We start from the raw sequence: 116,356 nt of genomic DNA on the forward strand, positions 1-116,356 counted from the left end.
AACTTTGTGATAGATCGCAGACATTTAAAAAAGAAAATGCTCTAATCTAAGGAGTGAATGAGCTTTTTTTTTTTTGTAACTATAGGTACTAAAATGTTCAAACGATCTCTAACCTTCAAAATGGAGGCTATAAATCTTGCCATTTAGCCTGGCCTTCTCTCTCCGGCTTTCTTGTGGCTGATTTGTTGTAAATAAGTGGCTGGTAACCATTCAAAATAAAACGGATCTGAGTGGGATCAAATCGCCGATTGGATAAGATGGACGCAGCCCAGGGTGCAACTAACACAGATCCTCTTGTGGACCCCCTGAGCAGTTGGTGTTGACCTGATGCTTGTTTTTATAAGGGCTTCTAAAAGACTGTGCAATTTATAGAGGCTGCCACCATGACCGTTCCTCTCAAACATATATGTTGCATACTAAAAATTAAAGGATTAATGTAGTGATGGGATTTAGCTTACACATCCATGCTGAAATGAGGACCAACAATATAATATTAGTTGTTTTTTTAGATCAAACCTGTATTCAAAACGATTTGAAATGTTTATCCAGAACACATTAGCCCCTGGGCACAGATGTACCAAATACTCAGCGCAAATTACATGTCAGTTCAGCAGCAAGCACAACCATTTCTGTTTATTTCTTTTTCGCTGGGGTTGTATCCGGCAGATCGTCTGGGGTCTCATTTTCTTTGTTCATTTTTTTTACTTTAGCCTTGCTCTTGGAAGAAGTAAACGTCAGTGTGGATTTGTTGAATTCCAGTGAGAAAACCCCAACATCTCCATCAAACCTGTTTTTAGACACCTGCAAATGTCTCTTGCCCGGGCCACTGACCAGCTTCCTGTCTTGGAGGATAAGAACATTATCTGACTCTTGGCTGGCCTGTGATCGTTAAAAAAAAAAAAAGTAAATTAACGGGGTCACCACAACAGTCTAAAGAAAAATAGAAAAAAATAAATTATATATTAAAAAAAAGGATTTCTCTAACTAAACGTGCACAGCTTATGGTAATGTATCTGTTAAATATCATTGTTAGGCCTCATGCACACGACCATCATTTTTACCCGCAAAAAATAGGGCGTGTCCTATTTTTCGCATTTACGGACCGTGCTCCTATACTTATTACTGTGAGCACAGTCCGCAAATGCGGGCGACACTCCGTGGCCCGTCCGTAAAATACCGCACGGTCGTGTGCATGAGGCCTTAGAGGTGCAGATTAGGCTCACATCTGCGTCAGGGCTCTGTTCCGACGGAACCCTTGCACAACGGAGACAAATGGAAACCATTGGCACCGGATCCATCACCATTGAACTCAATGGTGATGGAAACGGAAACCTACTGTTTCCATTTGTCAGTCAAGGCTCCGTTCTGGCGAAAAGCTCAGATGGAACGTTGGAACGGAGCCCTGACGAAGACGTGAATGAAGCCTTAAACCATATTACTCGACTCATGTTGTAGTTTCTTAACTACAGCACAGAACACCCCTGGGCCAGGGAAAGAGACAAAATGTGACAACCTCTATGGATGCCATTCTTTGCATTAATATGGGTCGGTCATTCCGCTTCCCCTCCCTGAAGCTGCTAGCTTAGTCAATGTCTTACCAAAAGAGTGGTTTGCATTCAGCTAGGCGATACATTTTTCTTGAATAATCGACGTCTTCTGGCAACAATCTACCTTCACACCTGAAATATCCTTATCGGTCAATCCCACTACTATACCCCTCTCATGCACTCACATCCACTCTCACTACCTGCTACTGTAAAATATTTCCTGTATCCACCCATATGTAATATACATTTAATATCCCAGCTAGACTTCTGCAACAGCCTCCTATGCGGCCTCTACTAATAAACAGTCTAGTACTTCTACATAAATCCCAAACTTTGCTGCTTGACTCATCTACACCTCCTCCTATTCCCCAAATGCCACCCTCTCAGATTGCCTCCACTGGCTTCCCATCAAACAGATTCCAATTCAACCTTTAACCTACAACGCCCTATCCTATTCTGCTTTGTCCTTCATTTATCCTCACAGATACCACGATTACGTAGGCTACACCCCTTTTTGCATACCAGGCCCCAGAATAAAAACGTATCCCCGGAGCCTGCTGTAAAACTATTGTATATAATATACGCCCTGATACTGCCCCACACAGTATAATGCCCCCATAACTGCCCTCCACAGTATAATGTCCCCCACACAGTATAATGCACCCATAGCTGTCCCCAACACAGTATAATGCCGCTATAACTGCCCTGCACAGTATAATCCCCCCTGTAGCTGCCCTCACACAGTAGAATACCCCCATAACTGCCCCATAGCTGCTCCCCTCACAACATAATACCCCCATAGCTGCCACCACACAGTATAATGCCCAGATAGCTGCCCCCTACAGAGCCCCAATAGTGCCTAGTAAAACACATACTCACCTAACCCCATTCCAACGACGAGTGGAGGAGATCCCTCTGCTCCGCCAGTCTGTGTGGCTCAGCGCAGACAGCCATGATGACATCACTGCCTCATGCCTGTCTGCACTGAGCCGTGAGTGTCCAGCGATACCTAGCGAGTGGTAGGGCAGGGACCATACGACTCCCTGCTCTACCATTGGATTAAACTGTACCTGCGTCCTGAGGACACGAATATGGTTGAAAGCGGGGGGGGGGTGGAAACCCCAAAAAACTGAAATGCAGAAGATGGCGTCGGTTAAAAAAATATCTAAAAACAAACAGTTGAGAAAGGTGGGTGTGGTCAAGCTAGAAATGTACTTCTAACCCAAGTTCCTAGGTTAAAAAAAAGTGCAAATTAGTGGTGCAAATGTACAGCTGCTCATAGTAGGCGTAAAAAAAAACAACTCAAAACAGTCGGAATTCCAAAATCACCAGATTAAATCAATGTGCACAATTCTCACCAACTGCCCCACACTATTATTCTGTAATGGTTACAATATGCTCCCCCAATGTTGTCCAGGTGTAGCGCCCCCCTCATGCCTTGGACTAAGTATGCCACAGTATAAACTTTGCCAGGAGCATCCCTTCAAACCAATATATGAGAAACTGGTAGTACGGTCTTTTTTAATTTATTTTTTAAAGTTCGAAAAAAAAAAAAAGAGATTATCCAAATCATTTCGGGAACATAACGCGCTCTCGCTCTCTGCACTATAGTAGTTTATGTTTGGGATTCCTTTTATTGATAGTAAGCAGTCCTCTCCTAGCGGTCATTTGGTAAGTCTTCGCAACATGGGGAAGTGGTAAACAACATCATGTACAAATTACAAGCGAGAACTCTTAACCAGGTCATGAATGGATTTTCAACCTACTTTTGCAGAGCCAAAAATAGAGGAGGTTTGTAATTCCTTATCATCATCTTCTTTCCTGGGATGAATGACCAAAGTCACATGACAGCCGTGTTCGGTGGAAAATTTCCTAAATGACCCAACTATGAAGTCCTGAACAGCAAATCTGAAAAATTTTGGTGATGAGTTAGTTGGGATTCCTTCTAAAGAAAGAAAGGAGAAAAAACAAAAACAGGTCTACATGCACAATTATATCTAAAAACTGAACATTGACAGAAACAAAGACAAGCATGTAAAATGTCTTGACTATGAAGATTGGTGAGCAGCCATTTTATTAATTTATTTGAGGAAAAAGTTATTTTTTGGGTATTGGAGCTTTGAAATAACTTAAAACTTTACATTAAATTTCCTTTCATTCAGCATTTAGGTAAAAACAACAACTTATCTTTAAAGGGCAGAAAAGCTTTAGGAAGACATCCAAAATAAAATGCTATCTTACAACACACTTATTTATCTGATTAAAGGCTAAGTATTACCTAAAAAGTGTTTGTTTTTTAATAAAAATGTGAGGGGTGTTTTGTGCAACTTTTAAATTAGTTTTCATTAAAAATCTTTTTAATTTTTGAGATAGAGCGGCTTTGTATTCTCTATACAGAGCAGCTGTAGCATTTGCTATCACCTGAATCCATCAGGTCCGCTGGACTGACGGGTTCAGTGTCAGCGGGTCCTGTGTGTCTGACACGCAGGAACCACCTGTAATCTATCACATCTAAGTTATGAGTTGTATCTCAACTTTTTAATAAAAACAAATTTAAAAGTTTCACCAAACACACCGATTAACATTTAAAAAACATATAATAATATTATTATTATATCACTTTCAAAGGTTTTTATAGTCTTTAAAGAAAAAAGTATCATAATTGATCATTGCCCCTTGTCTTTGCAATTCCAAATGATCTATAAGAATTTCTGTACTATCACATGGAAGGAATTTTACAGTGATTTAGAGAGGGTCTGTTAACTCTCCTGACAAGTCTATTTTAGTAAACACTTGCATTTCCCATGAAATAATGCTAGGTCACCTTTTCTTAAACCTCTGCATTTTGCCTTTCCTCTGTTATTCCTCCTGGAAATGTATGAATAAATTAACTGGGTGTTTCCATTTCCTCTGCTCAGGTGTGTCTACACAGACTGACACGGTCACCATTGACTGAGCAGTATCAGATAATGTCGGGGCACACACCCCATTGGAAAGATCCTCCAGAATTGCTATTTTAAAAGAAAGTATTTAGTAAAACAGATATTGTCAGGAGATGTGACAGGTCCTTTTTAAAAGGCAGTAAGCACCAAATCCGCTCTCATAAAAAGAAGGCATAGGTCTAAAGACCTGTAGATGGAAAACAATAGAAATTATAGGGGCCATACACAAACGTGCCTGGTATTAACGAAATGTATATAAAAAAAATAAAAAAAAGACCACCCTGTGCAGAATTTATAATATAACATTCAGCACCTTCATTTAAAAGCTCAAGAAAACGGAGTTGAGTTTGCTAGGCAGAAGCAAGAGCGGTTACCCTGCTTTTCCAGACTCAGAATGTCACTATAGGAAAGCTGGGTATCTACCCCATGTGGGAGCGGTAATGAAAAAAAAACAACTCCTTAGGATGTTTTACAACTTATTAGGTTATGGATGCAGCCATTTTTTTTTCATCACCGCATTTTGAGAGCCATGACATTTTTACTTTTCACTTGACGTAGCTGTAGGTGGGCTTTTTTTGTTGTGTGATTTTATTTTTATTTTTTTTATAAAAGGACACTATTTTAGGGTACGCATAATTTATTGAATAACTTGTTCATTTAAATATTTTTTTCCTATGGGCGGTGGGGTTGACAGGGACTGGAAAAAAAACAAACCCAGCAATTCTGCAATTGGTTTCTTAGGATTTGTTTTAACGCCATTCATAAAGCAGTATAAATGACGTTCACCTTATTTGGTCAGTCGTTCCGATTATGGCAACACCATATACACAGTCAAGTCACATTATTATGACCACCAGCTGATATCCAGAGTAACCGCCGTGTGCAGCACAGACAGCAGCTAGACGGGCTGGGAGTGACTCAATGTGCTGGTAGGTTGTCTCCGGTATCTGGAGTCATGCAGACTGCAGTGCATCCCACATTTGCTGGAGGGTGCGTGGGGGAGGATCCATAGAGCAAATAAGACTATTGAGGTGGTCCCACAGATGCTTAATTGGGCTCAAGTCTGGCAAATTAGGGGGCCAGTGTAAAGGATCTGCCAGGCACAGCTTCTTTATCAACGCCCATAGGTAGTCAGTCTGCACCTGCTTCTAGGTCTGTGAGACTGACTCCATCTTCGACCACTCAGGATGGCAGGCTTAGGAGTGGGAGAACCTATCACAGCCTGGCCAGACGGAGCTAGCTCCCGCCCTCTGTCTATTTATACCTGCCTTTCCTGTTCCTCCTTGCTTGTGAATCTTCTCTGTTGGTTTCCTGGCCCTGCTGCAGCTTCTTGTACTATTTGTCCCTGCTTCATATTGACCCCGGCTTGCTGACTACTCTCCTGCTCTGCGTTTGGTACCTCGTGCTCTCCTGGTTTGACTCGGCTCGTTTACTACTCTTGTTGCTCACGGTGTTGCCGTGGGCAACTGCCCCGTTTCCCTTAGGTTCTGTGTTGCCTTGTCTGTTTGTCTGTCGTGCACTTATTACTGTCTGTCTATTTATACCTGCCTTTCCTGTTCCTCCTTTGCTTGTGATTCTTCTCTGTTTGTTTCCTGGCCCTGCTGCAGCTTCTTGAACTACTGATCCTCTGCTTGTGATTGACCTTGGCTTTTCTGACCACTCTTCTGCTCTGCGTTTTTGTACCTCGCTCATCTCCTGGTTTTACTCGGCTCGTTCACCTCACTTGTTGCTCACGGTGTTCCCGTGGGCAACTTCCCCATTTCCCTGGCTTCTTTGTACCCTTGTCTGTTTGTCTGTCGTGCACCTATTGAGTGTAGGGACCGTCGCCCAGTTGTACCCCGTCGCCTAGGGCGGGTCGTTGCAAGTAGGCAGGGACTGAGTGGCGGGTAGATTAGGGCTCACTTGTCTGTTTCCCTACCCCCATCATTACAGCCAGGGAAGTACTTGGGAGTCTTGGTCGTGCTCTTCCAACCACTGTCGGACATTTCTAGCCGTGTGATATGTTGGATTGTCTTGCTGGAATATTCCATGTGCCCCAAGGAAGACAAACAACATGTATGGGTGGATGTGATCTGCAACGATGGATTCATACCCAAATCGGTTCAGAGTGCCTCCCACATGGATGAGTGGGCCCAGAGAATGCCATGAAAAAATTCCCCAGACCATAACGCTGCCGCCACCAGCTTTGTGTTCTTTCAGCAATGCTTGATTTTCACGGTGAGCTGCTTCACTGGAGTGTTGTTCGGCCCTCGCGCACCTTCATAGCCGACGTTCCCCTCACATCAATGGCACGTGGTGCTCCGCAGTTTCCAGGTCGGTTATTCCCAATGATGCCATTTGTCCACTCAGAATACACTTTCACCACAGCAGCACGCGAACAGTTCACAAACTGCGCTGTTTGGGAAATACAGCCACCCTTGGCCCAAAAGCCAATAATAATCCATTTTTGCAACTCTGATAAATCTCCCATTTCACCCATGGCAATGAGGAGTGATATGTGTTCAATCAGCCTATCGCGCAATTTATATACCCACCAAGCACATCACATCCTTCATGGGCCATGCGCTGCTGACGTCGACAGTAGGAGGTGGTCATAATAACGTGACTCGATTGTGTAGATATATATTTATTTTTTTTTTAAGTTTTACTACTTTTGCACAATAAACATTTTTGGTAAAAATATTTAGTTTTCGTGTCGTGGCATTCTGAGAACCATAACTATTTCCATTTTTCCAGCGATGCATGATGTATATCTGGCATCAGAGATACACGGTGCACCGTACTGGGAGCACTGAAACGTTAGCTTTAAAGGGATATTCCAAGAGTTTTTCTGAATTTTAACTACTTTTCTTTTTCCATCAATATATGCAAATTAATCTTTTTATTTACTCCCATTTCATGTGATTGCACCGCTGAGTTTTTTTTACATGACTGCGGCTTCACGTACATGTCTCTTAGTAAAGGAACTCCCCCAAAGCACAGCATGTCGGCAATCCTGTGCCATACATGGGCAGGTCAGCAAGGAAAGCTAGAGGGGCGGACTGTATGCTCGGCTAGACTCATAGTGGAGAGAGACGAGTGGCGAGGGGAGAGAGAGGCGAGTCGTGGCATGCCAAGAAATGTGGTTTTCAGCGTATTGCCAAACTACATACAAAACTGGGACACAGATTAAAAAAAAAACAAAAAAAAAAACTAAGAAAAACGATTGCAATGGTATTTCGTTTGTAGATGGAAATTCCACATGGTTTAGGTTGTGTGTGGACGTACCCTTAGGGTATGTTCACACGGCAGCGTCCATTACGGCTGAAATTACGGAGCTGTTTTCAGGCGGAAACAGCTCCTGAATTTCAGACGTAATGGCATGTGCAGGCGTTTTTCGCAGCGTCCATTACGGTCGTAATTGGAGCTGTTTTTCTATGGAGTCAATGGAAAACGGCTCCAATTACGTCCCAAGAAGTGACGCGGCCGTCTTTTTTACACGCCGTCTTTTGACAGCGGCACGTAAAAAAAATTACCGTCGGCACAGTACATCGTAAAACCCATTCAAATGAATGGGCAGATGTTTGCCGGCGCTTTGGAGCCGTATTTTCGGACGTAATTCGAGGTTATAACGCCCGAATTACGTCCGTAAATAGGGTGTGTGAATCCAGCCTAATAGTACAGCGTGGAGCAGAAAGGGATTCATGGAAAAAACGCTCTTAACACACCAGAATTAAATTTATAACATTTTCCAATCACAATTATTTCAAAAAGATGGTCCAATGTGCAATACATCTAAATATTATGCCAACCCAATAATATCGCACGTAATAAGTTCTTACTTATCCGAAAACAGATGCTCCTGGCCCATCATGAACTGCAGATTGTCAATGATAACGTGGTTGATATCATACATGTACACTGCATGCTGCATAGTGTCAATCACAGACCTGAATGGTGGGGGGGGTGTTACACAGAAAGGTTATAAAGTAAAGGATGAACATGGTGCATTAAAAAAAGTAAAGTCATGATTAATAAATTGGCCTAAGAAAACATCTATTGGTAAGAAAATAATTTAATAGACAACCAATATAGCTGAACTTCCAGTTATCACTTTTGAAAAATTACCACAGCAAAAGAAAAATAAAAATGCTACTATCTCTGGAAGTAAAACAAACAGATAACAAACTTTAGATATCTTTTGATTTACAGTACATTGTAATTTTTTAATTTGAGTGGAAAGCTTGAAATTCTACACACACCATTTATGTTTGTAGCTTTTTTAAGCGCAAATAAAAAAAAAAGGAGGAAACCCTATTTGAACTCAGCATAAAACGATGGGTCTCATACACAATAGCTCACAAGAACGAAGGGCCAGTGTTGCCTATACCAACCGGATTACCGTTTTCGTCTTCAAATATGCTCTGAGAAATTGAAGCTGAATGCCGGATTGTGCCATGGACAACAGTGCAGTTTTGTTTTTAAGATAGCCTATATGCGCTCCCTGTATTTATTATTATATGACTATTTTTACTTACTTTATGTTCTGCTCTCCGTGGAAAGTCATAAAGTAAAGAGGGAGCTCTTCAAATCTATCTGCCCATTCATCGTACTTGTCTAGCTGTTCCTCCAAACGCTGCAGAGAGAACTGGCTCAGCATAACTTTTGCCAAGCGAACATTGTTGAGTTCAAAACTCCCCCACAAAGTGTTAACCCCTTGCATGCACAAGTCCAGGGCATATTCACTGATAAATGTTGTTTTTCCACTACCAGTTGGACCTAAAAGGAAATGTAAAAAAAATAAAATAAAAATGTAAACACAGGGCTGAACAAATACCAAGAGTTACAGTGAAGGAAATAAGTATTTGATCCCTTGCTGATTTTGTAAGTTTGACCACTGTCAAAGACATGAACAGTCTAGAATTTTTAGGCTAGGTTAATTTTACCAGTGAGAGATAGATTATATAAAAAAAAAAAACTGAAAATCACATTGTCAAAATTATATATATTTATTTGCATTGTGCACAGAGAAATAAGTATTTGATCCCCTACCAACCATTAAGAGTTCAGCCTCCTCCAGACCAGTTACACGCTCCAAATCAACTTGGTGCCTGCATTAACCCCTTAGCACACCAGGACGTACCAGTACGTCCTGCATTGAAGTGCTTTAAGCCACAGGGGCGTACCGGTGCGTCCTGGCTAAAAACTGTCACCCTGTCAAAGGACAAGGTGACAGAACTGTGCCGTCAACTGTTTATGACAGTTGACCGGCACAGTAAGACGGCAGGGGACCATTCATAGCGGTCTCCTGCCGGCGATCGCTGTGATTGGTCAGTCAAAGCAGACTGACCAATCACAGCTCTATGACGTGTGTATGTGATGACGCTGGCTCAGAAGCTGAGCCAGCGTTATCACCGCTGGGAATCAGATGTCCGGCACCCCTCTGCAACGGCCAGGACCGGAGCTAGGCTCCGATCCGGCCGATTAACCCCTTCGATGCATCGATCAACGTGATCGATGCATCGAAGTGGCTTGTAGCCTGTCGGCAACCACGATGGTTGCCACGGGCGCGGGTGTCAGCTGTTTGTCACAGCTGACATCGTGCCCTAACGGCCAGGACCGGAGCAAGGCTCCGATCCGGCCGATTAACCCCTTAGATGCAGTTATCGCTGCATCTAAGTGATTAGATCGTACCCTATGATTGCTAATAACAACCATCGGCACCCGCGAAGGTTCCGATGGTTGCTATGGCAACCATAGCATAACAATCGCTTCCTAGTACGGAAGCCTATTAGGCCCCGCCGGGAGGCGAAGCCTAATAGGCTTGCTGTCAGTGAATAGCTGACAGCTCTAATACACTGCACTATGTAGGTAGTGCAGTGTATTAGAATAGCGATCAGGGCTTCATGCCTTCAAGTTCCCTAGTGGGACAAAAAAAAAAAGTTAAAACAAGTTAATAAAAATGTTGTAAAAAAGTAAAAAATACTTTTCATGTTAAAAAACACTATAACAGCCTTTTTTCCTATAAGAAGTCTTTTATTATAGGAAAAACCAAAAAACATAAAAAAAAAGTACACATGTGGTATCCCCGCGTCCGTAACGACCCAAACTATAAAAATATCACGCTATTTTACCCGTACGGTGAACACCGTAAAAAAATTAAATAAAAAACTATTCCAGAATGGCTGTTTGTTAGTCACTACCCCTTGCAAAACAGAATAAGAAAAAAGGGATCTAAAAGTTGCATGTACCCCAAAATTATACCATTAAAAAACGTAGCCCGTCCCGCAAAAAACAAGCTCTCCCACCGCTTTTTTGACGGAAAAATAAAAAAGTTATGGCTCTCAGAATATGGTGACACCAAAAATAAATTATTTGAAACAAAAGGGATTTTATCGTGCAGACGCTGCAAAACTTAAAAACTATATATTATATATATATATATATATATATATATATATATATATATATATATATAGTATCGCTGTAATCATACCGACCCGCAGAATAACGTAAAATTGTCATTCATAGCGCATGGCGAACGCCGTAAAAAAATAAATAAAAATCAGAATTGCAGGTTTTTGGTCACCTTGCTTGCCAAAAAAATTAAACACAAAGTGATCAAAAAAACTCGCATGTACCCCAAAATGGTGCCAATGAAATCTACAGATTGTCCCGCAACAAATAAACCCTCACACGGCTCCGGGGGAGAAAAAATAAAAGAAGTTCTGGCTCTCAGAATATGGCGATGCAAAATGTGCAAAGTGTCCAAAAGCGGATAAGATCGGGCGCCATTTATCAGTGTGACACCGGCCACATATCTGCGGATTATTATTTACACCATTATTACACCCTCTTATTATACCCCTGATGTTCTCCGCACAGATAACATATTCCCCCACATCATAAACTCAAATACCAGCAATACCCCAAACAGAACAACTAGCGAGCAAAATCCACGCTCCAAAAGCCAAATGGCGCTCCCTTCTGAGCCCTGCAGCGTGCCCAAGCAGCAGTGTACGTCCACATATATGGCATCGCCATACCCGGGAGAACCCGCTTAAGAGTTTGAGGTATTTTTCTTCAGTGGCACCAACTGGGCACAAAATATTGTGCACTAAAATGGCACATACCTGTGGAAATTTGCAATTTTCACTTTGCACCATCCACTGAGCATTCATTTCTAATAGAAAAAAAAAAAACCTGTGTGGTCAAAATGCTCACTACACCCCTTAATAAAATGCCTTTAGGGGTGCAGTTTCCAAAATGGGGGTCACTACTTGGGGGTTTGTTTTCCTATTTGACCCCAGAGCCCTGCCATTGTGGGCTAATGCTGCGAAAATCACCATAATAGGTCTCACATGCGCCTTTCACTCCTAAACCCTGTCATATATCCAGGCAAATGATAAATGCCTTGAGGGGTGTAGTTTAAAAAATGGGGTCACTTCTCATGGTTTTACACTCTACTCTGGTACCTAAGGGAGCTCTGCAAATGCGACATGGCGCCCCTACACCAGTCCAGCAAAATCTGTCCTCTAAAAGCCACATGGCACTCCTTCCATTTTGAGCTCTGCCATGTGCCCAAATAGCAGTTTAGGGCCACACATTGGGTATTGCCGTACTCGGGAGAAATTGGGTAACAAATTATGTGTTGTTTTTTCTCCTATTACCCCTTGTGGGGAAAAAAATTGGGTGCAAAACTACATATTTTTGGGGAAAAATTATTTTTTTCATTTTCACTGCCTGATTCTAATACAATCTATGAAACACCTGTGGGATCAAAATGCTCAGTACACCCCTAGATGATTACCCTGAAGGGTAAAGTTTCCAAAATGGATTCACTTCTCAGGGGTTTCTACTGTACGGGTACCTCAGGGGCTCTGCAAATGTGACATGGCAACCAAAAAACAATCAACCAAAAATCGACATGCCAAGTAGCACTCCTGCCATTCTGAGCCCTGCGGTGTATCCAAGCAGCAGTTTATAACCACATATAGGGTATTGCCGTACTCGGGAGAAATTGCTTTACAATTGTTGGGGCGCTTTTTCTCCTTTATTCCTTGTGAAAATGAAAACAATTCAACATTTTAGTGGAAAGAATGTAGATTTTCATTTTCACTGCATAATCCCAATAATTCAGCAAAAAAACTGTGGGGTCAAAATGCTCACTATACCGCTAGATAAATTCCACGAGGGGTATAGTTTCCCAAATGGGGTCACTTTTGCCGGGTTTGCACTATTTTGGCCCCTCAGTGGCTTTGCAAATGTGACATGGGGCCGCAAACCATTCCAGCAAAACTTGAGCTCCAAAAGTCAAATGGCGCTCCGTCCTTTCTAACTTCCGCCATGTGTCCAAACAGCAGTTTATTACCACATATGGGGTATTGATGTGCTCAGAAGAGTTTGCTTTACAAATATTGGGGTGGTTTTTCTCCTTTATGTATTGTAAAAATGAAAAAATCTGAGCTAAATCTACATTTTATTAGAAACAAATTAGATTTTCAATTTCACGGCATAATTCCCATAGATTCAGCAAAAACCGTGTAGGGTCAAAATGCTAACTATACCCCTAGAAAAATTCCTTGAGGGGTGTAGTTTCCAAAATGGGGTCACTTTTGGGAAGTTTCCACTGTTATGGTCCCTCCAGGGCTTTGCAAACACGACATGGCACCGAAAACCATTCCAGCAAAATCTGCGCTCCAAAATCCAAATGGCCCTCGTTCCATTCTGAGCCCTGCCGTGGGTCCAAACAGCAGTTTATTACCACATATGGGGGTATTGCCGTAATCGGGAGACATTGCTTTACAAATGTTGGGGTGCTTTTTCTCCTTTATTTCTTGTAAAAACGAAAACATCGTATGTTTTTTCAGAAAACAAGTAGATTTTCATTTTCACAGACCAGTTCCAATAAATTTAGCAAAAAACCTGTGGGCTAAAAATGCTAACTATACCCCTAGAAAAATTCCTTGAGGGGTGTAGTCTCCAAGATGGGGTCACTTTTGGGGGGTTTCCACTGTTTTGGCACCACAATACCTCTTTAAACCTGACATGGTGCCTAAAATATATTCTAATAAAATAGAGGCCCCAAAATCCACTATGTGCTCATTTGCTTCTGAGGCCGGTGTTTCGTCCTTTACCGCACTAGGACCACATGTGGGATATTTCTAAAAATTGCAGAATCTGGGCAATAAATATTGAGTTGCATTTCTCTGATAAAACCTTCTGTGTTACAGAAAAAACTGTATTACAAATGAATTTCGTAAAAAAAAAATTGAAATTTGTAAATTTCACCTCTACTTTGCTTTATTTCTTGTGAAATGCCTAAAGGGTTCAAATAATTTCTGAATGCTGTTTTGAATACTTTGAGGGGTGCAGTTTTTAAAATGGGGTGATTTATGGGGATTTTCAAATATATAAGGCCCTCAAAGCCACTTCACAACTGAACTGGTCCCTGAAAAAATAGCCTTTTGAAATTTTCCTGAAAATGTGAGAAATTGCTGCCAAAGTTCTAAGCCTTGTGAGTTCATAGAAAAATAAAAAGCATGTTCAAAAAACGATGCAAACAAAGTAGACATATAGGAAATGTTAACTAGTAACTATTTTGTGTGGTATTACTATCTGTTTTACAAGCAGATACATTACAATTTAGAAAAATGCACATTTTTGCAAATTTTCTCTAAATTTTGGTATTTTTTACAAATAAATATTGAATTTAACAAATTTTTTTCAGTATCATAAAGTACAACATGTCACGAGAAAACAATCTCAGAATCGCTTGGATAGGCAAAAGCATTCTGGAGTTATTACCACATAAAGTGACACGTCAGATTTGCAAAAATCGGCTGTGTCCTGAAGGCCAAAATAGGCTGTGTCCTTAAGGGGTTAAAGACAGCTGTCTTACATGGTCACCTGTATAAAAGACTCCTGTCCACAGACTCAATGAATCAGTCTGACTCTAACCTCTACAACATGGGGAAGACCAAAGAGCTTTCTAAGGATGTCAGGGACAAGATCATAGACCTGCACAAGGCTGGAATGGGCTACAAAACCATAAGTAAGACGCTGGGTGAGAAGGAGACAACTGTTGGTGCAATAGTAAGAAAATGGAAGACATACAAAATGACTCAATTGACATCGATCTGGGGCTCCATGCAAAATCTCACCTCGTGGGGTATCCTTGATCCTGAGGAAGGTGAGAGCTCAGCCGAAAACTACACGGGGGGAACTTGTTAATGATCCCAAGGCAGCTGGGACCACAGTCACCAAGAAAACCATTGGGAACACATTACGCTGTAATGGATTAAAATCCTGCAGTGCCCGCAAGGTCCCCCTGCTCAAGAAGGCACATGTACAGGCCCGTCTGAAGTTTGCAAATGAACATCTGGATGATTCTGACAGTGATTGGGAGAAGGTGCTGTGGTCAGATGAGACTAAAATTGAGCTCTTTGGCATTAACTCAACTCACCGTGTTTGGAGGAAGAGAAATGCTGCCTATGACCCAAAGAACACCGTCCCCACTGTCAAGCATGGAGGTGGAAACATTATGTTTTGGGGGTGTTTCTCTGCTAAGGGCACAGGACTACTTCACCGCATCAATGGGAGAATGGATGGAGCCATGTACCGTCAAATCCTGAGTGACAACCTCCTTCCCTCCACCAGGACATTAAAAATGGCTCGTGGCTGGGTCTTCCAGCACGACAATGACCCGAAACATACAGCCAAGGCAACAAAGGAGTGGCTCAAAAAGAAGCACATTAAGGTCATTGAGTGGCCTAGCCAGTCTCCAGACCTTAATCCCATCGAAAACTTATGGAGGGAGCTGCAGATCCGAGTTGCCAAGCGACAGCCTCGAAATCTTAATGATTTACAGATGATCTGCAAAGAGGAGTGGGCCAAAATTCCATCTAACATGTGTGCAAACCTCATCATCAACTACAAAAAACGACTGACTGCTGTGCTTGCCAACAAGGGTTTTGCCACCAAGTTTTAAGTCTTGTTTGCCAAAGGGATCAAATACTTATTTCTCTGTGCAAAATGCAAATAAATATATATAATTGACTGATTTTCTGTGTTTTTTTTTTAATATAATCTATCTCTCACTGGTAAAATTAACCTAGCCTAAAAATTCGAGACTGTTCATGTCTTTGACAGTGGGCAAACTTACAAAATCAGCAAGGGATCAAATACTTATTTTCTTCACTGTATGTAGTCAAATCGTGTAGAAAGTAGCTGCTGGTGCCTAACTGATGTGCATGGAATCCTTAGGGTATGTTCACACGTAGCATAAACACTGCAGATTTTCCGCAATAGATTTAATTACGGAAAATAAGCAACATTACAGTTGCAGCAGAGTGGATGAATTGTGAATGAATCTCGTTCACACTCAGCGTATAAAAAAAAACTGAAAAACGTTCAGAAAGTTGACCTGTGGTGTTTTTGTTTTTTAATCCGCAGCATGTCAATTTATGCTTCAGAATCGCTGCTTTTCTGTTTTCCCATTCAATTCAATAGAGGAGGCGAAACACACAACAAATAGTTACACATTTTTCAACGGATAAGCTGTGTTTCCATCTCAAAAATAGCAACTCAGTTTAAAATGAATAAAAAAAAAAAAAGTTTATTACACTTACCATCCGGGCATTGTTATACCAACACTTTTCATCCTATTTGACTGCTGCAGCCAATCACAGGCTGCAGCAGTCACACGGGCTGCAGAGTCATCCCAGAAGGCTAGACTGCACGGACAACAGAGGGATGTGTCGCCATGACAACAGAAAACAGGGCAAGTATAAACTTTTTTTTTTTGTTTTCAACCACTGTTCTCCGCAGTGGACATTCCGTCCGAAAAACTGCACCACAATTTTGGGCGGAATTACCTGTGGGTTCCAGGACAGATACGCTGTGTACTTTTACGCAGCGTATCTGCCCAGTGTGAACATGGCCTTATTGTCAGTTCATTAAAGAAACCCCTTTACACAATGTTTTCTTCTCCCCTTTTGTCTAAGGCTGGATTCACACATTGCGTATTTGTTGCAGACAAAAGGAATGGGAAACGTAAAAGGAAAATCTCATACTACTTTCTCCTGGATCCACTTCTGCCTTTGGCCCAAAAATCTTCAAATACACCCTGTGTGAATACAGTCTAAGGCTGGGTTCCCTCGTAGCGTAAATCTGCAGAATTTCCACAACGGCGTTCTGTGCAGAAATTCTGCAACATTTAGCATCAAAGTGGATGAGATTTCTGTTAGCAGATCACTGGAAGTCACATCTGAAAACAGAATCATAACATTGAGTACGACACAAACGTGCGGAAGAACTTACACCAACCATCATTTTACTTTAATACACGAAATGACGAAACAAATATGACTATAACTTTACCTGTAAACACCGTCAGCTCTCCTTTCCGGTGTCCCTTCAGTAGCTTATTCAATTCAGGAAACCTTGTCCATTTGACTCCAGCCACTTGCTCTATATTCTCCAGCTGGCTGAACACATCACTTCTGAGTTGACGGAATGAAATGATAGACTTGTGGCTCGCGGGAAGAGCAGCCTTGACGAGTTTATTTAAGTTAAGCCCAAGATTAAACGCTTTTAGTGGGCTGGGCTGCTTATCGCCTGGCCGTATAAGAGAGCATCTCTTCATACCTAGTTTTCGAGAGAACAATTTGGAGGCTTCCCAGGCCCGCAGGTCATCCCCAAGCCACAGGGTGATGCGCTTAAACTGCTCAAGATAAGGCAAAAGAACCGGGGGGAAACTATTTATGCCACGTGGCAAAGATATGGTGGTTATTCCAGTGGATTGGTGTACAGCTAAACTATCCACTTCTCGGCTGGTGATCACCACCTCCGTGTCCTTCTTGCCCGTTATCGTGAGCCCAAAAAGATTGTTGTAATGCGGAAGCCTGGGATAAACGGTCTCAATGTAATTCACTACATCTGCCTGGCACACCGCGGACAACAACTTTAACCCCTTCATGGAACAATCTCGTGGGTTGTACCACGGGAACACTAAACTTTTGGTCGGCTGAAAGCACTTCACGCTAAACTTCTTCAGAGTATTGTTGGTTATTTTCGAGATGTTAAACATGGTTTTTATCAGCTGCGCATCCTCCTCCTCCAGATCATGCAACCATACCGCTTTATTCCAGATCCTGCTGATCTCCATGTTGTTTATCTGCCTGTCTCCATCCTCAGTGTCACTGTCCTCCAGGTAGCGGACCATGGTATCAGGACTAAGGAAGGTGCATCCCTCCTTGGTGATCAGATCCATGCTGTCCTTGAAGTCCTCCCAGGTGCCCTCCAACAACGTATCCTTGCAGAGAAACCTCCCTGTAGTCTTGTCAATGAACAGCAAGTTGTCTTTGTCAGGGGTGAAGGGGCTGGGGACATGCAGGCAGCTGTAGCCATCACGGAAGGAGATATTGTGGTCTCGAAGATATTGGCGGATCTCTGTAACTGTCACGGGTGTGAAGGAGCCATCAAGTATAGATAAGAGGTCCTTCTTGAAATGCCTACGGGAAAACCCAGCAGGGGCAACGCTATGCTTCAGACGAGCTTGTGTAATGACACGCGGGAGGAGACGTTGTCCCTTAGCCGGGACCACCCTGTGGAATACACATCGCATTATTGTATTCTGCCACATGTCTGCCCAGTCACCACAGGACGCCAATCCAGTCCATTCACATTATTAAGCACGCTTGACAACGCACGTGCTTATACAATGCAGTCACATGTACCTGTAAGGCGCCACCATGACAGCTTTCATACGAAAAAACATTGGCGCCCTTACGTCACTTCCGGTTACTAAATCCGGAGGATTAGAGGTGTCATTCCTCACGAAGTAAAGTCAGAGGAAGTACGAGGCCCTAATGTTGCTGTCTTTTGAAGTGCCTGTCATGCGTTCTGATAGGGGCCCTATTGTAGCTGTCCTTGTAAAGGCCGGTTTAATGTTCCTTCAGGCATTGCTATGGTCACACGTTGGGGGCCTTAGTACAGCGTGAGGAATACACGTGTGCAGTTCCGGAGCGCTCTGTGTCGATAAGAAGCAATGGGAGGTTTGGAAAAGAAAAAGGTAAAAGGGCTTTAACCAGTTGGTTATATGTTTACACCCGTGTGCGGAGCTCAGGACGAGCAGTAGGTCTCAGGCCCGCGCTGCTTAGGGATTGTCAGGCCGCTGTTTTTCATATGTGATTTGCTCTGGGGTCGTGTCCTGCACTCGAGGGGCATTCTCTGTGTAGAACTAGATTATACCACAGTATTATATTCCTGTCAGCGTAATTATCACATACAGTATAACAATGTGATGCCAACCTGAGCAATTCTATAAGGAATGAGCAATTCTTTTCCACATCTGCTTGCTTGATGATTGGTCAAATCCTGCCATTCAGTTTGTGGTAAATAGACAACCATACAATAATACATCGGGATCAACAACCCCTGTGTATATGTAGGAAAAATTATTAGGATGAGCAGTGGACACTTGTAACCCTTAAATTACCGTTTGTTAGCAAAAACTAAGATTCAAGTAGATAATTTTAAAGATGGCCGTTCACTAGAGATTTCGGACTGCCAAGAAGCCCAATTTAGACCATTTTCTGCCGACTGTCGGCACCAACCCAACACCGATACCTGTGGATTCTGCCTGTTGGATGTTTTGGTCATTGCCTGGCACATGCCTGAAAATTTAATTTATGAAAAAACAGATCTGCATCCCATCAATTGAAACCCACGGATCAAGGCAGAGATCGCTTGGCGATTTGTTGGTGTAACTTTTGGAGCTATCCGGAACTATACCCTTCACCGGCGAACCATGAGCGACAAGCCGTTCATAAGACGTCTGTATGAAATCTGTAGGGTCAGATAAACGCTGTTCACATGCGGGGGTGAGGTTTGGTTAACAGCTGTGCCAACAATCGCATACAGTGGGCTATAGTGCCTAGAATTCTGTACATATTTGGTGAAATTTGCCCTGTTCATATTGTTTATAATGATCACTGGCATGCACACTAGTGGAAGGGCATTGTAAACACAACCTTTTGTCTGACGTTTGATTCCCCGGGTGCAGTGGTCGGAAGTGCCACTCTCTACTCTGAGGGACGGCCCTATCGGCCAGTGAGGAGACCACCGGAGCGGTCACTCACAGCAGAGGAGCGTGCCTTAGTAGCACTTGCTAACGCTGCGCGGGGGGAATTAAACATTGTAAGTTGCATGACCGAGACAATAGGTATGTCTCCCTTCCCCTATATCACTCTATCGCTATGTCGTATTGCTGGGAACCTCACCTGGGACCCCCACCCATCACTAGAATAGGTATACTAAGCCCCCCCCCCCCCCCCCCCCGTACCTCCTCAATGCACGACTGCAGTGAAGAGGAATTTGAATGCAGCGGTGGCCTTGCCTGCACCGCCATTCAATGTCAATGACGGAGCCATCAAAGTACAGCACAATATTATAGATCTACAATAAATGTTCACATCTAAGCAGTAAATGTGCACTATAGTTCTAATATATACACTAATCTGACAATGTGTCCATCAGACTAAAAAAAGGTGCTTCGCTGCTGGTATATAGTGTCACATGAATGTGTTTTGTGTCTCTCTTTTTCAGTATGAAAGTGGCGCAGCCACTAATTACATCACGAGAAATAAGGCTCGAAAGAAGCTGCAGTTGAGCCTGCCGGACTTCAGGTAAAATGCTGACCGTGAACTGTCATTCTTAAAGGTGTCTAAGATGTGATAGATTACAGGTGGATCCTGCGCGTGAAAGACTCTCAGGACCCGCTGACACTGAACCCGTCAGCTCCGTTGGACTGACGGATTCAAGTCATAACGAACGATGTAGTATAGAGAATACAGAGCAGCTCTATCTCTAAAAGTAAAAATCATTTTTAATAAAAAGTAATTCTAAATTTGCACCGATCACACTGATCTTTTTATAAAAAAAAAAAAAATCCCTTTCAAAGGTTTACATAGCCTTTAAGCTTTTTCTCCCATTGCCTCAGAGCACTGTGTGCGGTGTATACAGAGATTTAATCTTTTTGTCTTTAGGACTGCTCGAGATGCGCAAAATGTATTAAGCGCTAAATATCAGCTGGTAGTTTAGTGATCGAGCCTACAGGCTAGGAAAGAGAAAAGGTTAAAAGGGCTGATGCACGCTGGACGGGGCACATCTTTTTTGAGTTTTTGTGGACATTTCCGGTTGTGATATACAGTAGTACTTCTCAAAAGGAAGAATACTATTTATCAGTGCCTTCCACTGTGTTAGGGAGGGGGTATGAGTTGCCATCCATCAAAGGGATGCCCTCCTGGCCGTCAGGAAAATAGAGAAAACATAAGTGGTGAAAACCTCTTGTCTTTTCTCCTGGGTGCCCAGCAGTCTGACAGCTAGACACCTGACATTCAGCTGCCGGGTTGCTTTGGCAGCCATCTAAAGCCTGCACTGTAAATGTACAATGGCACGGGTTCAAGGACCAGGACCTGTCCGTAAGTAGTTAATGTTGTTTGTTCTTGAAGTACACAAACCAGTGAGATTTTCTTGTGTTTCTATATTTAGACGTCTCTGTATCTTGAAAGGAATATATCCTCATGAACCGAGACACAAGAAAAAAGTCAACAAGGGATCTACAGCCCCCCGAACCTTCTATCTGGTGAAAGACATCAAGTTTCTTCTGCATGAACCTATTGTGGGGAAATTCAGGGAGTACAAGGTATGTTTTCTCATTGCTTTTAATTTTTGTTCGGCTAGCAGTTGTATGGGAATTCTAATAGTTACTTGGTGGAAGCGCCGCATACTGCGGTCGCTTGCTGATGCATTAACCCCTTAAGGACGCAGCCTAGTTTGGGCCTTAAGGCTCAGAGCCCATTTTTCAAATCTGACATATTTCACTTTATGTGGTAATAACGTCGGAATGCTTAAACCTATCCAAGCGATTCCGAGATTGTTTTCTCGTGACACTTTGGGCTTCATGTTCGTGGTAAAATTTGGTCGATATATTCAGTCTTTATTTGAGAAAAATTGCAAAATTTAGAGAAAATAGCATTTTTCAGAATTTAAATGCATCTGCTTGAAAAACAGACGGTTATACCACCCACAATGGTCACTAGTTCACATTTCCCATATGTCTACTTTAGATTGGCATCGTTTTTTGAACATTATTTTATTTTTCTTGGACGTTACAAGGCTTAGAACATAAACAGCAATTTCTCATATTTTTAAGAAAATTTCAAAAGCCTTTTTTTTAAGGTACCTGTTCAGTTCTGAAGTGGCTTTGAGGGGCCTATGTATTAGAAACCCCCATAAAGCACCCCATTTTAAAAACTAGACCCCTCAAAGTATTCAAAACAGCATTTAGAAAGTTTTTTAACCCTTCAGGCATTTCACAGGAATTAAAGCAAAGTGGAGGTGAAATTTGCAAATTTCGTTTTTATTTCTGAATTTCAATTTTATTCCATTTTTTTTCTGTAACAAAGAAGGTTTTACCAGAGAAACACTACTAAATATGTATTGTCCAGATTCTTCAGTTTTTAGAAATGTCCCACATGTGGCCCTACTGCGCTCGTGGACTAAAACACAAGCCCCAGAAGCAAAGAAGCACCTAGTGCATTTTGGTGGTGCTTTTTTATTAGCATATATTTTAGGCAGCATGCCAGGTTTGGAGAGGTGTTGAGGTGCCAAAACAGTAGGAATCCCCCAAAACTGACCCCATTTTGGAAACTGCACCCCTCAAGGAATTAATTTATGGTTATTGTTACCATTTTGACCCCGTAGTTTTTTCACAGCGCGTATTTGAATTTGGCTGTGAAATTAAAAGAATGACAATTTTTCCAATAAGATGTCATTTTTGATCAGAATTTCTTATTTTCACAGGGAACAAAATGCCCCATTTTGTTGCCCAATTTGTCCTGAGTGCGGCAATACCCCATTTGTGGTGATAAACTGCTGTTTGGGCCCATGGGAGGCCTCAGAAGGAAAGGAGCGCTATGTGTTCTTTGGAGCACAGATTTTGCTGGATTGGTTTTCGGGTGCCATGTCGCATTTGCAGAGCTCCAAAGGTATCAAAGCAATGGAAACCCACCAGAAGTGACCCCATTTTGGAAACTACACCCCTCAAGGAATTCATTTATGGGTGTTGTGACCATTTAGACTCCACAGTTTTTTCACAGAATTTATTTGAATTGGGCTGTGAATTCAAAAAAATGTAATTTTTTCCAATAAGAGGTAGTTTTGGCTCAAAATTTCTTATTTTCACAAGGAATAAAATACCGCATTTCGTTGGCCAATTTGTCCTGAGTGTGGCAATACCCTATTTGTGGTGATAAACTGCCGTTTGGGCCCATGGGAGGGCTCAGAAGGAAAGGACCACCATGTGGCCTACTGGGAATTTTCTGGTGCTAAGTCGTGTGTGCAGAAGCCCCTGAGGTATCAGTACAGTTGAAACCCCCGAGAAGTGACCCCGTTTTAAAAACGACACCCCTTAAGGAATTCATCTAGAGGTGTAGTGAGCATTTTGACCCCACAGATATTGTGTAAAAGATAATGTGCAGCAGTTGGTGCAGAGTGAAATTTGCAATTTTCTATACATATATGCCAATTCAGTGTCCGATATATTGTGCCCAGCATGCGCCACCGGAGATATACACCTCATAAACTGTAATGTTGGCTCTCCCGGGTACGGCAATACCCTACATGTGGCTGTTATCAGCTGCCTGGGCACACAGCAGGGCTCAGAGGGGAAAGATGAGGAGGGGTAAGCTGTGCGAAGTGGATCAGAGCGAGTAAAACTGGGGTAAATTAAAAATAAAGGGATGGATGATAAATTTGAAAACACTCTTTCATACAGAGCTCTAGTTTTTCGGGACACGCGTCACATTGATATATTGTGTCCTTCCTTATCCCCCTCTTATAGCAGACTCTGCACCTCTTTTGACTTTTTCCCTTCTTGCCAGTTTGGGGAACTTCTCCTAAAAAGTGTTGCCCTGGTACGATGCCTGTGGCCCCGCTTCCAGAAGTACTGTAAGGCTTCAGGACTTGATCTGACAAGTCCACCCCTCCCATGTACCTATTGTAGTCCAGGATGCAGTCTAGTTTGGGGGTCCCTGTACTGGTACCTCGTACAGGTACATGAGTACTGGTGTGGCATCTCCCTGGTCTTGTACTTGACACACAATATGTTGCTGCTAGATTGTGCCCTGCTCTCACCCCTTCTGAGTGTTTGCCCAAGCAGAGTCGTAGGGAGGCCTCTCAGGTTTCTTCTAGCAGTGCCACATGCCGCAGGACTTCTGGAAGCGAGGCAGTTGAAGAGTGGGATGCTGGTATAAAAATTATCCAGGTAGAGGTGGTAACCCTGGTCCAGCAGTGGGTGCACCAAATCCCACACAATTTTTGTATTAACTCCCAGTAAGGGGGTGCATTCTGGGGGCTGAGTACTGGTGTCCTTCCCTTTTATATATCCTAAATTTGTAGGTATACCCGGATGCACTCTCGCACAGCTTATACATCTTCACGCCATACCTTGCCCTCTTACCCGGCAGGTACTCGCGGAATTGAAGCCTCCCTTTCAAATGTACCAGGGATTCATCTATAGAAATACACTTCTCGGGGGTGAATGCTTGGGAAAACCGGGCACTGAAATGGGCTAATAGGGGTCTCCGTTTATACAAACGGTCAAAACTGGGGTCATCTCGGGGTGGGCACGGCTCATTATCAGTATAATGTAAGAAGCGAAGTATTGCCTCATTTTTATTTTATTTTTTAGTTTCCAGCTCAGTTCTGAAGTTGCTTTGAGGGGCCCATATATTAGACACGCCTATCAAACACCCCATTTCAGAAACTAGACCCCTCAAAGTATTCACAACAGCATTTAAAAAGTTTATTAACCCTTTAGGCGTTTCACAGGAATTTAGAGCAAAGTAGAGGTGACATTTAATTAATTTAATTTAATTTATTAGGCACCATGTCCGGTTTGAAGAGGTCTTGTGGTGCTAAAACAGTGGAAACCCCCCAAAAGTGACCCCTTTTTGGAAACTAGAGACCTTGAGGAATCCATTGCAGTTTTCTTGGGGTGCATGTGACTTTTTGATCCGTTTTTATTCTAATTTTAGGTGGCGTGGTGACTAAAAAAACAGCAATTTTACTATTGTTTTTTATTCAATTTTTTTTACAGCGTTCACCGTGCGCTATAAATGTCATATTCACTTTATTCTGCGCGGCGATACGATTACGGCGATACCAGATGTTTATAGTTTTATTTTATGTCTTATGGCGTTTGCACAATAAAATACATTTTGTAAAATATAATTGACTTTTTGTGTTACCTTATTCTAAGAGCCATAACTGTTTTATTTTTCCATCAGGAAAGTCGTGCGAGGACTTATTTTTTGCGTAACGAACTGTAGTTTCTATCAGTACCATTTTTAGGTACATGCGACTTTTTGATCTCTTTTTATTCCATTTTTTGGGAGGTGAAGTGACCAAACAATTGTTATTGTGGTACGGTTTATTATTATTTTCTCTTACGGCGTTCACCGCGCAGGATAAATAACGACACAGTTTTGTAGTTCAGGCCGTTACGGACGCGGCGATACCAATTATGTATAGTTTATTTGTTTATTTATATATTTTTATTAATAATAAAGAACTGATAAGGGAAAAAGGGGGACTTTTTACTTTTATTACTTTTAAATCTTTTATTTTCTTATTTTTACACAACTTTTTTTTACTTTTTTACACTTTTTTTACTTTGTCCCACTAGGGGACATGAGGGCAGGAGGCTCTGATCGCTATTCTAATACACTGCACTACATGCGTAGTGCAGTGTATTAGAACTGTCAGCTGTTCGCTGACAGCAAGCATAGTGGGTCCTGATTTTGTCGGGACCCACTAGGCTTCCGTCAAGTCCATTGTTAGGATTCTGGTTGCCATAGTAGCCATCACGGCCCGCTATCGTGTAGCAGGCCGGCGATGGCAGCTTAACCCCTAAGAAGCCGCGATCGCTATTGAACGCGGCTTCTAAGGGGTTAATCGGCGGGGACCACCGCGATCGGTCCCTGCACACTAAGCTGTGATAGCCTGCTGTCGGAAACAGCAGGTATCACAGCTCAGACACGCGCCGGGATTAAATGGCGCCGTGTTTACTCAGGTCAGTAATAGTACTGACCTGAGCGCGAACGTTCTACTTAGCAGGACGTACTATTACTGACCTGAGCGCGAAGGGGTTAATATGCCTTATGTAACTACTCCATATATCTCCGCAACGTGTTCTGATTTACTACACCCTGCTTGCTAATAGGGATGTCACGATACCAGAATTTGGACTTCGATACCGATACTTCGTTTAGTATTGCGATTTCGATACCAATTCGATACTTTGTCAACAGTAATAATACAAAAAAAAAAGTTCTTCCATTTTCTGATGTGAGGCGCGTGAAGGTTAAATTCATCACACCTCGTGCCCCACAATAAGTGATAGAAAGCAGTTTTTATTTTATTTTTATACAGCGTACACATCATAAATGATGCAAAAACATTGTTGTGCAGGTTATTACGGCCGCGCCAATACCGAACGTGTATATTTTATGTATTGAGACTTATTTAAATATTTATTGTAAAAAAAGGTGTATGTGTGTTTTTTTTAATTTAACATTACTTTGTTTTATTTTTTAACCTTTAATGTACTGGCATATATCTATATTACAGTACATTAGCCTGTGTACTGATAGTACACAGGCAGTTGTTAGGACTTACCGAAGTATGCCCTAACAATAGGAAATATGGTAAGACAGCCTTGGGGTCCTTCCATATATGGTATGTCCCTTAATCGCGTCACAGGAATTCTCTGTGACGCGATCCAAGGGGCACCCCCCCTTCTCATTTTCTCCTGAATGCTGCAGTCCGCTTTGATCGCAGCATTCACGGGAATAATGGCGGAGATGAGGTTTCTCTGCTCTCAGCCTGCGGGGCTGCGGCTGTGTAATACAATCATTGCCCCGCTCCTGACAGGAAGTGCGTGAGCGGTCAACATGAGGAGATGCGGCCGGCGCTGCATTAATGAGCGCAGGCACTGAAGACCGAACATGGGGGTGTTTTGCAGTGCGCCCGCCATGTTCTGTTTTCAGTGCCGCCGCTTATTAGTGCAGTGCTGGCTGCATCACATCATCCTGACCGCGCGCACTTGTTATTAGGACTCAGGAGCGCGGCAATGACTGTATTACACAGCCGCAGCCCAGCTCTCATACATTCATGTGTTACAATAATGAGCTATGATGCCGCACAGCTCAGTATCGAAATACAGGAAATAACGGTATCGAACCGTTTGGGGATGCAGAGTATCGAAACCGTATCGAAGTTTCGATGCATCGTTCATCCCTACTTGCTAACATTGGCTACTTTTAATCGTGTGTGTTTTATATGTCCTATTTTGAAGTGGTTAATTTAAGTCATTAAAAGTTATATTTTAGTTCATTCTAGTATTACCATTTAGGTAGCTGGAAATTAGGGTCTTTATCGTGCCTCGAGCATAACGGTTTTCCTTTGAGTTTTTCATGTACCCACCAGCTACTAGGGTCTCTCTAGTTTTCCACTTCTGTGTCTGGATCAAAAATATAAGCCAAAAACGGCATCAAAACCTTGTATGTGATTTTGGCCTAAGGGTAAATATTTAATTTTCTTTTTTTTTTTTTTTTATGCTTTTTTTTTTTTTTCTATTTTGGGGCACCGAAAGGTCTGTTATGTGGTACTAAAAAAGAATAGTTATCTTTTTAATTTTTTTAAACTTTAAAGGCTGTGTTTGGTTCAACTTTCAAATGAGTTTTTATTAACCATTATTATTTTTCCTTTTTCAGATGCAGCTGCTTTGTATCCTGTATACAGAGCAGCCGTATCTAGCGCTGACACCTGAATCCGTCAGGTCAGCGACACTGATGGGTTCTGTGACAGCAGGTCCTGCAAGATGTGATCGATAACTGCTGCATCCTGCGTGGATCAGAGACACTCAAGACCCGCTGTCACTGAACCAGTCAGTCCCGCTGACCTGACGGATAAAGGTATCCGTGCTAGATACAGCTGCTCTGAATACAGGATGCAAAGGCGATGCAGCTCAAAAATTCTAATTTTTTAATAAAATGTAATTACAAAGATGCACCAATCACACTGATACACATTTTTATTAAAAAAAATAGTTTTTCAAAGCTGTACGTAGCCTTTAACCCCTTAACAACCGCTCACCGTGTTTTGGCGTCGCTGTAGAAGAGGCTGGGGAGTGCTTCTGTGAGTTCATCCTCTAAGCAGGAGCTGCAACGTACAGCTCCCGAACTTAGAGCAGCCTGCTGAACACCGCTGGGATCAAAATACATTCCAACCCCAGCATCTTAACCCCTTGATCGCCGCGGTCAGTATCCACAGCATGATCAAAGGGGACTACCCTCTTCGATCGGGTCACCGGCAACCCGGTGACTCGATCAAAGACAGGGGAATCTCAGCACTCAGCCCTGGGGACCTACAAAGGACCCCAGGGCCGTCTGCTCAGTATGCCTACTGTCAGGGCACACTATGTGCTGCCCTAACAGCAGTCTGTGTCGAAGTGACACAGAAGATCTTGTATTCGCATACAGGCGTCTTCTAATACATTATAAGTAAAAAATAAAGTTATCCCATAATGAAATTTAAAAAAAAATAATAAGAAAATGTCCATAAAGTCATGGTTTTGCGTAAAATAAATTTTGTTGCACATGCATTACATAAAAACAAAAAACCTACACAACCGGAAGAATTAATTTAAATAGGTTATTTAATGTGAAACGTGAACGATATAAAAAACGATTCCGAGAATCGCCTTTTCTTATATTCACACCGTAAAAATAAATTATGCTATGCACAGTGATTTTCACAGCAAAAAATACGATTTCTCCCACATAAAACAAGGCCTCATAGAGCCACGTCAACGAAAAAATAAAACCGTAATGGCTGCTGAAAGACAGCTGAAAAAAACGGAAAATTGTAGCTGGTCATTAAGGCCTTTTCAAGCCCGGTGATTAAGGGGTTAAAGCCCCATGCACACGACCGTAGATTTCATCCGTAATTATGGAGCCATTCATTTCTATGGCCGACGGACACTTTCCTGTATATTTATGGGAAGGTGGCCGGGCCGTAGAAAGTTTCCGTAAAAAATAGGACCTGTCCTATTTTTATTTTTTATTTTACGGACCGTGCTCCCATATTTTTTTTTTTTTTTATTATTATTTTTTTTTTTTTTTAACCCCTTCCCTCTTTGGCCACTTTTGACCTTCCTGACGGAGCCTCATTTTTCAAATCTGACATGTTTCACTTTGTGGTAACTCCGGAATGCTTTTACCTATCCAAGCGATTCTGAGATTGTTTTCTCGTGACACATTGGACTTTATGTTACTGGCAAAATTTGCCCGATACATTCAGTATTTAATTGTGAAAAACACCAAAATTTAGAGAAAAATTTGCATTTTTCTCAATTTAAATGTATCTGCTTGTAAGACAGGCGGTTATACCACACAAAAATGTTGCTAATTAACATCCCCCATATGTCTACTTTAGATTGGCATCGTTTTTTGAACATCCTTTTATTTTTCTAGGACATCACAAGGCTTAGAACTTTAGCAGCAATTTCTCACATTTTCAAGAAAATTTCAAAATGCTATTTTTACAGGGACCAGTTCAGTTGTGAAGTGGCTTTGAGGTCCTTATATATAAGAAACCCCCAATAAGTCACCCCATTTTAAAAACTGCACCCCTCAAAGTATTCAAAACAGCATTTAGAAAGTTTCTTAACCCTTTAGAAACAAATGCAGGTAAAAAAGTGGATCTTGATAATGGCGCTGCTGTGTGGTGAGAATGATGTGGAACGGAGTCCCGAGTTATTAAGTTCAGTTTATTAAAAGTGGCTACGCGTTTCGACGATGAACAATCGTCTTCCTCAGGCCATGTACATATCAGAGAGGACACAACTTATATAACATGTAGGTACAAATTAACATAATTGAAAAAAACCGCCAAATCTGACGGGGTCAAGCTGCGATCTTGACGTCACTCCCGGTTTTTTTACTCCTCCACAATGTTCAACATCGCGGAGCTATAATTGCATAATGTATTTTAACATACAAGTTAGATGTTTATTCATAAAATGGGGTGCAATCAAAAGAATGAAAGGGATAAGTGAAGAATGAATAAAAGAAAAAGATGAAAAATATAACTGAGTTTGGAGTGAACGAAGCCGGGACGCGGCCTCGTTACCAGGACAACCAAGCGGAGATCATAGACAAGGAACGAATTGGTAGAACTATGCTTGCCGTGGGTAAGATATTAAAATTCTCTTATCTAAACAATATATGTCTTTCAAGCGGTTTTTAATATCTTACCCACGGCAAGCATAGTTCTACCAATTCGTTCCTTGTCTATGATCTCCGCTTGGTTGTCCTGGTAACGAGGCCGCGTCCCGGCTTCGTCCACTACGAACTCACTCATATTAATTCACATTCCAGCTTTTAAAAATAAGCTGCATACTCTAATTAAAATTTACATTCCTTTTTTAAAAAAAATGCTGCATACTCCAATTATAATCAGGACGGAACCAGGTTGCTAGCCACGCTAATTTTAGTTACCTAATGTTTTATCAGCGCAGTTATATAATAATGCTTATGCCTGATACGGCATTCAAGTGCATTCTTTCATTTAAATAATACATGCCCTTAAGCAGCTTTCAATGGGTTCAATATCTTACACACGGCAAGCAGTGTTCTATCAATTCGCTCATTTGCTATGATCTCTGCTATGTACATGGCCTGAGGAAGACAATTGTTCATCGTCGAAACGCGTAGCCACTTTCAATAAACTGAACTTAATAACTCGGGACTCCGTTCCACATCATTCTCACCACACAGCAGCGCCATTATCAAGATCCACTTTTTTACCTGCATTTGTTTCTACCTAAGCGGTCCCATCTTGGACACCGACTCGGATCTGGCAGCAGCACTGTGGATTTTATACGCTTTGAAAACTCCGTTTTCTGGTGAGCACATTTCTTGTCACTGTTTCCTCACCTCGACCTACTGATCTACACAAGGTGGCGCCGTCTTTTTGTTCTTATTTCATCTTAACCCTTTAGACATTGCGCAGGAATTAAGACAAAGTAGAGGTGAAATTTACAAAGCTCATTACTTTTTTCCAGAAGTTCATTTTGAATCCATTTTTTTTGTACCACAGAAGGTTTTACCAGAGAAACGCAACTCAATATTTAATGCCCAGATTCTGCAGTTTTAGGAAATATCCCACATGTGGCCCTAGCGTGCTACAGGACTGAAGCACCGGCCTCCGAACCAAAAGGAGCACCTAGTGGATTTTGGGCCTCCTTTTTATTAGAATATATTTTAGGCACCATGTCCGCTTTGAAGGGCTCTTGCGGAGCCAAAACAGTGGAAACCCCCCAAAAGTGACCCCATTTGGGAAACTACACCCCTCGAGGAATTTATTTAGGGGTGTAGCAAGCATTTTGACCCGCCAGTTTTTTTGCAAAAATTATTGGAAGTTGGCCGTGAAAATGAAAATTTAAATTTTTTCAAATAAAATGTAGGTTTAGCTAATTTTTTTTCATTTCCACAAGGACTAAAGGAGAAAAAGCTCCACAACATTTGTAAAGAAATTTCTCCCGGGTAAAACAATACCCCACATATGGTAATAGCCGGCTGTTTGGACACACGGCGAGGCTGAGAAGGGAAAGAGCGCCATTTGGCTTTTGTAACTGAAATTTAGCAGGAATGATTTGCGGAGGCCATGTCACATTTGCAAAGCCCCTGAGGGGACAAAACAGTGGAAACCCCCAACAAGTGACCCCATTTTGGAAACTACACCCCATGAGGAAATTATCTAGGGGTACAGTGAGCAGTTTGACCCCACAGGTGTTTTACAGAACTTATTGGAAGTAGGCCGTAAAAATGAAAATCTAAATTTTTTTTCAAAGAAAATTTAGGTTTAGGTATTTTATTTTAATTTCCACAAGGACTGAAGGAGAAGCACCGCAATATTTGTAAAGCAATTTCTCCCGAGTAAAACAATACCCCACATGTGGTTATAAACATCTGTTTGGACACACGGTATGGCTCAGAATGGAAGGAGCACCATTTGGATTTTGGAATGATTTCTGGGTGCCATGTCACATTTGCTGAGCCCCTGTAGTACTAGTACAGTGGAAACACCCCAAAAGTGACTCCATTTGGGAAACTGCACCCCCTGAGGAATCATCTAGGGGTATAGTGAAAATTTTGATCCCACAGGTTTTTTGCTGAATTAATTAGAATTAAGCCATGAAAATGAAAAATATATATTTTTTTCCAACAAGATGTAGTTTTAGATCAACATTTTTCATTTTTACAAGGAATAAAGAAGAAAAAGCACCCCAACATTTGTAAAGTAATTTCTCCCGAGTACAGTAACACCCCATATGTGGTTATAATCAGCTGTTTACATATATGGGAGCATTCAGAAGAAAAGGAGCGGTGTTTATCTTTTGGAGCGTAGATTTTGCTAGAATGGTTTGCGGACGCCATGTTGCATTTGCAAAACCCCTGATGTACCAAACAAAAGTGACCCCGTTTTAGAAACGACACCCCTAAAGGCATTTATCAAGGGGTGTAGTGAGAATTTAGACTCCACAGGTGTTTTTCAGAAATTAATACGCAGTGGATGATACAAAGTGAAAATTTCAATTTTTCCACTGATCTGCCCATTCACCGCACAATATGTTGTGCCCCTAGAGAATCTTACCCCATAAATTGTTAAGCGGGTTCTCCCGGGTATGGTAATGCCTTACTTGTGGCCATAAATGGCTGTTTGGGCACACTGTAGGGCTAAGAAGGGAAAGACCACCATTTTGAACATGAATTTTGCTTGGTAGTTTTTCTGTTTGGAGTTTTGCTGGTATTTCAGTTTATAATGTGGGGGCATATGTAATCTGTGCGGAGTACATCAGGGCATAATAAGAGGGTATAATAATGGGGTGAATAATACAATTATCCATATAAGTGGGTTACGATGTGAAGCAATCCATTATGCGCAGGCCGGTGTCACACTGATAAACGGTTTTCTTTCTTATCCCACTTCTGTAACGTTCTGCACCTTTTGGGGACTTTTTCTCCTTCGTAGTTTGGGAAATATTGCTGGGAAAGTTTTGCGCTGGTATAATACGGGCGCCCTCGCTTCCAGCGGATGTGCTATGTCCATTCCCTTCCTAGTTCCTCAATACTCGGCCCCTGAAACTGAAGGAATGTTCCCCTCCGGCCTGCGCATTGAGATGTTTTTTCATCACCGCATTACTAGTGCCATAACTTTTTTGTTTTTCAGTTGATTGAGCGGTGTGCGGGCTTGTTTTTTGCGAGACGGGCTGTAGATTTTATTGGTACCATTTTAGAACACATACAACTTTTTGATCACTTTTTATTTCATTTTTTGATAAAGGAAATTACCAAGAACAAGCAATTCTGGAGTCGTTTTTTATTGGGTTTTTTTTCGGCATCCACAGTGCGCCCTAAATTACATGTTAGCTTTATTCTGCGGGTCGATACGATTACGGCGATACCAAATTTATATAGTTTTTTTTTTATGTATTGCATCTTTTGCACAATAAAATCACTTTCTTTATAAAATCATTTGTTTTCTGTGTCGCCATTCTAAGACCCATAACTTTTTTATTTTTGCGTGCACAAAGCGGTGTCAGGGATTATTTTTTGCGGGACGGATTGGTGTTTTTATTAGTACTATTTTGGAGTAAATGTGACTTTTTGATCACTTTTTTTATAGCATTTTTTGGAAGGAGACCTAAAAACAAAGATTCTGGCGCTGTTTGTCATGTTTGTTTTTTTACCGCGTTCACCGTGCGGGATAAATTACATAATAGTTTTGTAGTTTGGGTCGTTACGGACGTGGCGATACCAATTATGTATAGTTTTTTTTAATTTTTACGGTTTTTACCATAAAAAAAGTCTTACTCTGGGGAAAAAGTCAGTTTAGCTTTATTTTTATTTGAAATGTGTGTGTTTTTATTGTTTTACCACATTTTTATTATCTTTTTTTTACTTTTCTGACTTGTCCCACTAGGGGACATGAGGGCCTGATGCCCCGATCGCTACTCTAATACACTGCACTACATACGTAGTGCAGTGTATTAGCGCTGTCAGTTATTCACTGACAGCAAGCCTATGAGGACGCGCCGCAGGCGGGTCCTCATCGGCTCCCGTACAAGGCAGACTCGGACGCCATTTTCTGGCGTCCGATTGCCACAGCAACCCAGCGATTGTGTCACTGGGTTGCCGGTCGGGTGAAAACCTATCAGATGCTGCGCAATATTGAGCGCAGCATCTGAGGGGTTAATCGGCCGGATCGGAGAATAGCTCCGGTCCTGGCAGTTACAGGAGGGTGCCAGCTGTATAATACAGCTGTCACCCCGCGGTGATGGTGCCGGCTCTGCTTCTGAGCCCGCACCATCATCGCGCCGTAACTGTACTGCGCTTTGCGGGAACACCTTCCCGGCAGCGCAGTATATATACGGCGGATGTCGGGAAGGGGTTAAACCTTCATTTTTATTTGCATTTTTCCAATTTTACATAATAACAATTCAATACAACATTAAACATTGAAAAACAAATTTACATTTGCCAAAATGTATCGACATCAACTATCCTACACCAAATAATGCCCATTAGAACGTCCATACAAGTAAGATATTCCAATTATTTCCGACACGGCCCACCCTCCGTCCCACCTGTAAGCACCTATGCAAGTAGTCTAACTATACCTAGTATGGTCCCAATATCATTCTCCCTAATACATCTAGGGAATTTCCAATGCTCCCAAAGTGCCACTAAGGTGTTCTCTTGCGTACCACGCTGTGTGTCTAAATGAAGACATCAATTCTCTGATGATCTGATCATCAAATTGAGTAACAATGAATCTTTTCCATTTGGCAAAAAAATGTGTTTCCTTTTCTTTGTCGTTCTGTTTCGAGGCGTTCTATATTCAAAAGCTTCTTCAGCTGAGTAATCTCTCCCATACTTTATAATGGTAGCACCGGACGAAAATGCGAACGACTGTCCGCGGCCGTAGCCAGAATCGGGATTACGGCTATGGCCGTGTGCAGGGTCCCTAAATAAAGGGAAAATGCTAATTTTCTTCTTTTTTTTTTTTTTTGTAAATTTATGTTTTTAGTGAACAAATTTATTCCGCAAAATGAACCTTGCTCTCTACCGTGTTGAACATTACCAAATACATGTACTTTGCCCAACCTACATCATCACTATAATGCTCAGGAACATCGCTCATCCTTTTAAGTGCAATGGGGGGATCTGTATACAGCTGAAACTTAACCCCTTCCTGACATTTGACGTTTACTTGCGTCATAGTACAGTAGGGGGAGTAAGGAGTGGGCTCACGGGCTGAGCCTGCTCCATATTACGCGGGTGTCGATTGTATGATACAGCTGACGTTTAACTGTAACGAGTCCCGCTAGTTTAACCACTTAGATGCCGCGGCCAAAAGCGACCGCGGCATCTAAGCCTTTAGAAAAGGGAGCGGAAAACGAACGGACAGCCCACTAACCCCCACCCCACCCTCTCCCAATGTCAGAATCACGATATAATGCAATAACTTCGTATTGCAGTATATTGTGCAAGCGATCAAACGATCGCGGGTTCAAGCTCCCTAGGGGGACTAATAAAAAAAGAGTAAAAGAATGTGTTTTTCGTTTTTTATTAACTATTTTTTTTTATTCAGTTCTACCAAAATATGTACAACCATACAACAAATATGGGTACGCAGATCCAAAATACAAATTTTTTTGTTAGAGAAAAGAGAAAATTACACTGTTTCCTTCTGTCGCCATGGGAACAAGGGAAAAGAGAAGATCTGGGGAAAAAAGTTTTGGGGTTTTTTTTATGTACAAAAAATATTAAAAGTTTAAAAACCCCCTCCTTTTCCAATTTTCCCCCAAAGCATTGTAAAAATAATTAAATAAATAATAAACATAATTGGTATCGCAGCATCCGTAAAAGTTAGTAGAACTATTCCAATTTAAAGAGTAACTACACTTTTATCAAACTTTAGATATGTCAGAGACCTATCAAAAGTTTGGATCAGTGGGGTCCGGCTGCTGAGACCCCCACCGTTGCTAAAATGAAGGTGCAGAAGCGCTCTGCTGAGTGCTTTGTTCCATCGGCTGTCGTCGACGTTCTATGTGAGCCATCTTCAGCCTGACTATGAGCACTGATCACAGCCGAAGGAGCAAAGCGCTCAGCTGAGCGCTTCTGCACCTTAATTTTAGCAACGGTGGGGGTCAGCACCTGGACCCCCACCGATCCAAACTTTTAATATGCCTCTATGACTTCTCCAAAGTTTGATGAAAGTGTAGTTACTCTAACATTATTTAAACCGGATGGTGCACACAGTACTAAAAAAAAATTATTTTTATTTCTAAAAATGTATGTCCTTATGCTGCTCAATCGACAAAAATTAAACAATTATGGCTCTCCGAGTATGGTAACACCAAAAGTTTTTATTTTAAATAATTAGTTTTTTCCTTGTAAAAGTGGAAAACATAAAAAAAAAACTGTAGAAGTTTGCAATTGCCATAGTCTTATTGACCCGCAGAATAAAGTTAACTTGTCGTTTTTATTGCACGGTGAACTCTAAAACGAAAACCCCAAAAACTATGGAGGAATCGCTGTTTTTTTTTATTTTTTTTTTATTTTTTGTTTTTTTTGTGTTCTGTTTTTCCATTCCACCCCACAAATAAAAAATTTTCAGTTTCCCAGTATATCTGTTACAATAAACTGGGCCATGAAGAACTCCAACTCGTCCCACAAAAATCAATCCCTCATAAGGCTTTATCAATGGGGTGGGGGGACGGGGGATTATGGCTTATGGAATTTTGAGCGAAAAAAAGCCGGGAAGGGGTTAAATATGCGTATTGTGGTCGTCTAGGGCTTAGAAAAATGTTGCAAAGGTAACATTTGTATTTTCGTTAATAGATGCTATATTACACTGAACAGAACATTGAAGATATTTTATATTTTTCTCCTTTACCTGTCAGGTATTTGTACGTCGTCTGCGTAAAGCATATGGAAAACAGGAGTGGGATGCTGTAGACCGGATTAGAGGCAACAAACCAGCATACAAACTTGACCACATCATCAAGGAGAGGTATGACGTCATGTTCCCAGCTATTGATGCATTATAAATACGAGCATCAGGCTGAAAAACATACAATTGAAGACCAGTACATGATGATGGCTGCAAACTGATAATTTCCAGTTGAAACACACACACAACACACTTTGTGCCCAGATTTCTAACTCTTACCTCTGCTCACTCTGTCAGTTTTGGTAAGTCTGTCTTTCAACCAGACCTCCAAACTGAATTTCAAAGTTCGCATTCGCAATCGCCGTTGCAACTTTTTCCCTAGAAATCAATAGTACAAGCGAATATAAGAACCTTTTTAATATAATTTATTACAAATATTACTTGTTTTAATATAACTTATTACAGAAAAATTCAGCTTTCTCTTATTAGATAATTTCCTCTCAATTCACTGGTAATATCCATATTCATTGAGCTGAGAAATACACACACTGCTGTGTTTAAGTGTTTTTCTATAATCCATCACTGGGGTAAGACCGTAAAACACTAACACTTCCGATTTGCGTCCACAAAAACTGGACCATTTTCCATGCATATGAATGTTCATGTTGCATCAGTGTGGTTTCTGTGTGTCATTTGATTTTTGTCGTCCGTTTTTCTCCTCTGCAAGCACTTCCTAGTTTTTTTCCAGCATTTCTTTAGCAACTGATCCGTGAAATAGTGGACGGCACATGGATGTTCCACGTGTAATGTCCGTGTTTTCATGCACTCATGTACTTCAATGGGCAAGTCTGGTCTGAAAAACAGACCCGAATAGGACATGCTGTGAGTTTCTCGCAACAGACACGCACTTTGTGAACAGCCCAGTTCAATTGCGTGACAAGAAACAGTCGTGTAATTAGGGCCTAACAAAACCTTACTAGTAATGAGCAGTATAGCTGTGAATCCAGCACTGTGGTAAGAGCAAGATATTACTAGAAGCTGTAGTAGTGTCTGTGTGTTTCTCTCTGCTCCTGCTTCCTTTCCCCCCTACACATCCCCATAAACTTCTTTGGACAGCTTCTGATCTTTTCAGCGATCTGTCTTCATCTCTAAGGGTATGTGCACACACAAAATAAATAACGTCTGAAAATACGGAGCTGCTTTCAAGGGAAAACGGCTCCTTATTTTCAGAAGGTTTTTTAAACCTCTCGCGATTTTCGTGGCTTTTTTTAACGGCCGTTTTTGGAGCTGTTTTTCAATACTCAATGAAAGACTGCTCCAGAAACGGCTCAAGAAGTGACATGCACTTTTTCGCGGCCGCTTTTCAAAACGGCCGCGTAAAAAAAAAAGCCTGTCGGAATTGAACGCCGTTTTCCCATTACAATCAATGGGCAGGTGTTTGGAGGGGTTCCGCTGACAATTTTTCGTCCGTATACGGCCTGAAAAATGGCCGAAAATAAGCCGTGTGAACATACCCTAACTCTATTCACTGCTAAAATCCGATTTCTGTGAGGCAGTGATTAGTGCAGGGCGAGGTGAGGAGTCTAATAAGTGAAGAAATTCGTTCGTCCCATTCGGGGAAACAGACCATGGTATATGCTGTTGCTACTAGCAGGCGTGACCCGAAGAATAAAAAAGTGTTTGCCCCTTCTACAGTATATACAGGCACTGAGGTAGTTAATCTTAGCTTCGTGTCTGTAGGAAGCAGATACGCCTTCTGTATCTCCTGTCTGGTCTTTCTCCCGTGTGGAGAGCCTCATCACTGCTGTCCGAGACACCTTCCAGATGGAGACCCGTCTCCCCTTCGTCACCTTCCTTCTTCCCAGACTGTCTCGCAAACCTTTTCCCTCTCACTCAGTGTCTGAAGTAGCCTCAAAGGAGCGTGAAAATCATGACCAGAAACGTAACCAGACTTCTTGCCTGGATCTTATATACCCTTTTCCGGAGGATATTTCCTCCAAATGGGCTAAATCTCCTGTGAACTTTACTGTCTCTCGTCCGGCTAATACCACTACTATTCTAATGGCAGGCGCAGCGTCGTGCTGCAATCCCTTGGTCTGCCGCATAGAGTCCTTCTCCAGGTTCTCCTTTGTAGCCGCTAGTTCAGCCTCGAGTCAGTTTTTTGCTTCTGCATGTGACCGTAGGGCCTCTACTCAATGGGCTCACCGACTCCATCATGGCCTCCTCTCTGGGCACCCAATAAAAATTGTGGACCTCTCACCAGCTGTCTAAAGCCACCAAGTATCTGTGCGAAGCCTTGTGGCTCACACCTAGTCTTCCATTGTCGCCATTTGTCAAACTTCATGGCTTAAAGAGGCTCTGTCACCACATTATAAGTGCCCTATCTCCTACATAAGGAGATGGGCGCTGTAATGTAGGTGACCGTTTTTCTAAATAAAAAACACTGCTATTTTCACCACGTTAGGAGCGATTTTAGCTTTATGCTAATTACTTTCTTAATGCCCAACTGGGCATGTTTTTACTTTTGACCATGTGGGTGTTGTACAGAGGAGTGTATGATGCTGACCAATCCGCGTCATACACTTCTCTCCATTCAAGTACTCCGCACATAGTGATCCCGCTAGATCAGTATGTGCAGTCACTTACTTAGGCCCCATGCACACGACCGTAAAAAACCTCAGTTTTTGTGGTCCGCAAAAACGGAGCCATTCACTTTCATTGAACACTGACACCTTTCCGTAGCACTACGGAAGGGTGTCCGTGCCGTGGAAATGTTCCGGGAATTATGGAACATGTCCGTTCTTTTGCATTTTGCGGGCCGTGCTCCCATACTTTGTATGGGAGCACGGCCCGAAAATGCGGCTGTCAGTCGGCGGCCGGCCATGCCCGCAATCGCGGGCCGTGATTGCGGGCACGGTCGTGTGCATGGGGCCTTACACATTCACGTTACTGAAGTGCCTTGACCGTGAATAGACATTCCTTCCAGCCAGGACGGGATGTCTATTTGCAATACCGACACTTCCCACAAAGTGGGACTTGACAGTTTACAGCGAGATTAGACTTTTCTGTGCTGTAAGTCCCACACAAACGTTGCCGAAGTGTCGGTATTGTGAATAGACATCCCGTCCTGGCTGGAAGGAATGTCTATTCGCTGTCAAGACACTTCAGGAACGTTAATGTGAAAGTAAGTGACTGCACATACTGATCTAGTAAGATCACTATGCGCTGATTAAATGAATGGAGAGAAGTGTATGACGCTGATTGGTCAGCGTCATACACTCCTCTGTACAACGCCCACATGGTCAAAAGTAAAAACACGCCCAGCTAAAATCGCTAATAACGTGGTGAAAATAGATTGTTTTTCTAAATAAAAAGCACTTCTGTCACCTACATTACAGCGCCCTTCTCCTTATGTAGGAGATAGGGTACGTATGTGGTGTCAGAGCCTCTTTAAATGCTGGTCCGCTGACACTGCTTCTAAGCGGTCCTTGGTTGCTTTCGCCTTCGCAGGCCATCTTATTGAGATGCGTTTGGATTAGGGATGCACAATGCATCTAAATTTCCACACCATTTAGATACCGTGCACCCTGAAATGGTTCAATACCGTCCATTTTTATGTATTGGACCAGCCCCGGGCTGGTATTAGAGCAGAGTAAAAGACTTAAATAAAGGCACTAGTATTTTTTGCAGCCAGCGCTGAGCAACATTGGGGTTAATGTGACCCACATTAACCCCAATGTTGCCATTATGTTAGGGAAATGATGAAGTCACTTATCATTAATGTGAGGCACAAAGTGTTATGAATTTTATATGCCTCACATTAATAGTAATTAACCCCATCGTGTACCTGACACATTAACCCAATGTTGCCCATTACAACTGTGAGCGAGGTACTTGATGGGATCACTTACTGTAATGAATATAATGGGCACTATTGGGTAAATGTGTGAGGGAAAAGATGTGGTTAATTCACATGACTGCATTCGGTGCGTGTGATGCAGACCGTATGTCGCCCGCTTTTCCTGGATCCGCTTTTCCGAAAGCCGGGCTCCTAGCGTCATAGTCGTCTATGCTGCGAGTCACTGCCTTCCCGCGGGAGGCTGTGACTCGCAGCAGCATAGAGTACTATGACGCTAGGAGCCCGGCTTTCGGAACTATGTTGGATCCAGGAAAAGCGGGCGACATACGGTCTGTATCACACGCACAGAACACAGCAATGTGAATTAACCACATCTTTTCCCTCACACATTAACCCAATGGTGCCCATTATATTCATTATATATAGTAAGTGATCCCATCGAGTACCTCGCTCACAGTTGTAATGGGCAACATTGGGTTAATGTGTCAGGTACATGTTGGGGTTAATTACTATTAAAGTAAGGCACATGGATGTTCAAAATTGTTAACACCATGTTCCTCACATCAGAAAATGGAAGGACTTTATATTTTTGAGTTGTGTTTTTTTTTTATTGTTGGTAAAGTATCGTTTTGGTATCAAGTAATACTCTAAGTATCGGTATCGAAATCCAAATTCTGGTATCGTGACAACCCTAGTTTGGATGAAATCCTCTGTGGATGCTTCGCTTGGTCGCAAGGTACTGCAGGCATCTGCGGAGTAGATCCTTTCATCCATTCTTCTTCTGTTCCCACCCTTGGGACCTGCATGTGGAATTTCCCATGGTCTGTGTCCCCGAATGAGACTAACGAGAAAAGGGTATTATTTTTAGTACTCTCCATAAAATCCTTTTCTTGTCCGGTCCATTGGGGGACATAGATCCTACCCTTTTGGTTAACCTGATACCTGATCAACTGTATATCTGTCCGACATGGCACTCCTTATCTGGTTCTGATGTTGTTGTTGTATTGCCTTGGGTTCTTCTCCAACTGCATCTGTCGGGCCTGAATTAGCTCCGTGCCTGCAGGAGGGGCCGAAACTTTTTTATTTTAATTTTTTTTTTATTCTTCGTATGACGCCGCCTAGTAGCAACAGCATATACCACTGTCTGTGTCCCCCCAATGGACTAGACAAGAAAACTATTTTAAAGGGGGTTATCCAGGGGACCCAAAAAAAAAAAAAAACATTCCACAAAACCACCTGCAAACACCTTCAAGCATGGCTACTAGTAGTTTGAATGGCCAAAAACATTAATTTACGTTACCTGTAGCACCTCCATGTAATGCCAGAGCCGCTTGTTTTTTCTGGTGATAAGGTGGCACTTGCAGCTTCAGCGTGCACTGTAAAACTACAAATCCCGGCATCCACTTCTATCCCCTGTGTTCCTCTATCCCTGCCCACGGTGTGCATGAGCTGGGTAGTGTACTGCTGAGACAGCGGAGTGGAAGAAGGGGGCTGGCTTACTTCCTCAATAGCGTCACTGTGCCAGCCCCCTAGCAGTCATGTGATTTGATGACGCGCTGACACAGAGAACCCTCTTGGTCACGTGGGCCCGTGTCGCTGCGTCAAAACTGCTGAATGAACTACAGGACTTCTGAGAACACGTGACTGTGTTCTCAATCCGCGAACAGGCACAATTTAGTAAGAAGAAGTAGATTAGTAAGTTACTTAATGTAGAGTTATTGGATGATTGCCATGTAGTTTTATGGTGCTGGATAACCCCTTTTAAGGTATTAAAAAAAATAAAAAAACACCTGTTACGTTTTTTCTTAAATTCGCTTGTGCTATTGATTGATGGGGAAAACATGTAAACTATGTTAAATCTTAGCCCCCTTCCTCATACTGAGGGGTCCAGATGGCACTGGAGCTTTCATTTATGGCAGTTAAGTTGATAATCATGACATTTATTTTGTAAAAAGGATAATGAAGTAACTGAAATCATCGACTAAAATGTTTGTTTCTTTTACAAGATTTGTTCTCCGCTAGTGTATAATACCTTTAGGCCATGTTCACACACCGATTTTTGCAGGCAGAGCAATCTGCAATTTTGAGGCAGATTTTGACCTGCATTCACTTTCTTTGGCGCGTTTTTTTACTTTGACTTTCATCTGCGGCTATTGACCACTGCGGGCAAAAACCTCTGCCTCCCATTGATTTCAATGGAAGGTCAGAGATGTAACCGTGGGTAGATAGCGCATGTCACTGTTTTTTCCACTCGTGGGAAAAAGCCATCTCCGCCTTCCATTGAAATGAATGAGACGATTTCGGCCATTTTATTTGAGCGGTTTTCCGACACTGTTTCTGCTTCAAAAACCGTGCCAAAAAACTGTGTGAACTAGCCCATTGAGTTAACCTGATCGCTGCTTTTATTTTTTGCAAGCCTATCTCTTCAATTTACATCAGTTTGTTTTGGGTTTTTTTGTCTGTCGTTCTGCGATATTTATAAATAAGCACAATGTTTTAATTATGTGTGCAGGTACCCAACCTTTGTTGATTCTCTCCGTGACCTGGATGATGCTCTATCCATGTGCTTTCTATTTGCTACCTTTCGACGTACTGGAAAGTGCCATGTTCAGACCATCCAGCTTTGCCGTCGCCTTAGTGTAGAATTCCTTAACTACGTTGTTGCTTCCCGTTCTCTTCGCAAGGTGAGTTAATTGTACACAAGGTAATGTAGTTTTATGCTAAACGTGAATCTACCTCTGCACTTTTCAAAGCTGTATGAGTATATATGACTAATCAGAGGTCGCAATAACTCATTGACGTCTGTAAGGCATTCTCACACTTTTAGATCATTCTACTGCATCTTCTATATAATTTCAAAAGTTTGTTTGAAGCCCGATTTTTCATTGGTTTAAAATCAGGGGATTGCACTGACAGGCTCCGCCCCCCTATTGATGATGTGGCAGCCCATAATTGGCTGCAACGTACATCATTCCTCGCTCAATTGCCTAACACAGCAGCACTGCGATGTTGGCCACGGCGGGTTTACAGAGGCAGGACCGTTGTCCGGTCTCGTATAATTGAGGGACTAAAATGCATGGAGACGCAATGAGCGATGGAGGGACTAATGGTAAAGATGAGGAGCGAGAAAAAATGATGCCAAATGGGCATGAGTCAGAAGTCCCCGCCCCTCATCCACCACTTCGTAGTTTAGTCTAGGAGCACTGGCTTAGGACTTTTATTTCCTAAAGGGAATACATTTTTTTTTAATCATGTGATCATAGTGTTAAGGATATTTTAATGGTGCTTCCAATAACATTGGGTCCGGTGTCACCAGTATTCCACCCGTACTTACGGACCAGTTTTCTCTGCACTAATCTGCAGCCCCTTCTCTCTATCCGTGCTGGAAAGAGAGAAGGGGCAGCCCTTTCTGGCAGAGTTTCCGCAGCGATTGAAAGTAAAAGAAGTTCATATGTACCGTTGTTTTGGTGACGCGTCCCTCTTTTGACATGCAGTCCGACCTCCCTGGATGACGCGGCAGTCCATGTGACCGCTGCAGCCTGTGATTGGATGCAGCGGTCACATGGGATGAAACGTCATCCCGGAAGGCCGGACTAGAGTAAGTAGCAGGTAAGTTAACTTTTAATACTCTCTAATTAATATGCGGGGCGTGCTCCCATATAATATATGGGAGCACAGTCCGTAAAAAGCAAAAACAGGACATGTCCTATCTTTTGCGGAGCCTTTCTACGGCACGTATACCTTCCTGTAAATATACAGCAAGGTGCCCATGCGCAATAGAAGTGAATGGGTCCGTAATTACGGACGAATTCTACGGTTGTTTGCATGTGGCCTTACAACACATAATTGGGTATTTAAATAGTGAGCTTAAAGGCATGGTGTTGCCCGAAAAACATGTTTGTTTTTTTTTTATTAAACATTTAGTGTGTGGGTGATTAAACATTGTTCAAATTTTTTTTTTTTTTTCACGAGTCAGGAAATATTATAAATTATTTCTAATTTATAATACTACCCATTTTTGGTCACTAGATGGAGCTATTTCCCAAAATTGCAGCATTGCAACATTGGGTTAAAAGCTCTCGCTCTAGTGAGCTCTCAGCATCCCCCCCTCCTTTATCCTGGCTAGTGCCGGGATAAACGAGGGGTTTGAACGGTGTAACCTCCTACACTGTGTGTCGCCATTTTTTGAGCTAACACACAGCGTAGTAGGTTTACATACAGTAGTAAACACACACAAACACGAACATACATTGAAATCTCTTACCTGCTCCTGCCGCCGCGGCTCCCTCCGGCCCGTCTGCTCCGTTTGCTGCCGCTGGTCCAAGTGCACAAATCCGGAAGCCGCGACCGGAAGTAGTAATATTACTGTCCGGCCGCGACTTCCGGTCCACAGGAAAATGGCGCCGGACGGCGCCAATTTCGAATTGGACTGTGTGGGAGCGGCGCATGCGCAGTTCCCACACAGACGCCGTACACGGAAGTCAATGGGACGGGAGCCGTTCGCAGTCCCTATGGGACTGTGGCTGCCGTATTCCATGTCTGTATGTGTCGTTAATCGACACAGACAGAAATGGAACAAAAAATGGCAGCCCCCATAGGGAAGAAAAAGTGTAAAAATAAGAAAAAGTAAAACACAAACACACAAATGAATATAAACGTTTTTAATAAAGCACTAACATCTTTAACATATAAAAAAATAATTTGTGATGACACTGTTCCTTTAAACCCTATCTATACCGTAAGTCAACCTCCTGAGCAACGCCCGGTATAAAAGCTAGTATTTCTATAAATCTGCCTCTAGGTGGCACTTTAAAGAGATCCTTCCACCTGCCCATAAATGTGCAGCATGTAGTGGGCAGGGCTGCACAAACCCTGGGGCACTTTACTTTTTTTTTTTTCTACCCATCTCAGTTATTTAGATATCGGTGCCTTTATATTTGGCGCCCGATATTTAAATAACCCCCTGAACTGTAATGGCAAGGGGGCGTGTAACATGGCTGTGACACTGTCCAATCAGCTACGGACAGTATCCCAGCAAGAGCTGGAGAGAGGAGAGAGCGTGTGTGTGTGTGTGCACGCACGCTCTCTTTCTTTAGCTGTCGGCAGACAAGGACGAGACTAATCTCTCGCGAGACATCACACAGTCTTGTACTTGTCTGCCGAACTGGCAAGGGGCGTCTCACTGCTGTGGACAGTGCAAAAGCTGGAGAGAGGAGAGCGAGCATGCGCGCGCACGTTCTCGCTCTTCAGCTCTCGGCAGACAAGGACAAGACTGATCTATTTTTTTATTTATTTTTTATTTTATTTTTAAAGAGGCTCTGTCACCACATTATAAGTGGCCTATCTTCTACATAATGTGATCGGCGCTGTAATGTAGATTACAGCAGTGACTTTTATTTAGAAAAACAATCATTTTTCACTGAGTTATGACCTTTTTATTAGCTTTATTCTAATGACTTTCTTAATAGACAACTGGGCGTGTTTTTACTTTTGACCAAGTGGGTGTTGTGGAGAGAAGTGTATGACGCTGACCAATCGGCGTCATACACTTCTCTCCATTAATTTACTCTGCACATAGTGATCCTGCGTTGTTCACTATGTGCAGTCACATACACACACGTTAATGTTACTGAAGTGTCTTGACAGTAAATAGACATCGCGTCCAACCAGGACGCGATGTCTATTCACAATCTCGACACTTCGGTAACGTTTGTGTGGGACTTACAGCACAGCAAGCGTAATCTCGCGAGATCTCACTGTAAATGATCCCTTACAGCGAAATCACGCTTGCTGTGCTGTAAGTCCCACACAAACGTTACCGAAGTGTCGAGATTGTGAATAGACATCGCGTCCTGGTTGGATGCGATGTCTATTTACTGTCAAGACACTTCAGTAACATTAACGTGTGCACACTTTGAAAAATTACAATCAATTGTACTAGGGTTGCAGATTATTTGTATTTTCTCTATAATATTAATGGGGCTATCCCAAGATTAACATTTCTCACTTATCTACAGGATAGAGGATAAATGTGTGATCGCTGGGACCCCCACTGATCTATAGAATAGGGGTCCCGAGCCCTCCCTGCGATCGTGCAGTAATTCAAATTCTCTGGGGCTGACTGAGACAGCCAAATGCAGCGCTCGACTGTTTCCGTCAGTCCAATAGACATTGAACTGAGTGGCAGGGTGCATGCGTGACCTCTGCTTCATTCAAATGGGAACGTGGGGCCCCCAGCGATCAGACACTGCTGTGAATAAGTGGTAAAGGGGTTATCCCAAGATTAACATTTAGGTGCCTTCTCACATTCTATTTTTAGGTGTTCCTGTCAATCAAAGGAATCTATTACCAGGCAGAAATCCTAGGACAGACCGTAACGTGGATTACACCTTATGCTTTTTCCCATGATGTAAGTTAAGTTTAATGTCTTCCATTTTTATTAACTGTGCTAACACGCAGGCCATAGACTGTGAATTACTTGTTATGGAAAAATCACTTGATCCACTATGTTGTGTTTTTTATTTTATTTTTTTTCAGTAATTTGACAAGATAATACCTTTTTGACAAGTGCATATAAATACATATTTTGCATCCGTTCTACCAACTAAATGACTAAAAAAAAAAATAAGCTTTGACATCCAAATGTACCTTGCTGAAAAAAGGTGACTGGAAAAACTGATTGGGGTAACCAAGCCCTTTTAAAAGGCTTCTCCTTCCAGCCATAGCTAGAAAAAAAAAAACAACAAAGTTTTTTTTTTTTTTTTTTTTTGTCCTCTTGTTGTGAAAAGACAAATAGCCAGTTGACCCCTTAACAACCAGGCCTATTTTGGCCTTAAAGGGAATGTGTTGCCAGAAAAACATGTTTTTTTTTTAAAAATTAAACATTTAGTGTGTGGGTGATTAAACATTGTTCAAATTTTTTTTATTTTTTTCACGAGTCAGGAAATATTATAAATTAATTCTAATTTATAATACTACCCATTTTTGGTCACTAGATGGAGCTATTCCCAAAATTGCAGCAGTGCAACATAGGGTTAAAAGCCCTCGCTCTAGTGAGCTCTCAGCATCCCCCCCTCCTTTATCCTGGCTAGTGCCGGGATAAACGAGGGGTTTGAACGGTGTAACCTCCTACACTGTGTGTCGCCATTTTTTGAGCTAACACACAGTGTAGTAGGTTTACATACAGTAGTAAACACACACAAACACGAACATACATTGAAATCTCTTACCTGCTCCTGCCGCCGCGGCTCCCTCCGGCCCGTCCGCTCCGTTTGCTGCCGCTGGTCCAAGTGCACAAATCCGGAAGCCGCGACCGGAAGTAGTAATATTACTGTCCGGCCGCGACTTCCGGTCCACAGGAAAATGGCGCCGGACGGCGCCAATTTCGAATTGGACTGTGTGGGAGCGGCGCATGCACAGTTCCCACACAGACGCCGTACACGGAAGTCAATGGGACGGGAGCCGTTCGCAGTCCCTATGGGACTGTGGCTGCCGTATTCCATGTCTGTATGTGTCGTTAATCGACACAGACAGAAATGGAACAAAAAATGGCAGCCCCCATAGGGAAGAAAAAGTGTAAAAATAAGAAAAAGTAAAACACAAACACACAAATGAATATAAACGTTTTTAATAAAGCACTAACATCTTTAACATATAAAAAAAATAATTTGTGATGACACTGTTCCTTTAAAGAGGCTCTGTCAACACATTATAAGCGCCCTTTCTTCTACATAATGTGATCGGCGCTGTAATTTAGATTACAGCAGTGTTTTTTTTATTTAGAAAAACAATCTTATGCTAATGGCTCTCTTAATGCCCAACTGGGCGTGTTTTTAGTTTTTGACCAAGTGGGCGTTGTAAAGACAAGTGTATGAAGCTGACCAATCGGCGTCATACACTTCTCTCCATTCATGTACTCAGCACATAGTGATCTTGCTAGATCATGATGTGCAGTCACTTACTCACACATTAACGTTACTGAAGTGTCTTGAGAGTGAATAGACATCGCTTGCAGCCAGGACACGATTTCTATTCACACTCTCGACACTTCGGTAACGTTTGTGTGGGACTTAATGACCGCAAGCGTGATCTCGCGAGAAAAATAATTAATTAATTAGATCATAAGTCCTAACCAACTGTAATACAACTCAATGTGTATGTATAACACTGGTATGCAGTGGCACATATAATAAAGTCATCAGTGAATGTACAGTTCTAGAATCGGTCTAGTCAAATGGAGTGACACAAGGTAGTCCACAATTACTTATGAGCATCCCTTTAAGTAAAGCTCCCTTTTAATTAACGTTGCTATATAGTGGGGAAATTTAAAATCCGAAAATCTTGGTAATAAGAGGGGGAAGTTGTCTTACCTGTGACTTTAGGAGCTTCGAGATGCTGGAATCCCTGGCCAGAGTGTTGCCGGGGATTCCGCTCCTGGAGGAACCCCTTACGTCACTGTCCATATATGGACAGTAACGTCAAGGGCTTTCCCATGGCAGGAGATCCCCGACCAGAGCGCTTGCGATGCTCTGGCCGAGGACTCCATAGTTTAAAGCTCTGACATCACTGTCCATATATGGAAGGTGACGCCAAGGGCTTCCCCAGGCTCAGAGTAGCTTAAAGTAGCGCCGTGCCTGGGAAGTCCTCTTGTGAGGGCCAGGATCAGTTTCTAACAGCCGTCACAAGGATTGGTATCTAAAAAAACGGCCGTTAAAAACTGATCGATTTGACTTCTATGTGGGTCGTCGGGCCGTGAAAATGGCCAAAAATAGAACATGTTCTATTTTGTGACGGCCGTTAAAAGCAACGGCCATCACACGGCCGTTTTTCACTGTTGTGTGAATGTAGCCTTATGTGTAAACATTTTTTTAAACATACCGGTAAAATCACAATACACCTAGTATAATCATATGATGCGTAATAAATGACATGTTGCATCTCGTAATGCTGGTTTAACTGTCACTTATTACTCACCCCCTTTTAGAACTAACTTGTAACTTACATTAGTTCATGGCTGTTTACTACGTGCTGCATGTATCATTTTATGCTTCACCAACCGTTCAAAAACTGTTAACCAAGCGTTAAAGAAAGTGCCGTAGAAACCCAATATACTTATAGTGTGTGTGTGTGTCATCTAGCAATAAAATTGCTTTGCGCAAATATATACATTTATACACCGCCCCAAAAGCTGCGCCCACTTTACTGAAAGCTGTATACCATTTATATGTTTGAGTCAAAAGTATGGCTTGGTACGTATGTAAAAACCTCTGAAAAGTCTGCATACTGCCCTGAAGGAGGTATTACTAGAACATTTAGAAAATACTACTAGGGCTGTTCACATCTGCAATGGAGGCTCAATGAGCGGCCTCTGTCAGAGATCCGGCAACAAAAATACCATAAACAATAGCGCAGCATGCTAAGCTATTGCTTTCAGTAAAACCACGGACACACGGATGGAAACAAGACCGTGTCCGTCATACAATAGAACCTGCGCTTCTGTCTATTTCTGGCAGAGCAGTACCACGGAAACACCAAAGCAGGTGTGAACCGGCCCTTATATTTACCACTGACAGAATGTTCTATTGCATGCCTGGTGACTTTTGGGATCCTTTTGTGAAATCTAAAAATGATCCTCCTGAAAACTCAATATTATGTCTTTTGCAGCACCCCACAGATGTGGACTACAGGGTTATGGCAACTTTCACAGAGTTTTATACAACTCTTCTGGGATTTGTGAACTTCCGCCTATACCAGACTCTTAATCTACAGTATCCTCCTAAGGTAATAAATGTAAAATGTCAAAAAAAATATGTAAAGTTCAAACTTCTATTTCATTACAGAGCAACGCAATCTAAAGCTTTGTACCTCCAAACTTGTACCAACACCCCCATACATCTTTTAAGGTTTTGGGAGACAGGAGGCAGAGGGAACATAAGGAGATGTAGCATGCTTTACTGTTTCACTTTCTCTTACCAGCAACTTCAGCAGAGCAGTTCTAAGGAGTGGAGTCCTCATCACTGTGGGCCCTGCTTCTTGTCACTAGTTTTGGCATGCTAGAGGACTCGATCCTGCATAGTTTTTTGTTTATTAAAATCCATCAACGTGAGCCAGGTTCATACCAACCACCCCGCTCCCTGTTTTTGACCTGAAGAATTTGCTGTTAATGAGATGGGGAAAAGACAGAGGTCTTTATTACTCTCCAGACCTGAAGAGTTGGAGTGATGGGAGATTATTTTTGTGTAGTGACACTGTAATCCAGGTGCACATATTCTTGTTTTATAACCTTTCTCAAAGAAATTGCAGATAAAAGCGTGAGAATGTAAGCCTATGGGTGGAATCATTCTTTTATGTTTCAGAAGGACTTCTGTTATTGTCTGCTCACTTTTGTTTTGCTCTGTTTAATAACGTTTGTAACCTTGATGCATTCATGATTCAGTTAATAAACTTGTTGCTCTTGACCCTTCAGCTAGATGCTCGTTCAGAGGCAGAACTGAAGATGGAGGATGAAGATAAATATGCTCTGGAGTCTGAGACGTACATGGAGGTATGAGGCCGTCCGGAAATTAGCAATATTTTTTTTCCCCCCTACATTTTTACCATTATCTGTACCCTCTATGAAACAAAGCAATGCAATGTGATTGCAGTGTAGACTTTCAGCTTTAATTCAAGGGGTTTAACAAAAATTTAGCATTAACTGTTTAAGAATCACAGCCATGTTTACATAGTCCCTCCATTTTCACAGGCTCAAAAGTAATTAGACAATTGACTGATCAGCTGTTTCATGGCGGGTATGGCCAACGGTCTGAAGTTGATTTGAAGTGTTCAATTTACATTCCCTAGCCATTCATGGGACTCTCAATATGCGGTACAGAGAAGTGTTAATGCGAGTGAAGGAGGTCATCATTTGGCTAAAAAAAAAACATCCGAGAGATAGCAGAGTGGCCAAGTCAACAATTTGGTACATTCTTAAAAAGAACGGAATATTCTGGCGAGCTCAGAAACAACAAAAGGCATGGAAAACAACGAGAGACAACTAAAGTGGATCACAGAATTCTTTCCTTGGTAAAGAAAAAAAAAAACCCTTGCGAACATCTAGCCAAGCGACGAACACTCGAGGAGGTAGGCGAATCGTTGTCACAAGATATAAATACAGACCGTTTATTTCAAGATACAAATCAGTGGTAACAGTCAAGAACAGAGGCCAGATTTAATTTCACTAGAAAACATCTTAAAAGGGTGTCCAGTTCTGGAACAAGATGCGTGTGACTGATGAAACCAAGATGAACTTGTACCAGAATGATGGGAAGAACCGTATGGAGGCCGAAGGGAAGGGCTGATCCAAAGCACACCACATGATCTGTCAACCATGGTGGAGGCAGTGTTATGGCATAGGCATGTATGGTTGCCAATGGAACTGGGTCACTGGTGTTTTGTGTGTACTGGTGTGATTAGATAGAAGTCGCAAAATGAATTCTAACATGTATAGAGCATGGCTTTCATCTCTGATTCACTCAAATGTTGCAGAACTTATAGGATGTCTCTTTGCAGTGTAGTTGAATAACGACCCAAAATATACAGCGAAAGAAATCCAGGAGATTCTTAATCCCTTCCCAACATTCTGCGTAATTGTACATTATAGCTGGGAATTGAGGAGTATGGCTCACGGGCTGAGCCCGCTTTGTGCCCAGTAAGGTAACGGCTGATCATTCTGATCCCGGCCATTTAACCACTTAGATGCTGCGGTCAATGACGACTGCGACATCTAAGCTGTTAGAATGAGCTGGGCCCATGATCACAGGCTCCTGATGGTTGTCATGGCAGCCTAGGGGCCTAATAAAGTGCCCCAGGTCTGCTATCTAGTATTGCAGTGTATTGTAAAAGCGATCAAACTATTGCATTTTTAAGTCCCCTAGTGGGACTAAAAAGAAACTTCAAAATTATTCTAAAGTTTTTACTAAGATAGGAAAAAATATATAATGTAAAAAAAAAAAATCTTTTCCCATTTTTTTTCCCCCTATAGTAATGTGAAAAAAATAAACATAATTGGAATCCCTGCGTTCGTAAAGAGTCCAAACTATTACATTATCCAGCAAGTTGCGTGTCGAAAAAAAAATAAAAAATGCCAGAATTGCAGGGGTTTTTTTTATCATCTCTCTCCTCCCCCAGCCGCCCCCCCCCCCCCACAAAAAATAATAAAAAGGTGATCAAAAAGTCGTACCAATAAAAACCGCAGCTCGCCCCGCGATAAACAAGCCCTCACACAGCTCCATAGACGGAAAATTGATAGTTAGAATACGGAGACACAAAATTGTTTCGTAAAGCAAACTATATAAATGGAATGTTGCCGTAATTGTATCGACTTGCGGAATAAAGTTAACATGTCATTTTTACCGCACCGTGAACGCCATAAAAGCAAATCCCAAAATACCATGGAGAAATTGTTTTTTTTTTTGTTTTTTTTCATTCCAGTCCACATTTTTTTTATTTTATTTTTTTTACAGTTCTTTTATACATTATATGGGGCCATTAAAATCTACAACTCCTCTTGCAAAAAAACAACCCCTCATACGGCTCTTGGAATGCGGGGAGGAAAAACTAAAAAATTAAAAATGACAGCCCATTAAGTAACGCCCCTGTCCAACTCAACTCTGTTCCTGGCTCGCAGGCGGGCAGCAGCTCCGGACTATGTGACCATCCAGGCGCTGCTTCTCCCGGGAGTGCTATGTGGTTAGCCTTATTGTAAAGATGCCTCCCAAATGCCAGAGCCAAGCTGGGCTGTCTCCCTCCCCACGCTAGAGCCCCAGCTGATGTACACCACCGTGCCAATGAATGCTCTTTCCAGCTTGTCCGAGAAGGAGAATGGAACTGCACATTCTCTAATTCTCCTCTTACAATTCGAGAAGAACCATAGGCAGAATGAATGGGCCCCATCACTGAACACAGATCAATGTCTAGTGCTGAGAGAAGGGCAGCTACTGCACATTAGGGATGCATCGAAACTTCAATACTATTTCGATACTGTGCACCCCCAAACAGTTCGATACCGGTATTTCGATACTAAGCTGTGCGGCCGCACAGCTAAGTATAGGAACACATGAATGTATGAGAGCGGGGCTGCGGCTGTGTCCTGACAAGTGCGTGTTGTCAGGATGATACAATGCGGCCAGCGCTGCACTAATGAGCGGCGGCACTGAAGACAACATGGCGGGCGGACTGCAAAACACCCTCATGTTCTGTCTTCAGTGCCTGCGCCGTCGCTCATTAGAGCAGCGCCAGCCGCATCCCCTCATGCTGACCGCGCGCGCACTTACTGTCAGGAGCGGGGCAATGGCTGTATTACACAGCCGCAGCCCCGCTCTAGAACGGTGGAGATCAGAGAAACCTCTTATCTCCGCCGTTATTCTCCTGAATGCTGCGATCACAGCGGACTGCAGCATTCAGGGGAAAATGAGATGGGGGGGGGGGATGCCTCTTGGATCGCATCACAGGAATCCCTGTGACGTGATTGAGGGACATACCATATATGGGCAGACAGCCCAGGGTCTATTGACGGACCCCAGGGCTGTCTGATCATATTTCCTGTTGTTAGGGCATACTTAGGTATGTCCTAACAACTGCCTGTGTACTATCCGTATATAGATATATGCCAGTACATTAAAGTTTAAAAATAAAGTAATATTACATTTTAAAAAAAATACACATACACCTTTTTTTACAATAAACCAGAAAATAAGTCTCAATACATAAAATATCCACATATTCGGTATTGGCGCGGCCGTAATAACCTGCACAACAAACCCTACTGCACATGCGTGCACAAGATGGACACATTTCGGACAAAGCAGAAAGACTAGGGGGCACTACCGTTGATAACAATGTAAGATATTTCAGCACAGAAAAATTTATTTTTATGGATTTAAATAGCTAAACGACTTCTTTTTAAAAGTCCTGTTCATTTCTTAACAATACTTTTTGTGGGATAACTCCTTTAAGGAAAATAAATTGAATATTCTTCAACGGCAGAGTCAGTCACCTGACCTCAACCCGATTGAGCATGCTATTTACTTAATAAAGACAAAACTGAATGCAGAACGAGCCACAAATAAACAGCAACTGAAGACCTGCCAAAGCATCTTTAGGGAGGAAATTCAGCATTTGGTGATGTCCATGGGTTCCAGACTACATCCAAGTATTGAAAATGATGTTAGTTTGTCCAATTTACTTTTTGATCCTGTGAAAATGGAGGGATTGAGTAATAAATGGCTGTAATTCCTAAATGGTTAATGCAATATTAAAATTAAAGCTAAAAGTCTAAACTTCAATCAAATCTTCATTGCTTTACTATTGATTGCATCTAATTTATTTTGTATTATGTCTTTTCTCGGTGCCACAATCTTCGTATTCTAGATGATCATTCTAGTGTGTCTGCCCCTTTTTCTATCCTGCAGAAATTGGCAGCTCTCAGTGCCAGTCTGTCCCGTGTGATTCCATCTGAGCCTGAAGAGGAAGTGGAGGCTGACGAATTCCCTGCGGATGCAGTGAGTGAGCTTTTGTTGTGACTACTGTATCAAACCCATAAGAGGTTTTGGACTCCATTCCAGTAGGGACCGCAGAGTAGAAAGTTAATTTTATCAGAACGTGTTTTTTTTTTTTTTTTTATAAATTCTTTTATTTTCGTTTTCAAAACACAAAAAACACAGTATAAATGGTACAGACCAGTTCAGTACTGACATCGGGCCACAGGCCAGCAACTTGCATTACAAAAGTGCAAAGAATCACAAAGAAAAGCAGTATATCGCTCAAATTAATAATGAAAGAAACTCAGGTAAGCACCCTGAACCCGCAGCCATGCATAATACTCCGTAAACTAACAGGAAAACAGTAAAGAGAGAGAAAGAAAAGCGGAGACAGTAAGGAGAGAGAGGAAGGGGAAAGAACTAACCTGACACACTGGGCCTAGATAAGAAGTCAAGAGGCCATGATGGCCTTGTATTCCACAGAGGATTGAAATCGGATCCATTCACGCCATGTTCTGAGGAAGGCGGCATGGGATCCTCTCATTGATAGAACGTGTTTTTTTTTATATGCACTTTGGTAATGGGTAGAACGGAATGAAAATGAGATCTTAAATGACTTGGCACAATGAAAATAGAGAGGAAACCTTAAAGCGGCATGCCTCCATCTAGGGTCAAAATTCATATCCAGAAACCTGAATCAAAAGTAAAGAATAGTTATTTACTAACAAATTCCTGGCTCCAGTGTCACTACAGATTTTTCACTCAGGGCTTTTCCATTAAAACAGGATCAAGTATTTGTTTAAGAAAGATGTCGTTTTGACATAACCTGCTCATAAATATCCTGCTATTTCAGCTTGATTGGGCCCTGTAGGGGCAGGTAACAAGCGATTTGGAAGCAATCCTCCATAGCAAATGGAAGGATCTGTACCCTGCTGCATTACTAGCTGCACAGCAGGGGTTCAATTCATTTCTTACTGGCAATTTGTGGCTGTGAAACATTTGGCCAGATATATATATATATATATCTCCATTTGTTATGGATCCTGACCTGAAACCGTAGCAGCGCTATAAAACAATACACTAAGGGCTTGTCCGGAATTGCGATTGGAAAATATACAGCAGAATACAGTAGCAGCAACTTTGCTGGATGATTTCACAAATCTCATCCACGCTGCATAAAATTTCTGACCAGAATTCACCTGCAGTGCATATTTTTAGTACCGCAGCATGTCAATTCCTGCTGCTAAAAGAGGACTGAATTGCTATGGTTTTTCAGTGGAGATATTCCTATCTCCCAGCATTGAAAAAAAATGCCGCAAAATCCACACTATTTTCCGCATAAAAAAAAATACAGGAAATGGTGCTGTATTTCTGTGGAATTTGCTGTAGAAATTTTCTTCAGCAATTCCGTTACACGTGGACAAGCCCTAACCGTGATGTAGCCTTTTAAGCGCATTGATCTAATTCCTCTCCAGTAGACTGCATGATCTTGTGCATTTTGTTCCTTATTCCGAGCTGTGTTTGGTGCAGGAGAACTCAAGCTTCCAAGAGGAGAGAAAAAAGCAGCAGCAGGAAGAAGAAAAACACAAGTCTTTATTTGTGGGCCTTAAATTTTTCTTGAACCGGGAAGTTCCAAGAGAAGCTCTTGCATTTGTCATCCGGTGAGTGCAAATGAGAAGCTTGTGTTGAAAGTATAATATAACTTTACAGGGAACCTTTCACCTCCCCATACATGTGCAGCATGTAATGGGCAGGGCTGCACAAACCCTGGGGCACTTTACATTTTTTTTTTCCTACCTTCCTCCGTTATTTAGATATCGGTGCCGTTATATTTGCCGCCTGATATTTAAATAACCCCCTGAACTGTCAAGGGGGAGTGTATCATGGCTGTGACACTGTCCAATCCGCTACGGACAGTGTCACAGCAAGAGCTGAAATCAATGGTTTCCGTTTGTTTGTTTGGATTCCATTCATGGGTTCCCCTGACGGAAAGCTCTGACAGAACCCATGAACAGAGCCCTGACACAGATATATCTTTTATAAAGTTACTTTAATTCTATATGTAAAATGTTGAATAAAAGTCTTATTTTACCTGTGTTTTTTTGCTCTACAAATACATAAAACACATTGCCTAAAAATAAACAATGAGTTTAGATTGTCCTGTTTTGTATTGCAATCGTCTAAATGTGACAGAAGTAAATTGTTTGCAGTATTGTAACTTGTTTCCTTTGTGCCAAATCCACATCAGAGTGAGGCCCCATGCACACGACCGTAAAAAATCTCCGTAATTGCAGACCGTAATACGGTCCGCAATTGCAGACCGTAATTAGGGACCCGCCTGGTTCTATTGGCCGCGGACACCTTTACATATCGCTATGGATAGGTAACCGTGCCGGAAATTATGTAGCATGTCCTACTTTTCGTATTTTACAGGCTGTGCTCCCATACTTCGAAAATAAGGCCCGTGGCCGTGTACATGAGGCCTAAACTTTTGATCTATCCCTTTAGGCCTTATGCACCTGACCGTATGTGGTGTGGCTAACAAAACGGAACTATACTGTACACACTATTTTGGCAATTTGCTGTAACATTGATATTTTTATTTGTCTAGGAGTTTTGGAGGACAGGTATCCTGGGACAGCTCCATATGTATTGGCGCAACGTATGACAGCTCAGACACGTCTATTACACATCACATTGTAGACAGACCAAATGTAGAACCACAGATCATCAACAGGTAATCCTACTCCTGATAAGTCTCATAATTTGTCTGCTATTTTTGCTTCTAGGGTTCAAGATTATTTTGCGTTTCTGTGTCCGAAAACTGCGCCGTAATGCAAGTTTTTGTGAGAGTAAATTGCAAGTTAAAATAACTCTACAGATTTTTCATTTATATAGAGAAGGTGTGATTTGGCACTACACACTGCATTAAACAATCTTAGTAGACTAATAATCTTACCCCAGGTGCCTAAACAGACACAATGCATCAGAAGTAACAATCCACAAGAACAGTATGGCACTCACCGAGTCTTCTTGATGCATTTATTTCTTTGTTTCACATCGCAAGCACAGCACTCATGGATTTAGGGCTCTAACAAGACTCCCTGTTCTCAGATACAGCATTGAGGGAGTCTTGCTAGAGCCCTAAATCCATGAATGTTTTGTTTGCTATGTGAAACAAAGCAATCCACCCAGAAGACACTGTGAATGCCGTACTACTTCTTTCTTGTGGATTGTTAAAATAATTTTACCGTACTACCAACTTATTATTACAGAAAGGCAATAGAACTGAACTACAAGCTGGCACCCTGGGGGCATAACAAAGTCCTCCAAAAGCCAACTATTGGTGGCAATCCCAGAAACATGATGTTCTAGTTTTGATATTGTCCTTAACCACTGATTTTGTCCAGTAAAGCACAGGGGAACTTTTGGCTTTTTCTCATCTGATTCTAAGTAGGAAATGTTGCACTGCCCCATTCACTTGGGGCTGTGTTGCGTAAGAGAATGGCCAAACAAGCCACAGCCCCTTCCTTGTAGTATTGCTGAAGATCCCAGCTGTCGAACCCCCATGATCAGACATTGATGGCTTATCACTAGGATACACCATCTGGGTCTGTTAATATGCCTTCAGTGTCTGTGGTCCATGTCAAAGGTGTCCAAAGCTATTAAGTCTGTATTTTCATCCATTGCTCATGCAATTTAAAGCACTGCATGGTATGTTGGCCTTTTATAAATAAAGTAAGGGGTTTAGATTCTTGTAGTTTGAGACTGAGACAGGAGGTGGGTTTAAGGCTAATTTAACTTCCTAATAGACTAAAGGTAAACTTCAAGCAAAAGTCCCAACAGTATGAACTGACGTAAGGTAAGGGCAGGTTCACAACTGTCGGTCTTTCAATTGTTCTGCTCCGTCAGAGGAGCATAACAATGAAAATATCGGAAGAGACCGATGAAACCCATTAACTTTTATGGGTTCCATCGGGTTTCCAGTGGCGCGTCCGTAGTAGTTTTGGCCGGATCTGTGACGGAGGTCCCTAACGGAGCCTACAAAGCAGATATGAACAGGCCCGAAGTCAGAGTAAATCAGTTGAGTGAACTGCTAGTGTGCATGCATATTGGGAACACATTCTACTTTGTAATTTCTCTGCGGTAGATTAAAAAAAAATGACTTTTTTTTTTGTCTTAGTGGAGCATTTTTTACTAATAATCTAATAATAATAATAAGCTAGATTTTACTTGACAGTGTCTTTGTTTTATCTACAGATATTCTGTACAACCACAGTGGGTGTTTGACAGTGTAAATGCCCGTTTGCGCCTACCTGCAGAAGATTACTTTGCGGGTGTGTTGCTGCCTCCACATCTCTCGCCTTTTATTGAGGAGAAGGAAGGAGACTATGTTCCTCCAGAGAAACAGCGTCTGCTCGCCTTGCAGAGGGGAGAAAGAATTGGTAATTTAGAAAGTGTTCTTATTTATTGATTAGATTGCATCCAAGTTTTGCCAAGATGAAACTGTATGCTTTTAGTTATTTCAGAGAGCTGCTGCAAAGATGAGTTTCTTTTCTGGAGGACTCCGTGCGACCATGTACTACCATTGTTGTCTGCTCCTTTAAATGGGTGCCATGTGATAATATATTTTTCCTAAAATTGCTGTTGCAAAAGAAATGTGTGGCTGCTCCTATTTCCCCTGGTGGTGATGGATGATTACCAGGGGCTTGCACTGCTGGACCCGAGGTGATCAGCTTATTACTAGCATGTCATCCTTTAGAAAATCAGTTGTCCAAATGGGGCAACCGCTGGGGTATGAAATGAGGCAAAGGGAACATAGCTGAAAATAACGGTTATGATTTGAGAATTTCATCACTTGCAATTATCAAAGTGGCTCAACACAAACTTTTCTGTTGCGCATTTACATTCAAAGATATTTGATATTTCAATGATTAAGTAAACCGAGAGCACACAAGATAGAGGGCTAATATGATGAGTGAAAAGAAGAATGGAAGGAGGTAATGCGTGTTAATGAAGCCCTGCTCAACAACTAAGGCTACATCCACACGAATGTGACAGATTTACGCTCTTAAAAAAACGCGCATAAATCTGTCTGTGTGCATCAGTGCGCTTTGCGTGTGCCATGTGTTTGTCCCACATTTTTCAATGTAATTGATGCGTGAAACACAGACCGCACAAAGACGTGGGTCCGTGTGCTGTCCGTGGTTTTCACGCACCCATTGACTTCAATGGGTGACTAGGTGCGTGAATAGCCCCATTGAAATCAATGGGTCCGTGTGCTGTGCGTTGTTTCAACGCACAGCACACAGACGAGATTCACGCTCGTCTGAATGAGCCCTAAAGCTGCCTAAAGACATTTAATAAATGTCGGACTCTTAATAGCAGATATGATATCGAGAGAAATGCTGGTTTTAAACATTCCTGATCCATTGTTCTACTGGTAGATAAAGCTCAGTCAGAAATGACTGGCAGCAGCATGTCGCCTTCTCGCCTGTTGAATAAACGTATATCAAGCTGAGTGTGTGTTTTTAAGGTTGGCGGAGATGGCTGTTGTCCAAGCGCTCAACAGGCCGACACCTGTCTTGTGTATATGGCCAGCATAAAGCTTGACATACACGTCAGATAATTGTTGGCAATAACCCTACTGTCCCACGACATCTGGTCTTCGAGCAGAAATCGGGATCGGTTTCAACATGGTTAATACTTTTGTATTGTAGTGGTGTGTGAAAGCTGCTTATCCCCCCTCTACTAATGCCTGTAAACTTGCATGCTTAGCTGTTCAGAGAATGCATGTTTACTAATTTGCAGTCACGGGAGATAGTTGAGGGTTTAGCCGACCGCTATATAAGGTGTATAGGCAGCCTAACACATAGAAGCGGTAATGTTGTCACTGGCTTGAGTAGCTGCTTCAGTTAAAAGCAGTAAGTTGTTTTTTTTTTATTCCCCTATTCACAGACGATGAAGATGATGAAGACGACGACGACGAGGAGGATGATGAGGAGGAGGAGGAGGAAGAAGAAGAAGAGGAGGAGGAGGATGAAGATGAAAGTGAGAACGTTAAAGTGGAGGAGCAAAAAATATCTGGAAAAAAAGTATGTTCTGCTTGCAAATGGTTGATATTCACCTACCTTCAACTTTATATATTAAAGCTTTAATTACTTTTCTATCATACAGAAGCTGAATGTGAAAGTTACTGCTGGTACTGTCAAAGTTGAGGACAAAGCACAAGCTGCTGAGCAAGAGAAGAATGAGGAGAAACGCCTAGCCATCATGATGATGAAGAAGAAAGAGAAGTATCTCTATAACAAGATAATGTTTGGCAAGAAGCGGAAAGTCAGAGAGGTAAGGATCGTTTTAGATCTACCAGAGCCAGTGGCGGATTAAGTAGACCATGGGCCCTGGGCTGTTACCCAAACTTGGGCCCCCCTTCCTCACCGCCGCCCTGCCGCGCCGTAACTATTTTTGACACTACTTTTTTGGGCAAGCATTAACAGTGTTACGATTTCCCTTGTCACAGGGCTGTGTCCCTACATACTGAGAGTATCACACTGTGCAGGGACACAACCTCCTGACAAGGGGAATTGTCTATCAGTCCTGGACTGCAGAAAGACTTTTTGTGAAATACAAGGATTCCTATAATAAACATGTCAGGAGAGGTGACAGATTCTCTATAAATCTAGTGACTCACAGGTGATGACGTCTCAGATTCTAGTAGTTTTTTTCCTCTTTTCTTCTCCATCCGGTCCAGCGCTCATGACGACTTCTCCCGGCCATGACTCATTTCTGCAGAATTTGCCACTCAGACGTCTCCTCACTTTTCCAACATTTCCACACCTATAAACGAAAATAAAGTTATCATGGTGCCACATACTGTGCCCCTAAATATAATAGCACCAAACACTGCGTGCCTGAATATAATAATACCACACACTGTAAAACACCACATACACAGAGCCCCCTGTACATAGTGCCACACACAGCCCCTGTAGATATTACAACCCCCATAGATATCGCCATACACAGCCCCCTCTATATATCACACATCCTCCCCGTAGAGAGCGTTACACACAGCCCCATATAGATAGTGCCATACAGCCCCCTGTAGAGAGCGCCACACAGCCCTCCCCCTCTTGTAAATAGCACCAAAAAGCCCCCCCTATAAAGAGCGCCACACACATACCACTGTGGATAGCACTACACAGCCCCCGCTTGTATATAGTGCCACACAGCGCTCCCCTTGTATATAGTGCCACACAGCGCTCCCCCTGTATATAGTGCCACACAGCGCTCCCCCTTGTATATAGTGGCACACAGCGCTCCCCCTTGTATATAGTGGCACACAGCGCTCCCCCTTGTATATAGTGGCACACAGCGCTCCCCCTTGTATATAGTGCCACAAGGTTATGTACACATTTAAAAACTTTATATCATAATTTTATATATATATATATATATATTACCCAATTACCCTAATATAGACATGTAATATATTACAATTTATGGTAAACAATGACGATTACAAATAAAAGGTCTATTTTAGGGTAAAACTATGTTATTACCAAAAAAAAAATAGCTGAAACTTAAAAAAGCTTATTTGTTTACTATTATTTTCAAACTTTATGAATAAAAATTGTAAAATAGCAAAAAAGGTGTGTATAAAAACGATAAAAAACGAAACCTGCATTGTCTACGGAAAAAACGTCACAAAAATCACGTCGTTTTTATTTATTTTTTATAAAAATGTGTGTTTGGTGCAACTTTGTAATTACGTTTTATTAAAAAATATTTTTACTTTTTGAGATACAGCTGCTTTGTATCCTGTATCCGTCAGGTCAGCAGGACTGACAGGATCAGTGACACGCAGGATCCACCTCAAATCTATCACATCTAAGATTATAATTTAGCGCAGGGCCCGTTTCACTGATCCCGTCAGTCCTGCTGACCTGACGGATACAGGATACAAAGCAGCTGTATCTAAAAAAGTGAAAATATTTTTTAATAAAACGTAATTACAAAGTTGCACCAAACACATATTTTTATAAAAAAATAAATAAAAACGACGTGATTTTTGCGACGTTTTTTCCGTAGACAATGCAGGTTTCTTTTTTTATCGTTTTTATACACACCTTTTTTGCCATTTTAGAATTTTTATTCATAAAGTTTGAAAATAATAGTAAAAAAATAAGCTTTTTTACGTTTCAGCTATTTTTTTTGGTAATAACATAGTTTTACCCTAAAATAGACCTTTTATTTGTAATCGTCATTGTTTACCGTAAATTTTAATATATTACATGTCTATATTAGGGTAATTGGGTCAGCGCTAGCGTTACAACAATGATTGGCGGGGGGGACGACGGTTTTTATTGGGGTGGGTATTTTATGTGTATTTATTATTTCATTTTTTTTTGCACTTTACTTTCCTATTTTTTTATTACTATGGTCTGTTCCTCAAAGGTCAAAAAAGACCTTTGGGGAACTTTATATATATTTTTTCTTTCTTTTACACCATGTTTTTCCACTGTAACTGGAGCTGCACAGCAGCCCCAGTTACAGGGGAAATCAGCCCTCTCATAGTGACGATTGTCACTAATAGGGCTGTGCTGGGTCTAGTTAGACCCAGCAGCAGCCTGTCAGTAACGGCACCCGGCGATCATGTGACCAGTCACATGATCACCGGGAGGAATAGAGACAGCGCCGCTGCTGCTGTCTCTATTCCTATACACAGCGTTCATTGAACGCTGTGTAAGAAGACATCGGAGAAGACAGAAGCAGCGAAAGCTGCTTCTGTCTTCTCCTCAGGGTCCCCGGCAGTCACTGACACCCGGAGACCCGACATTCAGCTGCCCGATCGCGCGGGCAGCAAGTTAAAACCCGAGCCGTAGAAAGTCTATGGCTCGGGTTTTAAGGACCTGTCCCTGACCGCTGGCCGTAAAAATACAGCCAGCGGTCGGGAACCAGTTGGGCAGGAGGATAAGCCTGCTGTACTGACCTCAGCGCCGGTGACCGACCGCCCGGCTCTTGTCTTGCAGATTCGGAGTAACAGAACAGCCGTCCGTCGCTGTTCTGTTACTCAATGGCGGCGGCCCGCTCTTGTCAGGGAGGCGTGTCCTACCCCTTTCCCGGCCAATTCCCTGCTCCTCCTCATCCTCGTTAGTTAGCAGCGCTAGCGCGCTGAATAGGTACCTTTGCAAGATGATGTGCGGTTTGGGCTGCCATGGGCCCCCTGGGAGCCTCGGGCCCCGGGCGGCCGCCCGAATCGCCCATATGATAATCCGCCACTGACCAGAGCCCACAGTTAACACTACTTCATAGAAGACCCGTTTAAAGAGAACCTTTCACCTGCCCATACATGTGACGCATGTAATGGGCAGGGCTGCACAAACCCTGGGGCACTTTACATTTTTTTCCTATCTTCCTCCATTACTTAGATATCGGTGCCGTTATATTTGGCGTCCGATAGTTAAATAACCCCCTCAACGGTGCGTGTAATTGGCAAGGTGACGTGTAACATCGCTGTGACCGTGCTCTTACACTCCCCCTTGCCGATTACACGCCCCATTGACTGTTCAGGGGGTTATTTAAATATGGAGCGCCAAGTGTAACTGCACCGATCTCTAAATATCGGGGAAAGATGGGACATTTTTTTTATAGTGAGATGGGGTTTGTACAGCCCTGCCCATTACATGCTGCACATGTATGGGCAGGTGAAAGGTTCTCTTTTTAAGTGAATGCAAATAATATCTAAATATAACACCGTTTATGCTGCTAAGGTGGGAGGCCTTACATGACAAATCCTATTCGGGAATAAGTCACATACTTGTAGCTCATGAATACGAAGTGGGTAAATGTCTTGGTGACAAAGTATCTTTAACCGCTTCCCGACCGCCCACTGTATATTCACGTCGGCACTTGCTGGGCTCTGTGCAGTGCCGACGTGAATTCACGTTGGGTGTTAAAAGCACGATCCGGGTGTCTCAGAGTAGCGCTGACACCCGGATCGCGCTGTTATCACCTGCCTCTGGTCCCGGAGATATGATCGGGACCTGATTAGTTCAGGTCCCGGTCATGTGATCGCAGGGAAAGTGTGTTGTAGCAACGAACTGGAAAATTTGTTGCTATAACAAACTGGAAAGTTTGTTGCTACAACAAACTTTCCCGGGGACCGATTGCTGGTGCTGCAGTCGGTTATAAGGCAGAATCGGGGGCCATACAACGGCCCCCGGGTCTGCCATGCACAGCAGCCTATGAGAACCAGCCGGAGGCCGGTCCTCATAAGCTTCCTGTCAGTGTAACTCTCAGCGTCACACTGACAGTTTATAATACGTTACACTACCTAGGTAGTGTAATGTATTATAGCAGCGATCAGTGCTGCCAGGCTTCAAGTAACACAAGTAAAAAGTAAAAAATAAAGTAATAAAAATGTTTTATAAAAGTGTAAAAACAAGTTATAAAAGTTACAAAAAAAATAATGCTTTTTTTCCTATAATAAGTCTTTTATTATAGGAAAAAAATGAAAATGTAAAAAAAAGTACACATATTTGGTATCACCGCGTTCGTAACGACCCAAACTATAAAACTATAATATTATTTTTCCCGCACGGTGAACACCACAAAAAAAATAATTAAAAAACAATGTCAGAATCAATTTTTTTTGGTCATCAACCCTCCCAAAATATAGAATAAAAAGTGATCAAAAAGTCGCATGTACCCCAAAATAGTACCAATAAAAACTACAACCCGTCCCGCAAAAAACAAGCCCTTACACCGCTTTTTTGACGGAAAAATATAAAATTATGACTCTCAGAATACGGTGACACAAAAATAAATAATTTTATCAAAGTGATTTTATTGCGCAATCGCCACAAAAAAACATAAAAAACCTATATACATATGGTATCGCCGTAATCGTACCGACCCGCAGAATAAAGTAAAACGTCATTTATACCACACGGTGAAAAGTGTAAAAAAAAAAATACAAAAAACATTGTCAGAATTTATGTTTCTTTGTTACTTTGCTTCCAAAAAAATTTAATAAAAAGTGATAAAAAAAATCACATGTACCCTAAAATGGTACCAATGAAAAGTACAGATTGTCCCGCAACAAATAAGCCCGCACACGGCTCCGTTGGAGAAAAAATAAAAAAGTTCTGGCTCTCAGAATATAGCGACGCAAAATGTGCAGCGCGTTCCAAAAGCAGATGAGATCGGGCGACCATTTATCAGTGCGACACCGGCCACATATCTGCGAATTATTATTTATGTACCCCATTATTATACCCTCTTATTATGCCCTGATGTTCTCCGCACAGGTTACATATGCCCCCCACATCATAACTGAAATACCAGCAAAACCCCAAACTGAACAGTTACCAAGCAAAATCTGCGCTCCAAATGGCGTTTCCTCCCTTCTGAGCCCCACAGCGTGCCCAAACACCAGCTTAGGTCCACATATATGATATTTTATATCCGGGAGAACCCGCTCAACATTGTATGAGGTATTTGTCTTCAGTGGCACAAACTGGGCACAACGTATTGTGCATTAAAATGGCATATCAGTGGAAAATTTTAATTTCCAATTTGCACCATCCGCTGCGCATTAACGCCTTAATAGCATGTCGTGGTGCGAGGGGTTATATATGGAGTGGACTCACGCGCTGCGCCCGCTCCATATTCTGCAGGTGTCAGCTGTGTATTACAGCTGACACCCGGGACTAACGGACAGGAACAGAGATCGCGCTGTTACAGGAGCCTGTAAAATGACATTATACTGCAATATATTAGTAAAATATATTCCGACCTAATGATCGCTCGTTCCAGTGGGAGGTTTCCACTGTTTTGGTACCTCAGGGGCTTTGCATATGCGACATGACACCCGAAAACCATTCCAGCTAAATTTGAGCTCCAAAAGCCAAATATTGTTCCTTCCCTTCTGAGTCCTGCCGTGTGTCCAAACAGCAGTTTATTACCACATATGGCGTATTGCTGTAATCAGGACAAATTGCTTTACAAATTTTGGGGTGATTTTTCTACTTTATTCATTGTAAAAATTAAACATTTCTATGTTTTTTCAGAAAAAAGTAGATTTTCATTTTCATGGCCTAATTCCACTAAATTCAGCAAAAAACCTGTGGGGTCAAAATGCTAACTATACCCCTAGAAAAATTCCTTGAGGGGTGGTAGTCTTCAAAATGGGGTCAGTTTTGGGGGGATTCCACTGTTTTGCTCCCTCCAGGGCGTTGCAAACGCGACATGGCACTGAAAACCAATCCAGCAAAATCTGCACTTCAAAATCCAAATGGCGCTCCTTCCCTTCTGAGCTCTGCTGTGGGTCCAAACAGCAGTTTAGTACCACATATGGGGTATTGGCGTAATCGGGAGAAGTAGCTTTACAAGTTTTGGGGTGCTTTTTATTCTTTATTCCTTGCAAATATTATTTTTTTTTATATTTTTTCAGAAAAAAAGTATATTTTCACGTTCACAGACTTACTCCAATAAATATAGCAAAAGACCTGTGGGGTCAAGATACTAACTATACCCCTAGATAAATTCCTTGAGGTGTGTAGTTTCCAAAATCGTCTCACTTTTGGGGGATTTCCACTGTTTTGGCACCACAAGACCTCTTCAAACCTGACATGGTGCCTAAAATATATTCTAAAAAAAGGAGGCCCCAAAATCCACTAGGTGCTCCTTTGCTTCGGAGGCCTGTGTTTCAGTAAATTAGCGCACTAGGGCCACATGTGGGATATTTCTAAAAACTGCAGAATCTGGGCAATAAATATTGAGCTGCATTTCTCGGGTAAAACCTTCTGTGTTACAGAAAAAAATGTATTACAAATTAATTTCAGCAATAAAAAGAAAATTTGTAAATTTCACCTCTACTTTTGCTTGAATTCCTGTGAAGCGCCTAAAGGGTTAAGAAACTTTCTGAATGCTGTTTTGAATACTTTGAGAGGTGCAGTTTTTAATATGTGGTGATTTATGGGGTCTATCTAGTACATAAGGCCCTCAAAGCCACTTCAGAACTGAACTGGCCCCTGTAAAAATAGCCTTTTGAAATTTTCTTGAAAATGTGAGAAATTGCTGGTAAAGTACTAAGCCGTGTAACGTCCTAGAAAAATAAAATAATGTTCAAAAAACAATGCAAATATAAAGTAGACATATGGAATATGTAAAATAGTAACTATTTTGTGTGGTATTACTATCTGTTTTACAAGCAGATACATTTAAAATGAGAAAAATCATAATTTTTGCAAATTTTCTCTAAATTTTGGTGTTTTTCACAAATAAGCAATGAATTTATTGATCAAATTTTTCCACTAACATAAAGCACAATATGTCACGAGAAAACAATCTCAGAATCGCTTGGATAGGCAAAAGCATTCCAGAGTTATTAACACATAAATTGACACATGTCAGATTTGAGAAAATGGGGCTGGTCATGAAGGTCAAAATGAGCTCGGTCTTGAAAGGGTTAATACTTCTCCACAATATACTCTTACCCCTTCCCGCCGCAGCCATTTTTCGGATTTTCACTTTTCGTTTTTTTCCTCCACACCTTCCAGAAGCCATAACTTTTTTTATTATTTTTTTTTTTAATCGATATAGCCGTATGAAGGCTTGTTTTTTGCGGGAAGTGTTGTCGATTTTTACGGCACCATTTATTGTACCATAATAATGTAGTAGGAAACTAGGCAAAAATTACCTCTGGGGTGGAATAGGAAAAAAACAGGGATTCCTCAATATTTTGAGGGGTTTTGTTTTTACAGTGTTCACCGTGCTGTAAAAACGGCATTTTAACTTTATTCTACGAGTCAATATGATTACGGTGATACCAAATTGTTTTGTGTTTTACTACGTTTACAAGGAAAAAACGTATTGTTAAAAATAAAATTTGCGGGGCGAGCTGTAGTTTCTATTGGTACCATTTTGGGATAAATGAGACTTTTTTTTATGGAGTCCACCGTCCAGAAGCACCAGCTCAAATAACGGGTGGGTGCAAGCCATAGGAACCCGATCCCTTGTGCAACGTTTCGGCCCTATATGATGAGCCTTTTTCAAGCGTTCGCTAGTTTAAGTCACCTAGGGAGGACAAGTTAAAAATTGTAAACATCTTAAAATAAAGTTTTGAAATAATAAGTAAATATATATTTATTTAATATTTAAAAACTTTATTTTACGGCGTTTAACATTTTTTGCTTGTCCTCCCTAGGTGACTTAAACCAGCGATCTCTTGCATGATATACTAATGCACTGCAGTATATCGTTATACGGACACTCTCCTATGAAGCCTTGCCGGAGTACAAAGATGGCAGACCTGGGGGCCTTCATCAGGCTGCCATGCCAACCAACGGCTCCCTGCGATCGCGTCGTGGGTGTGCCGTTGCAACGTTAGGACTGCCCTCCTGTTTCTAGCCATTTAAATGCTGTGGTCACTATTGGCTGCGGCACTTAACAGCCTAAACTAACGGGATCCTGCTCGTTACACTGAAGTGTTGGCTGTAAGATACAGCCGACACACTCCTTTCCATACTCCACCGTATTTTTCGGATTATAAGACGCAGTTTTTAGCAAGAATAAATCTTGATAAAAAGTCCCTGCTTCTTCTAGTCTGCATTCCAGGGACCCGGCTGCGCCGGGCCCCCTGACCGCTACCGTACTTAACCCCTTCCCAACAAATGGTGATCCAGCACTTCATGGGGAGGGGATGATGTTTTGGAGCGGAGCGGGTTCACATGCTGAGCCTGCTCCATACACTGCAGGTGTCTGCTGTGTTTTACAGCTGACGTGCCGTTCTAACGGTCAGGAACAGCAATCGCGCTGTTCCTGTCTGTTTAGTTAAATGCCGCGGTCAATAGCGACGACGGCATTTATAGGTGTTTTCCCATGACTGATATTTATGACATATCCACAGGATATGTCATAAATGTCAGATAGATGAACGGGCCCCCTAAACCCCCTTCTTTCTTACTCTGCTCCGCTGTCTCCCGGCCACTTCCGGGTAAGGTGGTCGGGAGTTACGGGAACAGATGAGTGCTCGCTGAGCTACGCTGTTTCCATAACTCCCATAAGAGCGAATGGGAGTTACGGTAACCGCGCAGCTCGCATGCTACGCTGCTTCTGTAACTGCCATTCACTACTATGGGATTTACGGAAACAGCGTAGCTCAGTGAGTTACGCTGTTTCTGTAACTCATCCATGTATTGTACCAGCGATCTAGATCGCTGGTTCATATCCTCTAGGGGAACTAATAAAATGTGTAAAAAAGGTAGTTTAGATAAATTTTGAGTTTTTAAAAAAAAATATTAAAAGTTAAAAAAAAAAACTTTGCCCTTTTTTTTCCCCCAAGCACAATAAAAAATTGGTATTGCTGCGTCTGTAAAAATCCGAACTATTACAATATAGCATTATTTGACTCGCACGATGAACTACGTAAAAAAAATATTTAAAACCCTAGAATCGTTTTTTCTTTTTTGTCACCTTGGCGGTAAAAAAAAAAAAAACAAAATAAAAAGTGATAAGAAAAATTGTGTGTGCCAATAAATACTACAGCTCGTCCCGCAAAAACAAGCCTCTCACCGCTCAATTGATAAAAAAATATAAACGTTATGGCTCTCAGAATGTGGTGAAACAGAACTAATTAATTTTTTTAACAAATAGTTTTTTTCTTTGTAACAGTCGTAAAGTATGAAATTTTTTCCTATTTTCTGTTGTCTAAAACCTGGTTGCGTCTTCTAGTCCAAAAAATACAGTACATTTTATTTTTATTTTTCCAGGCCAACAAGCTGGCATCGAAGAGGAAAGCTCATGATGAAGCGAGTAAATCTGAACGCAAGGGAAAGAAGTCAAAAAAGCACTGATTAACATGTCATAGGATGGCAGTCTCAAATCGAATATATCTTGTGTCCAAAGAGATTCGGAGGCGGTTTTTACTCTCTGCTGAGAAACGCATTATCATAGTTAGTTCTCTTTCCTCCGGGCTGTAAGTCGGTCTTTTGTGTCATTGGAGTCTTCACTGTTAAGATTTACAGTGTTGTACTATATTGCTACATCCAGATTGAACCCTCTGGGAATAGACTGTACACTGTGTAAGTAAAGGTAATATTAATATGCATGTGTACATTGTCATGTTGAGACTTATATCTGTATTTTTTATTGAACGCTAGCCCTGCACTATAATATAATGTTAAAAATAACACATACCATCGGGAAAAATAAATGTTTTCATGTTTGTAAAAAATGTAGAAAAGTACTATTTTGCACCAAGTGGCTCTTGTTTAATAAAGTCTTCATACGTTTTATTCATTATAACATTGTGTGTTAGTACTGTTCTAGTTATGATATGGTTTATAGCTACAGCCTTGCACATGTATTGCTGTAAAAAAGCCCCCCCCCACCCCACCCAATTTCTTCTATTGTTGCTAATTTGTCAAATTTAAATGTTTTAGGTCATCCAACTAATTTTAATATAAGATAATGATCATGAGAGTAAATACAAAATGAAGCTTTTATATGATGGTTCCATTTGAGGATCAAGATTTATTCTAAACCTGTAACACCCATGTGAAAAAGTAATTGCCCCCTAAACCTTAAAACTGGTTGTGCAGCAACAACTGCAATCAAACGGTTGCGATAACTTCAGTCTTTTACATCGCTGTGTAGTAATTATGTCACACTATTCTTTGTAGAATTTTTAAATTTTGGCTACATTAGAGGGTTTCTGAGCATGAACTGCCTGTTTAAAGGGAATGTGTCGCTAGAAAATTTTTTTTTTTTTTTTTAGTTAAACAGTTAGTGTATAAATGATTAAACATTGTTCTAATTTTTTTTAATTTTTTCACGAGTCAGGAAATATTATAAATTAGATTCTAATTTATAACATTTCCCAGTGCTGGACACTAGATGGAGCAATTCCCAAAATTGCAGCATTGGCATGTGGTAAAGCAACCACATTGCTTTATGCTGCAAAATTTGAGAATACTCACTCGCTCTAGTGAGCTCTCAGAATCCCCCCTCCTTTATCCTGGCTAGTGCCAGGCGAAAGGAGGGGATTGAACGTTCAAACCTCCTACACTGTGTGTCGTCATTTTTTGACCGAACACACAGTGTAGTAGGTTTACATACAGTAGTAATCACACACTAAAACACGTACATACACAGACCTAACTTACCTGCTCCTGCCGCCGCCGCTCCCTCCGGTCCGTCCGCTCCATCTTCTCCAAGTGCTTGCTTCAGAACACAAGTCCGGAAGCCGCGACCGGAAGTAGTAATCTTACTGTCCGGCCGCGGCTTCCGGTCCACAAGAAAATGGTGCCGGACGTTGCTCGGCCGAAGACCTTCACTTTGGACTGTGTGGGAGCGACACATACAGACGCATGCTCCGTTCCCACACAGACGGCGTACAGCATAGTTGATGGAACGGGTCCCGTTCGCATTCACTATGGGGCTGTATGTGCCGTATTCCATGTCTGTATGTGTCGTTAATCGACACATACAGAGATGGAAATAAAAATGGCAGCCCCCATAGACAAGAAAAAGTAAAAAAATAAAAAAAGTAAAACACAAACACACATTTTTTTTTTTAAATAAAACACTAAAAGCAAATTGATATAAAAAAAAAATTTGCCGCGACACCCGTCCTTTAAGGTCTCGCCACAATGTGTATGCAAAATTACCCTTGTGAAAAGGAAAATATGTGAGCTAAAACTACATTATATTGGAGAGAAAAAAATCAGAATTTGATTTTTACGGCTTATTTCAAATAAATTCAGCGAAAAACCTGTGGGGTCAAAATGTTCATTATATAATTATACCCTGAGATTAATTCCCTGAGGGGTATAGTTTCCTAAATGGAGCCACTTTTTGGGGGGTTTTACTGTTTCGGTCCATCAGGGGCTTTGCAAATGCGACATGGCCTCCGAGAACCATTCCAGCTAAATTTGAGCTCCAAAAACGTAATGTCGCTCCTTTCTAAGCTCTGCCGTGTCTAAAGAGCAGCTTGTCCACATATGGGATATTACCATAGTCTGGGAAGAATTTCTTTCCGAATTTTGGAGTTTTTTTGTTTTTTTTTTTACTTTTATTCCTTGTAAAAATGAAAAATCTACGTCTCATTGAAAATGTTTTTCGATTTTCATTTACAAGGCATAATTCCAATAAAATTAGCAAAAAACCTGTGGAGTCGAAATGCTCACTATACACATATATATTATATATATATATATATATATAATATAACGTGTTCCAAATTATTATGCACATTGGATTTAAGTGTCATAAACATTTAATTATTAGTTTTTCAATGAAACTCATGGATGGTATTGTGTCTTAGGGCTCTTTGGATCATTGTAATCAATCTCAGACATTTGTGATTAGTTTGCCGGTGTGCCCAATCAAAGGAAAACTACTTAAGAAGGACGTTCCACATTATTAAGCAGGCCACAGGTTTCAAGCAATATGGGAAAGAAAAAGGATCTCTCTGCTGCCGAAATGTGTGAAATAATGCAATACCTTGGACAAGGTATGAAAACATTGGATATTTCAGGAAAACGTAAGCGTGATCATCGTACTGTGAAAAGATTTGTGGCTAATTCAGAGCACAGATGGGTTCGTTCAGATAAAGGCATAATGAGGAAGGTTTCTGCCAGACAAACTAATAGAATTAGGAGAGCAGCTGCTAAAATGACATTGCAAAGCAGCAAACAGGTATTTGAAGCCGCTGGTGCCTCTGGAGTCCCGCGAACCTCAAGGTGTAGGATCCTCCAGAGGTTTGCAAGTGTGCATAAAGCTATTTTTTCGGCCACCCCTAAACAATGCTCACAAGCAGAAACGGTTGCAGTGGGCTCAGAAATACACAAAGACTAATTTTCAAACTGTGTTGTTTACTGATGAGTGCCGTGCAACCCTGGATGGTCCAGGTGGATGGTTGGTGAATGGCCACCATGTCCCAACAAGGTTGCGATGTCAGCAAGGAGGTGGCGGAGTCCTGTTTTGGGCTGGAATCGTGGGGAGAGAGCTGGTAGGCCCCTTTAGGGTCCTTGATGGTGTGAAAATGACCTCTGCAAAGTACGTAGAGTTTATGACTGACCACTTTCTGCCGTGGTACAAAAAGAAGAACCGTGCTTTTCGTAGCAAAATTATCTTCATGCATGACAATGCACCATCTCATGCTGCAAAGAATACCTCTGTATCAATGGCTGCTATGGGCATAAAAGGAGAGAAACTCATGGTGTGGCCCCCATGTTCCCCTGACCTCAACCCTATTGAGAACCTTTGGAGCATCCTCAAGCAAAATATCTATGAGGGTGGGAGGCAGTTCACATCAAAACAGAAGCTCTGGGAGGTTATTCGGACATCCTGCAAAGATATTCAAGCACAAACTGTCCAAATACTCACAAATTCAATGGATGCAAGAATTGTGAAGGTGATATCAAAGAAGGGGTCCTATGTTAACATGTAACTTTGCCTGCTAAGTTTTGCTTGTTTTTTATTGAAAGAGCTTTTGATTTCTGTAAATATGATGACCTGATTCTCTAAATGACCATTTTAGTTCTCTTTACAACCTTTCAAATTATTATGCACAACAGAGATCAAAACATTTTAAACAGTGCATTTTGAGTTTTTTTACTTCTAAAAAAAAAATCTGTTATTAGATTTGTTCAACAAAATCCACATTATACTCCAACGGTTGATGGCTTGAAGATTATACTGACTGTCATTTGCATAGACTATTTAGGAAAATCAGCGAAAAATAACATTTGCATAATTTGGAATTGTGTGTGTGTGTGTGTGTGTGTGTGTGTGTGTGTGTGTGTGTGTATATATATATATATATATATATATATATATATATATATATATATATATATATTTCTCCAATATGGAGTCACTTCTCATGGGTTTCTACTGTACTGGTATCTCAGGGGCTCTGCAAATGCGACATGGTGCCTAAAAAACAATCAAGACTTCCGGTTCTGGCCCCGACATGTGAGGACTAGCACAGCGCTCCAGCCTTCACTCCACAAATCTCTCTGCTGGACCTTACAAACAGTAGCCGAGATTGCTCCAGGAGCTTGCTCTTCTTCCCCAACATATATCTGTCCATGTACTCCCAGGATATTTGTGTCATGGGCAAAACCAGAACCCAACTAATTTTCGGTGACTTTTCTGCTGAAGTGACCAAGACGAGATGCGCTTATTCACAAATTTGCTCAAACTTATACAACAACCATGTGAAATTTGCCTTGCTGTACCCAGCGATACTTTGAGTTTTTCGTAAAGATGAATCTTTTGTCATGTTCTAGTCCTTGGAGGAAGCGGCCGCCATCTTACGGTCTTCAAACCGACATACTAGTTCCACTTCTCAAGAGACAGACAACAATATATCTCAGATGTACAATCGATCATCTACGCTTAACTGGTTGCATACACAGGACGAGAATGCTTGTCCTGAACGGCGAGTACTTTGCGCATTAGGACGAGCATTCTCGTCCTGTGACAGCCGTCTGTGCGCGCGATCGAGAGCGGGGCAATGGCTGTAATATACAGCCACGGCCCCGCTCTGACAGCGGAGAGGAGAGAAACATCTCTCCGCCGTTAACCCTTTGAATGCCGCGATAAAAGCTGATTGCGGCATTCAAGGAGGGGGGACTGCACTTTGATCGCGTCACAGAAAATAACTGTGACGCGATCAAAGCCCATTACTCGTATGGCCAGACAGCCCAGGGTCCATTGAAGGACCCCAGGGCTGTCTGAACATATTTCCTGTTAGGGCATACTGATGTATGCCCTAACAACTGCCTGTGTACAATCAGTCCACAGTCTAATGTACTGGCATATAGATCTATGCCAGTACATTACAGTTACAAAATCAAAATGATAAATCCCTTTATGGGATTAAAAAATAAAATAAAGTTAAATGAATGTAAAAAAAATTAACGATAAATTAATAAATAAAAAGCAAAAAAAATACACAGAAACACACATTTTTATATAATAAACAAACTTTTTAAAATAAGTCCCAAAACATGAAATAATATAGACATATTTGGTATCGCCATCACCGTAACAACCTGTACAACAAATCTATAACATTATTTATGATGATCGGTGTATGGTGTAAAAAAAAAAATATTCAAACTGCTGCGGAACTGCTTTTTTTCTGCATTTTCGCCAAAATAAAAATGTATAGAAATTAAACGATAATGTACTTGTAGCAAAAAATGGTACCTACATAAAGTACAGCGTGTCCCGCAAAAAACAAAGTCTCATACAACTACATCGTAGAAAAAATAAGAGTTATGAGCGTCGGGATGCAAAGTGGGAAATCTAAAAAAATTGTTCTGTACTCAAGGCCAAAATTGGCCGCGTCCTTAAGGGGTTAAACCACTGGAACAACGTCACGGTATGCAATCAAAATCTTCCACTTGAATGAATATTGTTATGCTATTTAAGGTGACTTTTACTTTCTTTACTTATGAGATGTGTGGATGGACACATCTTACAATAGACTTCCAGATACCTTTCCTGCATACTTACCTGCATACATTTGCTGTTTTCCCTGCTGAATATCCTTTTCATTTGACTTTGCACATAGTTTTACGAACTTGGAAATCTCTTAAATATGGGAAGTCTAGTTGTTGATATTCTCATATTACCCAAGGTGACTGAGTTTAGATATTGGGGACGTGGTGATGTAGACAGGAAGATATTCATACATAATGACACACACCTATTGACCTATATTCATGTATGCTTATTGTAATTGATTGCTTAAAGAGGCTCTGTCACCACATTATAAGTGCACTATATTGTACATGATGTGATCGGCGCTGTAATGTAGATTACAGCAGTGTTTTTTATTTTGAAAAACGATCATTTTTGACAGTTATTATGACCTATATTAGCTTTATGCTAATGAGTTTCTAAAAGGACAACTGAGCGTGTTTTACTATATGGCTAAGTAGGCGTCGTGGAGAGGAGTGTATGACGCTGACCAATCAGCGTCATACACGTCTCTCCATTCATTTACACAGCACATAGCGATATAGTTATATCGTCACACACACACACACACACACACACACACACACACACACACACACACACACACACACACACACACACACACACACACACACACACACACACACACACACACACACACACACACACACACACTACAGTGTCCTGACAATGAATATACATTACCTCCAGCCAGGACGTGATGTGTATTCAGAATCCTGACCACTTCTGTAGCGTCTATGTGAGTTACAGCATAGCAGGCGTAGTCTCGCGAGATTACGCTGTAAGCTGTCAGCAAGATCTCGCTGTGCTGTGCTGTAACTCACAGACGCTACAGAAGTGGTCAGGATTCTGAATACACATCACGTCCTGGCTGGAGGAAATGTATATTCATTGTCATGACACATGAGTAGCGTTATAGTGTGTTTATGTGGCTGCACATAGCGATATAGCTATATCGCTATTTGCAGTGTAAATGAATGGCGAGAAGTGTATGACGCTGATTGGTCACTGATTGGTCAGCATCATACACTCCTCTGTACAACGCCCACTTGGTCATAGAGTAAAACACGCCCAGTTATCCATTGAGAAACTCATTAGCATAAAGTTAATATAGGTCATAACTCTGTCAAAAATTATCGTTTTTCTAAATAAAAAAACACTGCTGTAATCTACATTACAGCACCGATCACATCATCTATAATATAGGCCACTTATAATGTGGAGACAGAGCCTCTTTAAGTTGTTACCGTCATACTGCTAAGAGATAGCTCACTCTTTGGGTATATATGTCTCCAGCAAACTTGATGAATCTCAGCATTTTTCTGAATGGAGTAGAAGGTAGTGGATGGCGGCGCCTTATTATTACATGCATTTTTGAACCTTGTTGCATGTCGGAAGAAAGTGAGGTCCATATGCACATTAACATGAATGCTATGTGGGTGGAGAAAGATTCATGTTGTGTATTTTGTTTCGTTGTTCAGGGGGTTTTTTTGTTCGATTTTTCGTTCTGTTGTGGGGAATGCAAATGGAATATCAGGTGAAAGTCATTGCGATCTTAGATTTTTATGAGAATTGTTACATGGAACGTTAAAGGTCTTAGGTCACCACACAAACGCAATATGGTTCTGAGACATTTAAAGCACCTTAAGGCTGACATTGCACTTCTACAGGAGACTCATTTGATTGAATCGGACTTCATCCGAATGAAAAAACAATTGGTGGGACAGGTATATGGCTCCCCAGCCAAAGACTCAAAAGTGGGGGTAATAGTTCTTCTGCATAGAAACTTAACCTATAAAGTGTCCAAAGTTACGACAGACACAGAAGGTATAACGTGTATGGCCGCGGACCGTCGTCCTGACTTACCCTCTGACGACCGCGGCCATCCACGAGTTCCTCGCGGCATCTCCCTCCTGGGAGACGCCGGCACTCACTTCCTGGTCCGGACACTGTCTCCTGCAGGGCTTGCACGGCCTTAAAGGGCTAGTACGCGCACAGTTGCAAAGTACTGCAATTAGCCCAGAATGCTTCTGGACTATAAAAGGGGCTCTGCCCTCTCGATCCTTGCCTGTGCATTGTTGTTACCTTTAGTTTGTCACTGCAAATGGTCTCCTAGTGTTTTCCAGTTACCCGTTCCTGCTTCCTGTACCCTGTATCCCGTGCCTCTGTGCCTTCAAGAGTTGCAGTCGTGTTGTGTTCTCCGTTGCATCTATTGTGTCCCACCCTGCCGGGTGTCTGTCTACTGTCGGAACTCCATCTTGCCTCAGGTACACTTTCTGAACTATAGACATTGCATTGTACAATTTTTGGCCAGCTGCTATCCCGCTACGCGGTACGGCCCAGTGGGTCCACACACCGCGCCGTGACAGAAGGCCCTTGGATGAATTTACAGCTCTCTAATTCGACAGTATAAGCGTTCACAATATTTATGGACTAAATGTGAATCATCCTTTATCCAGGAGGATAGTAGGAGTTATAGGGACAGATTATAGTCCGAATAAAGTTTTGGCAGGGGACTTAAATGTAGTTTTACATCTAATGGAAGATAGAACTAGTTTACACATATCTAGTCTTAACTCTGCAAAAGATACCACTCTGAAAACTTTTCTTACAGAAACTGATCTTCATGATCCTTTGAGGATCCTCAATCCTGATGGCAGGGAATATTCCCACTACTCCCATGCACAACAGACATGGTCAAGAATTGACTATACTCTGGTATCCCAATCCTTCTTACCGCGAGTACAACATTGTGAAATTGAACCTATGATCATATCTGACCATTCCCCAGTAGTGTTAGATATACATGAGTGCCTTCCTCATGGCACAGACTTCTTGTGGTGCTTCCCTTCTAATCTAGCTTTAGATGAGGCTTTTCAGCAAAAACTTCGTGGATGATGGCAAGAATATGACCTTACCAACAGGGCACATGCTGAAAATCCTCAACTATATTGGGGAACTGCAAAAGTATTCTTGAGAAGACATTTAATAGTGTATATTTCCAACTTAAAAAAAAGCAATTAAACAGAAAATTTTTGATTTTAGCCATACACTTAGACAATCCTATACTCTTTTCCAGGCCCACCCACATTTACATAACAAGTAGATGCGGCAAAAGGCCAAACAGGACTATGAGCTGTGGCTGGATAGAGGGGAAAAATTGAGACGTTCATCCGTCGACGGAAAGCTGTTTCGATTTGGCAATAAGTCAGGCAGACTGTTGGCTCGCATGGCCAAAAGTCAGTGGACACAAAATTATTTATCAAAGTTGAGGGACACCGCTGGTCAATCGCACGTCCAACCACAGCACATAAACTACATTCTTAGAGACTTTTATGTGGATTTATATGCGAGACGCCAAACTTCACCTTCCCAAAGTACCTTTGCTTTAGATTCTCTTCAACTTTCTACTTTGACTGAGGAAGAACAGACTCAATTAAATTCCCCTATTATAGAGGATTAAGTCAAAATGACTATCTTACATCTTAAAAATCAAAAAGGTCCGGGACCTGATGGTCATACTTATATTATGGTTATATTTTAAGATATTGAAGGAGCAAATTGCTCCGTGCCTAGTATGTTTGTATAATGGCTACTTGTTGGGAGAACCTATCCCGGACTCTTTAAATATCGCCCAAATTAAAGTACTCCCTGAACAAGGTAAAGATACAGAACTGGCATCTTCTTATAGGCCTATCTCATTAATAAATTCAGACCTAAGAATAACGTCTAAAATGATGTCTGACAGATTGGCTACTATTCTTCCCAGAATGATCTCACCAAATCAGGTTGGTTTTGTTAAACGCCGTTCAGCAGTCTCTAACTTACATAAGATCTTGACGGTTCTAGATGAAGTTAAACTTCATACTTCTGCACACCCATCCCCAGCACTCCTAACAGTAGATGCAGAAAGCGTTCGATATGGTGGACTGGGGATGGTCAGGTAAGATCTTAGACTATATGCAGATAAAGGGCTCTTTCCGAACATACATTCAATCCCTATACACGACCCCATAAGCTAGAGTATATACCCCAGGATTTCTTTCCTCTCCCTTTTCCTTAATAGATGCCTGTCAGAATCACGTTATACTGCAATACATTACATCACTGGTTGAAGTCCCCTAGGGGGACTAATAAAAAAAGTAAAAATTAGTTAAATAAAGTTGTTTTTTTTTTATGTAAAAAAAAATAATTAAAAATGAAAATGTAAAGGATCTGCCAGGCACAGCTTCTGTGTATACGCCCATAGGTAATTAGTCTGCACCTGCTTCTATGTCTGTGAGACTGACTCCATCTTCCACCACTCAGGATGGCAGGCTTAGGAGTGGGAGAGCCTATCACAGCCTGGCCAGACGGAGCTAGCTCCCGCCCTCTGTCTATTTATACCTGCCTTTCCTGTTCCTCCTTGCTTGTGATTCTTCTCGTGTGGTTTCCTGGCCCTGCTGCAGCTTCTGAACTATTTGACCCTGCTTCATTCTGACCCTGGCTTACTGACTACTCTCCTGCTCTGCGTTTGGTACCTCATACACTCCTGGTTTGACTCGGCTTGTTCACTACTCTCCTGCTCAGCGTTTGGTACCTCGTACACTCCTGGTTTGACTCGACTCGTTCACCACTCTTGTTGCTCACGGTGTTGCCGTGGGCAACTGCCCCATTTCCCTTAGCTTTGTGTACCCTTGTCGGTTTGTCTGTCGTGCACTTACTGAGCGTAGGGACCGTCGCCCAGTTGTACCCCGTCACCTAGGGTGGGTCGTTGCAAGTAGGCAGGGACTGAGTGGCGGGTAGATTAGGGCTCACTTGTCATTACAGAAAAGTTCAAAAAACCCTCCTTTTCCCATTTTTCCCCTAGAGCATAGTAAAAAAAATAAACATAATTGGTATCGTCGTGTCCGTAAAAGTCTGAACTATTACAATATATCATTATATAACCCGCACAGTGAATGCCGTAAAAAAAATAAAAATTGGAAACGACAGAATCTCTATTTTTTGGTCACCTAATCTCTCATAAAAAATTAGATAAAAAGTGATCAAAACGTGGCATGTACACCAAAATTGTATTATTTATAACTACAGCTTATCCCACAAAAAATAAGCCCTCATACCACTTAATCGACGGAAAAATAAAAAAGTTATGGCTTTCGGAATTTGGCAACACAAAATAAATTTTCTTTTTTACACTTAGGTTTTTACTTGTAAAAGTAGTCAAATATAGAAAAAACTATATATATTTGGTATCGCCGTAATCGTATTGACCCACAGAATAAAGTTAACATGTTGTTTTAATTGCACAGTGAATTCCGTAAAAACGGCGCGCAAAAAACCATGGAGGAATTGAAGTTTTTTTAATTTTCTTCCCCACAAATAATGTTTTCCCCATTTCCTAGTACATTATACGACAAAATAAATGGTTCCACGGAAAACTACAACTCGTCCCGCAAAAATCAAGCCCTCATAGGACTATATCGACGGAAAAATAAAGAAGTTATGGCTTTTGGAAGGTGGGATGGAAAAAACTAAAATGAAAATCTGAAAAAGGGCTGTGGCGGGAAGGAGTTAAAGGAACCCGACAGGGGTGTCCACTATCACCTCTGTTATTTAATATAGCATTGGAACCCTTTATCAGAGCGCTGGACGGAGACAAGAACATAGAGGGTATAAGAGTAGGATCTGGAGTTGTGAAAGTGACATACTTTGCGGATGATGTGTTGGTGTTTCTTTCTAACCCTCTTAGAGATCTATCTCGAGTTTTTGACTTATTACAATCTTTTGGGGCGCAATCAGGTTTTAAGGTCAATGTCACTAAGTGCAAACTTTTAGACTTATCAAAACATCCATCGGCTGATAAATGGTCGTTTCTAGATGTTCCTGTAACTATTGCTAAAACATCAACATTAAATTACCCTCCATTGATACAAAAATTCATATCTGAGCTCAATAAGTGACGACATCTCCCCCTATCAATTTTGGGCAAATGTAATTTGCTCAAAATAATTAGTTTTCCCAAATTATTGTATCCGATGCAGACCATTCCTCTGTTGCTGAAACATAAGGACGTTCTTAAATTAAACTCGGCTTTCTTATCTTATTTATAGTCTCCAAAACGCCCAAGAATATCTCAAACAAATTTATGGTAGCTAAGGTACTGGGGGGGACTTAACTTTCCAGACATTCGTAGTTATAATTTGGCTTGTCTTTTTCGACATTGTATTGACTGGTTGCAACAGACTAGTTTTTATTCTAATTATTCATTGGAGCGGGGTTAGTACAACCCTGCCAATTATCATCCTTATTGCATACTGCCTTAGGACAGCTCCCTAAAGACATAAAACATCGGATATTGTTTAGAGACACAATAATGACTTGGAAAATCGTTAGGACGTTATTCCAACTACCATATTGCATATCTAGATACTTGTATCTCTGGGGACATCCGGAATTTTCTCAAGGACAACATAACGCCCAATTCCATAAATGGCGCTCCTTGGGTATTGCCACATTGTATCAATTGATGCACTCCTCTGATAGGAGGTATATGACCTTTGAGGAACTGGTATCCACTTGGAAAATACCAACACATAATCTTTTGGCATATTTCCAGTTAATGTCTTTTATGAAATCTAAATTCTGTATGGGAAATGTTTTAGATACACTTATTACAAAACCTGCTGTTAAAACCTCGCTATCGCATATATACTGTAAAATAAGAGATGGTCTGATGAAGACCTGGTCTGTTTCTATGTTCAAAGCCTGGCATAAAGATGTTGAGGACCCAGATTTTTCTCATAAGATATTGAAGGGATGGGCTAATGTAAAGAAAGCGGTCATTTGTGAGCAGTGGAGGGAGACCCATTTCAAATTCCTACATAGGCCTATATATGGCTTCAATATTCCCCCTCATCCCAATGCTCCAGATAGACTAGTTGCGTGACCAAAATGCAGTGCCCCAAAGATCGACAGGTTTCATGGCATGTGGACCTGCCCAGTTATCAAACAATACTGGGTTGATATCTTGACGTTAATATTAGACACCTGGGGGATTGTCATAGAAAATAATCCACTACCTTTATTGCTCCACTCAATCCCCGAGAATGCCAATTCTCCATTGGCGCTACATGCTCTTTTATTGGTGGCCAAAAGGTATATATTACCTCATTGGCTTCAACCATAAGCACCAGTATTAAATGAGGTTATGTTACAAATGTCGAAATTGAAAACTGAGAGGGTTGCAGAGGCACAAGCATCAACATTTTTTCCAGGAATGGCAAACGTTTGTAAACATTTTCAACCCCAAGAAATCAAAGATTTAATGATCCCTTTTCAATACACTACTTGGTATTTAACGAGAGAGGTTGCTGGTGATCTAGGCCACTTGGAACAATAGAGCGTTACACTAACCAATTCTTCCTGAGGTGACTCTGATTTTCATTTATTATTCCTTATTTCTAACTTTTACTTATGTCTTTCTTGCAAGGTACAAACCCGATATCCATTTGCATGGGGGGGGATTGATTATGTTTAGTGTTTATAATATGTATATTGTTTGGATAATGGATACAACTTCTGTTTCTAACACTGTTTACTGTAAATATACTGACCAGAAACACTTGTCTGTTTGATCACTTTTATTGTACTTTCTGTAAATTGTAAAATTTCAATAAACTGATTATACAAAAAAAACAAAAAACAATCGAGCAAAGTCTGCATGCCAAGTAGCGCTCCTGCCATTCTGAGCCCTGCCGTGTATCCAAACAGAAGTTTATGACCATATGTGGGGTATGGTCGTACGCGGCATTTACAAATGTTGGGGTGCTTTTTCTCCTTTATTCCTTGTAAAAATGAGAAAATTCTATGTTTTTCAGAAAAACAGTAGATTTTGATCTTCACAGACTAATTCCACTAAATTCAGAAAAAAAACTGTAGGGTCAAAATGCTAACTGTACCCTAGAAAAATTCCTTGAGGGGTGTAGTTTCCAAAATGGGGTCACTTTTGGGGGGTTTCCACTGTTTTGGTCCCTCCAGTGCATTACATGGCACCGAAAACCATTCCAACAAAATCTGCGCTCCAAAATCCAAATGGCGCTCCTTCCCTTTTGAGCCCTGCCGTGGGTCTAAACAGCAGTTTATTACCACATATGGGGTATTACCGTAATCAGGAGAAATTGCTTTACAAATGTTGGGGTGCTTTTTCTCCTTTACTCCTTGTAAAAATAAGAAAATTCTATGTTTTTTTCAGAAAGAATAAATAAATTTACATTTTTACATACTAATTCAAATAAATTTAGCAAAAAAACTGTGGGTCAAAATGCTAACTATACCCCTAGATACATTCCTTAAGGGGTGTCATTTCCAAAATTAGGTCACTTTTGAAGGGTTTTCACTGTTTTGGCACCACAAGACCTCTTCAAACCTGACATGGTGCCTAAAATATATTCTAAAAAAAGGAAGGCCCCAAAATCCTCTAGGTGCTCCTTTGTTTCTGAGGCCTGTGCTTCAGTCCATTAGCGCACTAGGGCCAGATGTGGGATATTTCTAAAAACTGCGGAATACGGGCAATAAATATTGAGTTGCGTTTCTCTGGTAAAGCTTTCTGTGTTACAGAATTTTTTTTATTATCTACTATTATCTACTTTGCTTTAATTCCTGTGAAACACTTTCTAAATGCTGTTTTAAATACTTTGAGGAGTTTTTAAAATGGGGTTTTTATAAGGGTTTCAAATATATGGGCCCCTCAAAGCCACTGCTAAAGTGCTAAGACTTGTAACGTCCTAGAAAAATAAAAGGACGTTCAAAAAACAATCCAAACATAAAGTAGACATATGGGAAATGTTAATTAGTAACTATTTTGTGTGGTATTACTATCTGTTTTACAAGCAGATACATTTAAATTTAGAAAAATCATAATTTTTGCAAATTTTCTAAAAATGTTGGTGTTTTTCACAAGTAAGCAATGAATTTATCAACCATATTTTTCCACTAACATAAAGTCCAATATGTCACAAGAAAACAATCTCAGAATCGCTTGGATAGGTAAAAGCATTCCAAAGTTATTACCACATAGAGTGACCCGTCAGATTTGAAAAAATGGGGCTGGTCCTGAAGGCCAAAATTAACTTGGTCCTGAAGGGGTTAAAAAGGATTATAGTGAAAACCGTGTCTTAACCCAATCAAAGTAGGTCATAGTCTTTAAAATGAAAGTGTATTTTCTGCCAAAAGTTAAAAGTGAGTGATGGTTTGAGACAGTGCCGGGATATCAACTATTCTGTGATATTGTCTAGGCAACTGTAGGACACCAAAATCCTCTCCGGCAGGGCCCTGGGGCTACTCTGTTTTTTTGGGGGGTTTTTGCGTTCCCTTTTTATATAGCTTGGCAACATTTTATATGCATTTATATTACTCTTCTATATGAACCTAATCTAACTGTCCTCATTGCAGGATATAACTACTGCATATATATCTAGATCATCCTCAATTGGTCTCTTAAATATTTTAACCTTTAAAAACAATGGCAATTTATATTAAGAACTGTTGCTCCACCTGTAGGGATATATAAACACATGAACAAAGCTTCCATATACAACAAGTAAAACATAATTAGTTAGCATACATTTAATAGAAACTTTAAAAACATAGTCAACTAGGCACAAAATGTAGTGGTACTGTATTAACACAATTTACCTGGAACCAAAAATACCCTTATGATTAGTATTCCAGTTTGACTCCATGCCATTTGGTATGTTTATCTGCAAATATTTGCTAGTCCTCGGCTTGTCTGATAACACAACTGTCCTAGCACTGTGATAGCTGAGTAGACTTTACATGTAGGCCTTTATTCTTCACATATAAATATTCATTCAGAGGAAGTACGTTTCTCTCTCTGTACATTAGCGTGTCCTGGCATGTAATAGTGTTTGTGTTAGGGAAGGAGCAAAAGCGTCTGTCTGTTTGCACGCCCTATACGGTCCCTCCTCCCTCAACTCTCCATCACCTGTTGCCAGCCCCTGGTCTGACTGTGTGTACTTCCTTCTTTTTGGCAGATCTTTTCAGCTGTTCAGCAGGTTACTGGTAAACATAAAACAGTTCAGACAAAGACAAACATGGGCCATTTTTACCAAATATGATTAAAGTGTAGCTAAACGTTGACAAACTTCTGACATGTCATAGAGACATGTCAGAAGTTTGGACTGGTGGTGGTCCGAGCACTGAGACCCCCACCAATCGCTAGAACGAAGCAGCTGAAGTGCTCGTATGAGCGCTCAGCTGCTTCGTGTCTGTTTGGCTCTTTCTGGAAAGCCGATGTATCGGAGTACGGGATCATAGACTTTCTATTGAGTCTGTACACCGATACATTTATTTCCGGAAAAAGCCGAATAGACACTTAGCAGCTGAGCGTTCACACGAGTGCTTCAGCTGCTTCGTTCTAGCGATTGGTGGGGGTCTCAGTGCTTGGACCCCCACCAATCCAAACTTCTGACATGTCACTATGACATGTCAGAAGTTTGTCCAACGTTTAGCTACATGTTGGGGGGGCGTGGCCAGCTATGCTTGAGTGAGGACGTGCTTTCTTGAGCTCCTCCACCAGCGTCCACTATATCGGCTGACATCCCACTTCTATGATGGGGAAGGCGACCAAAAAAGGCAAGGTGGCCCCCTCTACACGGCCTCCATCTCCCCAGCCTGCTATTGAGGCCTTCTTTGGGAGACAAACACCCATGCATCTTAGGGGCCCAGCCCGGCCTGAGGCCCGAGGGCAAGATGGCCGCCTGGCCCTGACACCCGGGCCACCCCAGTGCCCTGAGGGCTCTGCTCAGCTACCCCCAGACGGTTCCCTACCTTTTGGAGTGCCTCCACTGGGGTTTTCTGCCTCCTCGCTCCAGGATGGGGACGAGGTAGCTGCTGGATCCCGGACTGCGCACCGTTCTGCCGTCAAAGATGGCCGCCGCGTCCTCGGTGTGGTGGATCCCGACCCTACAGGAACTGCTGCTCGGTCCCGGCCGACCTCTCCGGATGGGGGTCCAGGCCTATGAGGGCCCCCCTGCACTCCACTGAAGCCTCTGCCGCCGCTGCTGCTGATGAGGGCGGCATGGCGAGTTATAGCACACATGCGGCCCTTCAAGATGGCCGCCGCGACTCTCCTACGGCGCATCCCAACCCGGCCTGTACCTTCCTGCGCTCCCGGCCGACCTCACCTGAGGGAGGGGTCGTGACTGTGGGGACCTGTTGATCTGGGCCGCGCACATGGCCTTCCAAGATGGCCACCGCCATATGCTACAGGGAGCGATGGGACCGGAAGGGGGTCCTGTGGAGGAAGCGGTCCTCCCAACTTCCGCTCTCGGACCGAAGGCTCCGCTGACAGCCCCTGCTGGGAGCAGAACGCCTCCAGACATTCGAAGCGCAGCCGTGCTGGAGGACTCCTGTGGGGATGGCCCTGAGTCCCAAGAGAGGCTCCGACTTCCAGCCTTTCCTCCCCAGGCTGCACCAGCAATGCTGTGGGGACTAAACTGTGAGTACGGGGGTCATGGACCCCATGTCCCTGTATATGCTGCTCAGGCCCCCGTGCTCCCTCGACCTCACATGTGCTCTAGCCCATTGGGAACTCCCCCAGTCTGGCCCTCTGGCTCCTCCTGGGGTAACCAACCTCATGCCCCCCTGATCCTCACGCCTTCAATGACCCAGGGGCCTACCCCACCCCATCAACCCTTACCGCCCTCACGCGCTCACAGTCAGGGCTTCGCCAGCCTCTCCTCGGGCCACCATGCTCTGGAATCTGTCCACACCCTGGAGGCTATTTCGGGTGTTCCTGGATTAAGTCAAATGGACTTCTCATCTATACCTGTCGATGACAATAGACCGGCAACTCTCCTGGACATACGTCAGATGGCCCAACTGCTACCCACTAGGGCGGATATGACTTCCTTTGCCAGACAGATAGTGGACGAATGCAAGTTGGAGTTCTCCCAGTTTCGAGCGGAACTTTCCTCACTCTCCACCAGGGTGGATACTCTCGCCCAGGACCGGGCCGCTGACAACGCAGCACTGACCGATGTACAAGCCACCCTACAGCATCATTCTGCTCAATTGTTTACTCTGCAACAACATCTGGACGACATTGAGAATCGTAACCGGAGAAACAATATACGTATCCGGGGTCTACCTGAATCTATCCCAGCGGCCGATCTTTTCTCCACATTGTCTACTATCTTCAACTTATTGGGTCGCCCGCCAAATACTCATATTGAACTTGACCGAACTCATAGAGCCCTCCGTCCATTGAGTCTTGATGACCAGCGGCCTCGAGATGTTATTTGCCGGATACATTTCTATGCCATCAAAGAGGCTATTCTGCAAAAAGTCAGACAACAATCCTCCATCTCTCACCACGGGACGCAGATTCGTATATTGCCGGACCTGTCCAGACACACCCTGGCACAAAGAGCAGCGCTGAAGCCCCTCTTGGAGGTTCTTCGGAATCGGGGTAACATCTATAGATAGGGCTTCCCCTTTGCCCTAATTGTCCGACGCGAGGGTCACACCTATGCCTTGCGGTCTCCCAATGACTTACCTGACTTCCTTAGAGAGCTCGACCTTCCTTCCGTCTCCATCCAAGAGTGGCCCTCGTTGTTGTCCTCTGCAGGCAGGGGATCCCAGCTAGGACGCCCTCCTTTGTCACGCCAGGATTTGATGGGAGGCCGGCCTCCGAGGGGCCCCAGAAGGGGATCTGGCCGCGGACGCGACTGGGAGCATGCTCGCTTAGATGAGACGGCCCCTTCAGCATGAGGACCTGGGTTGCTGGGAGCCTCATGTGTATACTTTGGAACTTAGTTTGCTGTCCGAGATTTCTTATGTTCCTGGAAGCCTTCTTATGTTTTTGCTTACTGTGAGATGCCTAGTTTGTTTTCTGCCTTAAGAAATTGTGTTCATTATTACTGCTATATGCCTTCCCCTCTATTCTCAATGTATCTATAACAATAGCTGTGTATATTTATACTTATTTTATTATATGCTGGGAGAGCGGGTCATGGCTAGCTGTCACTTTCCCCCTGTAGGTACTGGACCGATCCAGAGCGCAGATGTTGCTCACTGGTCCCTTATATTTCTGTGTTTAGCTTATGCGGCAGTTTCTCTGTTGCTGCCTTTTTTTTTTGTTGTTGTTGTTTTTTTTTCTCACATAATGTTTTCCTTGCTCAGGTTGTTCCCCCCTCTTCTCGTCCTCTTCTGTGTGGTGATCCTGGACTCCTTCCTCTCCTGTTCTCTCCGGAACATTTCAGACTGCGGTTCCGCATCCGCCCATGGCTGATCTCACTGTGGCCTCCTTCAATGTGAAGGGGTTGAATACACCTGAGAAGAGAGCGCAAATCTTGCATCACCTCCATAAGCGGAAGGTACATATTGCTTGTTTCCAGGAAACACACTTTAAGGGTATGTTCACACGGCCTATTTACGGACGTAATTCGGGCGTTTTTGCCCCGAATTACGTCTGAAAATAGCGCCTCAATAGCGCTGACAAACATCTGCCCATTGAAAGCAATGGGCAGACGTTTGTCTGTTCACACGAGGCGTATATCTACGCGCCGCTGTCAAATGACGGCGCGTAAATAGACGCCCGCGTCAAAGAAGTGACCTGTCACTTCTTTGGCCGTAATTGGAGCCGCTATTCATTGACTCCAATGAATAGCAGCGCTAATTACGGCCGTAATTGACGCGGCGTTCAAGCGCCTGCACATGCCGGTACGGATGAAATTACGGGGATGTTTTCAGGCTGAAACATCCCCGTAATTTCAGCCGTTACGGACCCCCGCCGTGTGAACATACCCTAAGGAGGGTCATTCCCCGCCTATTAGACACAAATTTTATACACATTGGCACTTTAGTAACAACTCACATTCCAGATCCTGTGGGGTAGCCATAGCTTTGCACAAATCCCTCTCCCATCAGGCCCTCAATATTGTCACCGACACGGACGGTAGATATGTCATCCTAGTCTTGAACATTGGTGGACGTGAGTTCACGGTGATCAATGCCTATGTCCCTAATACTGGTCAGGTCCCTTTCCTCCTTGAGCTCATAGACACTGCCATACCGGTTGTACGGGGGACTGTAGTGTTATGCGGTGATTTTAACCTCACCTTGGACTCGACCCTAGATAATTCTACTGGTCGCTCCAGTATCGCCTATGGCGCTATCAGACGGGTGACACGCGCACTATCTCAGCTTCAGTTATGCAATGCTTGGCGCCTTCAGCATCCCTCTGATAAAGACTTTAGCTTCTACTCTAATCCGCATGGCACCTACAGTCGCTTGGACTACATCCTCCTCCAACATCATGCCCTCCCATGGGCAGTTTCCACGTCCATAGGTAATATTTTATGGTACGATCATGCTCCGGTGTTTTGTACTCTGCACCTTACTTTTCTCACTAAAGGTCCCTGGTCTTGGAGACTTAATGAGTCCCTGCTTCTTGATGGGGTTTGTGGTACTGAGCTGTTACAAACTATTGATCATTTCGTGTCCGACCACGCCCGTGATACCACTTCCCCCATGATGCAGTGGGAGGCGCTTAAATGTGTTCTCCGCGGGGTCCTCATTAAACACGGCGCGCAGCTTAAAAGAGAACGGGCCCACTCCCTGAAGCTTGCTCTTCAAAAAATTAGCTCCCTTGAATTGGCCCACAAACGTGCGCTCTCTCACACACTCCAGCGGGAGCTGCAGAACGCCCGCCAAGAAGCTAGACATCTGTTAGACTCGGCCCAGCAGCATGCACTCCAAGTTTGTAGGAGTAAGTTTTATGAGTTTAGAAACAAAAGCGGACGCATGTTGGCCAGGACGTTAAAGGCCCGGTTGGCCCAATCCCATATACCACATTAAATCCCCTGTTGGCCAAGTAGTCCACATGACCCCCGAGATCGCGGATTGTTTTCATACCTTTTGTCCGGATCTCTATAACCTTCGACCCTCTGCTGACTCTTCCTCCCCGGATCAAGCCTCTCTCCCCTCTCCCTTCACGCCTTTATCTAGTGCGGTGGCTGAGGAGATGGATGCTGATTTTACTTTACTGGAGCTCCTTGCAGTTATCAGGGATCTTCCGGGGGGGAAGAGTCCAGATCCGGATGGATATACTGTCAAATTCTATAAGACATTGACTGATGGTTTGGCGCCACTTCTTCTCCACACCTTCAATTCTATCTCCCCTGCAGTTTTGTTCCCCACGGGCTCCACCTTGGCACATATTACAGTAAGGATCCTCAGCTCTGCTCCAGCTATCGCCCCATTTCTTTGCTCAATGTGGATTTGAAAATATATGCCAAACTGCTCGCGAACAGATTAAATACCCACCTTCCCCATTTAATTCACCCAGATCAGGTGGGCTTTGTGCCGGGCCGAGAGGCACGGGATAACACCCTAAAAACCCTAGATATTATCCATCATGCCCAGTCCCACCATATCCCCCTCATGATCCTGTCCCTGGATACAGAGAAGGCATTCGATAGGATCTCCTGGCCTGCTCTTCTCCAGACTCTCCAACAAATAGGCCTTGGTCCTTCCTTCATATGTAAAATTATGGCCCTTTATCATTCCCCATCTGCCCAAATAAAAATAAATGGCTCCCTCTCTGCGCCCTTTACTATTCATAACGGTACCAGGCAGGGCTGTCCTCTCTTCCCACTGTTGTATGTCCTCGTCATGGAGCACCTCATGGCCTCCATCCGGAACAGCTCGGATATTAAAGGTATTAGCATACGTGGGATGGAGTATAAGTGCTCCGCCTTTGCTGACGACCTTTTGGTCTATCTTATGGACCCACATATATCCCTCCCATCGTTGATGTCCGAGCTGTCCCGTTTTGGCTCATGGTCCAACTTTAAGATCAACCTCTCCAAGTCCGAGGCCCTGAATGTATCTCTTCCGCCCACGACATTCTCACTCCTCAAAAGTAATTTCCCCTTTTCCTGGCCTCCTAGGGGTATAACGTATTTGGGAGTTCGTATAAGTTCTGACCTCTCCCAACTCTTCACTAATAACTTTGCCCCTCTACTAGGCAAATTCCGCACTGATCTCGCCTCATGGCATAAAAAGGAATTTTCCTGGTTTGGCCGTATTAACATTATTAAAATGTCTCTCCTTCCCAAGTTGCTGTATCTCCTGCAGACGGTCCCCATCTCCATCCCCTCTTCTTATTGGCTGCGTATCCAACACTGTTTTGGAGCCTTCATCTGGCCAGTAGGTCGCACCCGCCTGAGTAGGGCGATTCTTACTCGCTCCAGGGGCGCGGGTGGGGTCGGTCTGCCGGACTGTCGTCTTTATTATCTGGCGTCGACTCATGCTCGTCTTCTCGACTTCTTTCATAACTTTGACTCTTTGGGTTCAATTAGCCCAACAGCTATGTGCCCGTACCCTGTCTACTTTGCCATGGACCCTGCCTGGGAACAGACTGAGACCCGACTCATTTGTTGTTTTTCATATTCTCATGGCACTGTGCTCTTCCGGGAAAGGGGGTTCGCTCGTGGACCCACTGGGGCCATTGACCCCAGTTACCGACAATCCAGCATTTCCTGCTGGAGAGGCGCGCCTCTCCTTCTTGGGCAGGTCTTCCACTAATCCTATGTATTTCACTCAGGTCCTATCCGATTCTTCTTTGCTCCCATTAACTAGTATCTGCCCGGCTGAACCGCCCTCACCGCGCCACATATTTCAATACTCCCAATTAAAACATTTCTATAATGCTACTAAACGCCAGGCTCAGCTTCATCGCCCCCTTACTGACTTTGAAAGATTGTGTTTCCACCCGCCCCCCTGCACATGCTATCTCCACACGCTATAGGTTACTCTTAGACCAGCGATCTTCTCACCTACCATCCTTTTGCAAGGCTTGGGAGGTTGAATTGAACATGACATTTACTGACGCACGGAGGCGATCTTTCCAGCTGTCCCAGAAAGCCTCGATTGCCATACAAGTTCAGGAGACCAGCTACAAAATTATCTCTAGGTGGTACCGGGTCCCTTCTGCACTGCATAAATGGTACCCGTCTGTAGCTAACGCGTGTTGGCGCTGCGGGGAGGCGGGGGGATCCATGTCTCAGCCCCTCCTTGCAAAGCTTATGGGACACAATTCTTAAAATCATATTGGAAGTTTCGGGGGTTTCGGTCCCTAGCTCCCCGGAGGCGACCCTTTTATTTATGTTCCCTATGCCCCTACCCATCTACAAGCGCTCTCTCATTAGGCACCTTCTGCAGGCTGCTAAAGCGATCATTCCCCGCAAATGGAGGGCGGTAGCTCCTGCACTTTTGGAGGACTGGTTTCAGGAGATTGCATTGATACAGCGTATGGAACGCCTCTTGGCTCAGACCCCAGCTGCCTCTGCACAATATACAAATACGTGGTCCCCGTGGCTTCAGTTTCTCTCTTCTCCCACCTACCGCACTGTGGTGGCTTGAGGTCCAGCACTCATCCCTTCTCATGTGATTGCATCTGAGAGGGGACTGCATGCGAGTGTAAAGGAGAATGCTGGTTTGCTCGGCTCGCTCAGGTATTTATTATGTACATAGCGGCCTTTTCTTACTTTTAGGTCTTCATGAGTATCCGGAGATGGAGCCCAGGCTCACCACAACCTACCCTAGTCTCTTTCCTGCTTTGTTTGTCTACTATGCTATTCTTTCCCTCTCTTCCTTGTGTCTACTCTGAATGGTCTTTGCTCCCTGTGGTGGTGCTCCCATGCTTTGGCCATTGCATCTCAGGTTTTACAGGACGTTGACGTATTGCACATTGTTTGGTTCTCCTCATCATTTCTTTTTCCGTCTTACTCCTTCCCATTGTGTTGCCCAGATGGCTGTAGTGGTGGGGGCTCTTCATGGGTTGTGATGTTTACCCTTTTTGTTTGGGCTGCGCCCTATTTGCCATGTTATATTATGGAGACACATTTTCTATGTATGTTTTTGTACGTGTTTGTAATAAAACGAATAAAAAATTTGAATTGGAAAAAAATGGCCCATGTTTGTCTTTGTCTGAACTGTTTTATGTTTACCAGTAACCTGCTGAACAGCTGAAAAGATCTGCCAAAAAGAAGGAAATTACACACAGTCAGTGCCTAAATCAAAAGTGCCATACAGTGTACAGATCAATGATCTATAAGGCAATTCCATGCAAAGACCAATGTCAGAAGTTTGTCCAACGTTTAGCTACACTTTAAGGAAACAGCGAGACAATAGCAGTCTCAATACATTGTTCCAAATCTTTCAGCAAACTATAGTTCATCGTGTTCATATATTTCACTATTACCTGAACTAAAAAGTGAACCCCTATCCCCAAGTGATCTGCTTTGTCTGCACCAGCAAAAATTTCTTTAAATTATTTAGACAAATATGAAAAGTCAATATCTAAGTGACTGTCTGTCCTGTCTCTAGATGTTTGGAACAATTGAATGTATGGACTTTAAACCTTATATCTACAGAAAGATGCTTTGAGTAAACTGCTACATATAAGTTACTTCCGCTTCTGCAAACACCTGTAAAATATGATTTAACATTAACTGCCATACATTTTCAGCAAATCTGAACACATATCTGGTGTTGGTATTGGTGGTAACAGAGCAGTTGAAACAAAGACTGATTCCAATAGTTAGATCATGGCCAAAATTTAGGGAGGGAACACAGAGCACTTGTCCCAGGGCCTCCAACTCCTAGTGGACTTAGGGAACTTCCATCACCCATCCTTTCTGCCCAGGCCGATTTTTCTAGAAAACCAATTGCCCAGTGGGTTAAAGGCACCCAGCCCCACCAATCAACTTGTTTCAATAGTGACGGATCTGGTGCCATTGGTTTCCGTTTGTCTCAGTTGTGCAAGGGTTCCGTCGTTTTGACGGAATGAATAGCGTAGTCGACTACGATATTGATTCCCTCAAAACGACGGGCGCAGAAGTGAATGAAGAATAAGAAGCAGTAGAAAATGTAAGTGGTATGGTGATCTCAAATCTTTTCAGTAGAACCACTGAAGATCTGAGTGTCGTGGTCATAATGCAGATGTTAAAATGTGGCTGCAACAGGATTTAAGATGTACATGACAGATCCAATATGTTCCATTTTGTAACAGATCCTAACAGATCCGAACGAATTATAATAGGTCCATCAGGTTTAAATTTTTACTTTAACTTGATAGGCTAGCACAGCATGCCAGGCTTACACACTTAGGCCGGATTCACACAAGCGTGTGCGTTTTGCAAAACTTAACAGCTCGGTGTGTCAGCCGTGTATGATGCGTGGCTGCGTGATTTTCGCGCAGCCGCCATCATTATGACACTCTGTTTGTATGTTTGTAAACAGAAAAGTACGTGGTGCTTTTCTGTTTTCATTCATACTTTTTACTGCTGTTGCGAGAATCACGCGCGTCACACGAAAGTGCTTCCGCGTGCTGCGCGTGATTTTCACGCACCCATTGACTTAAATGGGTGCGTGATGCACGAACAGCGCACAAATATAGGACATGTCGTGAGTTTTACGCAGCGGACACACGCTGCGTGAAACTCACGGACAGTCTGCACGACCCCATAGACTAACATAGGTCCGTGCGAGGCGCGTGAAAATCACGCGCGTTGCACGGACCTATTATACGTTCGTCTAAATAAGCCCTTACAATAACGATAAGGGTATGTTCACACGGCCGAAAAACAGCCGAAAAATCGGAAGCAGAACGCCTCCAAACATCTGCCCATTGATTTCAATGGGAAAAACGGCGTTCTGCTCCGACAGGCCGTTTTTTTTAAAAACGCCCGCGTAAAAAAAGCGGCCGCGAAAAAGAAGTGCAGGTCACTTCTTGGGGACGTTTTTGGAGCCGTTTTTCATAGACTCTATTGAAAACAGCTCCAAAAACAGCCTTAAATAACGCAGCGAAAAACGCAAGTGGCTTAAAAAACTTCTGAAAATAAGGAGCTGTTTTCCCTTGAAAACAGCTCCGCATTTTCAGACGTTTTTGAGTTTGCGTGTGAACATACCCTAAGCATCATATAAAAACACCACCAACACCTTTTCGGACTTAGGGAACTGCTGACTGCTGTAATGAGGACAGGTAAGTCAAAAGGGCACAAATAGGGGCACTATTGATCTGGACACTGTATGGCACTGTTGATCTGATTTTATGCTACTGTTTGTGCACTGTAGACACCATTGGTCTTTGCATTGAATTGCCTTATTGATCATTGATCTGTACACTGTATGGCACTTTTGATTTAGGCACTCTAAGGCATTTCTGTTCTTCAGGCACTCTATGGCCTTTCTGACCAGGGCACTGTATATGACCATTAATATGGACACTATATGTACTATTGCTCTGGATATTGTTTAGCACTATTGATCTAGGCACTGCATAACATTTAATTTATTCACTGTTTGACACTGGTGATCCAGGCACTGCATAGTACACTTCATTTAGTCACTGTATGGCACTTTTGATTTGGACTCTGTATGGAACTTTTAAAATAGGCATTATATGGCACTATTAATATCTGACTGTATTGCACAGTAGGTATAAGCACAGTATGGAACCATTGGTCTGAACACTGTTGATCTTGGCAATGTATTGACACTATTAATATTAGCACTGTATGGAATTCCTGACCTAGGCAAAGCATGGCACCATTAAACAGGACATTGTATGCCACTATTGACCTGGGCAATGTAGGGCACTATTGATATGGGCACTGTATGACAGTCTATATATACACCGTTCAGTCATAACATTAAAACTACTTGCCTAATGTTGTGCAGGTTCCCCCAGTGCTGCCATAATAGCTCTGACCCATCGTAGCATGGAATCCACAAGACCTCTGAAAGTGTCTTGTGGTATCTGGCATCAAGACGTTGGCAGCAGATCATTTAAGTCGTGTAAGTTGCGAGGTGGGGCCTTCATGAATCAGACATTTTTTCCAGCACATTTCACAGATCTTGGGAATTTAGAAATCAAGTCAAAACCTTAAACTCTTTGTCATTTAAAGAAGAAATCATGGCACTCAGACTCTTGGTGCACAGGTATAGAAAACCCGGCACTCAAAAATATTTCAAGCAAAAAGTGATACTTATTTCGCAATCTACAGACAAAATAAGGTAACGTTTCGGTTGATTACAAAACCTTTTTTAAACCGTCTGTCAAAATATTAGAGAATAGTACATTTTAACCCCTTCAGGACTGAGCCTGTTTTGGCCTTCAGGACGAAGCCGATTTTTCAAATCTGACATGTGTCACTTTATGTGGTAATAACTCTGGAATGCTTTTACCTATCCAAGCGATTCTGAGATTGTTTTCTCGTGACATATTGTACTTTATGTTAGTGAAAAAATTTGCTCGATAAATTCAATATTTATTTGTGAAAAACATCAAAATTTAGAGAAAATTTGCAAAAATTAACATTTTTCGAAATTTAAATCTATCTGCTTGGAAGACAGATAGTATTACCACACAAAATACTTACTAGTTTATATTTCCCATATGTCTACTTTATATTTGCATCATTTTTGGAACATTCTTTTATTTTTCTAGGACGTTACAAGGCTTAGAACTTTAGCAGCAATTTCTCATATTTTCAAGAAAATTTCAAAAGGCCATTTTTTCAGGGACCAGGTCAGTTCTGAAGTTAGTTTGTGGCCCTTATATATTAGAAAGTCCCCATAAATCAAGCCATTTTGAAAACTGCACCCCTCAGAGTATTCAAAACAGCATTCAGAAAGTGTTTTAACCCTTTAGGCATTTCAGAGGAATTAAAGCAAACTACAGGTGAAATTTACAAATTTCATTTTTTTTGCCAGAATTCATATGTAATCCATTTTTTTCTGTAACACAGAAAGTTTTTTCCAAGAAATGCAACTGAATATTTATTGCCCAGATTCTGCACTTTTTAGAAATATCCCACATGTGGCCGTAGTGTGCTAACGGACTGAAGCACAGGCCTCAGAAGCAAAGGAACACCTAGGGGATTTTGGGGCCTCCTTTTTTTAGAATATATTTTAGGCACCATGGCAGGTTTGAAGAGTTCTTGTGCTGCCGATACAGTAAAAACAGAGAAAAAGTGACCCCATTTTAGAATCTACACGCCTCAAGGAATCTTTCTAGGGGTATAGTTAGCATTTTGACCCCACAGTTGTTTTGCGAAATCTATTTGAATTTGTGTGTAAAGATGAAAATCTACTTTTTTTCTGAAAAAACATAGACATTTTTAATTTTTACAAGGAATAAAGGAGAAAAAGTACCACTACATTTGTAAAGCAATTTCTCCTGATTACGGCAATACCACATATGTGGTAATACACTGCTGTTTGGACCCACAGCAGGGCTCAGAAGAGAAGGAGCGTCATTTGGATTTTGGAGAACAGATTTTGCTGGAATAGTTTTCAGTGCCATGTCGCGTTTGCAATGCCCTGGAGGGACCAAAACAGTGGAAAACCCCCAAAAGTGACCCCATTTTGGAAACTGGACCCCTCAAGGAATCTTTCTAGGGGTATGTTTAGCATTTTGACCCCACAGTTGTTTTGCGAAATCTATTTGAATTTGTTTGTGAAGATGAAAATCTACTTTTTTTCTGAAAAAACATAGAAATTTAAAATTTTTACAAGGAATAAAGGAGAAAAAGCACCACTACATTTGTAAAGCAATTTCTCCTGATTACGGCAATACCACATATGTGGTAATACACTGCTGTTTGGACCCACAGCAGGGCTCAGAAGAGAAGGAGCGTCATTTGGGTTTTGGAGAACAGATTTTGCTGAAATAGTTTTCAGTGCCATGTCACGTTTGCAATGCCCTGGAGGGACCAAAACCGTGGAAACCCCCAAAAAAGACCCCATTTTGGAAAGTGGACCCCTCAAGAAATTTTTTTCTAGGGGTGTGATCAATTTTTTTAACCCCATCATTTTTTTGCAGAATCTTGTGGATATCTGGCGTGAAAAAGAACATTTAAAATTTTTTCACAACTGCTTCATTCATAGGACAGATTTTTCAGACACAGAGCATGCAAGTGAAGAAAAGCATTATTGGCCCATTTGTACCGAGTTCAGTGATACCCCCAAAGTGGTCCAAATATGTTGTGTGGACACATGGCAGTGCATGGAAGTGAAGGAGAAGCCTTAGGTTTTCAGGACTCAAGTTTTGCATGAGACTCTGAGCCCCCATAACGATGGAAAACACCCAAAAATTACCCCATTTTGAATACTACACCCCTCAAGGAATTTATCTAGGGGTGTTATCACTTTTTTGATGGCACAGTTTCTTTGCAGAATCTTGTGGAAATGTGGAGTGAAAAAGGACATTTTCAAATTTTTTCACAAATGCTTCATTTATAGGACCGATTTTTCAGATACAGAGCATGCAAGTGAAAAAAAGCACCTCAATACTTATTGGCCCATTTGTACCGAGTTCAAAGATACCCCCAAAGTGATCCAAATATGTTGTGTGGGCACATGGCAGTGCCTGGAAGTGAAGGAGCAGCCTTAGATTTTCAGGGCCCAAGTTTTGCATGATTGGTTCAACAGCCCCATTTGATCTTTGAAGAGACTCTGAGCCCCCATAACGATGGAAAACACCCAGAAATTACCCCATTTTGAATACTACACCCCTCAAGAAATTTATCTAGGGGTGTCATCACTTTTTTGACGGCACAGTTTCTTTGCAGAATCTTGTGGAAATGTGGAGTGAAAAAGGACATTTTCAAATTTTTTCACAAATGCTTCACTTATAGGACAGATTTTTCAGACACTGATCATGCAAGTGAAGAAAAGCACCTCAACACTTATTGGCCCATTTCTTCTGTGTTTAGAAATACCCTCAAATTGGCTCTAATCTGCTGTTGCTGGACGTATGGCAGGGCCAGAAAGTATTGGAACACCACAAGGATTTTGAGGCCTTATTTTACTTGGAAGATTTTTGGGCACATGTCATGTTTGCAAAGGCCTAAAAAATTGTGCAGATACTACACGGTATTACAAATCCTAGGTATTCATCTAGGGGTATAATGGGAATTTTTAGTTTTGTTATGGGGGATCTTCAATTTTTAAATGGTGAAATGGTTATGGTAAATCAAAGGGACGGTAATTGTAAATGGAAGGGACTATAATTATAAATGGGACGGGTGAAAATAAAATTTAGAACTCCAGAGAGGTGTGATATATTTGGAAGCACTCCTTGATACACAGTCCAGGGTGGGGGGGACAGGTGTTACACTGATATGTCGTGTCTTTTCTTATGCCTCTTCTGGCACAGACACGACACTTTTTCTGGGGGCGCCTTTTTTTTTTCTGTGGGCGGCACTTCCCCAGGAAAGTGCTGGCCTGGAACTATCCTGGGGACATCCATGCTTGCTGAGGCAGAACTTTCCCCTACCTCTGCCACATTCCCAAAGAGAAGGGATTTGATCACCTTCTCCTGGTACTCCAGGTATGTCCCCTCCTGACCAGTGCTCCTGTAGATGACAAAGGAGTTGTACAATGCCATTTGGATAAAGTGCACCGCAAGTTTTTTATACCAAATTTTTGATTTCCGCATGGCATTGTACGGCTTAAGCATCTGGTCAGAAAGGTCCACTCCCCCCATGAACTTATTATAGGCCTGGATGCAGACAGGCCGTGACGTGGTGGTGGGTGTTGCACCACGCACAGGGACAAGAGAGCAGGTGGCATCATGGATTGATGTCAGCATTAGGACATCCTTCTTGTCCCTGAACTTAAAAAAGAGCACCCCTTCGCTAAGGAGTGCCCTGCTCTCCCCACGCTGCAGGGGTTGGCCGAGAAGGGTTTTTGGGAGCTGTCTCTGGTTTTTGCGGACCGTCCCACACGCCACTGTTTTTTGCTCCGCCAGGCATTTGAACAGGGGTACACTTGTATACCAGTTGTCTATATACAAGTGGTACCCCTTATTAAACAGTGGGTGCAGGAGGTCCCAGACAATCTTCCCAGTTGTGGTCAGGACGGGTGGACAGTTTGGGGGTTCAATTTGACTGTCCCTTCCCTCGTATATTTTAAACGTGTGTGTGTAGCCCGACTCCGACTCACACAACTTGTAAATTTTTATGCCATACCTGGCACGTTTGTTGGGCAAATACTGCCTGAACTTCACCCTTCCCTTAAAATGCACCAGGGACTCGTCAATGGCAATTTCTCTGCCAGGGGTATAAGGTGCTGAAAATGTTTGGGCCAAATGGGAAATAAGGGGTCTAATTTTGTAGAGTCTATCAAAATTGGGGTCATCCTGGGGGGGGGGCACTGGGAATTGTCATTGAAATGTAAAAATGTCTGTATTGCCTCAAAACGAGCCCTGGGCATTGTGGTGCGGTATAAGGGGCAGTGGTACAGAATATCGGTGGACCAATAAGACCTCACCGATGGCTTTTTCGTTAGGCCCATATTTAGTACCAATCCCCAGTACTGCAGCATTTCTGCTTTGTCAGTGGGATGCCACCTGTATTGCCTGGCATAAAAACTTTCGGGGTTGACAGCAATAAATTGTTGAGCACATAGATTAGTTTGCTCAACAATATTTTCCACAAGGCTGTCTGAAAAAAAGAGCTGGAAAAACTCAATCTCGGACAGCCCTGCTGTCTGGACTTGGACCCCTGCAGCAGCAGTAAAGTCCGGTACTTGGGGGGTGTAGGAGGTTGGGGGCAACCAATTGGGTTCAGGTGCAGGTGTTACCTGAACACTAACCCTCCTGCGACTGCGAGGGGGTTCCTCGGTGTCGCTTGAGGAGGACAGAGCAAATGCGGACCCAGCATCACTCGCAGTATCGGTGTCCGATGCGAGCATCTCATATGCCTCCTCTGCAGTGAAGGTTTTGCGGGCCATTTTTATTGAATGTATATGTATACAAAAAATATTTTTGGGGGTCTTTTTTTTTTTTTTTACGTAAAACACTAAATACTAACGTACACTCATTTTTTTAATTTTTTATTTTATGACACTAACACTGACTAAACTATACTGACAAAAAAAACAATAACTAACTGACAATCACATACTGATTGACGCTAACTGACGGTCTGACGCTGACTGACACTAAATAAATTGACGCAGACTAAATTGACGCTGACTAAACTACACTGACAAAAAGACGATGACTAACTCATTTTATAAACAGACGGTCTGACACTGACTAACAGACGGACTGACCTAACACTAACGTACACTAATATTTTTATTTTATTTTATGACACTAAAACTAACACTGACTAAACTACACTGACAAAAAGACGATGACGGACGCTGACTGATTGACAAATGGAACGATCTGACGCTAAGGCCCCATGCACACGACCGTGCCCGCAATCACGGCCCGCGATTGCGGGCACGGCCGGCCGCTGACTGACAGCCGCATTTTCGGGCCGTGCTCCCATACAAAGTATGGGAGCACGGCCCGCAAAATGCGAAAGAACAGACATGTTCCATAATTCCCGGAACATTTCCACGGCACTGACACCCTTCCGTAGTGCTACGGAAAGGTGTCAGCGTTCAATGAAAGTGAATTGCTCCGTTTTTGCGGACCGCAATTGCCGTCCGCAAAAACGGAGGTTTTTTACGGTCGTGTGCATGGGGCCTAACACTGATGCTCACTAACACTGATGCTCACTAACACTGACGCTCACTAACACTGACTAACGCTGACGCTCACTAGCACTGACTAACGCTCACTAACACTGACTAACGCTGACGCTGACTAACGCTGACTGACGCTGACTAACACTGACGCTGACTAAATGGACTTTTTTTTAGAGTTTTATGGGTTTTTTTTAAAAAAAAGCACACAAAAAAAAAGCTCCCTTATAGACTGGGAGAGGAAGGTGGGGGGGGGGGATCACAGTTACACACTGTGATCAAGGGGTTAATCGGGATATTATAGGGTTTTCTGATTGTAACAGCTCTCTTCACACAATGACGCTACAGGCTCTGATCTCCTCGACTTCCTGACTCCAACAGAGGAGATCAGAGCCTGTGACGTATTTCCTATTCAGAAGTGAGCTCCGATTGGTAAGTCTGCACAGACTTACCAATCATAGCGATCTACAACAAGGGACAGCTTCAATTGGTCCCTTGTTGTGTGCCCGGACATCAGGGCAGACTGCCTGAGAAGTTAACCGTCGCTGCGGTGTAGCGCCGCGCGGCGGTTAACTTTTAAAGCACGGACGTAACTGCACGCCCGGGTGCGCGAAGTTACTGCTCACCTGGACATGCATTTACGCCAAGGTGCGGGAAGGGGTTAATAATAAGTAAACATAAAGAATGTCTCAAAAATCATATATAACGAATACTAATAAATAATACGACTAAAAAAATACTAAGGAAAAAATCCTCTTATACACAATCAAGTAAATTCAAACATTATCCTTGGATAAACATGAATAGTATGTTGCAATAATAATCAAAGATAAATTAAACAAACAAATATTTTAACCCGTTAGTGACCGCCAATACGCCTTTTAACGGCGGCCACTAACGGGCTTTATTCTGATGCATATGCCTTTTTACGGCGCTGCATCTGGATAGGTAAACAGAGCAGGGAGCCGTCAAATCTGCCAGAGGCAGCTGAGGGCTGGGGGCGTCCCTGCTCTGCCGTGTGAGATCGATATTAGTATCGATCTCACCCGTTTAACCCCTCAGATGCGGTGCACAATAGCGTGCACCGCATCTGAGTGGTTTTGGAGAGAGGGAGGGAGCTCCCTCTCATCCCACTGACACCCGGCGATAAGATCGCTGAGTGTCTGTGTCTCCAATGGCAGCCGGGGGCCTAATAAAGGCCCCCAGGTCTGCCTGCAGTGAATGCCTGCTAGGTCCTGCCGGAGGCATGACCTAGCAGATGCCTGTCCGTTTTACACGGACAGGCATAATACACTGCAATACAAAAGTATTGCAGTGTATTATTATAGCGATCGGAGAATCGCATATTTAAGTCCCCTAGTGGGACTAGTAAAAAAGTAAAAAAAAGTTTAATAAAGTTAATTTAAAAAATGTGAAAAAAAATTAAAAATGTAATGATAGGGGTAGGGAAACGGACAAGTGAGCCCTAATCTACCCGCCACTTTGTCCCTGCCTACTTGCAACGACCCGCCCTAGGCGATGGGGTACAACTGGGCGGCGGTCCGTACGCTCAGTAAGTGCACGAGACAAACATACAAGGGAATATAAAGCAAAAGGAAAGGGGCAGTTGCCCACGGCAACACCGTGAGCAACAGAGTGGTGAACGAGCCAAGTCAAACCAGGAGAGCACGAGGTACCAAACGCAGAGCAAAAGAGTAGTCAGAAAGCCAGGGTCAGTATGGAGCAGGATCAAATAGTAGGAGCTGTAGCTGGGCCAGGAAACCACACGGAAAGAATCACAAGCAAGGAGGAACAGGAAAGGCAGCTATAAATAGACAGAGGGCGGGAGCTAGCTGAGTCTGGCCAGGCTGCGATAGGCTCTCCCACTCCTAAGCCTGCCAGCCTGAGTGGTGGAAGCTGGAGTCAGTCTCAGAGAGATAGACTCAGGTGAAGACTGATTACCTCTGGAAGTTAACCCCGAAGCTGTGCCTGGCAGATCCTTTACAGTACCCCCCCTTTTATGAGGGGCCACCGGACCCTTTCTAAGTGGACCTGGTTTACTGGGGAAACGAAGGTGGAACTTCCTGACCAATACCCCAGCGTGAACATCCCGGGCGGGTACCCAAGTCCTCTCCTCAGGCCCGTATCCTCTCCAATGGACCAGGTACTGGAGGGAGCCTTGGACCATCTTGCTATCCACAATCTTGGCCACCTCGAATTCCACCCCCTCAGGGGTGAGAACGGGAACAGGAGGTTTCCTCGAGGGAGCCAAGAACGGGGAGCAGCGTTTAAGGAGGGAGGCATGAAACACGTCGTGTATACGAAAAGATGGGGGTAACTCCAGCCGGAAGGAGACAGGATTGAGGACTTCAATGACCTTATACGGCCCAATAAACCGGGGAGCAAACTTCTTGGACGGGACCTTAAGACGCAAGTTCCTAGACGATAACCACACCAGATCCCCGACCATAAACAAGGGGTTAGCAGAACGTTTTCTATCAGCCTGAGTTTTTTGTACACTCTGGGACGCCTCTAGGTTCTTCTGGACCTGGGCCCAGACTGTGCACAGTTCCCGATGAACGACCTCTACCTCGGGATTGTTGGAACTACCAGGTGAAACGGAGGAGAACCGTGGATTAAACCCAGAAAAAGGGGGAGACCCCTGACGAGTTACTGACCCGGTTATTAAGGGAAAATTCAGCGAGGGGAATGAATGAGACCCAATCATATTGACAGTCAGAGATAAAACACCTTAAATATTGTTCTAGAGATTGATTAGTCCTCTCAGTTTGGCCATTGGTTTCAGGATGGAAAGCAGAGGAGAAGGACAGATCAATCTCCAACTTCTTACAGAAGGCTCTCCAAAACAAAGAAATAAATTGTACCCCTCTGTCCGAAACAATATTGACAGGGACCCCATGGAGACGGAGGATGTGTTTGACAAACAAGGTAGCTAACGTCTTGGCGTTGGGTAGTTTCTTGAGGGGCACAAAGTGGCACATCTTACTGAAGCGGTCTACTACCACCCACACCATCGACTTGCCTTGGGATGGAGGCAAATCGGTGATAAAATCCATGGATATATGTGTCCAAGGTCTCTGGGGAATGGGCAACGAACGTAGTAAGCCCGCTGGTCGGGACCTGGGAGTCTTGGACCTAGCACAAACCTCACAAGCGGCGACATAGGCCTTAACGTCTTTAGGCAGCCCAGGCCACCAATAGTTTCTGGCAATGAGGTGTTTGGTACCCAGGATGCCTGGATGACCAGATAGTGCGGAGTCATGATTTTCCCTAAGTACCCTTAGCCGGTATTGCAGGGGAACAAACAGCTTGTCCTCAGGAAGGTACCCGGGAGCTGAACCTTGATCAGCTGCAATTTCAGAGACTAAATCAGAATCAATAGAAGAAATGATTATACCGGGAGGCAAAATACAAGCAGGATCTTCCTCCGAAGGAGGGCTGGCCATGAAGCTATGCGACAGTGCATATTTTTAGACCCAGCCCTATAGGTAACCAAAAGTTGAATCTGGTAAAAAATAACGCCCATCGAGCTGGTCTCGGGTTTAGCCTCCGGGCAGATTCTAGGAAAACCAGATTCTTGTGGTCGGTAAGGACCGTTACCTGGTGCCTAGCCCCCTCCAGGAAGTGGCTAAGAGTTCGCGGTTGCCAATATCATAGTTACTCTCAGTGGGCGAAAACTTCCTGGAGAAGTAGGCACAGGGGCGGAGATGGGTGAGGGACCTGGTACCCTGGGACAAGACAGCCCCCACTCCCACCTCGGATGCGTCAACTTCCACGATAAACGGCTCCATTTGGTTGGGCTGAACCAGCACCGGGGCCGAGATAAAGCACTTCTTAAGGACCTCAAAAGCCTGGACAGCCTCTGGAGACCAGTGGAGGAGATCAGCACCTTTGCGAGTGAGGTCCGTAAGAGGCTTAGCTATGACCGAGAAGTTCGCAATGAATCTCCTGTAATAATTAGCGAACCCCAAAAAACATTGTAACGCCTTCAGGGAGGCAGGTTGGACCCATTCCGCCACAGCCTGAACCTTGGCGGGGTCCATGCGGAATTCATGAGGAGTGAGGATTTGACCCAAAAATGGTATCTCCTGTACCCCAAACACACATTTTTCGGTTTTTGCAAACAGTTTGTTTTCCCGAAGGACCTGGAGCACCTTCCTGACATGCTCAATGTGGGAGGGCCAGTCCTTGGAAAACACCAGTATGTCATCAAGGTACACTACAAGAAATATCCCCAGGTAATCTCTCAAAATCTCATTTATGAAATTCTGGAAGACCGCCGGCGCATTACACAACCCAAAGGGCATGACGAGGTATTCGAAATGACCTTCGGGCGTGTTAAACGCAGTCTTCCACTCATCCCCCTCTTTGATGCGGATAAGTTTATACGCCCCCCGTAGATCAAACTTAGAGAACCATTGGGCCCCCTGAACCTGATTAAAGAGATCAGGAATCAAAGGAAGGGGATACTGGTTCCTTACAGTGACCTTATTCAGGTTACGGTAGTCAATGCATGGCCTAAGACCACCATCCTTCTTCCCTACGAAGAAGAAGCCATCACCTACCGGAGAAGTAGAGGGGCGAATGTAACCCTTGGCCAGGCATTCCTGGATATACTCTCTCATGGCTTCACGTTCGGGACAAGAAAGATTAAATATCCTACCCTTAGGAAGCTTAGCTCCTGGTACCAATTCGATAGCGCAATCGTATTCTCTATGAGGAGGTAACACTTCGGAGGCCTCCTTAGAGAAAACATCAGCGAAGTCCCGAACAAACTCAGGTAGCGTGTTCACCTCCTCAGGGGGAGAAATAGAATTAACAGAAAAACATGACGTCAAACATTCATTACCCCATTTGGTAAGCTCCCCAGTATTCCAGTCAAATGTGGGATTATGCAACTGCAACCAGGGAAGGCCTAAAACCAAATCTGACGATAATCCCTGCATCAACAGTACAGAGCACTGCTCCAAATGCATGGAGCCAACAAGGAGTTCAAAAACAGGAGTATGCTGTGTAAAATAACCATTAGCAAGAGGAGTGGAGTCGATACCCACTACCGGGACAGGTTTAGGCAAATCAATCAAAGGCATAGCAAGAGACATAGCAAATTCCACAGACATGATATTAGCAGAAGACCCTGAATCCACGAAGGCACTGCCGGTAGCAGACCTACCACCAAAAGAGACCTGAAAGGGAAGCAAGATCTTATTACGTTTCATATTTACGGGAAATACCTGTGCGCCCAAGTGACCTCCCCGATGATCACTTAGGCGCGGAAGTTCTCCGGCTGCATTCTTACGCTTAGGACAGTTGTTCACTTGATGCTTGTCATCCCCACAGTAGAAGCAGAGACCATTCTTCCTGCGGAAATCTCTGCGTTGTTGGGGGGACACGAAGGCCCCGAGTTGCATAGGTACATCTGAGTCTTCCGGGGAAGAACGAAGCAACGGAACCTCGGGAGGCATCATGGGGGAGTCGGAGGAGAAAACACATAAACGTTCGCGTTGTCGTTCCCTGAGACGTCGGTCAAGTCGTACCGCTAAAGCCATAACCTGGTCTAGGGAGTCAGAAGAGGGATAGCTAACTAGCAGGTCTTTCAGGGCATTCGACAGACCCAACCTAAACTGGCACCTTAAGGCAGGGTCATTCCACCGAGAAGCTACGCACCACTTCCTAAAGTCAGAACAATACTCCTCAACAGGTCTCTTACCCTGACGTAAGGTCACCAGCTGACTCTCGGCAAAGGCAGTCTTGTCAGTCTCGTCATAAATGAGTCTGAGAGCAGAAAAGAAAAGATCAACGGAGGTAAGTTCAGGGGCGTCAGGAGCCAAGGAGAAGGCCCATTCTTGGGGCCCGTCCTGGAGCCGGGACATAATTATACCCACTCGCTGGCTCTCAGAACCTGAGGAGTGGGGCTTTAAGCGAAAGTAAAGCCTGCAACTCTCCCGAAAGGAGAGAAAAGCCCTCCGGTCTCCTGAGAACCGGTCGGGCAACTTGAGGTGGGGTTCAGGAGTTGAGGTGAGGGGAACTACCAAGGTAGCATCAGGCTGGTTGACCTTCTGAGCCAGGGCCTGGACCTGTAGGGAGAGACCCTGCATTTGCTGAGCCAGGGTCTCAAGGGGGTCCATAGTAGTGTCAGGGACCAGGGTAGACTAGGTATATGGGCTTGTGATTATGTAATGATAGGGGTAGGGAAACGGACAAGTGAGCCCTAATCTACCCGCCACTTTGTCCCTGCCTACTTGCAACGACCCGCCCTAGGCGACGGGGTACAACTGGGCGGCGGTCCCTACTCTCAGTAAGTGCACGAGACAAACATACAAGGGAATATAAAGCAAACGGAAAGGGGCAGTTGCCCACGGCAACACCGTGAGCAACAGAGTGGTGAACGAGCCAAGTCAAACCAGGAGAGCACGAGGTACCAAACGCAGAGCAAAAGAGTAGTCAGAAAGCCAGGGTCAGTATGGAGCAGGATCAAATAGTAGGAGCTGTAGCTGGGCCAGGAAACCACACGGAAAGAATCACAAGCAAGGAGGAACAGGAAAGGCAGCTATAAATAGACAGAGGGCGGGAGCTAGCTGAGTCTGGCCAGGCTGCGATAGGCTCTCCCACTCCTAAGCCTGCCAGCCTGAGTCAGTCTCAGAGAGATAGACTCAGGTGAAGACTGATTACCTCTGGAAGTTAACTACGAAGCTGTGCCTGGCAGATCCTTTACAAAAAAACAACTTTTTCCCCTTACAAAATGCTTTACTATTAAAAAACCAAACTAAAGTAAAAAAGTTACGCATATTTGGTATTGCCGCGTCCATAATGACTCCGACTATAAATCTATTACATTATTTAACCCGCACAGTCAACGCCGTAAAAAAATTAATAAAAAACTATGGAAAAATTGCTGTTTTCTGTGAATCATGACTTAAAAAAAATGTGATAAAAAGTGATCAAAAAGTCGCATCTACTCCAAAATGGTACCGTTAAAAACGACAAGTCTTCCCGCAAAAAAAAAGCCCTCATACAACCGCATCGGCGAAAAAATAAAAACGTTACGGCTCTTCAAATATGGAGACACAAAAACAAATAATTTTGAAAAAAAAGTGTTTTCACTGTCTAAAAGTAGTAAAACATACAAAAACTATACAAATTTGGTATCGTTGCAATTGTAACAACCCGCTGAATAAAGTTATTGTGTTATTTATATCACACGGTAAACGGCGTAGATTTAAGACGCGAAAAAGAGAGGCAAAATTTCAGGGTTTTTTCTATTCCCCCCCCCAAATAAAGTTAATAAAAGTTAATCAATAAATAATATGTACGATTACGAATAATAATGTGTGATTACGTTACTTACGTCAGCAAGAAAATCCTATTGGCGGTAACTTAGTAACAGGAAATATATTTATGCATATGACCGGACACTCGGAAGTGGTGCGTTCACATGATAGAATATGAAAGAGATCTATCTCTTTCACATGAGGTCCTATTGCCTGACATATAGCTGGAAATGAACGGCAATCACCTAGTTGCATGAATTAGATATGCAACGATCAGTCGTTTTGCCCGAAGCAATAGCGTAGTCGACTACGTTATTGCTTCCCAGCAAAACGACGGGTCCGGTGCACAAAAGAGGCAAACGGTCGGTGTCAGTTTGTGTCTGCTCAGGGTCCTGTTCTGACAGAAACCTCCGACGGAGCGTTAGAACGGGACCCCAACGCAGATGTGAACAGAGCCTAACATGCATGTTACATTGAGAGTGAACAACGAGCATACATATGTTCAAAATAATGAAATAAAAACAGCCACAAGGCAATCCGGTAAAGTCTTTCTTAACCCCTTCCCCCTGCTTGCATTCTGGGCCCTATTGACCAAGCAATATTTATAGTTTTTCTATCGTCACATTCGAAGAGCTATAACTTTTTTATTTTTGCATCGACATAGCTGTATAAGGTCTTGTTTTTTGCGGGACAAGTTGTATTTTTTAATAGCACTACTTAGGTAGGTGCGAGTTTTTGATCACCTTTTATCGCATTTTTTTAAAGTCAGGATTCACAGAAAACAGCAATTTTTCCATTGTTTTTTATTTTATTTTTTACGGCGTTCACCGTGCGGGTTAAATAATGTAATAGCTTTATAGTCGGGGTCGTTACGGACGCGACGATACCAAATCTGTGTAACTTTTTAGCTTTATTTAGTTTTTTTTTAATAGTAAAGCATAAGTGGGTTTTTCATGATTTTTGTAACTTTTTTTTTATATTAAACTTTTTTTTAACTTTTTTAGTAGTCCCACTAGGGGACTTTAATATGCGATCATCCGATCGCTTTTAACCATCAATATTTTTATTGAAAATTTTTTCAAGATAACAAATATAATACATAATAACCACAGACACATGGTTGTACAAAAACGCAGTGTATCACATAATATACATAATACATAAAACTGGCACAGTGTCGTGAATAGGCAACTCAGAGCCATTCTAAGCACCACCACGTTTATATAAAGTACTAACTATGCGGAGAAAGGAAATACAGTAAAACATGTTGCATGTGGTAAATACACACAGAAAAGCCCTGAAAATAGGGCATAAAACATATGGACAGAAAACCAAGAATAGAGCGTTTCAGGTTTCATCCGATCGCTTTTATAATACACTGCAATACTTTTGTATTGCAGTGTATTACTGTCTGTCCGTTTAAAACGGACTGGCATCTGCTACGCCATGCCTCTGGCATGGCCTAGCAGGCATTCACTACAGGCAGACCTGGGAGCCTTTATTAGGCCCACGGTTGCCATTGGAGACACAGACACTCGGCGATCTTATCGCCGGGTGTCGGTGGGGGAGATAGGGAGCTCCCTCCCTCTCTTCATAACTCAGATGCGGCATTCGCCATTGAGCGCCGCATCTGAGGGGTTAAACAGGTGAGATCGATATTAATATTGATCTCACCTGTTCGAGCAGGGACGCCCCCAGCTCTCAGCCACCTCTGGCAGCTGAGAGCAGGGAGATTTAACGGCTCCATGCTCTGTTTATTTATTCTGATGCAGCGCCGTGAAAAGGCTATTGCATCAGAATAAAGCCCGTTAGTGGCAGCCGTGAAAACGCTTATCGGCGGTCATTAAGGGGTTAAACGATCAGCTTTCCACAGTGGTATGATTCAACGAGCCTGTCAGTACAGGAGAATATTTATAGCTATGATTTAAAACTTGAAAAGTTTAAAACGCGTAGGCGTTCTCTCCCGGGATTTTTTAATTTCTTGTTTTAATTTTGACTTAAATAAACAGTTGTGTATTTTTTCATATCATATCGTGTGCTGGACCTTAACTTTTTTCCTTGAATATTTATTATCTCATCACATCTTCATAAATTACCCATTTATAAAGTTGCATTTTAAGTAAAACTTTGTATATCATAGTATCTATTAAGACCCCTTGGCTCAAGCAACTGTAAGGTATGAATCCAAAATGCTTCCCTGCATTTAAGTAATTTCATGCGATCGCCCCTCGTCGTGATAATGATATCCATTCTAAATATTGATATTTCAATTGGGACACCGTGTTTTCAGCACTGGGTCTTTTTTGTCAATTAACTCAAACCAATTCTGATTTTTTTTTTGCAGGGTGGCAAAGTGCATTATCTTGCTGAAGGAGGCCACTGCTATAAAGGAATACCGTTGCCATCAAGGGGTGTACTTGGTCTGCAACAATGTTTATGTAGGCAAAACGTGTCAAAGTAACATCCACATAAATGGTGGTTACTGACAAATGTTCTACTCAAGAAAGAATGGTTAGTGCGAACCATGCCTCGAGGCAAACAACTTTCAGAAGACCTCACAAGACGTGCTTTAGAGACGCATAAAGCTGGAAAAAGCTACAAAAGCATTGCTAAAGACCTGGGTGTACATCAACCCACGGTAAGACAACTTGTCTACAAATAGAGAAAATTCAGGACTGTCGCTACTCTCCCTAGGAGTGGGCGTCCTGTTAAAGAGACCCTTTCACCTGCACATACATGTGCAGCTGAGTGCAGCATATAATGGGCAGGGTTGCACAAACCCTGGGGCACTTTACATTTTTTTTCTACCTCCCTCCGTTATTTAGATATCGGTGCCGTTATATTTGGCGCCCGATATTTAAATAACCCCCTGAACTGTCAACGGGACGTGTACTGGCATAGGGGCGTGTTACTATGGCTGTGACACTGTCCAATCAGATATGGACAGTGCCACAGCAAGAGCGAGGAGAGAGAGTGTGCGATTGCAGTCTTTTCAGCCGAACTGGCAAGGGGGCGTGTCACTGCTACGGACTGTGTAAGCTGTGGAGAGGAGAGCGCGCTCATCTCTTCAGCACTTGTGAGAGATCAGTCTTGTATTGTCAGCCGAACTGGCAAGGGAGCGTGTCTGTACTACGGACAGCGTAAGCGCTCCCTAGATCTTACACTGTCCGTAGCAGTGATACGCCCCCTTGCCAGTTCGGCTGAAAAGACTGCAATCCCACACTCTCTCTCCTCGCTCTTGCTGTGGCACTGTCCATATCTGATTGGACAGTGTCACAGCCATAGTAACACGCCCCCTTGCCAGTACACGCCCCGTTGACTGTTCAGGGGGTTATTTAAATATTGGGCGCCAAATATAACGGCACCGATATCTAAATGACGGAGGGAGGTAGAAAAAAAATGTAAAGTGCCCCAGGGTTTGTGCAGCCCTCCCCATTACATGCTGCAAATGTATGGGGAGGAGAAAGTTTCTCTTTAAGATCACACCAAGTGCACAACGGGCAAAAGCAAAAGACCTACTAAAGACTCTACAAACACCTCTGTTTGTGTCCATTATTATAAAAACCAGAGTACCTGGGAAGAGCATTAAAGGGGTTTTCCAGCTTCTGACAACTGATGAACTATCCACCAGATAGGTCATCAGTACATGATCTGTGGGGGTCCGACACTCGGACCCCGCACAGGTCACCTGGGCTGGTGCCTCCATTCAATGGACGTACATGCCGGAAGCAGTTGGCTCCGGCCATGGAATAGCGGTACTGCAGCTCTGCTCCTATTCAAATGATCAGGAGCAGAGCTGCAGTTCGGCAGCATGGCTGCTATGCTATGTATGGGGCCAACTTTATCCGGCTCCGTACATAGCATAATGTGCCATAAAATCTGGTGCCATAACATCTGGTGGATAGGTCATCAGTTGTCAGAAGGTGGAAAACCCCTTTAAGTAGTACGCGGCTTGGGGATCCCGGGCCTGGGGAAGCCCATGATGCCACTGTCCATATATGGACAGTGATGTCAGGGGCTTTCAACTACGGAGCTCCCAGCCAGTGCATCAGTAGCGCTCTGGATGGGGACTCCAGGACTGGAGACAACCCTGATGTCACTGTCCACATATGGAGAGTGACGCCAGGGGCTCCTCCGGGAGCAAATTCCCCAGCCCGACAGTTGCCGATGCTCTGGCCGGGGATTCTGGCATTACAAAGACATTTATGGACAGTGACGTCGGGTTCCTTCAGGAGCGGAATCCCTGTCCAGAGCTTTACCGACGTTCTGGCTGGGGATTCTGCCATTACAAACCACCCTGACATCATTGTCCATATATGGACAGTGACATCAGTGGCTACTCCAGGAGTGGCTCCTCCAGGAGTGCCCGATGCTCTGGCCGGGGATTTCGTCATATAAAAGCTCCTAACGTCAGTGTCCATATATGTGACGTCAAGGGCTTTCCCAAGACAGGAGTCCCCGGCCAGAGCTCTTGCGATGCTCTGGACAGGGACTCCGTAGTTGAAAGTTGCTGACATCTCTCTCCATATATTGACAGTGACGTCACAGTCTTCCCCGGGCATAGCGCTTTAAGTAGCAATGTGCTCGGGGAGTTTGGTTGATGTATCCCACTGTATGTCTATACAGTTGGATAGGCCGCTACCTACCCTCAAACCGAAGGGTTAAAGAGACTCTGTCACCACATTATAAGTGCCCTATTTCCTACATAAGGAGATGGGCGCTGTAATGTAAGTGACAGCAGTGCTTTTTATTTAGAAAAACAATCTATTTTTAACACGTTATTAGAGATTTTACCTTTATGCTAATTACTTTCTTAATGCCCAACTGGGCTTGTTTTTACGTTAGACCAAGTGGGCGTTGTACAGAGGAGTGTATGACGCTGACCAATCAGCGTCATTCACTTCTCCCCATTCATTTAGTCAGCACATAGTGACACTGCGTTGTTCACTATGTGCTGTCTTAGGGTATGTTCACACAACCTATTTTCGGCCGTTTTTCGGGCCGTAAACGCCCGAAAAACGGCCGAAAAATCGGAAGCAGAACGCCTCCAAACATCTGCCCATTGATTTCAATGGGAAAACGGCGCTCTGTTCCGACGGAGCGTTTTTCGCTGCGTTTTTTACGGCCGTTTCTGGAGCTTTTTTCGATAGAGTCAATGAAAAACGGCTCCAAAAACGTCCCAAGAAGTGACCTGCACTTTTTCGCGGCCGTTTTTTTACGCGTAAAAAAACTCAGCGAAAAACGCTCCGTCGGAACAGACGCCGTTTTTCCATTGAAATCAATGGGCAGATGTTTGGAGGCGTTCTGCTTCCGATTCTTCGGCCGTTTTTCGGGCGTTTACGGCCGAAAATAGGCCGTGTGAACATACCCTTAGGGTATGTTCACATGGCAACACCAATTACGTCTGAAATTACGGAGCTGTTTTCAGGCGAAAACAGCTCCTGAATTTCAGACGTTTTGACAGGTGCACACGTTTTTCGCAGCGTTTTTCTATGGAGTCAATGAAAAACGGCTCCAATTACGTCCCAAGAAGTGACATGCACTTCTTTGAGGCGGCCGTCTTTTTACGCGCCGTCTTTTGACAGCGGTGCGTAAAAAAAAAGCCCGTCTGCACAGAACTGAATTCAATGGGCAGATGTTTGCAGACGGTTTGGGGCTGTTTTTTCGGGCGTAATTCCAGACGTAAAACGCCTGAATTACGTCCGTAAATAGGGCGTGTGAACATACCCTTATACTGACAAATTAACGTTACTGAAGTGTTTAGACAGTGAATAGACATTCCTTCCAGCCAGGACGGGAGGTCTATTCACAATCGCGACACTTCTGTATAGTTTCTGTGGTACTTACAGCAGAGCAAGCGTAATCTCGCGAGATCACGCTGTAAATGACAGCTTACAGCGAGATTATGCTTTGCTCTGCTGTAAGTCCCACAGAAACGTTAGCGAAGTGTCGGGATTGTGAATAGACATCCCGTCCTGTCTGGAAGGAATGTCTAGTCACGGTCTAAACGCTTCAGTAACGTAAATATGTCAGTATAAGACCGCACATAGCGAACAACGCAGTGTCACTA

The 116,356-nt window shown here is 42.8% G+C and overlaps 2 protein-coding genes and 1 long non-coding RNA gene across 5 annotated transcripts; 1 reads left to right on the forward strand and 2 right to left on the reverse strand.

Annotated features, from left to right (window-relative positions):
- Window positions 1-320: 320 nt before the first annotated feature.
- On the reverse strand, window positions 321-18,339 carry TWNK (twinkle mtDNA helicase). 3 transcript variants are annotated; one of them, XM_075829461.1, is made up of 5 exons: window positions 16,850-18,336; window positions 9,007-9,247; window positions 8,311-8,418; window positions 3,314-3,455; window positions 321-879 (listed from the first exon to the last, which is right to left on the reverse strand). In XM_075829461.1, the coding sequence occupies exons 1-5, from the start codon at window positions 18,111-18,113 to the stop codon at window positions 634-636; spliced, it is 2,001 nt and encodes a 666-aa protein (XP_075685576.1). In that variant the 5' UTR covers window positions 18,114-18,336; the 3' UTR covers window positions 321-633. The 3 variants fall into 3 exon arrangements, with proteins under 3 accessions (XP_075685576.1, XP_075685556.1, XP_075685568.1); XM_075829441.1 differs by lacking the exon at window positions 8,311-8,418 and having other exon boundaries at window positions 16,850-18,075; window positions 18,208-18,330; XM_075829453.1 differs by lacking the exons at window positions 321-879; window positions 3,314-3,455 and having other exon boundaries at window positions 7,383-8,418; window positions 16,850-18,075; window positions 18,208-18,339.
- Window positions 18,340-18,393: 54 nt separating this feature from the next.
- PES1 (pescadillo ribosomal biogenesis factor 1) lies at window positions 18,394-71,239 on the forward strand. The gene is made up of 15 exons (XM_075829558.1): window positions 18,394-18,542; window positions 20,078-20,157; window positions 21,023-21,176; window positions 36,570-36,679; window positions 42,931-43,102; window positions 46,738-46,827; window positions 50,082-50,198; window positions 50,884-50,961; window positions 54,866-54,955; window positions 56,465-56,595; window positions 57,546-57,671; window positions 59,195-59,391; window positions 60,893-61,029; window positions 61,112-61,279; window positions 70,711-71,239. Exons 1-15 carry the CDS (start codon window positions 18,519-18,521, stop codon window positions 70,792-70,794), a joined length of 1,758 nt encoding a protein of 585 aa, XP_075685673.1. The 5' UTR covers window positions 18,394-18,518; the 3' UTR covers window positions 70,795-71,239.
- LOC142655434 (uncharacterized) lies at window positions 35,219-36,889 on the reverse strand. The gene is made up of 3 exons (XR_012849489.1): window positions 36,839-36,889; window positions 36,563-36,730; window positions 35,219-35,386 (listed from the first exon to the last, which is right to left on the reverse strand). It is a non-coding gene; the product is annotated as an uncharacterized LOC142655434 (long non-coding RNA).
- Window positions 71,240-116,356: the final 45,117 nt, after the last annotated feature.

This window comes from Rhinoderma darwinii, chromosome 1, assembly GCF_050947455.1.
Source record: "Rhinoderma darwinii isolate aRhiDar2 chromosome 1, aRhiDar2.hap1, whole genome shotgun sequence".
In the NCBI taxonomy this organism is placed as follows: domain Eukaryota; kingdom Metazoa; phylum Chordata; class Amphibia; order Anura; family Rhinodermatidae; genus Rhinoderma; species Rhinoderma darwinii.

Bases quoted from the DNA above. Each gene is read 5' to 3' on its own strand.
- TWNK (XM_075829461.1), bottom strand. From the start codon at position 18,113: ATGTGGCAGAATACAATAATGCGATGTGTATTCCACAGGGTGGTCCCG. The intron at 9,248-16,849 runs GTAAAGTTATAG...ATTTCCTTTTAG, and splicing joins AGAGCTGACGGTGTTTACAG to GTCCAACTGGTAGTGGAAAA. The intron at 3,456-8,310 runs GTAAGAACTTAT...AAAATTTTTCAG, and splicing joins GAGCATCTGTTTTCGGATAA to ATTTGCTGTTCAGGACTTCA.
- PES1 (XM_075829558.1), top strand. From the start codon at position 18,519: ATGGGAGGTTTGGAAAAGAAAAAG. The intron at 21,177-36,569 runs GTATGTTTTCTC...TTTACCTGTCAG, and splicing joins GGAAATTCAGGGAGTACAAG to GTATTTGTACGTCGTCTGCG. The intron at 61,030-61,111 runs GTATGTTCTGCT...TCTATCATACAG, and splicing joins AAAAAATATCTGGAAAAAAA to AAGCTGAATGTGAAAGTTAC.